The 122,401-nt window shown below is 41.0% G+C and overlaps 1 protein-coding gene across 5 annotated transcripts; it reads left to right on the plus strand.

The window, feature by feature from the left end:
- The first annotated feature begins 25,423 nt into the window (after positions 1 to 25,423).
- AK4 (adenylate kinase 4) lies at positions 25,424 to 100,969 on the plus strand. 5 transcript variants are annotated; one of them, XM_040470504.1, is made up of 6 exons: positions 25,424 to 25,511; positions 26,075 to 26,352; positions 67,349 to 67,468; positions 89,439 to 89,611; positions 92,873 to 92,991; positions 95,156 to 100,969. In XM_040470504.1, the coding sequence occupies exons 2-6, from the start codon at positions 26,208 to 26,210 to the stop codon at positions 95,268 to 95,270; spliced, it is 672 nt and encodes a 223-aa protein (XP_040326438.1). In that variant the 5' UTR covers positions 25,424 to 25,511; positions 26,075 to 26,207; the 3' UTR covers positions 95,271 to 100,969. The 5 variants fall into 5 exon arrangements, with proteins under 5 accessions (XP_040326438.1, XP_040326440.1, XP_040326439.1 ...); XM_040470505.1 differs by lacking the exon at positions 25,424 to 25,511 and adding an exon at positions 25,581 to 25,595; XM_040470506.1 differs by lacking the exon at positions 67,349 to 67,468 and having other exon boundaries at positions 25,425 to 25,511.
- The last annotated feature ends 21,432 nt before the right edge of the window (positions 100,970 to 122,401 follow it).

Below are 122,401 nucleotides of genomic sequence, written 5' to 3' on the forward strand. Positions count from 1 at the left end.
AAGGAAGGAAGGAAGGAAGGAAGGAAGGAAGGAAGGAAGGAAGGAAGGAAGGAAGGAAAATTTTCAGGGGCATCTGGGTGGCTCAGTCAGCTAAGCATCCAACTCTTGATTTAGGCTCAGGTCAGGGGATTGAGTCCCGCATTGGGCTCCACGCTTAGCATGGAGCCTGCCTGAGATTCTCTCTCCCTCTCTCTCTGCCCCTCTCCACCACCCCTTAAAAACAAAAGAAATCAGTTTCAGATCCTGAGCTGTCACGTGCTGGTCCCAAATTAATCTGCCTAAGAAAGTGACCTGGAAAAGGTACAAGTCCTCTTTTCCAACACAGCTCTTCATCACCAGTCCTCTTCCCACTTCAAGAAAATAAAGGTGTGCATCCCACTCATGTCAATTTTGGGGGGCACATTACTCTCAGGATATTTGTAAAAATATCCAAACAAAGAGACCATTCAAAATATCGGTGAAGATCCTGGGACCTGAAAGACCCTAATGGCTGGGTATCAATTCCTTTTTCAAGCCAGATGGTTTCTGATTTTTTTGTTTGTTTGTTTTGTTTTTAACAAAACTGAAGGAAAACCTAATCAAACTGATAGTTGACGGATCATTAAAATTAGTTTTGATGACACGTAACTGTGTTTCTTGACATGCAGCTCAGAAGTAGTTCCAAAAACTGAGTAACATCGCTATAACAAAACTCCTTCCTTTCCCATCTACTTAATTGTATAAACATGTTTCTCAGTTCTTACATCCATAAAAACAAAAAACAAGAATAGAATTGAAGTGCAGCCTTCCCCATTCTAACAATAGCTTATATTAATCCAACTAATTGAAAAGGCAAAAACAAAACAAAACAAAAACTTCCAAAACAAAAATGAAACAAAGCAAAAACAAAGCACAACCAGCATATTTAAAAATGGATTTCTGGGGCGCCTGGGTGGCTCAGTCGGTTAAGTGTTGGACTTCGGCTCAGGTCATGATCTCACACTTTGTGACTTGGAGCCCCACATCAGGCTCTGTGCTGACAGGTTGGAGCCTGGAGCCTGCTTCAGATTCTGTGTCTCCTACTCTCTCTGCCCCTCCCCAACTTGTGCTCTGTCTCTCTATGTCTCTCAAAAAATAAATAAATGTAAAAAAAATTTTTTTAAATAAAAATGGGTTTCCAATAAAATTTGCTTTTAATTATTTATCAAGGCGCAGTCGGTTAAGCGTCCGACTTCAGCCAGGTCACGATCTCGCGGTCTGTGAGTTCGAGCCCCGCGTCAGGCTCTGGGCTGATGGCTCAGAGCCTGGAGCCTATTTCCGATTCTGTGTCTCCCTCTCTCTCTGCCCCTCCCCCATTCATGCTCTGTCTCTCTCTGTCCCAAAAATAAATAAACGTTGAAAAAAAATTTTAAAAACAATTATTTATCAAAATTTCAATATATGTATTTTTTAAGTTTGTTTGTTTGTTTGTTTGTTTATTTTGAGAGAGGGAGAGAGAGAGTGAGCAGAGGGAAGGGAAGAGAGTGAGGAGAGAGAATCCCAAGCAGAACAGAGCTTGACATGGGGGCTTGATCCCACCAACTGTGAGATCATGACCTGAGCCAAAATCAAGAGTCAGACACTGAGCTGACTGAGCCACCCAGGAGCTCTGATCAATATATGTATTTTTAAAAGAGGCATGTGCAAGGATGATCAACAAATGACTTTCCTACATAAAATAAATCACAATAGAAAACAATTTTGAAGAAGTGAAGGAGAAATAGTAGTCCTAAAAGAAAAGGGAAAATTGCCATCCATTATAGACCTGCTCATGTGTTTTTAAAATAGATAATGTGGATATGAACTTACTTTTAATTTTAAATTCCACTGGATATATCTTAAAAAGTGATGCAGCTTTCTCTCAGTCCCAGATTGAACACAAGTTGTAAGATGCCAGTCTAGTCTCAAAATGGAAGTAAAACCAGGGTGCCTAGATGGCTCAGGCAATTGAGTATCTGACTTTGGCTCAGGTCATGGTCTTGCGGTTCATGAGTTTGAGCCCTGCATCGGTTTCACTGCTCTCAGTGCAGAGCCTGCTTTGGATCATCTGTCCCCCTCCCTCTGCCCCTTCCCCTCTCATACATTCTCTCTCTCTCTCTCTCTCTCAAAAAGAAATAAACTTTAAAAATAAGAACAGTTAAAATCTCTACCTGATGGCCCCCTGCCAGACTCCAGCAGCCACCAGAGGACAAGGAACCAGAGTAGTTGAGAAAACTCTCTACTGGTGGTAGGAGGTTTGAAACTATAGATAATAGTTTAAGAGAACATTTTGAGGAATGAGGCACACATGTTCATTGTGTGATGAGACCTCCAACTAAAATGTTCCTGGGGCTTTGTGACTTACTCTTATATTAAAGAGTTGAATGCTGCAGTTTGCTTAGACCAGGTTGATGGACATGTAGTGGAACCAAAGAGATTGTTTCTAGAAAGGATTCCCCAAAGACCGGTGCCCATCTAACAGTGAAGAAAAATTTTTGTTCGTGGTATTAAAGAAGATACAGAAGAGGCGTGCCTGGGTGGCTCGGTTGGTTAAACGTCCAACTATGGCTCAGGTCATGATCTCATGGTTTGTGAGTTCAAGTTCTGCATCAGGCTGTCTGTTGTCAGCTCAGAGCCTGGTTCAGATCCTTTGTCCTCCACCCCCACCCTCTTTCTGTCCCTCCACTGCTGGTTTTCTCTCTCTCTTCCACCCAGTCAAAATACATAAATAAAAAAAAAAGAAGATACAGAAGAATATAATTTTGAGAGACTACTTTGAAAACTGGTAAGATCGAAATCACAGAAGTTATGGATGACAAGTGGAGTAGAAGAAAAAGATGATTTGCTTTTGAAATTTTTGATTACACAGTTGATAAATTCGTTGTTCAGAAATATTACACTATTAATGGACCTAACTGTGAAGTGAAAAGGCTCTTTCTAAAAGTACAGTCTGTTTGGGGCACCTGGATGGCTTAGTCAGTTAAGTGCCTGACTTCAGCTCAGGTCATGATCTTGCACTTCTTGAGTTTGAGCCCTGAATCGGGCTGTGTGCTGACAGCTCAGAGCCTGGAGCCTGTTTTGGATTCTGTGTCTCCCTCTCTCTCTGCCCCTCCCACACTCATGCTCTGTTTTTTTTTCTCCCTCTCTCCCAAAAATAAACATAAATAAATAAATAAATAAATAAATAAATAAATAAATAAAAGTACAGTCTGCTAGATCACAAAGAGGTCGCAGGGGAGATCTGGAAACTTTATGTATTGTGGGGAACTTCTGCCATGGTGGAGGGCACTTTGCCCATGGTGGTAACTTCAGTGGAAGAGAGGGCTATGGTGATGGAGCTGGTGGCAGCACAGATAATTATGGATAACATAATGGGACATATAGTGGATTTGGAGGTGTTGGTGGCAATTACGGCAGATATTGTCCTGGTTATAGTAGTTGAGGGGGTGATGAACCAGGTTGTACAAACCAGGTTAAAGGATATGGTGGCAGTGGTGGAGGACATAATGGTTACGATGAAGGAGAAAATGTTGCCAGTGATAACCATGGTGGTGGTGGGACCTCTAATGGTTTTGGAAATTATAGTGGATAACAGCAATTAAATTATGGGCCAGTGAAGGGGGGACAGTTGGTGAAGAAGTTCAAGCAGTCCCTATGGTGGTGGTGGTTGTGGATATGGTAGTAGAAGGTTCTAAAATCTTTGCAGAAAAGGGCTTCTGTTCTTAGGGAGAGGGAGCATAAGGAGTTGTCAGGAAAATTACAGGTCACTTTGAGCCCATTTTCCCAAATGCATTAGAGGAACTACAAAAATCTGCCAGGAAAGGAGGGATGACCATCCGTAGCCAGAAAAGTTACTTAGATGGGAAACCTAAAGTTAATAGCCCCGTAAGTAAGAAACTTTTTGTCAGGTCTGTCATTGCCACAGTTTGCAAAAAGTGCAATTAGTGATTAACGCAATGCCGGTCAATTAGATGTACATTCCTGAGGTCTTTCATATGTTGTAGATTTTCCTATTTTTTAGTTGCATCATGCATATTGCTCTGATCTGTAAATTGTGCCTGTGGTAGAGGAATAAAAATTAAGGAATTAAAAAAAATTTTTTTAATGTTTATTTATTGTTGAGAGAGAGAGAGACAGAGCATGAGTAGGGGAGGGGCAGAGAGAGAGGGAGACATAGAATCTGAAGCTGGCTCCAGGTGCTGAGCTGTCAGCTCAGAGCCCAATGTGGGACTCGAACCCATGAACCATGAGATCATGACCTGAGCCGCAGTGGGACACTTAACCGACTGAGCCACCCAGGTGACCAAAAATTAAGGAATTTTTAAGTAACCCCACAAAGGTGATGCCATTTTTAAAAAATGTCAGTATTTATAATACCCAGGAAATTACAGCCTTTGCAATTACTTCAACTAATAATAAAAAATAAAAAATTCAACATCAAAGTTGCAAGATGAGTAAAAACATTGAAAGACCACAGGTAGAGGGGGAAGGGCAGGGGGTTTCCACGGGAGAAGGCATAAAGTCTGCCTGTCAGTGGTGTGTCCTTGGGCTAGTGACTTTACCTCTCCCATTTCAGTTTCCTCCTCTGTGCATGCTGACGTTAAAATGCATTTCATAATAGCACACACTTCCTATGCAGGATTAAGGCAGATAAGACACATAAAAGAGCCTGAAACGTGGTAGGTAGGTACTCAGTAAATGTTACTTCTTTCTTTCTTACATCAGTGCTGCAGGAAGTTGTTGATTGATTAATTCAAAAGTTATTTTTAGCACCCACGTATCAGAAGCTCTTCTGGGGCCTGGAGATAATGGAGTGAATAAGGCAAACAAGGGCCCTAAGACACAGGTAAGAGTGAGCTCTCAGAGCCAGATTGTCTGGATTTGAATCCGCTCTTCGCTAGCTGTATAACCACTGACAACTCACTAAATATGACTCTGTTTCATGCTCTGTAAAACAGGAATAATAGTACCTTGAATGATCTGGGTATTGAATTGTAAAGGAGTTAGCAATGTACCTGGCACATCATAAGCATTCTGTGAACATCAGCTATTAATGTTATTCTTCATGAAGCTCGTACTCTTAATGTGGAGAGTGGGGAGAGACTAAATGTATGTATTTTACAGGTAAAGAAACTGAGGTTCAGAAAGGTTAAGCAAACCACCTAAGTCAAATAGGTAGTAGGGGTGGAGGTGAGACTTCGTCCTCTGTTCCATTTGACTTCAAAGCCTACACACTACTTGTCAGGCAGAGTGGACTCTTTCATGACACGTCTTCTTTAGGACATTCCCTGCTATAGATTTCTATTGGTGGGCGAAGGAATTTTAAAGTTTCAAATTGGAGGTCTTAGAAAAATCCAAGAACACAATTTATAAGCCTCCTGAGCCCTTCATTACCTCAGGTCCATCAGGTGAGAAGTCTAGCTTCTGTCCCTTTGGGTAAAACAGAGCATTCCTTGGTCCATCAAACAAGTCATCTGGAAGGAAGTCAGAATGAGACTCAGGAAATGCATATTGCATACAGGCTGTGATTGCCTTACGTTCAATATAGTATCCACTGGCCATTTATTTGTTTCACATTTTACAACAGTGCTATGTTCCAGTCACTTTCATGCACGACGAGGACCCCAGGTCAAATACAACAGTCTCTGACTCTTCACAGTTAGTGGAGTCCCACACCCAAAACCAGAACACTTAGCACAAAGTGCTACAGCCTACGATAACGTTGATAAGAAAAACCAGCCATAGGACTCCTGAGAAGGAAGCAATTAACTGACTAGAAGGGCCAGGTGGGAAGAATACCTTGGGGCCTGAAATGGGTTCTGGAAACCTGAGAGGGAAGGAAGGACACTCAGATGGAAGGGACCCGAACACCCTTGTGCAGGAAGGAATTCTGTGGTGAGGCAAGAGGGTGAAGCTCTGTGAGGGCAGGGACTTCCCTTATCCACTCAGATGCCTAAAAAGTTGCCCGGCACAGAGCGCTACTCATTAATTACTTGTTGACTAATTGAATGCTAAAATCCTGTGTCTACTCCCAGAGATTCTGACCAGGGAAAGGGCCAGTGTTCGGGTATGTTTTAAAAACTCGCCAGGTGATTCTGATGTACTTCCAGGTTTGGTACCACTGGATTCAATGAATGACCTGAACCAATAGAGATGTGGAAATTTACAGTTTTCTGTAGATCATAAACCGTACTCTTTGAAAACAGCTTGGATGAAGGTGCTATGGTGCTTTCCTGTTTTACAGAAGGGGAAATGTAGGCTGCCAAAGATTAAGAAGAGATAAGCCTTGGCAGGTATGGTGAAATTAATAGTAGAATCTGGGCAATGGGTATATAAGTGTGTATAAAACATTTGTTTCAATTTAGATATATTTCAAAATTTTTTCTTTTCTTTTCTTTCTTCCTTTTTTTTTTTTTTTTTTTTTTTTGAGAGAGAGAGAGTGTGTGCACAAGTGGGGGAGGCGCAGAGGGAGAAGGAGAGAGGGATTCCTAAGCAGAGTCTGCCTCTAGTGTGGAACCCAACTCAGGGTTCGATCCCATTACCCTAGCTGAAATCAAGAGTAGGATGCTTAACTGACTGAGCCACCCCGGTGCCCCTCAAATTTTTTCTTTTCTTTCTTTTTTTTAATAGGGGAATTGATAGTAGTTTTGTCACTCTCCACTCTTTCCTTTTTTTTTTTAAATGTTTATTTGCTTTTGACTGAGAGAGTACAAGCTGGGGAGGAACAGAGAGAGGGGAAGACACAGGAACTGAAGCAGGTTCCAGGCTCTGAGCTATCAGCACAGAGCCCAACGCAAGGCTTGAACCCATCAACCATGAGATCATGACCTAAGCCAAAGGGGGAACGCTTAGCCGACTGAGCCACCCAGGTGGCTCAAATTTTTTTCTTAATAAGATGTTGAAAAAACTTAACTCAAGCCAGAGATAAAACATGCTAATTGAGTCTCATTGAGAAATTGGTAAAAACTTGAGTGTCATTTAGTCCAGAATTCTATGAGGAAGCAGAGGCCTTCCAGGTAGAAAGGGGAGTGGTCCTGGGGTGGTATGTTGGTCTCGGCTGGAGCAGAAGCAGAGGGTTTTGCTGAAAGAGCCTGGGATGTCACTTCAACCGGGTTCAGTTACCTTGGGTAATTGGTGTGGTGTCTTTGAACCTTAGACTCCTCATTGTTAAATGAGAGTCACATTAATAGAGGTTTTAAGTACCAAATTCACAGAGCCATTGTGAGGATCAAATGGTATACATGGTAGAAATCAAATGATTTTTAAAGATAGATACAGAGACTTTCAAAGAGATATGGTGGCTCAGATCATTTTAAGGAAACCAGTTTCTGGATCTTGATTTCCTTATGGAATTCTGCCCAAAGGGATTTCTCTGAGGAAATGCTGACTGTTGACATGTTATGTTAGTTTTCCTTTCTCAACTCCCTTTCATAATCCTCCTTATCTCCTTTGATAAAATAAAAAGGTATACTTGGCCCCATCTTATCATATACCTTGCACTGGTTGTAAACACCCCCAGGGTTCCACAGAGACCATTCAAAGTACTGGGGTAGGCTAAGCTCTTTTAATCCAGACAGTGTGTCCTCAAAGTAGGGCTTGTGTTTGTCTCGATTTATCCACATCCTGTAAAAGAATGAAAGGTGGCATGTTGGGATTTTTTTTTTTTAAGTTTATTTGTTTGAGAGAGACAGAGACAGTCTGGGTGGGGGAGGGGCAGAGAGAGAGAGAGAGAGAGAGAGAGAGAGAGAGAATACTAAGCAGGTTCTGAGTTATGAGCACAGAGCCTGATTTGGGTCTCCAACCCATGAAACTGTGAGATCATGACCTGAGCCAAAACCAAGAGTCCAAGGCTTACCTGACTGAGCCACCCAGGCACCCCAGGATGTTTTAAATCTAGTTCCACTATGGAATAAGTAGGTCATGATGACAATTTTTGCTTAACAACATTAGCCTTTCCATCTTCTTTTTGTCAAGGAATCTATCACTTCTGACTGAGAGTCTTGTGACAACAAATAAACAAAAAAGGGGGGCATACTGAGAAAAATATTAAACAAAATAGCACTTTACATACTTTATTCCATTCAGGAACAAATTCTCAGCAAGGTTCTCCCCTCTCTTTGAATTCAGAAGTGAGCTGGTTGTCATGGGGATGTGTCTTAACATGTTTATTTGAATAGAAGACATGTAGTCGGATCTTTTGTGACAGAGAAAAAATCTGATTTGGCCGGTTGGTTTGACAGTGAAGGGTGACTTTGCTAGTTAGGTGGTAGCTGGGTCTTTTCCATAAATCAAATGAGCTAAAAATACTGCACCAAGGTTTTTGAATAAAATATATTTAAATCACATGATTTAAGAGAGAATTCCTTGTCAAATTTTTTTATCACTCAAGATATTTTGGAATTAATACTATCTTCATTTTCTAGTCTTTTCTATACATGTCAGGTTAACCAAAATGCCTCTAGATGGAAAAGTATGATTTTAATCATCATTGATAATTCTTGAGAAAGCCTTTTTGATAAACTTTTCAGAAATTCAGAGTGAACGGGTCTCATGACTAGGTGACAAATGCTTTTGCAATTCAGGTGCTTTCTAATTCTTTGCTTGCCACAGAATTGAGGGGAAAATCAAGTTTCTGATAACAGATGACTAAAAAACACATTAACATTTTTTAATTTATTTTTTAATTTAATATTTTTTAAATTTACATCCAAGTTAGTTAGCATAGAGTCCAGCAATGATTTCAGAACTAGATTCCTTAATGCCCTTTACCCATTTAGCCCATCCCCCCTCCCACAACCCCTCCAGGAACCCTCTGTTTGTTGTCTATATTTAAGAGTCTCTTATGTTTTGTCCCTCTTCCTGTTTTTATATGATTTTTGCTTATCTTCCCTTATGTTCATCTGTTTTATATCTTAAAGTCCTCATACAAGTGAAGTCATATGATATTTGTCTTTCTCTGACTAATTTTGCTTAGCTTAATACCCTCTAGTTCCATCCACATAGTTGCAAATGGCAAGATTTCATTCTTTTTGATTCCCGAGTAATATTCCATTGTATGTATATACCATTTCTTCTTTATCCATTCATCCATCGATGGCCATTGGGGCTCTTTCCATATTTTGGCTATTGTCAATAGTGCTGCTATAAACATGGGAGTGCATGTGTCCCTTCAAAACAGCACACCTGTGGGGCGCCTGGGTGGCTCAGTCGGTTAAGCGTCCAACTTTGGTTCAGGTCATGATCTCACGGTTCGTGGGTTCGAGCCCCGCGTCGGGCTCTGTGCTGACAGCTCAGAGCCTGGAGCCTGCTTCAGATTCTGTGTCTCCCTCTCTCTCTGCCCCTCCCCTGTTCATGCTCTGTCTCTCTCTGTCTCAAAAATAAATAAAAAACATTAAAAAAAATTTAAAAAAAACAAAAAAATTAAAAAAATAAAAAATAAACAAAACAGCACACCTGTATCCCTCAGATAAATACCTAGTAGTGTAATTGCTGGGTCATAGGGTAGTTCTATTTTTAGTTTTTTGAGGAACCTCCATACTGTTTTCTAGAGTTGCTGTACCAGTCTGCATTCCCACCAGCAGTGCAAAAGAGATCCTCTTTCTCTGCATCCTCTCCAACATCTGTTGTTGCCTGAGTTGTTAATGTTAGCCATTCTGACAGGTGTGAGTCAGAATCTCATTGTGGTTTTGATTTGTATTTCCCTGATGATAAGTACTATTGAGCATTTCTTCATGTGTCAATTGGCCATCTGGATGTCTTCTTTGGAGAAGTGTCTGTTCCTGTCATTTGCCCATTTCTTCACTGGATTATTTGTTTTTTGGGTGTTAAGTTTGATAAGTTCTCTATAGATTTTGGATACTAACCCTTTATCTGGTATGTCGTTTGCAAATATCTTCTCCCATTCTGTCGGTTGCCTTTTAGTTTTGCTGATTGTTTCCTTCACTGTGTAGAAGCTTTTTATTTTGATGAGGTCCCAATAGTTCATTTTTGCTTTTGTTTCCCTTGCCTCTGGAGACATGTCAAATAAGAAGTTATTGCAGCTGTGGTCAAAGAGGTTGTTGCCCGTTTTCTTCTCTAGGATTTTGATGGCTTCCTGTCTTACATTTAGGTCTTACATCCATTTTGTGTTTATTTTTGTGTATGGTGTAAGAAAGTGGTCCAGGTTCATTTTTCTGCATGTTGCTGTCCAGTTTTCCCAGCACCATTTGCTGAAGAGACTGTCTTTATTCCATTGGATATTCTTTCCTGCTTTGTCAAAGATTAGTTGGCCATATGTTTGTAGTCCATTTCTGGGTTCTCTATTCTGTTCCACTGATCTGAGTGTCTGTTTTTGTGCCAGTACCATACTGTCTTGTTGATTACAGCTTCACAATACAGCATGAAGTCCAGAATTGTGATGCCTCCAGCTTTGGTTTTCTTTTCCAAAATTGCTTTGGCTATTTCTGGTCTTTTATGGTTCCATACAAATTTTAGGATTGTTGTTCTAGCTCTGTGAAGAATGCTGGTATTATTTTGATACAGATTGCAAAAAAAATTTTTAATGTTTATTTATTTTTGAGACAGAGACAGAGACAGAGCGTAAAAGGGGGAGGGGCAGAGAGAGAGGGAAACAGAATCTGAAGCAGGCTCCAGGCTCTGAGCTGTCAGCACAGAGCCAGACATGGGACTTGAACTCATGGACCAGGATATCATGACCTGAACCTAAGTCAGATGCTTAACTGACTGAGCCACCAGGTGCACCGCCCCCCCACCCCGCCCCCACCAAATGCATTTTAATGACAGATCACTCTGTGGTTTTTGGAATATAACTTGGAAGGAGTTCGAATAAGTGAATGGTATTGCTGCAGCAAAACTCCTCCAATTCCCATCCTTTGACTTTTGTAAACAAGTTTTCTCAATTCTTATGTCTATAAAAATGGAAAATAGAACAAAATTAATGCTGACTAGTGTTTTAGTCTAGCAATAATATTTATATGAACTATAGTTTTAAAAATTATAATTTATATTAGTAAAAGAGGCTTTTATAATAAAACATTTTTATTTCATATTTTTGATCAAAATTAGTAATGCATTAGTCATTTTGATTAGTAGTACATGACTAATAATTTTGACAACTTAGTTCCTATAATCAAATTCTTTATTTTTTTAATGTTTATTTATTTATTTTTGAGAGAGCGAGAGAGAGAGAGAGAGAGAGAGAGAGAGAGAGAGCGCTCAAACACAAGCGGGTGAGGGGCAGGGGGAGGTGGGGGACACAAAATCCGAAGCAAGCTCCAGGCTCTGAGCTGTCTGCGCAGAGCTTGAACCCACTAACTGTGAGATCATGACCTGAGCTGAAGTCAGGCACCCCAGCCAGTTCTTTAAAATAGAGTGTAAGGGGGCACCTGGGTGGCTCAGTTGGTTGAGCATCCAACTTTGGCTCAGGTCATGATCTCACAGTCTGTGAGTTTGAGCCCTGCGTTAGGCTCTGTGCTGATGGCTCAGAGCCTGGAGCCTGCTTCGGATTCTGTGTCTCCTCTCTCTCTGCCCCTCCCCACTTGCGCTCTGTCTCTGAAAAATAAATAAATGTAAAAAATTTTAAAAAATACAATAAAATAGAGTGTAAGATCACAGGAAATTATCAAAATTAATTTCCATCTGTATAGATATTTTTATCACCAAATATATTAGGGTAGTTGAGAAAAGACTTCCAAAAATGAAAATATATTACCTCACAATAAAATTGGGAAAGTAGGATGGACATGTTGGTTTGAGGTGCAAAAGAATTGGTGTAAAAAATTGAGTAGAAGAGCTTGTTCCCATAATTTTCAAGAGGATGATGGTGGCTATTGATATGCTATGGTATTTACATTCAAATACATTTAAGAGTGATATACGTTATATTTTAAAATTTCAGTCTTATAATATGGCTGGAAATTACACCTCTTGCCACTTTTGCATTTGTGATGTACAGTTTTAATAGTTGATGTCAACATGTGTTGGGGTTACATGTTTCAAAATTATTTTAGGAGATACTGGGGCACAAAGGTTCAAAGACCCTTGAAACAATATATGTGAAAAGAAACCCTCACTCCTCACCAGCTCCACCCCCTCCTGTGTTTCCTGGCTTAGTGAGGGGTGCCACTTTGCCTTGGCCATAAAAGTCATAAAACCTGAGCAGCATCCTTACTTCTCTTTCTCTCCTTACATCCGACCAATTTATGCTATTTCTTAGTAATTCTTAGATTCATCGCTTCTATCTCCCCAGCCTCTGTGTCTCCTAGAATATTGTTAACATCTTCTTAATTAGTTTGCCTGACGTTAGCCTCAATCCATTCTGCTGGGGTGTCTGCAAGCAGGACAAATTTATCTTCCTAAAATTCAAAATCAATTATGTCACTCTTGTATAACTCAGTGGTTTTCCATTCTCTTAAAATAAAATCTAACTCATTAGGACTATATAGAAGTCTTCTGTGATTGACTCCTGCCACCTTTCTTGCTTTTTTTATCCTTAGTCCTTTGTTCCCTAATCTCTAGTAATTCTGGGTGCTCTTCTCCCTCTATATCCCATATCCTTGAAGTCATTCCCTCTGTCTGGGATACATGCACTTTTGTGCTTTTGACCCATTGGCTGATGCATCTTTCAAACCTAACTTCAAGAATTATTGTTCTTGCTGGGTAGGCTCCCTTGCCTCTCTCAGACAGACTTAAGTGATTTCCCCTTTTCTTCTGTTGGCTATCCACCTTTCCTTTTTTTTTTTTTTAATATATGAAATTTATTGTCAAATTGGTTTCCATTATCCTTTCCTTTTTCACTTTTCCTCTCCCTCTCCATGATTTCAAGGATGACCTCTCAAAGAAATTACTTGTATCCAATTCTTTTTCTCAGGATCTGGGAGAATCTAGAAAACTAGATTCCAGGAATACAATAGTGAGCTTTCATCATACACACCTTCATTTATTACTTTGCGTGAAAATAGTCATGTAAGCTGCAGAAGGACAAGCGTTTTGTCTCTTTTTAAAAAAATTTTTTTATGTTTGTTTATTTTTGAGAGAGAGAGACAGAGTGCAAGTGGGGGAGGGGCAGAGAGAAAAGGAGACAAAAAATCCGAAGCAGGTTCCAGGCTCTGAGCAGTCAGCACAGAGCCCGATGCAGGGCTTGAACTAAAGACTTGTGAGATCATGACCTGAGCAGAAGTCCGACGTTAACCGACTGAGCCATGCACATGCCCCAAGCGTTTTGTCTCTTATTCATTGATATATCACAAACATGTAGACCAGTGCTTAAATCATAGTGTTGAATAAATAGTAGTGATAGTTAGTATTTACTGAGTGCTTACTATGTGCTTGATAAATGATTTTTTTCAGAAAGCATTTAATCACCAAGAAATCTTATGAAATAGGTATTATTATTATTCCTCTTGCAGATATGAGAGCATTAAGATTAACCAATGGAGGGGTGCCTGGGTGGCTCAGTCAGTTAAGTGTCCAACTTCAGCTCAGGTCATGATCTCAAGGTCTGTGAGTTCGACCCTCACGTTGGGCTCTGTGCTGTCAGTTCAGAGCCTGGAGCCTGCTTCGGATTGTGCCTCCCTCTCTGTCCCTTCCGCATTCATGTTCTGTCTCTATCAAACAATGAATAAACATTAAAAAAAATTTTTTTTTAAAGATTAATCAATGGATCCAAATCAACCAGGTTGTAAATGGTGGACCTGGTTTCTAATTAAGGTCCCTTTGACACTAGAGCCCATTCTTTCAAAATTTTGGTTTTGATGTGTTTTACTTTTATTGTTATATGTCTGACTCCTTCATTAAACTTAAAGTTTATTAAAGGCAGGAACCCCGTTCAAGTCTGTATCCTTGACTTAACAAGTCTGTATCCTGGAATATAGTAGGAACTCAGTAATCTTTGTTGAATGAATAAAGTGAAACCTGGCTTATTTATATATACTTATGTTAAGGAAGAAAGGACAATGACGTTTTCTGGAGCCAGTTAAAGAAAAGTCTTGAATATAGCATGAGGCAAGTCATTCTTAGGATGCTCCCAATTAAAATTCCTTTGAGATTTTAACTTCACAACCAACTCAACCTGGACGCCATTTGACTAGTTTTAGTTTTTTGAATGCCTTCCTTGTTGAATTCTCCTTCATTTGAGAATATAACCCATTTATTTGTTTGTTTATGTATTTGTGTATTTGTTTGTTTGTTTGTTTATTTATTTATTTATTTATTTATTTATTTATTTATTTATTTATTTTTAAGTACACTCCATGCCCAGTGTGTAGCCCAACACAGGGCTTGAACTCACAACCCTGAGATCAAGACCTTAGCTGAGATGAAGGGTCAGATGCTTACTGACTGAGCCACCCAGGTGCCCCTCTTTCTTTCATTTAAATCATTCCTGACCAGAGGCATCTAAAGAACTGCTAAACCTGGGACACCTGGGTGGCTCAGTCTGTTAAGCATCTGACTTTGGCTTAGGTCATGATCTTCTGGTTCATGTATTCAAGCCCCATATCAGGCTTTGCACTATCAGATTCCCTCTCTCTCTCTCTCTCTCTCTGCCCCTCCCCCTTGCATGCTCCCCCACCAAAATAAATAAACTTAAAAAGAAAAATAAACAACTTCTGAACCTGAATTCCTTGTATCTGATACTCTGTAAGTCAATGAAAATAGGGACTCTTAAGCACTGTTGTGTTATCAGGGCTGATTTCGTGCCTGGTGTGCAATGGAGACTGCAGTAAACGCTGTTAAATTAATGAATGAGGCAGAATTAGAGTAGGAACTGTCTAGTTTTCAGTGATTATCCATGAACAATTATGAAAGACATCTTCAGAGTTTTAGGTCAGTATGAAGTCATAATTACTGGGTTTGCCAAAAAAAGCAACAATTTCAAGTTTAGATTATATGAAATTTTAGCAAAAAGAATTGTAGTCTTTCAACCACAATGTGAAAAATTGTAACTTTAAAATTCTTCTGCGACTAAAATTAATATTTATTTTGAGCTTAAGTTAGAATGCCTTAACTACAGGAAGTAGTTACCTTAAATGATATAGAATTTATCGGCTAATGTAAGAGGAAGCTCAAAGGTAGGGAAGAATTCAGGATTGGTTCAGAGGCTAAATTATGCCATCAAGGACCAATTTCTTTTCATCTTTCTGCTCTGCCATCCACGCTGTTGGCTTCAAACTAATGCTAGTCCCCCTCATGACTGTAGGGTTGCTGTCAAAATTAATTGGGCTACAAAGATATTTTGTTTGAAAGAAAGATTGATTGATTCCCATTGGTTGCTATGAACCTTCCCAGAAACTTCCATGCAATTGCTTCTGCATAATTGGTCAGATTTGGGTCACTTATCCATTCCTGAATTAATCAATAGCAAAGGGTAGTTGAAATACTCTGGGACCAATCAGATACCACACTGGAGTCAAGGTCAATTCCTCAAGCTTCATTAGTGGTATTCAATGAGACAGAAGGAACAGATTCTGGGGAGCCAACCACAATGTCCAACTCAAAACATCAGTTTTTGGTAGGTGGTAAAAACCTCATTTCAGTCAATTCAGTGTCTCTATGCTTTGCCCCAGTTTTGGTGGAGAGTGGGAATTTGGAATTGCCATAACTTTGAGGAAGCATTCTGGTCTGGTTGTCACCTATCCACAACAGCATTCACTGAGACATTGTTGTTTACATTGGTTTTCAATCACACAGGATCTGTCTCTCTTTCTCTCCTTCTCATGCCACTCTCTTGAGTAAATGGAATACTCTGCTGAGGCACATGTGAGATTGTTTTCCATGTCCATCTGCCTAGTCAGGGATTTTAAACTCAATTGCCTTTATAGAGGCAAGTCAGTAAAATAGACCAGGTGTAAGATAACAGGGAATAAGGACAGAAGAACCTAGAGAGGGTATGCTCCACTCAAAGTCATTCAAAATCAAATTATTTTAAAATTCTGTGCTTGCCAAATAAGACCTGCTCATAGACCATATTGTCTGTGATACACTTCCCTCTGGCGTCTTGCCCTTTCTCTAGGTCCTGCCTGGGAAAGGGGATATAAACCTTCCCTGCATTTGGATCTTTCCAGCCTGTCTCCTTTCATCCTCCATGCTGGGGCTCAGTCCTGGGAAGTAAACAGGTGTGCACATCCTTTATTCCCCCAAGGAATCATTCCCACTTAAATTTCCCTCTGACTCTCCCCTCTCTCCAACCCAGAAGATTTTTCATAGTCCAGGATATGGGGAGTAGGAAGACTTCAGCCATTTACAGACTCCCAAATCAATTGTATTATATAAGCACAAGCATGTTTTCCACTTCTGGGGGCTTAGCCCTAACCTCAAACCCAAGAAAAGACTCTTGGCTTCTCTTTTCTACTACACTATTTCTTTCTAAGGTGATGGGCATAAAATTCCTTAGCTGTTACATGAAGAGGGAGAAGGATCATGGGTGGAAATATGGGAAAATATTATCCTGCTCTATAGTTAATATTGCTATGTGGTATATTTGAAGATTGCCAAGATAATAGATCCTAACAGTTCTCATCACAAGGAAAAATATATTTTTTTCTACCTATATGAAATGAGAGAGGTTAGCTAAACTTATTGTGGTAATCATCTTACAATATATGTAAGTCAAGTCAATATGCTATATACTTAAACTTGCATACTGCTTTTTGTCTGTTATATCTCAATAAAGCTAAAAGAAAAAAATGCACTATCCTGCTACAGAAGAAATATAGTGTTCAGAACAAGAGGCTGCTTATCAGACTACATCTGGAATGTCTTATGTATTGCTGTGTACGTCACCTTAGAAGGAACATATTCATCCAAAGAATACCCAGTGTGTGAAGGGATTCTGAATCACATTATGTGAGTATAATCAATAAGACTTCTGTACAACATTCAGCATCCTAGGCTGAGAATGTAAAAGTCAAGATAGACTAGCTTATGATGTGACTGACCTCAAAAATCTTGGTGGCTTAAGGGGTGCCTGGGTGGCTCTGTCTGGTATCCAGGATTCTTGATTTTGGCTCATGTCATAATCTTGCGGTGGTGAGATCAAGTCCCACATTGTGCTTTGCCCTGACAGCGTGAAGCCTGCTTGGGATTCTCTCTCTCCCTCTCCTCTGGCCCCTCCCTCATACTCATTGCCCTCTCTCTCTCTCTCTCTCTCTCTCTCTCAAGAAGAAATACACATTAAAAAAAAAAAAACTCTTGATGGCTTACAACAATAAAGATTTATATTTTCCTCATGTTACATGTCCATCATGGTTCAGTCTTTTGTAGGGAGGTGAGGTCATCTTTACTGTGGGACCTAAGCCATTTGCTGGCCATTGTGGCAAAAAAGAAAGGAACAATAGGAATGCTGGCTTTTAAAGTTTCTGCTTTCATTTCAAAGCAAGTTATGTGGTCACTCCTGAGATAACAGGATGGGGAGGGAAATCAGAGATCATGTGGAAAGTCCCGTATCATTCTGTTTGGGGATCCTCTATGGATCATCTTAACTCCCAGGAATTTGTGTAGTTCAAAACAAGATATAGTAGATGACATAGTAATATTCAATAAATACACATTAGTTAGTATTGTTATTATTACATTTCATTGAGAAGGAAAAATTCTTTCCATATGTTGTGTATCTATAAATCTTTTGAGGATGAACAGGAGAACTTCCCAGTATTCCTTACTCAAGCAGCAAAAGACACACTGGTCTGTTACTTGCTAGTAGGATACCATATTACTTAGGGAATGGCTGAGTAACTCAGAATATTTAGCGTAAAGAAGAGATGCTTCAGACAGGACAAGCAGCTGTTTTCTTTTTCTTTTTTTTTTTTTAACTTTTTTATTTATTTTTGAGAGAGAGAGTAGGGGGAGGGGCGGACAGGGAGGGGAGACAGAGGATGCGAGGCGGGCTCTGTACTGACAGCAGAGAGTCTGATGTGGGGCTCGAATTTAAGACCTGAGAGATCCTGACCTGAGCCAAAGTCAAATGCTCAGCCAACTGAGCCACCCAGACACCCCAAGACCTCTGTTTTCTAATATATGAAAGTCTACGTGAAAACAAATTACACACACAAATAATGTGAGGGTCCTGAGAAGATAGCCCTGGTAGTAGAATAAGTTTGTCTGGTATGGCTTAATTCTTCCAGGGACCTGTCTTTAGTGCCATGAAGCACATTGTGCTTTGTGGGAGTTGAGGAAAGATTAATAACGAACTTATATAATGCTTACTCCACGCCAAGTGTTGTTCCAAGCCTTTGCATATACTAACTCATGTATACACAACAACCCTATCAGATCGAAACTACAACTATTCCCATTTTTCAGGTGGAAAAAATGAAGCACAGATTAAGGAACTGCTACGGTCACACATCTGATAAGTGGTTGAGCCAAAGACTGAACCTGTCAATCTGTCTATAGAGTCCACTGTCTTAATCCTTGTGCTGAATTGCCTTTCTATACTTGGAATTCACTTGGAAACCCTTATCTATTTGATCAGTCTATCTTTTTTTTTTTTAATTTTTTTTAACGTTTTATTTATTTTTGAGACAGAGAGAGACAGAGCATGAACGGAGGAGGGGCAGAGAGAGAGGGAGACACAGAATCGGAAGCAGGCTCCAGTCTCTGAGCCATCAGCCCAGAGCCCGATGCGGGGCTCGAACTCACGGACCGCGAGATTGTGACCTGAGCTGAAGTCAGACGCTCAACCGACTGAGCCACCCAGGCGCCCCTTGATCAGTCTATCTTAGAACTGGTCATCTCATTTCTGATCTTTGTTTCTCCTCTGGGTCTTCTGTGCAACTCTCCAACAAGACACACCTTTTATTTATTTGTTTGTTTGTTTGTTTATTTATGTTTATTTATTTTTGAGAGAGAGAGAGAGAGAGAAACAAGTGTGAATCGGGAGGGGCAGAGAGAGAGGGAGACACAGAATCTGAAGCAGGTTCCAGGCTCTGAGCTGTCAGCACAGAGCCAGAAGCAAGGCTCAAACTCATGAGCCATGAGGTCATGACCTGGGCCGAAGTCAGATGCTTGACTGACTGAGCCACCCAGGCACCCCCAAGACACACCTTTTAAATTATACTCCCTTTCTATCTTTTTGGTTTATCTCTCAAAATGACTTGTCCATAGTGACCTCTCAGACAAGTGGGGTCTATGATCTGGGTTGGGGATCTAGGAGCCATGTTTGGGACTGGTATGGTAGAGAGGTGTGGTAGTGGCAGGCGAGGACAGCTGGAACTTGACACTAGAGTTGGCAGGCTGGCCTGCGGTCATGGTGAAGAACAAAGTGGGAATGCCATTTGCGAGCCAGGTCAATAGTGAGCCCAGTGTCAGGTCAAATGGGTCTGGCAGCAAGACCAAAACCTGGGATACAGCAATGATTTGGCAACAGGTTGGCAGCAAGGACGTTGACGGATGAACTGGCAGATTCAGGAAGGGAAGATGTAAGTTAAAACCCGAGGAGATTCCTGAGAGGGAAGTCCTGGTGGGAAGAGCCTTTCATAGGTACCTGGTTGTTCAATCTGGCTCTTGAGGAAACCAAGTCAGTCAGGGCATGAGTGACTTTCTCTTTGTTAGTATTTCTCTATAGACCAGCAATCTGGTGCAGAACCCTCCTGACAGCCTCCTTGGACTCTCTTCACTCAAGTACTAGGGAGACTGAGCAGGGTGTAGTGGTTATGTGGTTTGACCCTGATATCTGGGTTCAAATCCCACTTCTCCCACTTACTGGCTCATTACACTGAAGGATGAATTACCTAACCTTAAAGTGTCTCAATTTCTTTATCTGTAAAATAAAAAGATAACAATGTTACTCCAGAGATCTCCGAATCAGCGTTGCACAGTGATTAAAGAGTATGGGCTCTGGAGTCAAGATGCTTGATTTATGTCCTTCATCTTCCACTTATAGCTATAAGACCTCAAGCAAGTTACCAGATCTCTTGCTTCAGTTTTAAGGTCTATAAAATGGACACACAATAATGGGCGTGACATAGGACTTTTGTAAGAATTAATATGATATATAACATATATAGTCTTTACTGCCCTTATCAGAAGATCAAAGTTAAAAGGCTCCCACAAGTGGGATCCCCTTTACCCACCCTGCCTTGGAGGAATAAACTTAGTATTCAGTTCTGTTGGAACAGGAAGAACATGCATTCCCTCAGGCAGTTAACTTAGCACACAGGAAAGACACACCCAAAGGCATTTCATCTCCAGACACGCCTACTAACCCAGAGGCAAATTCTAAAAGGAACCCTGCTGTTGATGGTGGTGAGGAAGGTAGAGTGAAGAGAGGATTGACACAGGCTTGTCCCTGCCCACTGCCAAATGTATAAATCAGAGTAAAGTTCTGAGCAAGACACCATCATTGTATCATTATATTTGGAGGGTAGAGCATAACTGATGGTTACTGTGCTTTCCAGGATTTCACAGTGAAAAGACCAAAGATGGTAGTTTGCCATCTTCATCTTTTGACAGAGGCCCTCCATTACAGACTGTTATTTCAGGAGCGATTTTTTTTTTAATGTTTATTTATTTTTGAGAGAGAGAAAGAGAGAGAGGGAGAGAGAGACCGAGTGTGAGCAGGGGAAGGGCAGAGAAAGAGAGGGAGACAGAGAATCCGAAGCAGGCTCCAGGCTCTAAGCTGTCTGCACAGAGGCTCGAAATCACCGACCACGAGACCATGACCTGAGCCCAAGTGGGATGCTTAACCGACTGAGCCACCCAGGCAACCCAGGAACGATTTGTAAAGGGTCTGTTGCTCATGGAAAATAATGGGTCATGCCAGGTAAATTGCAAGAAGGTTGATTTCATTCATCCCAGTTCCTTTTTTAACTTCTTGGCTTGGGAACACGTGTGCACACATGAGCATGGGTGTGTGTGACCGAGAGAGCAAGCTTGTAGAATAAATGCTGCTGCCTCTTTTCAGTAACTGTTACGATGTTATAGGTTAATAAGCATGTGAGCTAGTAAAATTTGGGGATGATTCTTTCACTCTTAAGAATTCACTATAGTCACAGATAATGCCATGTTAGTCTTTTATTCACCATTTATTCTCTCAATACAACCTTATGACTTCTTGAGTATTTAATAAGTGCCTGCAGGGAGAAGGCAGCAGGTATACTGGGACTGGTACCTTGTCTCTTCTTCCCATTATTTTCCAGCTTTTTTTTTTTTTCCCCTGAATCTTGACATATCCAAGTAACTAGCCTTTCTTCCGTCTCTTCAGTGAAGCTTCATGGAGGGCAAAGAGAAGCTACTTTATGTACTCATTCATTCAGCAGTGAGTCAGTTGTGCAGTGCTATTTGCTCTTCGTGTCTGTACCTAGCTATGTGGAGGCCATGATGAAGCCACTATGTTCAAGGAGCCTATGGTCTCCAACAAACACAACAGAAGGAAGCCTGAAATGATTTTAGAAAGATAGTAATGAAGAAGTGATAGCTAGAAGAACAGCAGGGGAATGGGGAGTCTAATCTTTGAAGTGGGATCAGTACCTTATCTGTGAATTGTGGTTGGGGTGACTGCATCATTTGAAAAGTCCTAATGAGTTATATTTCAAAGGTATGCTTTTTTAAGTTTATTTTTTTTTAATGTTTATTTCTGAGACGGGGGTGGAGGGTGGGGGGAGAGGCAGAGAGAGGGGTGGACAGAGCATCTGAAGCAGGCTCTGTGCTGACAGGAGAGCCCGATATAGGGCTCAAACTCATGAATGGTGAGATTGTGACCAGAGCCAAAATTGGACACTTAACTGATTGAGCCACCCAGGCATCCCTCAAAGGTACACTTCTAAGTACATTAGAGTATGTGACATACATCCTTGATTATGCAAAAGATAATATGACATGAAACTAGAGATGATTCTAGGTGGCACATGGATTTGGCTTCCGTTAAACTGGCTTCAGTTTAATACAATTAAACTGAATATTAAGAAATTCTTCTCAGTATTCTCTTTCTAATTCTATTTTGAGCTATGTGATTACAGATAAAGTTTCATTACAAAAAGTTTCATTTAGATGCTGTATGTCTTTTTTTAAATTTTTTTTTCAACATTTATTTATTTTTGGGACAGAGAGAGACAGAGCATGAACGGGGGAGGGGCAGAGAGAGAGGGAGACACAGAATCGGAAACAGGCTCCAGGCTCTGAGCCATCAGCCCAGAGCCTGACGCGGGGCTCGAACTCACGGACCGCGAGTTCCAGGCTCTGAGCCATCAGCCCAGAGCCTGACGCCGGGCTCGAACTCACGGACCGCGAGATCGTGACCTGGACGCGAGATCGTGACCTGGCTGAAGTCGGACGCTTAACCGACTGCGCCACCCAGGCGCCCCTAGATGCTGTATGTCTTAAACGCCTGTCTATGACTTGGTGAACAATCCCCTTACTTTTTTTTTTTTTAAATAAGGACTAAGTTCAGAAATTCAACAGGCTAGATTGGTAGATTCCAGCTAGAATTTGCTAGCCTTATTTTTCTCATATTATTTTAGTGTGTCCCTTTATGGTTAGTGAGTTATATTCAGTTTTTTAAAATAAATTATTTAAACAAATTGAGTCGATATAAAGAAACATGATAAGCGGATAAGAACCAAGGCAGTACAAGGTCATAGCAAAACTGCGAAAGTAATATGGAAATGACTCAAGTTTACTAAACAAGGACACTGCAGTCTAGATAAGAGAATCTGAGGAAGAAGTGTGTAAAATGTGATCAAATGTAGACTTTGTATTACTGTCCAGTGAAGTCACAGAGAACTCTGTGCCAGGGTTTGAGGTTGAGAATGTTAGGAGAAGGGGAGGGGGAGGTTTGCCAACATTGACAGAGTACTTATTGCAGGCAAAGTGCTGTATATTTTTGAGGATAGAAAGATGAATAAAATTTGGACTTACTCTCAGAATGAGTTTACAGTTTGTCTCTAGAGGAGACAGACACGTAGATGTATATTCTTTTGTACACTATGATAAATAATATAAACAGATTTAAAACCCTAGGCAAAGGAAATAGGAAGAAGTTGATGATAGGAGTGTATGTGTGATAAGAATACCTACCATTTATAGAGTATCTTCCAAGGGCCAGGAAGTTTACTAAATAACTTTGTCACATTAGCTCATTTATTCCTTGCAATTTGGGAACTGAGATCAGAGAAGCTAAATAGTTGTCCCAAAGTTAATAATAGTGATGACGTTCATGACTGAGTCCTTATTATATGCCCAGCACTGTGCTAAATCCTGTATGTACATTAATTCATTTAAGCCTCCCCACAAGCCTAAGAGGTAAGAATTAGCTCCCTTTTACAGATTAGCAAACCAAGGCTCACAGCAATCGAGAGACTTCAGAGTTAGTGAATGGCGCTGTTGCAACTTAAACCCAGGGATGTTTGACTCCAAAACCCATTTCTTCCAGTTCTACTGCTTCCAATAAGCAGCTGAGCTGTGGGACCCTGAGTTGGCGGTGCACGGGGAAGGTCCGTGGATGGCTCTTTTGTGAAATGCTAGGTTCAAATCTCAGCTGGGTTTCTCTATTGAGTTTACCTATGTCACAACTCCTTCTGTTTCATAATATAATCTCCTAAACTCCTAAACCACTAAATGCTAAGACTGCATGAGTGGCTAACACTGCTCCATGATATTATAAGGTGATGTTGGTAAAGACATTTCAAAAGTAGGCAAAAGAACTCGGTGATAGGGAAGGTTCATCCAGTTTGTAAGGACTAGAAACTATTTCCTGTGGGAACTCACACAATCCCATCCAATGTCCGCATTTTAGAAAGAAAAAGAAACAAACAAACAAACAAACAAACAGGTTAAGAGCCAAAAGTCCCATAGCAGGCAGAGGAATTAAGAGCCACACATCTTCCACGTCTCAATGCTCAATGTGGTAGACCATTGGTTTTCAAAGTGTGGAAATCACGGTTTTCCAGCGCTAATCTCCAGACCCACAGCCTCAGCAGTATCTGGGAACTTGTTAGAAGTGCCCACCTCAGACCCACAGATTCGGAAAATGTGAGGAAGGAGCTCAGCAATCTATTTTAACAAGCCCTCTGAGTGATTCTGAAGCATGCTCATGTCTGAGGAGGACTGCAAAGTATCTGCTATATATTATACAGCATATGGAGGGAAGAAGAGGCAAGATTGAAGTCACTCCCACATTCCCATAAGCTTTTCTCTTTGTTCCCAGGTGAAGGGCTGAAGGGGTTCAGGGTAACAACCTCCTGATGTCTACAGCAAACTCTGAGATATTTTTGACAAGGGGATGAGCCTATGGAACAAACACTGGCCTGAAGTGGGTGGCCTGGGTGTGCTCCCAGGTAGCCAGAGACTAGGCACTGTCTGGCTGTCTGTCTATGGAGAACTTACTAAAGGAGAAGGGCTGAAGATGCCAGGGAGGGGCAGAAAGGAATACTCTGCCACACTCTTCCTCACCCAGCCCCCAACACAAACAGTGCAGCCAGGACTCTAGAGGAGGTTCTTCTCCACGCTCTCCCTCCCCGTCTGTGAGCCATGGGTAGTTGCACTGAAAATCCTGCACTGATTTCCTGAAAGGCAGGAGGCCTGTAGAAAGAGGAGGTGGCAGGGGAATTTGCAAAGGTTTTTGGCAGGCACCTGTGTGTCCCTTTGTAAGATTTTTTATCCTGAAGGGATGATTTTTATCCGAGGTGAGGAAATAATAGAAATTGATTTGCACTTTACCAATGTCTCTGGCGGTTGCATTGAGGATAGACTAGCGGAAGCTAGCAGCTTACATGGGCTGGCAGTTATCACACTAGTCTCAGTGGGAAATGAGGGCCTTGTGGGGAGTGGGAGCAGATTTAAGAGAATATGGATGGGGATACGCAGGGAAAGGGAGGGAGGAGATAGTGCCCCTGGGACTGAGTGAATTGTTAATTGTAGTGCCAACATCCTGGGCCCTGAAGTCCTGAAATTAGTAGGCTCTAAAAACCCGAGCCCAGGTGAGTGACCATTTCCTCCTTCCTTCTTCCCCAAAGAGCCTGGGCTTTGGAGCCAGGCAGATGAGGGTTCAAAACTCCCGCTGCACTCTGGGCAAGATTCCACCTCTTTGATTCACAGCTATATGCCAAGCGCCTAAAACAGTGTCTGGAACACGGTAGGAGGTCAACAAACGTTTGTTGAATGAATGGCGATACTCCAAGCCTCCTTTCCTCATCTGTGAATATCTGGAACGGTTGTTGCGTAAGGAAACCACTAGCCCTGAACTTGACGCATAGTAGGCACTCAACAAGTTGTATTTTTCCTTCCCCTTGACAGTAAAAACGGGGTCCCCGGGCGAGTGCAAGAGGTGGGTCTGAGTCCTGGCGCCCCCCGCAGGGTGGTGGGGAGCACGTGGGCTGGGAGGGCGGGGGGGGGGGGGGGCCCCGCGGGGGGGGAAGGGGAGGGGGCGCCGGCCGACAGCTCGCGCGGAGCCTGTCTCCCCGGCTTACGTAAGGCGCGAGTCCCGCGCGGCCGGCTGGGGCTCTGAGTGGGGGCGGGCGGAGGCGGCGCCGCCCAGCGGGATCCGGGCTGGAAGCCTCTCGGAGCGCCGCGTCCCAGACGAGGTGTGTGTTTGACTGCTTGGGGTGGAGAGGCGTCGGACTCGGGTTCCCCGCGGCGGGGAGCGCATCCGTCCGCTCTCGGCGGAGGTGGGCGCTGGGCGGTCCGCGCGGGCGGCGGGGGCCGTGGCGACTCCCGGGTATTGACAGCCGCTGGGGAGGGGCCGCGGCGCAGACTCAGCGCTGCCCACGTGCGAGGGTAGGGGCAGGGGCTCAGCCCCCAGGCCGACCGGTGCGTGGGGCGACTGGGGGCGCGCTTGGAGTCACCGCCCCTCCCGGCGTCCCCCTCGGTGGAGACTGGCGCGGGGGTGCCAGGCCGCCCGGCCCCTTCCTCGAACGCCGCGTGGGAAACGAAAGAGGAAGGGATAGAGGTGGGCCTGGCCGGGCCGCCCTCAGAGAACCCCGAGTCCGACCCCGCCAGGGGCGGGGACTCCGGACTTGTCCTGAATCGCGGCGTGGGGCGAGGAGGGCGGGGATGGGTAGCGTGGCGCCTTTCTCCGCCTTCGAGCCGGCCCCGGCGCGGGGCTGAAGGGAGGGGTTGTCTCAAAAGTCACTCCTTCCCCCTGCAGGGGCGCCCGGCGAGTCCCCGCGCGAGCGGAGAGTGGCAGAGGCAGAAGCAGAAGCCATAAAGTTCCCCGGGCTTCTCTGAGGCCGCTGTCCGGGTTGTCCGTTTGGCCGCCCCCTCCCTGCCTGGCGAAGGCAATGGCTTCCAAACTCCTGCGCGCGGTCATCCTTGGGCCGCCCGGCTCGGGCAAGGGCACCGTGTGCCAGAGGATCGCTCAGAGCTTTGGTCTCCAGCATCTCTCCAGCGGCCACTTCTTGCGGGAGAACATCAAAGCCAACACGGGTGAGGGGTGCGGGGGCGAGGGGCGGGGGTGAGCCGTAGCGGGATCGGGTTGGGTCGGGTCTCCTCGGTCCCCGGGCGCCCTTCCCCCGCCCGCATGTGGTCGTGCAGGCTCCTACGTGCCTGGGAGCATGCAAACGGTGGCCCGCGGTGGTGCGGCTTAACCGCGCCCCAGGAGGGTGCCGAGGCTCGCCGGGAAGAGGGTGGGAGGTGCATGCTTCTCCTCTCCTCGCCTGGACTCCTCTTGCCTTGGGGAAAAGCCTGTAACCACCCAGCTGAGGGAGAACCAGACAGCTGAAAACCCCGAGCTTCCCTCTCGCCCTGCTTCCTTAAGGATAAGCCCTCCCAGCCCACGCTTCCCCGGGGAACTGGGGCGTCCCCCCCCCCCGCTCTCGCCGCCCACCTGTGGGAGTCCGGTCCCGCTGATCTCTGGGGAACCTGTGGCGCCGCGGGGCCCCCAGCCGCGCACTGTTCCTGCCCCTCCGCGTCACCCTGGGCCTCCGGGCAGAGCCCTGGTGGCTTTGAAAGGCCTGTCTGTCCGCTGCCGCCTTCTAAGGTAAACTCTCACCACTAACACCCCTCCTTCGCAAGCCGGGGCCTGGCCGTTAGGAGACTACGTAGTAGGAGACTCAATCTGAGAAATTACATTTTGAATCCAGCTTCCCTGGAAATGGCTTCTTGAGAATGCCTCCCTTGGCTGGCGTCGTGAATTTGGGGATGTAAGTCGCCTGATCGCTTAGTCTTTCAATAGGGCCCTTCACCCTTCTCCTTCCACCCCCACGGCAACCCCAGTTCCTGATGAATTGGCATTGACAGGCAAGAGGTAGCTGTTGCGCCGCTGGTACATAACCTTTCTGGGATGCATATTCTCATAATAAGCAACTCCTTTATGAAAACTTGTTATTTGCAAACGGGAGCTTCTCTACCGCCCTCAGCGGTGTCCGGGGTGGTTAATGCCCATCCGTGGGCTAATTACCCAGGGATCTTCATTACAGAAGCGCAGATTAGTTTCAAGAGGACTGTGCTGGAAAACAGCGTAAAACCTAGGAATCTAGGAAGTATCTAGGAAGTATTTCAAAGGCAGAGTTTTATTTATCTCTTAAACAGATTGCAAAAGCAAGCTTTTATTTTGATTTTCAAGAAGACTCGCCCGCTGCCCCTCATCTCTCAGAAGGAAAAGTTGTGTGTACCAGGTTGCACCTTGAATTTTCTCTTGCCTCAGTTGGGTCTGTTTTAATTTTAATACCACTTTTCAATGCATTTTATTCTTTTTGTTTTGGAATGCAGTTTGGGGGAAGAGCAGTGTGAGAGGGAAGGCTGGCTCTCAGCCGGAGGGTTTTGTGATTGGCTCCAGCTTCTCCGTGGTAGGGAGCCTGAGACTTGGTCAGGGGAGGAAACGCTTAAGTGGCATTGGGCCCCTTTCTTAGCATTCTCTCTACCTGACTTGGGGACACGTTTCCTTCTGGCCTGGAAGACCTCACCCTGTCCATCCCAGACTGGATTAGTGCCCTTTCCATTTTTAAAGAGAATGTGATAGGAAGTGGCTTACTTCAGAACTTTCTTAGAGGTTTTGAAAACTTTCCACTTGCTGTTTTCCCTTATTCTCACTTTTTTTTTTTAAACTTTGTTTGGTTTTTGGATTTTAGTTTCTGTTCTCTTTCACACAGCTTCATTTTCTCCAAGTGTTTCTCCCTACAGTATGTCATGACTACAAAATGTTTAGATTTTCTTTTTCTGTTGGGTACCAAGTAGTTTTTTTTATAAACCAATTTAAAAACTGTTTATCAGGGAAAGAGAAGAAAAATGAAGGACAGCAATTTGTTTTCAAAGTGGCTTGTTTCTAGTGGACTTAGAGGGTTTTCTTGGATTATTTTTCTCGCAGAAGTTTCTTAGAGTTTCACAGGCTCATTGCCTGGTAAACAAAACACTCCACGGTATTTTTCTTTTGCCTGTTTGCTTTTAGCTAATTTCCTGATAGAGAAACACAACAGCTTCTCTGTATGTATACCTTTATAGTTGGAACATTTTTTTTATTTTTTTTTATTTTTTAAAAAAAATTTTTTTTTCAACGTTTATTTATTTTTGGGACAGAGAGAGACAGAGCATGAACAGGGGAGGGGCAGAGAGAGAGAGGGAGACACAGAATCGGAAACAGGCTCCAGGCTCTGAGCCATCAGCCCAGAGCCCGACGCGGGGCTCGAACTCACGGACCGCGAGATCGTGACCTGGCTGAAGTCGGACGCTCAACCGACTGCGCCACCCAGGCGCCCCTATAGTTGGAACATTTGAAGAAGATGAGGAAGCATAACAGAACCCCCGGGAAGAAAACCTTGGTAGGAATTCGAGTTGGAAAGTAGCTCAGACCATCTGCTCCAACCTTGATTCCGGAATACTCCTGTCCACATGGCTTTCCTGCAACCACTGCCTGCTGAAAAAATGCTCTTCCAGGGAAGGGCTACTCATTGCTTCTGGAAGTCTTCCCTTACCTGCCCTGGCAGAATTCATTTCTTTCCTCTGTGCGTGGCTTTGTTGATTCTGTTGCTGCTGTCACATACAGTTACAATGCATTACAGCAAATGTCTATCTGATTCATCCTGTATTTACCAAGTACCTGCTATGTGTCAGACAGTGTTCTAGGTACTGGGGGGCTGTAGCAGTGTCACTTGTCACTTCTAACTTCACCATGTTCCAGTACCCTCTGAAGAGACTTCAAGGTCAGGGATATGGCAAAGTACTTAATGCATAGAAAGAATTCAACAGGTCTTTGGGTCACAAATTCTGTCTACTATCCAAGAGTCAGTCTCCAGCAATTGAGTCCATTCTGTTCAGTTTTGATTTATGGTAAAAGTTTGTGCCTACTATGATTCTGAGATTAGTCAGTCTCATGATAGCTGTCACCCTTTGACTTTGTCTAATTGGCCTGAAGCAGTGTAGGCTGAGACTTAATCAAAGACTTCATTTGAAGACTCACACCCAAGTCTTTGGTTCTCATTTTCTTTCTTTCTTTCTTTCTTTCTTTCTTTCTTTCTTTCTTTCTTTCTTTCTTTCTTTCTCTCTTTCTTTCTTTCTTTCTTTCTTTCTTTTATTTTTTTAATGTTTGTTTATTTCTGAGACACAGAGAGCATGAGTGGGGGAGGGGCAGAGAGAGAGAGGGAGATGCAGAATCTGAAACAGGCTCCAGGCTCTGAGCTGTCAGCACAGAGCCCGACGCGGGGGCTTGAACTCATAAACCGTGATATCTTGACCTGAGCCCAAGTCGGTTGCTCAACCGACTGAGCCACCCAGGCGCCCCAAGTTTCTCATTTTCTTTAGTGCATGCATTGCATGAGTAAATAGAAGGGAGAATTATAGATTGCCAGGAGGTGGGTCCTACATTCTGTCATAAAGAATATTAGCTTTTCTGTGTATGTGTGTATATGTGTATGAATGTGGGTGCACACACACTGCTGGTGCTTAGTAGTGAGTCTTATTAAAACTTTATTACCCAAAAAAAAAAAAAAAAAAAAAACTTTATTAGAAGTTTGCTAGAGACATTAGTCTCCATTTGTTGAGTGATAGTGGCTGGAATCTCCCTCTGAAAGGATGTGAGAATCCCGTTTTAAGGGTTGGACAAACAGTGGCATTTAAAAAAATCACCTTATTCTGTACTGGATCTCCTATCTCAAGTACAGGAAAATTGGCAGATTTCCATTTGGAAGCATCCTGGACTTGATTGGGTGAAAGAATGTTCGAGAACAAACGTGTTTCTGCTCTTAATTAATATTAACTGCAGCTTTTGCTGGGGTTTGCATATGGGACCAGCATTTCAAATTAGACTATGGCCTGAGCCTCTTTTCTGTGAAAAGATGACCTAGTTCAGAGGGCTCTGGATTTTTTTTTTTTTTTTTTGCATTTGTTAAGTATAAATGTGTATCTTATGTAAGAGTGAAAACTTCTGAGTCTTGGAGGATAGAGAGGTTGTATCTAGAGACTTGACAGAGTTGAACAAGATAGCTGAAACAAATTTAAATAGTTGTTCTGTAGGATATTAATAGGATTTCTGGGATATGCTATGTTCATTTTTTTTTTTTTCTAGCTTGGTAAGACTTGGGGTATAGCTCGGGTCAAGGGTCTGACCATTTTGGAGGATCTGTCTATTCCACAGGTCCACTCTACAATGCCTGGTTTCTTTGAGGGTTTTTATGAGTGTTGAAAGAACAATTTGTGACTTGAGTAAGGTGTCCCCTGAGAGTACATCTGCTTTGGCTACATGAACAGCTGAATCTAAGCAGTTTTCAGTGTGGTCTTTTTTTTTTTTTAAGTTTATTTATTGATTTTGATAAACAGAGTGAGCTAGTATGGGTGGGGGAGGGGCAGAGAGAGGGAGAGAGAATCCCAAGCAGGTTCTGCACTGTCAGCATAGAGCCCAACAGGGGCTCGAACTGGTGAACCATGAGATCATGACCTGAGTCAGACACTCAACCAGCTGAGCTGCCCAGGTGCGCCCAGTGTGGTCATTTTTTATTTATTTTTGAGAGAGCACAAGCAGGAGAGGGGCAGAGAGAGGGGGACAAAGAATCTGAAGCCAGCTCTGCCCTGACAGCACAGAGCCCCATGTGGGGCTTGAACTCATGAACTGCAAGATCATGACCTGAGCCAAAGTTGGACACTCAAACAACAGAACCACCCAGGTGTCCCCAGTGTGGTCATTTTTTAAAAGGAGCTTTAGTTGTACCTTGTGGAAAATTTGGAAAATGTGAATTAGATTTTATCTAAAGGGCACTAAAAAGCTATTGAAGAGTTTTAAATAAGATAATGACATGAAAGGATTTACTCTAAAAGTTGAACTTTGGGATGCTGTGTGAAGTGACTCCAGTTAAGTTAGAGTGATACCAGGAAGACCAATGTAGATGAGGAGAGTGGACCATGGCTTGGGTTGGGGGGTAGTTGTGAAGGCAGAGAGAAATGAAGGGCTTTAGGATGCAAATGAAGGCAGAGTTTACGGGGGGATGAATGAGCTGGTGGTGAGCGGTGATGGAGAGAAAGCAGCCCAGAGATCAGTCCTAGGATTTTGGCCTTAGCACTTGGGTGAATGTGCCTTAGGGTTGGACTGGAGTGTGCCTAACCACTCTGGTGTGGAACATTTGGGTTACTTGCTGTTTAATAATGCTCTTATGAACGTCACTGCATGTAAATCATTCAGCAAATATATTTTCCTTGGCATAGGTTACTAGAAACAAAATGACTAGGGGTACCTGGGTGGCTCAGTTGGTTAAGCGTCCGACTTCTGCTCAGGTCAGACTTCTGTTCACTTCATGATCTCATGGCTGGTGAGGTGGAGCCCCGGGTCTGGCTCTGTGCTGACAGCTCAGAGCCTGGAGCCTGCTTTAGATTCTGTGTGTGTCTCTTTCTCTCTGTCCCTCCCCCATTTGTGCTCTGACTCTTTCTCTCTCTCAAAAATAAATAAAATTTAAAAAAAAAATTTTAAAGAAAAAGAAATAAAATGACTGGATCAGAGTAGTTTTTAAACTGTAGAAGAAAGGAATTTTAAACTTAGCTTACAAGAGTGCCTGGCTGGCTCAGTCAGTAGAGCATGCAACTCTTGATCTCAGGGTTAATGAGTTCAAGCCCTATGTTGTGTGGGGAGCCTACTTAAAAAAAAAAAAAAAAATTAGCTTACAAGCCTCTAGTCAAGGGCTTGGTTGAAAAGTAGATAATAGGTTCTAAATTATTCATGTAGTTTTTGGCTTACTAAATATTTAAGTATAGACATGGGTACACATACATTGATACATATGTATTTAAACTCTCCTTGTTTTTCTGGTTATAAGAATAGTATGTGTAAGTTATCAAAGGTTTAAAAAAAACAAGAAAAATAAATAAGACAAACACTTGTAATCCCACTAACTGGAAGGAAAAATACTGTTAATACTTTTAAAAACAGTATATCCTTCCAGACTGAATTTCAAGAATAAACTTTGTATTACTATTTTGAAAATTGCTTGCTTTATTGCACAACATATCATTTATTATTTTTTTAGTGCCATTACAATGTGTTCTTTAATATGAGCTTAGTGCCCCTGTACTCTTTTTTTTTTTTTTTTAATTTTTTTTTTCCCAACGTTTATTTATTTTTTGGGAGAGAGACAGAGCATGAATGGGGGAGGGGCAGAGAGAGAGGGAGACACAGAATCGGAAACAGGCTCCAGGCTCTGAGCCATCAGCCCAGAGCCCGACGCGGGGCTCGAACTCGCGGACCGCGAGATGGTGACCTGGCTGAAGTCGGACGCCCAACCGACTGTGCCACCCAGGCGCCCCGCCCCCGTACTCTTTTAATATAAGTTTTATCCCACTTTTGTTTTTTTGGAAAGGTAATATGTGCAGATGGTAAAATTTTCAAACTACACCAGAAATGGTGTGGAAAGTCTCTCTCCCCTCCTTGACCGGTGGTTCCCCAGTTACTCTCTACAGGAATACATGTTCCCTGACCCACGGTTCCTCTCTCTACCAGGATACCTACTAGTTACTTTTCTTGAATGTTCATCCAGAGAATTTATGCATACATATATAGCATATATATAGATGGCAGTAGTCTCTTTTTTAAAAAGTACAAATTTATATTTTGTTTTTCATATATTTCTTTAGACTTAGCAGTATAGCTTAGACATGGTTTCTATTAGCAGGTATCAATCTATCTTACTCTTTTTGAAAAATGGCCACATACTCTTTTTTTTTTTAAGTTTATTTACAGAGAGAGAGAGAGAATGGCTGGGAGAGGGGCAGAGAGAGAGGGAGAGAGCGAGGATCCCCAGCAGACTCTGCACTGTCAGTACAGAGGCTAATGTGGGGCTTGATCTCACAAACCAGGAGATCATGACCTGAGCAGAAAATCAAGAGTCAGACGCTTAATCAACTGAGTCACCCAGGTGCCCAGACCCATAATTTTATGTTACAGTTGTACCATAGTTTTTCTAACCAGCCATTCTCAGACATTTTGGTCTCAAATTTAAAACTCATTGAGGGGGACCTGGGTAGTTCAGTTGGTTAAGCACCTGACTCTTGATTTTGGCTCAGGTCATGACCTCACAGTTCCTGAGATTGAGCCCCGAGTTTGGCCTGGGGCTGACAGGTGTGGACCCTAGCCTGCTTGCTGTGCTTTCTCTCCCTCTTTCTGTCCCTTCCCCCATGCATACTCACTTAAAAAAAAAAAAAACAAAACTCATTGAGGGGTGCCTGGATGGCTCAGTCCATTGAATGTCTGACTCTTGATTTGGCTCAGGTCATGATCCCAGGGTCATGGGATCAAGCCTTGCCTTAGGCTCTGTGCTCAGTGGAGGATTAAGATTCTCTCTCTTTCTCTCTCTGCCCCTCCCCCACTCATTCTAAACAAAACAAAACTCACTGAGCACTCCATAGAGCTTTTTTTTTTTTTTAATTAATTTATTTATTTGTTTTCAGAGAGCATCCTCGAGCAGAGGGAGAGGAGAGAGAGAATCCCAAGCAGGCTCCACGCTGTTGGCACCCAGCCTAACACTGGGCTCAATCTCCGGTTTCATGAACTGTGAGATCAGGACCTGAGCCGAAATCAAGAATTGGATCCTTATCTGACTGAGCCAGCCACCCAGGCGTCTCAATAGAGCCTTTTAGATGGATTATACTTCTAGCTACTAACTATATTAGAAGTTAAAACTGGGAAATTTAAAAAAATGTTTGTGAATTCATTAAACATAACGATAAATCCATTACATATTAACATTTCTATGAAAAATAACTATTTTCCAAAACAAAATCTGAGAAGAATAGTGTTGTTTTCATCTATTTGCAAATCTCTTCAATGTCTTGCTTTGTAAAAGAAAGCTGGATTCTTCTATCTGGTTCTTCGTTCAGTTTGTGTGCTGTGTTGTTTTGGTTAAAGTACAGAAAGAATACTTGGCTTCACATAGATGTGTAGTTAGAGAAAAGGGGAATTCACAGACCCCAGAAAGGGTGTTAATGGACTCTTGGGGTCCTTGGACCTCACTTGGAGAACTGCTGATTTAACTAATCTTCTGTTGATGGAATTTAGGTTACTTACTGTCCTTTGGTATACAAAGCATGCTTGACTAGGACTTGAAGGTCCTACTAACTATGTCTTTCAGCAAATATGTAAGTGCCAAGCAGTGTTGGCTTGTGGGATACAAAGAAGTGAGACAAAGTCTATTTCCTGAAGGAGGTTGAGGCAGGTAAACAAGGATAAGGTAATAGAGGCTGAAAGATGTACATGTGTAGGTCCTGTGGGATATGGGGTAGTATGGCCAACCTAGCATTGAGAAGGTGGTGAGATTCTGGAAGGGTTTCTAGAGATGATTCCCGAGCTAAGTTTTGACGGACGAGTCCAGCTGCCAGGTGAGGAGATGGGATGGTTGTTGCCACCATATAACTGGAACTCCTTTCAGAGCTCGTGTATGGTCCACAAGAGATCATTGCTCTTGTGGCTTGATCACACCTGTGTGTTACCATTTTGGCCTTTATTCATCTCTTATTATGCTATTAAAGGAAAAGGTTGCTGTACCTGCTACATATCACTTTTTCCGGTTTTCATTACTTGGTGCTTGCTTATCTTTAAGATACACACAAATATATTAGCATCATAATTTATGAAGCTTTTACACTTCTGCTCCAAACTTCCTAGAACTCAAGTGATGGCACCTGATCATGAAACTCATAAGTTGGGTACCAGACTATTAGCTACAAATCTACCCATTATAGAGGACATATTGAATTGCCTATTTCCTTTAAAATCTACCAAGTAAATTGTTAAATGGTATTAGGCTACTCTGCTCTTAAGCAATCTGTGTAATGCATGTTGTAAGAAGATTTAAGGACTAGGAAATTGTTTTTCTTGTAAAATTTTAGACAGTATTCTTTTACACAGTGGGTCAGATAGCTCAGCTCTTTTAGCAAACTAGATTGTTTTTTAAAGCATGATCAGGTAGTAGAGGCTTTGAATTACTCTGTGTCCCCCCCCCCCCCCACACCTTAATGTTTAGTTCTCAAGTTCACCTTTAAGACATGGTCCAAAAGGTCTCATTGGTACAGTTTCATGAAGTACAATTAGATGGCTGATGTTATATTTTAACAGTCCCATGTCCAAGTTCCAAGAGTTCTTGGTACTAGTTAAATGACAGACCTGGCAGCAAGCATCCCTTATTTAGCTAGAGAGGCTGATGATATTGAAATAATGCATAGTCACTCCTGTTCATCAAATTCCCAACAAGCTAGAAATCAATTGTTTTCTGTTCTTCAGCACTTTGTTATTGACCTACGACCTGTGACTTTGGCACTTTATAATTCCTGCCACTTGGTCATCATAACTAACATTTGCACTGGTCGAGCATGTGCTAGGCCCTGCACTGGCTAATGGATGTGTCTTATTCTCTAGTCTACACACAAATCTACAGAGCAGTTGTTACTACATCCTTTTGCAAATGAAGAAATGGGCTCAGAGAGGTCGGATTACTTGCTTTAGGTCAAATAGCTAGTAAGGTAGAGAAGCTAGTAGTCAAACTTGGGACTCCATAGGTAGGGTTAAACTTCCCATTATGTCATGCTGCCATCCAGGTACTCCAGTACATAGTGAAATATCCACTTCATGTCTTATAAACAGGACACGGAACAATGGATGGCCAGGGCATCATTGCAGCTCAGCTCTCCACAAGTACACTGAGGTCAGCAGGTTCCAGGGTAGTCTAGAGGTATGTGTTTTGTTGTTCTGTTCCTGAAACATTTAAAACAAAAATCTAAGGAAATGCTGACTTCCTCCTCCCTCCCCAAAAAGAGAACCCCAAAAGGTCTAAAATAGAAACTTTATGCAACTGTGAGGAGGTAGAAATTACCGTTCATTGTAACGGTAAGACTTCTGGAATAATACCTGAGCCTGCTGTTTCGTTAGTCATTTGGCAGATGTTTCTATGCCTACGTTAGGTATGAGGAGGCATGCAGAAGAACCCTTGAGGCACTCACCATTTCGGGTTCAAATTCTAGGTTTCGCATTATGTTCCCATGAGTCATGGTGGGATGTGTGTGGGTGAAGTGTTGTGAGGTCATGGACAAGGTGGGGAGGGCATTGTTCAGGTGCACCTTTCTCCTGGAATGCCTTTCACACTTAATCTCTCAAAGTCTATTTTCAGTCTCATCACTTCTGTGAAGTTTTCCACAGCTGTTGCAGCTACATATCATTTTTTCTCTGAAATTCCTCTTATACCCATCTGTATCTGTAATATGGCATTCATTATCATCTCCCTGTAAGGTGATTTGTTTTGTAACATCAGTTATATAGTCTCTAACCATCTCAATAGTAAATTCACTAGTGTCAGTTTAGTTCAACAAACGTTTTGATTGCTTGTTATGGCAGGAGGGGAGATGGGCTATAAACAAGGGAAAAATAGTCAAGGTAACCTTGTATACCTTATGCTTTAAGCCTTGCATGCTATATAAGTATTCCCCCCAAAATATGATGGTGCAGTGATGGAGAGTGCCTGGGAAGGCCACTTTAGACTGTGGGTTGGAGAAGGCCTCTCTGAGATGATGTTTAAGCTGAGCCCTGAGTGAGGGTAGGAGCCAGGTGTGTGAAGATTTGGGGGCAGAGGAAGGGCATGTGGAGAGACCCTAGAGTAGGAGTGAGTTTTTCCTGGAGGAGAGGAGGCAAATGTTTCTGGAGCACTGTGAGTAAGAAGGAGATGGTAGAAGGGGAGGCTGCAAAGGTTGACATAGGGCTTTGAGGCATGATCAGGAGTTTGGGCTTCCATGTAACTGTATGAAGAGTGACTGGGGTTTTGTTGTTATTGTCATTATTTTTTATGTATAACACCTTTACTGAGATATCTACAATAGCACTTATCCTTATATAGTGTATAAAACCAGTGGTTCCAGTGGTTTTTAGTATATTTATAGCATCATGCAACCATCACATCACTACTGCCTAATCTGAGAACATTTTCATTACCCCAGAAAGAAACTGCACTCATAAGTAGTCATTCCGCATTTCCCCTCCCTCCAGCCCCTGGCAATCACTAATCTACTTTCTGTTGGTTTGGATTTGCCTACTCTGAATATGTCAGGTAAATGGACTCATACAAGATACTACTTTTTGTCTCTGGTTTCTTTCACTAAGCATGTTTTCAAATCAAAGTTCAACTATGTTGTAGTTATGTATCACTACTTCAATCCTTTTTATTGCCAGGTAATATTTATTGTATGGATATACCACATTTTGTTTATTCATTCATTAGTTGATGGACACTTGGGTTGTTTCCTGCTATTAACATTAATATACAGATTTTTTTTTTTAATTTTTTTTTCAACGTTTATTTATTTTTGGGACAGAGAGAGACAGAGCATGAACGGGGGAGGGGCAGAGAGAGAGGGAGACACAGAATCGGAAACAGGCTCCAGGCTCTGAGCCATCAGCCCAGAGCCTGACGCGGGGCTCGAACTCACGGACCGCGAGATCGTGACCTGGCTGAAGTCGGACGCTTAACCGACTGCGCCACCCAGGCGCCCCAATATGCAGATTTTTATGTGAATATATGTTGTCATCTCTCTTGTCATGTATATACCTAGGAGTGGAGTTGCTGAATCACATAGTAACACTATGTTTAACATCTTGGGGTGCCTGGCTGGCTCAGGCAGCTAAGCAGTCAACCTTGGCTCAGGTCATGAGCTTGCAGTTTACGAGTTCGAGCCCTGCATCGGGCTCTGTGCTGACAGCTCAGAGGCTGGAACCTGCTTTGGATTCTGTGTGTCCCTCTCTCTCTTCCCCTCTCCTTGCGTGCATGCACTCTCTCTTTTTCTCTCTCTCAAAAAAAAAAAAAAAATAAAAATAAAAAAAACGGGCGCCTGGGTGGCTCAGTCAGTTGGGCGGCCCACTTCGGCTCAGGTCATGATCTCGCGGTCCGTGAGTTCGAGCCCCGCATCGGGCTCTGTGCTGACAGCTCAGAGCCTGGAGCCTGTTTCGGATTCTGTGTCTCCCTCTCTCTGACCCTCCCCCATTCGTGCTCTGTCTCTCTATCTCAAAGATAAATAAACGTTAAAAAAAAACATTAAAAAAAAACATTAAAATAGTTTTTCAAAAATCTTGAGGAACTGTCACCTGTTTTCCAAAGCAGCTCAACCATTTTATGTTCCCACCAACAATGAATGAAGGTGGCAATGTCTTCATATTCTTGTCATACTTGTTACTGTATGTCTTTTTTGATTTTCACACCCTAATGAGCATGAGGTGGTATCTCATTGTGATTTTGATTTACATTTCTCTAAGAACTAATGATAATTGAACATCTTTTCATGTGCTATTGACCATTTGTACATCTTCTTTGGTGAATGTCTATCCTGTCCATTTTTTAGATGGCCTCATATGTTCCTTCTGTGTTGAGTTCTTTATATATTCTGGATACAAGTCCCTTTTTATTTTTTTAATTTATTAAAAAAAATTTTTTTTACGTTTATTTATTATTTTGAGTATTATTCTGTCAGCACAGAGCCTGGCACGGGGCTCGAACCCACAAACTGTGAGATCATGACCTGAGCCAAAGTTGGACACAACCAACTGAGCCATCCTGGCACCCCATGAGTCCCTTTTTAGATATATGACTTGCATATATTTTCTTCCATTCTGTGGGTTGCCTTCTTACGTTTCTTGATGTTGTCCTTAGAAGCACAAAGTTTTAAAATTTGATGAAGTCCAGTTTATCTGTTTTTTTTCTTTTGTAGCTTGAGGTTTTTGGTGTCATTGCCTAATCCAAGGTAAAGCCCTTGTTTTTAAATATGGTACTGACAATCTGATTCATATTCTATTCTGCTTGAAGAAATATACTATTTTTGTTTGTTTTATTTTATTTTAATTTTTAGTTTTTTTGAGAGAGAGCAAGAGAGAGTGCATGCAAGAGGTGTAGAGGAGTAGGGGGAGAGAGATTGAGTATATTAAGCAGGCTCCACACTCAGCACACAGCCTATTGTGGGGCTCCATCCCACAAACTTGGGATCATGACCTGAGCCTGGAATCATGACCTGAGTCGAAACCAAGAGTTGGAAGCTCAACTGAGCCACCCAGGCACCCCCATTCACATTTTAAATAGATCACTCTGGCTATTTGTTTTTTTTGTTTGTTTGTTTGTTTTGTTGTTTGTTTTTTTTTTCAACGTTTTTATTTATTTTTGGGACAGAGAGAGACAGAGCATGAACGGGGGAGGGGCAGAGAGAGAGGGAGACACAGAATCGGAAACAGGCTCCAGGCTCTGAGCCATCCGCCCAGAGCCCGACGCGGGGCTCGAACTCACGGACCGCGAGATCGTGACCTGGCTGAAGTCGGATGCTTAACCGACTGCGCCACCCAGGCGCCCCCACTCTGGCTATTTGTAAACTAGATTGGAAGGTTCTAGAATGAAAGTAGGGAGAACAGTTAAGATGTTAAAATGTCAACAAATGGGTAGACTTCAAATATCAGTAACTACTTGTTAAATTCGGCATATTCCAGTAGCATCCTGTTAGTAGGAATCAAAAATGGTCTCTACTTTTAAGGAGATGACAAGGTAAAACATACACCCAATTAATTGTTTATTAAGGCAGATTATACTGAGTGCTATTAAAAAAAAAATGAATGAGGGGCACCTGGGGTGGGCTCAGTTGGTTAAGTGTCTGACTTCAGCTCAGGTCATGATCTCAGTTTGTGAGTTTGAGCCCCACATCGGTTCTCTGCTGTCAGCACAGACCTCTGTCCCCCTCTCTTTCTGCCCCTCCTCTGCTTGCACTCTTTCTCTCAAAAAATAAACATAAACATTTAAAAAAACCATAAAAGAATGACAAATTTTTTTATAAGAACACTGAAGGGGTGCCTGTGTGGCTCAGTGGTTTAAGTGTCCGACTCTGGATTTCGGCTCTGGCCATGATGTCCTGGTTTGTGAGATCGAGCCACCCCAGGTTGGGCTCTGTGTAAAGAACACTGAAGTCATTTGTATAAACTTATAGAGTTCTTTCTGTATTTCCAGTGTCTGACATACCGTCAGACAGTGCTTAATAGTTGTTTGATCTATTTCTGGATGAAAAAGTCCATGAAAGCTGTGGGAGAGATGGTGTTAGAACTGAGCCTTGTAGGATGGGTAAGGTACTGGCAGGTAGAAAAATGGGAGCAGGGTGTTTTTGATGGAGGGATCATATATGAGAGGAGGTGATTACAATTAAGGATATTTTGATTGAAACCTAGAGGTGGAACAATTACAGGCATGAAAGTTAGAATTGTCCTTTGGGGCTTTCATGTAATTCCACATTGAGTTTATAAATAGGAAGGTGGTTCGGAATCAATTCCTTCCTCAGATTCCTTTAGGGGTATGATGGCTGTTTTTCATAGCAAAGTAGGAGTGGATTGTAGGGGAGAGAAAGTGGAGCACAGCTAAGGTGGTGTCACAAACAGTTTAGATCAGGTATAAGGTAAAAGTAATGAAAACGGGAATTTGGGAGAAGCTGCAATACCTAATATGACTCTGTGCATGGGAATGGCAGCGCCAAATGCAACTCTTTAAAGGGATGAGTTTCAGTGATTGTGGGGGAAAGTGGACCTAGTTAAAAGGAAGATAGTCCAGGGTTGATGATAATGACAAGTTTAACATACCTGCAGGAAGTTCCAGGTGCAAGTGTCTAGTGGATTTTGGCATAGCGAATGATAGGCACCGGCAGTTGGCTCTGTGGTCTAGAGGAAATAAGGTTGGGCTTTGGAGTCATACCTCTGTCATACCTCTGTCTAAACTTCTTATGGGCTTAGTTAACTTTGGGGAGAGTTAATTAACTTGATTTCCTCAGTTGTAAGAACCCCACCTCACAGGGCTGTTTGGGAGGGTCAGATGGGGTCATCTGTGTAAAATGCCTGACAAGTAGGAGGGTTCTCTCTGTGGTTTCTTCCCTCTTCCCTGGAGTAGTAATACTTTGATTTCATTTAAAATCTTCTGCAGTAAATGTGCTTTGAATGGAATCACTGGCATAATCTAGTGGGATTTAGGCAATATATAGGTGTGTGTGTGTGTGTGTGTGTGTGTACGCGCGTGCACCACTCAGCTGCTCAGCAGAGGCTACAAGCTCTTATTGTTTTTAAACTATTAATTGTGCTGACCTAATTTTTAAAACTGTCTTGTTTCCATTCTTGTCCAAACAAAAATACTTCCACTAAATTTCTTTGTGTGCCTCTTTTGGAAGACTCCTTTGGGAAGACCCAAAATTGCTTTTTAGAAATTTTGTCATCATTAAGATGGACATTTTTCTAACTTTACCTGTGTGTCCGATTGGATAGATTTTCTCAAGGTCTTTTAATGTATTGGGCTGCTGATGTATCTGATTTGACTTTGGCTTTGCTTTGTTTTCCTAAATTCTGACTTAACTGCTTCTGTATTTTTTTCTTCTGCATGACCTCTGTAGATCTTGGTAAGAATAGCTAATGTAGTTTGCAGGAGAACTATAAAATATTGATTGCATATATGAGTACAGCTTCCTAATTTTCTTAAATGGTAACTATAAATACTGTCTCAGGACACAGTTTATTTTTTCTGTAAGGGAGATTGATTTTTAACTTGTATTACTTCAGTGGCTTAGTTTTAAAAAAATCAAGAATCTAGCTTAGAATACAAGGAAAGAGCAAGACCTCCTTCCCATTGAGCTCATAGTTTTGTTTTAGTTTTCTAGGGTTTTTGGTAACTAAACACTATGCACAACAATGAATGTGTTAAGTTTAATTATTTGTTCCTTTTCTTAATGCCTTAGAATTGGAAGGAATTTGAGTTTTTCTGTCCAAGTGGCCATTCTGTGCTGGGTCCCTTCTCTAGGAGCTGACAGCCAACTCCCCCACTGGAGAAGGGCTTTTTCATTGTTGGATGGGCCTAATTGTTGGAAGACTTTTTTCTTTATACTGAGATGAAAGCCAGTCCTTGAAACCATCATCCATAAGCTGTCATCCACTTGTCCAACTTGAGTCTTTTGGTGTCACACAAATTAAATCCACTAACTCTGCAGATAATTGAAAACAGTTGCTAGGCACCACTTCCCGGACCTAAGTTGTCCTCCCCCCGGCCTCCCATCCAGAAGAATAGCTCTGGTTACTTCAACCATTCTTTCCAAGATAACTTTTCTAAATTCTTTTCAGTCTGATTTCATTATGACCCTTTTAAACTCTGATGGCTACCTTCAACAAACAACTGACTAAAATGGTGGGATCATTGTAGCTATAGTGGCTTTGCTTCTAAATCTACTCTCTTTCTAAGTTTTTGTTTGTTTGTTTGTTTTAAGTTTATTTTTGAGAGAGAGAGAGAGAGAGAGAGAGGAAGAGCAGGGGAGGGACAGAAGATCCGAAGGGAGCTCTGTGCAGATAGCAGAGAGCCTGATGAGGGGCTTGAACGCACAAACTGTGAGATCATGACCTGAACCAAAGTCCGACACTCAACCAGCTGAGCCACCAGGCACCCCTCTACTCTCTTTCAAATGAACACATTATTTGGGAGTATTTCTGAACATTGTCCTGCAGTGCACACTGTGGCTCAGTTAGCTTTGAAAAGCCGACAGTATTTGAGGGTATCTCAGAACCTAAGCACAGACACCTGGTACTCTAAGCTACTCAGATCTGTAGCCCTGTCCTTTGAGTGAGGGGTCAGATACTCTGTCTCTCCCTTGGTTCATTCTGAGCACTGTGATGGCTTAAAGTATTAGGGACAAGTTAGAAAAATTTGGGAGTTTGGTGGAATTACCACTTAGCCTAAATATTGCAGGACACTGATCAGTGATGAATAGATCATGACTAAATTTGCCCAGATTGTCATTAATTATAGTTTATTTGGATAGTTTCTACATACTGTTATATCCTAAAATCTAGGACTGTATGATTTTATGCTGAATGCTTTTGTGATACAAAACTCTAAGAGGTGGTATGTTTGTCTTTAAGAATTTGGGCTCAGGGCGCCTGGGTGGCTCAGTCGGTTAAGCATCCAACTTCAGCTCAGGTAATGATCACATGGCTCATGAGTTTGAGCCCCGCATCGGGCTGCTTCGGATTCTGTGTCTCCCTCTCTCTCTGCCCCTCCCCCTCTCATGGTCTGTCTCTCTCCCCTTCAAAAATAAACAAACATTTTAAAAAATTAAAAAAAAAAAAAAAGAAAAAGAGTGTGGGCTCCGAACTACATAGCTGGGTTTGGAATCTGACTTGGCGACCCTTACTCTACAATCTTGGGGAAAGTAACTAACTTTTTTGTGTTTATTCATTTATAAATGAAAGTAATGGTGAGACTACCTCACTAGATTTCCTCGTGAGTATTAAGTTAATGTGTGTTGGTAGGGCTGAGGCTGTGGTAGGGTGAGGTGAGTAAAGCACTGTCCTCGAGTGAAAAATTTAAGGGGTGCCCATTAAACTCAATAAATCAGTGGTAGTGCAATAGAATGAACAAAATACAAGAATTTAAAATAAAAACCAGACCTGACAGATTGAGAAAGAATTGTTATGGATGGGAGTGAGTTGTTTAAATGCAGGGTTGGATTGATTTTCATCATAGATTTTTTTGCACTAATTTTGCTATTTTGAAATATTGCATTAAAATATTATCTTAATGACTAGAGTTTGGTTTTTTGTTGCCCTCTTCCATTTTTTTTGCCCAAGGTGAGTGCCTCACCCAGCTGATCCTAGTTGTAGGCCAGTGTGTTGGTGTTTGTTGTTAGTAGTTGATTGCAGTGTTAGTTTTGTTAAGGAAATACATTTAAGATCCTTGCGGAAGGATTTTTTCCCCCCCAGATTATATGTTTCTGTTAGGTTGTCTCAGAACACCAGTCAAAATCTATCTTGTCAAGGTTAGTTTTAGATTTGAATGTCATGTTACAAACACTGCTGGAGCTCAAACCCTGGAGAATAAAAAATGCATGCACTTAGCTTATGTCTAGAGGAATCTAGCCAAACCAAACAGCACTGAAACATTGCATTTCCTTAATGGCCAGGATTGTGAAAGACAGCCACAGATGGTTGGCTGAGCCATAGCTGGAACTACTGTTAGTCGGCGTGAGATGTTCTAAGTGGCAGAAGCCAGGAGCCCAATGCGGGTGGGAAGTGGTGTTTCTAGAAGTGAAATTAAGATGATAGAATCTTTCCGTAATTCTGGTTCTGATCCAGTTTGCCTTTAGTTATATAGACCTGATTATAAACATGTTTTGGAAAACTGTTTCATTGTTACTGGCCAGTGAAAGGCAAAAAAAGTTGTAGGATTGATTTTTAAAGCGTGTTGTTCTTAACAGTTGAAGTGTTACACAAGGCAAGGCAGCTGTCTGTTAGGACATCATCCCTCTTAAAGTGCCTACTTGCTTGCTTTTTTTCTTTTTTCCTTCCTTCCATCTTTTTTCTTTTTGATACAGATTCATCCAGTGTTGCTTTCTACACAAAGGAGAAGTAATTGCTCTTAAAAGGTTGTATAAACTGGGTGTTGATATTTTGCGTAAAATATGTGGAGTTAAGTAAACGAATAATCACGGTAGCAGTTATTGTTTGCTTTGATTAGGTTTAAATTTACCCGAAGACTTTATCATTTTGTTCTGAGATTGCGAAGAGATAGAATCCAATTATATACTTGAGAAGTGCAGTGACTTGAAAACATCACCTTATTTTGCTGGTTGCTGCCAGACATTGCTGCCTTGCTGTGGCGAGGTGGCTCTGTTGTTTTGAGTTTGGTCATTTTTAGAGACTCCAGATACCTTCTGGCTTTATAGTTAAAAAAAAAAAAAATTGGAAAAAATTTTTTTTAAATTTTATTTTTATTTTAGACAGAAAGGAGTGCGAGTCGGGGAAAGGGGCAGCAGGAGAGAGAGTGAGAATCCCAAGGAAGCTCCAGACTCAGCACCGAGCCTGACACAGGGCTCCATCTCATGACCCTGGGATCATGACATGAGCCAAAATCAAGAGTCGGACGCTCAACCGACTGAGCCAGCCAGGCGCCCCAAGAGGTGGAAAATTCTTGTTTCAAAAAAGTGTATGTCACCTCTGTACCAATTTTTGGAGAACAGCTGTGGCAGCTGCTTTGTTTTCCTCCTTTAATTTGGCAGGTGGAGAAAGCATGGAAATTTCAAAGTGAGTTCTAAAATTAGAAGGTCTGGTGGAGCATTCACTTTCATGTATACGGTGTTTGGAATAGCAGTGTGTGGCAGAAGAAGATGTAGAGACTTGAGACTTAGGGGTTGAAATCGAGCAGCCAGTACATTGCTGGCAACATACGAGGCAAACATCTTTAGAATTCTAGGAACTCATATTTGGAATAGAGGCAACTATGGGAGTCAGTCGTCTTACCTGGAAAGTGATCCTTGGTTTAATGGGCAGAGTTTAATATTTCCTATTGGGCAATTTACTGATGCAGGCTGGCTGGGCCTGAGGGTCCTTGGCTTCGTGCAGGATAGAAATCAAATGAGAAGAAGTGAGAGCAGAGTTTATTGAAGATATAGAGAGAGCAGATACAGATAGAGCATGTGGGAGCCTCTGAAAGGAAAGGAGAGAGACTGTCGTCTCGCTTGAGGTTTGGGTCTTTATTGAGGACGGTGGTTTGGTGGATGTGCCCTCTCAGGCACCGAGCTAGGTGTCCTGCATGAGTCTTTTATGCCCTGGAGCCCCAGGTCTTGGGGTCAGGATGTTTGCAGTCAGTGGTCTTGGAAAACCTTCATGACATCCCTGTCTGCCCAGTCACTCCTTGGATGTTACCTATTGTGCTAGAAGACTCCAAAGAAATCATTAAGTCCTTTAGGGAGAACATACATTATCAGTACCATAAGCCATGTGTAGGGTGGGGTACAGGTCCTAGCAAGAATAGAAGCAGGAAAATGAGCCCCCAAAATCCCAGGTTTTTGTTTTTGTTTGTCTTTTCACAAGATCCCTTCAGTTTCTCTGTCTCATTACCAGCTCATATTTAGATTGGTTAGACTTAAATTAGGTGAAGACTTTTAGAGTCCTAAGATGAAAATGCAATGTTTTTTTCTCTTCGTCTTCACTTTCTTTTCTGCTTCTAGGCCAGCTTGCACTGAGTTTTAAAGAGACTTGTGAACCACAAATCCTGGTGGTTGGTGTTGAGTCATGATGTGTGGCGTGGGAGTGACCGCAGTGCATGGGACAGGCGTTCTCTCCCTGTGAGGGTGATTAGTAACACTGGGTAATAGTCTGTGGTCATGGACTGGTACTCCATCATTTTCTATTGAATCAGAAAGACCTGGGCTCTCACCACCTGCTTCGTGGGCACACAGCTCTTTACTCCACCGCTTATGGTACTGGCCACTGTCCCTAATTACCTCCTTCTCAGATTTCATGCTTCTCTAGGATTCTTCACTTCTGCTTTTCAGTCTTGTAAGGGCCTCCCTTTTCAGCATTCTTTTCATCCCATATTGGACACTACCCAGATTTTCCTCTCCCAAAGGAGAGGTGGTCCTATTGAAGTTTTGGCATGATGATTAGAGTCTGCCACAAGCAGCGTCTTGATGTGGCATGTTAGACACCACTGTGCCCAAACCTGTCAGCCATTCTTCACACGCTTCATTAGCTCCACCTGCCCATACCCTAGTTTTAGAGTTAATTTGTTACCTTCTTGTTCTTTTCCTTTCTGGAGAATTTGTCTTTTTCTGTCTGCCCAGCTTTCAGTCCTCTAATACCTGTTACTTGCTTATCTAGAATAGTTTACCTCATTACCATCTACTCCCAAAATAAATCACAGTCCCACCTTTGTTGAGCTAAAAAGTCGTTAAATTGCTTTCCCTGAACAAAGGACCTGGAACAAAGCATAGACAGATGCTTTAAAACTTCATTATGTGTGTGTGTGTGTGTGTGTGTGTGTGTGTGTGTGTGTGTGTAATCTGATTTAATTTTTACATAAAGTTCCTTATTTCCCCTCTAGTAGCTCTAAGAAAGAGAGTAGTGTTATTTGGGGACAGACCCCAAAGAGTCAGGGTTTATTATTTTTTCTTGCTACATTTTTTTTTTAAATTTTTTTTTCAACGTTTATTTATTTTTGGGACAGAGAGAGACAGAGCATGAACGGGGGAGGGGCAGAGAGAGAGGGAGACACGGAATCGGAAACAGGCTCCAGGCTCCGAGCCATCAGCCCAGAGCCTGACGCGGGGCTCGAACCCCCGGACCGCGAGATCGTGACCTGGCTGAAGTCTGACGCTTAACCGACTGCGCCACCCAGGCGCCCCTTTTCTTGCTACATTTTATTTTGCTTTTCTTTCCTCCTTTTTTTTTTTAAATTTATTTATTTATTTTTGAAAGAGAGAGAGAGCAAGGGAGGGGCAGGGAGACAGAGAGACGGCATCTTAAGCAGGCCCAATGGGGGGCTCCATCTCTCCACCCTGAGATCATGACCTCAGCCAACGCTTAAGTGACTGAGCCACCCAGGCACTCCGTTTTTTCCTTTTTTAAAAACCCCATCTTTATTTATTTGCTCATTCAACTTAAAAACTATTGAAGGAATCCTTTGCTCCCTGAGGCTCAGTTTAAGTCACTCAGCTGAACAAGACCTGCCCTTGCCGTGTTCTCATTCAGAAGGGGAGGGCAGATGGTTGAACAAAGGATTCAAGGGTGGGAGGTATTGGAGGGAGAGACAAATTGTTTAAGGAAGTGGTAGCAGGCTCTGGAGCTGGGGGTAGAAAGCCCTGCACTGATCTGACCTGTGATGTGTGCAGATTCTCAGATCCCCCTTCAGTGGGAAGCCAGCCTGCAAGCTGCTGAATCACTTCGTATCTCCAGTTATTCAACTACAAACCAAGAATAATAATAGTACTGCTTCCTAGTGTTGTAGGAATTAAATGAGATAATGAATATATGAGATTAGAATAAAATTTGGTCCATTATTTAATTTTTTTTAATGTGACCCGTAATAGTGTTGACATAAAATTTGAGGCCCAAGATGGAACCTGTCCTGTCTGGTGTGCCACGTCAGCAAAATGAAACTTAGGTAACCTTTGTGCCCCTACAAATGCTCCACTTGACCAGAAAAGCAGTGTTTCCAGTCAGCTAATCCCCAAACGCGATGCCAGCTCTGGGGCATCTCTTCCCAAAGATGGTTGATTCTGGGCCCCACCCAATCAGATACTTTCTATTTTTTCTTGTGCTTTATCCTACAAAACCTTCCTACCTTCCACCTCTTTTTGTAGTTCTCTGAAAGGAGACTGTCCATGTGCTGTTAACCTAAATTGTCTTCTTTAATCAGTAGGAATTAGCTTAAGCTTACAATTGAGTATATACATACAAATACATAAAACTGACACACATCCTAAATTTATAATATTCTCCCTTTTTTGTGTGCAAAATGCTTTTGTACACAAAATACTTTTTCAGTTTCAAAAAAAAAATAGTGATCTTGACACCAGTTGGACAACCACTGGTCTAGCACTTAATAAGTATTTAACGAGTGATGCTTCTGGTATTTTTTTCCTATTACATTCTTTAGTTAAATTAGTTACCTGTTTTATTCAAATTGGATAGCTAACATACAGTGTAATATTAGTTTCAAGGGTACAATATAGTGATTCAACACTTACATGCGACATCACAACATGCTCATCACAACAAATGCCTTCCTTAATCCCCACTACCCATTTAACCTGTCCCCCCCACCCCGGTAACCAGCTTTATTCTCTGTAGTTAAAGTCTGTTTCTTGGTTGGTCTTCCCCCCCCCCCCCCTTTGCTTGTTTTGTTTCTTAAATGCCACATATGAGTGAAATCATATGGTATTTGTCTTTGACTGAGTTATTTCACTTAGCATAATACTCTCTAGCCCCATCCATGTTGTTACAAATGGCAAGATTTCATTCTTTTTTATGGCTGAGTAATATTCTGTTGTATATGTACACCACATATTCTTTATCTATTCATCAGTTGATGGACGTTTGGACTGTTTCCATAATTTGGCTATTGTAGATATGCTGCTATAAGCATCGGGGTGCATGTGTCCCCTTATTAAAAAAAATTTAATTAGAGCGCGAGCAGGAGAGAGTGGCAAAGGGAAAGAGAGAGAGAATCCCAAGAAGGCTCCATGTTCAGTGCAGAGCTCGATGTGGGGCTTGATCCCATGACACTGGGATCATGACCTGAGCCAAAATCAAGAGTCGCTCAACAGACTGAGCCACCCAAGCGCCCATCCCTCTGAATTAGTTTTTTTGTATTCTTTGGATATATACCTAGTGGTACAATTACTGGATGGAAGCGTAGTTCTATTTTTATCTTTTTGAGGAAGCTCCATACTGTTTTCCATAGTAGCTGTACCAGTTTGCATTCCCACTAACACTGCAATATAGTATTATTAACTATAATGAGTAATCTGTACATTTTATCACCATTACTTATGTATTTTATAACTGAAAGTTTGTACCTTTTGACTACCTTCACCCATTTTGCTCACCCTCACCCTGCATTCCTCCCTGCCTCTGCTCTGGCAGCTACCAATCTTTTCTTTGTACCTATGGTCTTGTTTTGTTGTTGTTGTTGTTGTTTGTTTTAGATTGGATATGTAAGTGTGATCGAATGGTATTTGTCTTTCTCTGTTTACATCTGACTTATTTCGCTTATCAGGATGCCCTCAGCGTCCATCCATGTGGTCACACATGGGAGGATTTTATTCTTTTTTATGGCTGAATAATATTCCAGTATGTGTGTGTGTGTGTGTGTGTGTGTGTGTGTGTGTGTGCATGTGTATACATATATACATATGTATGTGTATATACACACACATATATATACACACACACATATACATATATCTCATATTTTCTTTATCCATTCATCCATTGCTGGACACTTAGATGGTTTCCATATTTTGGCTATCACAGATAATGCTGCAGTGAACATGGGGGTGCAGATATCTTTTCAAGTTAGTGTTTTCATTTTCTTCAGATAAACACCCAGAAGTGAAATTGCTGGACCATATGGTAATTCTATTTTTAATTTGTTGAGGAACCTCCATACTGTTTTTTACAGTAGCTTCCCTCTGGCATTACTACTGCTCTTGTTCTTCCTGGGTGTTCAAGGATGATTGCATGTCACCCTACCTTATGACCCTCCTGGGAGCCCTGTCATAGAAGTGTTAGCATCAGTTGTTTCCCTCCTCCTTGTCTTTGTAGGACTGTCTGCTGTCAGCCCATGGAGGCTGGTGAGCATGGCACATCTTTGGTGTTGCTGTAGTTCTCCACCAGAGCACTGCCAGGAAGCTGTGAGATGGAAGGGTGCGGAAAAGACAGAGAGGGAGGAGGGGAGAGAGGAAAGAATCCCCCATGGGCAGCATAGCAGTGCACCCTGTTTGAACAGATGGCACTGGAGGAAACAGCAGCTTCCCTTATGTTGACCTGCAGCCAAGATCCTGCACGGAGAGGCAGCCAGCAAGGTGCGTGGTGCAGCCAGATCCACACCCTGGGCCTTTTGCAATGGGAAGGAATTCCTTTTTATGTTGCTTTAAAAGTGAAATTCCTCCCTGTCCTCTGAATGCACCTAGTAATTGAGTTGTGATAAGGTTACAAGGGAGGCAGAGAAAATCTAGAGAGTCATGAGATTTGAAAAGTATGATCCTGCTCAGGGCTGAAAGTGCCTGGTATGGTGGGTACCAAGGCAGACTTGAAGAACGTGAGCTTGAGATGGTTAAACACTGTGAGTCTAAAACTCATCTATGATTTTGGCAAACCTTTCAGATTACTTGCCTTTTCCCATTTGTTCCCTTGCCCAACTTCTGTTCTTCCATCCCAATCTGCTTTTTTCTCCTCTGCTGCTTATATAAGCCAGCATGTGGTACCGTGCCAGATGTTCATGGTATGTTTATAAATGCATGTGTTCCTATTCTGGGCCAAAAACATTCTCCTGACATAGGACATCCAAAATTTTTTGGCTTATAAAATTCCAATATCTTTTTCTTTCACGATTTATTTAAATTCTTAAAATGAGGTTACTGCACTATTTTATTCTTTGAATCAGTATGGAGTGTCAAATAATAATTGATAAGCTGGTGTGGGCAGAAAGCTTAAGGATAAAGAATCTGCTGGATTTCCTTTGTGCTTAGATACCGGATCACCTTTTTTCTCAGCACTGTGAGCCCCTCCCCTACCCAAAGTCATGGCTTTTGTCCATACATATTTTTAATCTTAGCTATTATAGAAACACATCCATTGGACCCAGGGTACAGAATTAGACTAAGTGAATGTACATATGCAGTCTGGCTAGAGAGAAAAGAGCAAATAGGCCAAAGCACTGGCCCTTATTCTCAGGATGTCTTGCAGGCAAGGTGTGATGGAACACTAAGAGATGGCGTAGGCCTGAGGTCTGGTCGGGATTCCACTCCTCATATCTCAAATGGGTGTAATGACCATGAAAGCAGGGAGATGCTCCTTAGTCTGTGAAGTCCATCTCCTCTGCTCACTTAGAATCTTGGTGATTGAAAGCACACTGGTGTGGTTGGATGCATACTGGGGAAGCTGATCCTTCAGTCCCAACACATACACAGAGTCAGGTAAAGGAAATTGAAATTCCACCTCCAAGATGGCAGAGCTAGAAGGGTCCAACAGCCTCATGTAGGTGAGGAAACTTGAGGCCATGATAAGTGAAGTACATTGATATGTTCAGTCCTGTGGGCAGTCCTTGGGAGCAGAACTCTTAACAGCCAAGGCCTAATACAATTTTCAGCCTGATACAGTTCCTTGTATCATATTGGCTCTTTGTCTCTTGATGGAGCCATTCCAGTGTGTTTAAAAGGGTATTGTCCCATGGTAAAAATGCAGATAGAATAAGTAAACTATATGATCTCGCTTATATGTGGAATATAAAAGCAAAACAAAACAACTCTGAACTCATAGATACAGAGAATAAATTGGTGGTTGCCAGAGGTGAAGGGTGCGGAGGAGGTGTGAAATGGGCAAATGTAGGCCAAAGGTACAGACTTCCAGTTATAAAATAAGTCACAGAGACGTAATGTGCAACATGGCGACCATGGTTAGTAATGCTGTGTCACATACTTGAAAGTTACTAACAGAATAGATCTTAAAAGCTCTCATCACAAGAAAAAAACATTTATAACTATGTATGGTGACGGAAGTTGACTAGATTTATTGTGGTAATCATTCTATAGTATTTACGGATATCCAGTTATTATGTTGGACCCCTGAAACTAATATGTTATATGTCAGTTTTACCTCCATGAAAAAAATCACATTACATATTTTTTCACTTTCAATCTCACAATTAGTGGTAAAGAGGTGCACATTTGTACTTTACATAATTTTGGGTTCAAATCTAGGTTAAAAGAAAAATCTTTTTACTATTAACCTTCTTTCGATCTAGGGAATGATTGATTATATAGATCATAGATTCAAATAATGTTAGCTACAATTTTCTGTGGTTAAAACACCAATACTAATTATCCCCATGATAAGCTAGATTTTGTACCTTAAGACTAAATGGCAAAGGACAAGCTTTGAAGATGGGTACTTCGTGCCAAGTCACTGTTCCTCAGGAGAGACCTGTGGTCAATGACTTGATCTCTTCGGGGTCTTAGTCTCATTATGTCCACAAGAACAAAGAACAAATAGGATGGAGGTCTTACTTCATAGTTTCAAAGTTTTGTATTATGTTATATAAAATGAAATAGAACTTCTTTAGCAATAGTTTACAATCCCTAATGTCTTGTGATTTATCAAAGAAACTCTTTTGGTAAAGCTTATCTGTGTCATACAGACATCCAGTTTCATCTCAAAAGGAGACTTTTGATTTTGGGTAGTCTAGCCTAGTATAGCTTCTCACTTGGGGTGACTTCCATGCACCTGCCTGTTAGTTTGAAAATCAGTTGTTTTCCTCATGTTAAACTTTCTGCTTCTTCTGTTTAGAGAATATTTTTAGTCTTAATCTTAGAAATCTATAAGAGTTGACTCATATACATTTTGTGGGTGTTTAAGAATGTCAGATAGCGTTAGGAGGAGCAAACATCCACTTGTTGGAACAGATCCTTTTTCGTTAAGAGGTCAGGCTTGGGATCCAAGTGCAGTCTGTGGTAATGATCTTTCTGCACCAGCTTGAGTAGACTTAAGCAATAGGTGTGAGAACCATTGACAAAGGGATGGAATGTCCATTTATGTAGCTAAATCAGATAACAGTGTTTTGCTTAATTTAGTGATTTATTTTACTCAGTTATTCAGTGCCAAAGAATTAGATGGTAAGATAACATTTAAAGGAAGCATTGCTGCACATAGTTTTTACTGTGTGATTGAGAAGGTTTTTCTGAGTCTTAATTGCCTAGAAGTCGTGACTGTGGTTAGTAGGACTGTTGTACAATACAGTCCACAGAAGATATGGCAGAGGTGTAGAGTGAGATGAAAGTTTACCAATAATCCGTAGGACCTTGGAGACGGGAAGATGGAGAGTTTAAAGATCATGATACTTTTTCATCTCAAGTGGTACCTATTGATGGTTAAAATAAGATAGTCTCTAGCCTCAAGGGCATTACAGTCTTGTATGGAGGATTTGTAAACAACCCCACTTAACAAGAAGAGTGAAAGGTAGACACAATATGTTTGTGCAGACTGTGACCTGCATGGGGTGTGGAGCAGAGACATACAACATGACTGGAGTCTTCTAGCCTTTAAGTGGCAGTGCCAGGATTTGAACCTAGGCAGTCTGGCTCAAAAGTGTATACTCTTGGCCATTATATTAGGATCAGACTTTTCCTCATAGTTACCAAAAGCAAGTGTCAGGGAGTAATTAAAAATCATGTCTTTTTGTTGTGAAGGAAAAGAAAGCCTGGCTGTGAGCAAGGCCAATTGAAGGGTGGATACCGGACATCTGAAATGAGTCATTTGAATTAGTGCCAAAATGCCTTATATTTAGGAATTTCTTCCATGGTTTCTCTAAAGCTCTTTGATATCTTTTTTTTTTTAAGTTTATTTATTTTGAGAGAGAGAGAGAGAAAGACAGCACAAGCAGAGGAGGGGCAGTGAGAGAGAGAGAGAGAGAGAGAGAGAGAGAGAGAGAGAGAATCCCATGTTGTCAGTGTAGAGCCTGACTCAGGGTTTGATCTCACAAACCACTAGATCATGACCTGAGCTGAAATCGGGGATCAGAGACTTAACCGACTGAGCCACCCAAGTGCCCCAGGACTTTCATATCTATTCACAAATTTTTTTTGGTAAAGTTTATTTTCTTACTGAAAGAGATTTATCAAAGTGATATCAGTGATAAACAGTTTATGGAATGAAGATTTTCTTCATTTTGTAACTACTCTAGTGCCAAAATATTCTACCAAGTAGGGGAGATAAGGAACTTGTGGTTTGCAGAATCACAATACTACAGTTCATATCTGACCATGCCTTATATAGGGAGTGTGTGTGTGTGTGTGTGTGTGTGTGTGTGTGTGTGTATGTGTTGGCATTCTCAGTGACAAAAGTTTTGGAGAAGGGATGATACTGGAAGCAGGCAATGGTTTCTACTGATTTTAGGTAGCATTATGAAGAAATCAAGCTCTTTTACAGGGGCCTTTCACTCAGCATTTTCTAGCTTGAACAATGAAAAGAACATTGAGTAGTTATCTGTTTCTGGTGATTAGCCAGGCATCTTGGGAATTTGCTGCTATGTGGACATTTGTCCTGCTCTGTCTTCTGTATCCAGTTTGCCCTCACTTTATAGGCAACCAGAACAAAATAGGGTATGTAGTGTGTATATGTTTCAAAGGATAACAGTTGTTTATCTACGACTCAACCTAAGGGATAGAACATTACCAGTACCATAGAAGCCTCCCACATGCCCTTTCTCCATTACTCACAACTGCTATCTTGCATCTTACAATTATTATTCTCTTGCTTTACCATGAAAATATAATATATAGTTTTTATTTATTTATTTTGGAGAGAAGGAGAGACAGAATCCCAAGCAGGCTAGACACTGTCAGCGCAGAGCCCAGTGTGGGGCTCAAAATCATGAGCGGTGAGATCGTGACTTGAGCTGAGACCAAGAATCAGGCACTCAATCGACTGAGCCACCCAGGCTCATATATTTTTGCCATATATGCATGTATCCCTCAGCAGTACTTCAAGGAATACGCAAGTTTAATTTTGTGAGTTTTAGACTTTTATAAAAATGGGCAGATTATTTGGGCAAGAAAACATAAAATTAAACCTTGTTTATTTTTCTTTCTGGTTGTGTCGGTAAAAGATAGGAGATCATTCTTAGAGCTTGATTTTGTTTTGAAATAGGCCAAGTTGTCAACTGTTTGATGCCTGGCCAAGCCATCAGAAGCATATGAGAGATTACTTCTGATGTTCCATTGTTTGCCTGACATGTAGGGAAATATGCTATACCATGGCACAGAGTATAGTTGCTTAGTAAATACTTTTAAGTGAATGGCCGAATTATAATTGCAAGATCAGTGAACTTAGGACAACTTCCATGTAGTTGTTTTTGATATTTCTTTGCAACTGAACTGAATGTGCAAGTCCTAACTGGGAAAAATCTGTTCCAGTGTAAATTCTTAAATTTCGAGTGCAGATAAGTAGCTGAAGTATTTGTACTCAGATCTGATTGTTATGTCATGAGTAGCTACCTCTGTTACAAAAGTTTAGTTAGCTCTGGTCCTCTAGGGAATGAATGGAGTTGGAAGGACCAATCAATTTTCAAGTGCATATATTGTTTAAAATCTTTATATATTTATTTTGTGAGAGAACGCAAAGAGCCCAGCATGGTTCAATGTCATGAACTGTAAAATCATGACCTGAGCTGAAATCCAAGAGTCAGATGCTTAAGTGACTGAGCCACCCAGGTGTCCCTCAAGTGCACATTGAATGTCTGTTTTGAAAAGGTGCTGCAGAGACAGTGGTTGGTGTACCAGACAGATTCCATACTGTATGGTGGTGCAGACTGGCATGAGAAATACAAACGTGATGAATGCTACAGAGCTGGAGGACAGGATGCCATGGAGTATATAGAGGGGACCTAACCTCAGTTTAGGGAAGCTGAAGAGAGAAGAGAGACCTGGGGCTGGATGGTAGAGATGGGCTGGGGTGGAGCATGTGAGTGAAGGGAGAAAAGCTACCAGGCTGCTTGAGGGTAGGTGTGGGCCAGATCTTAGAGGGACTTAGAAGCCACTGAATGGGCAGTAGAGCTGATTCGTTTTAAGTAGAGACTCAACATGATCAGAGGTACAAGTTGGTCCATTCTGGCTGCAGGGTGGAAAACAATGGCATGAGGTTGTGGGATGTGGGGGAAAATAGTGTTAGGAGGAAGCTACTGATTATTAAATCCTATCTTTTGATCAAAGCCTAGCCTTAAAGGGGAAATAAAATCAGTTTGAGATTTATACCAGAGGCAAAGTGACATTTAGAATTTCAGTAGCCTAATTATGAGCCCTCTCTTTGATGCTGTTTATTATCCAAGGTTAAACTTGAGGTTAAATGCAGAGTCCTTTGGTTAAACTTCTTCCTTTCATCTGCACGTGTCATGGATTGCTAAGAACAAAGTGCTCTATTTCAGAATAGTTCCTTTCCAGCTCCCACCGTGGAAGCTTAAGGAGATTTTTCTCCAGTATTAAAAAATTTTTTTTAACGTTTATTCATTTTTGAGAGAGAGAGAGAGAGAGAGAGAGAGCGCGCGCGCGCGCGCGCGCGCGCGCGCACGAGTGGGGGAGGGGCAGAGAGCGAAGGAAACACAGAATCTGAAGCAGGCTCCAGGCATTGAGTTGTCAGCACAGAGCCCGACAGGGGACTCAAACCCACAAACCACGAGATCATGACCTGAGCTGAAGTCAGATGTTTAACCGACTGAGCCACCTAGGGACCCCATCTCCAGTATTTATTACTATGGGAACCTGGTCAATCTCCTGGAGGTACTCTCATAATATTGTGCCCCCCCCCCCCCAATGACTATGTCCCCTGGAGTTTTTGTCTATGCTTCTAGCAATTCCTCAATTACAATTTAGGATTTCCTACCTAGCACTGGTTCCTGAGGTGCTTTCCATTCGTGAGTCTCTCTGCTAAGGTGAGATGTGACTCCTTTATTTGCCTGTCTGTCCCTCTAATCTTAGGGGCAGTAGTTTGCCCCGTGTCCTCCCCTCTCTTATGGATCCAAGAGAGTTGTTTGTGGTTTGTTTTTCAATCTATTCAACTTTTTCTTCCTCTAAGGACAAAGTGGCTGTTTCCAAGTTCCTTACATGCACACTAGGGCATACATTGTTGTTGTTGTTGTTGTTGTTGTTGTTGTTGTTGTTGTTTTTGAGAGTACGAGCATGCATGCAAGTGGGAAAGGGGCAGAGAGAGAGAATCCCAAGCAGGCTGTGCACTGTCAGCGCAGAGCCTAGTGTGGGGCTCGAACTCACAAACCTCGATTGTGACCTGAGCCAAAGTCAGAGGGTTAACCAACAGAGCCACCCAGGTGCCCTCAGGGCACATACTTATTAACAAGTAATTATTTGTTCATGAGTCTGTTCCACTTCTCTCCTAATTAATAAGCTCCTTGAGGTTATTACTGTATCTGTGTCTGTAGTGCCTTGCATGGTACCTGGCCTGTAGTAGATGCACAAAAAATTTTGGTTGGTAAGTGGTATGTTCCGGGAGACGAGAACCTTCACATGTGGTTGTCTGTGATTGGAGTCACCTGGGTGGACTTGGGGTAAAATGGGAGGCTTCTTACAGGATACTGGTGGGGTCATTGCATAGCTGATTAGAGGCCTGTGGCACCAAACACACTTGACATTGTTGTCCTGATGTTGGCACTTTCCAGGTTGGTCATTGAGATAAGAGGTACAACAGATATTCAAATGAAATAAAAAGACCTCATTTGCTTTTGCTTAAAGTATTAATAGTAATTGAGGTTTGATCCTGTAAGTTGATTATCTTGAAGTTCTAATCCTTGCCTTTGTTAAAACAAATATTTTTGTCTCCATTGTTAAGAACTAAGGGAGTCTGGTTGGTTTTCTGCAACTCTGGACTGGTATTTCAGGGATAACTCCTTACTGGTCAAAGGTGAATGAGCTGGCATTTGGTTTGACCAAATTCATTTAGTGTGTGACCAATAACCTATTACTATTTCACAATATATTTATATGGAACTGTACTAGCAAGTAAGAGCCCGTATAACTTAATTGTGATAACTGTTATTTAGTTTTTCTGCCCGACAGAATGAAATTCTGTAAAATTTGGCTGTTTAAAGTTTTCAGTGGGTTAGCACCCAATTCCAGTGTTTAGGTTCTAAGCTCTAAGCTCAAATATCAGGTTGGTACAGTCTGCCGCAGGGTAGATGCTTAATCAGTATCAACTGAAAGAATATTTAGTGGGTTCAGAAAGTATGTATGTATGTATTTATGTATTTATTTTTAATGCTTATTTTTGAGAGAGAGAGAGCACAAACAGGGGAGGGTCAGAGAGAGAGAGGGAGAAGAGAATCTGAAGCAGGCTCCACACTGTCAGTGCAAAGCCCAACGTGGGTCTCGAAACCATGAGCCTGAGCTGAACTCTGACACTCAACCAACTGAGCCACCCAGGCGCCCTCACAGAGTATTTAAACTACAAAACCCACCATACCATGTTCTCCAGTTATCCCCTCCCTGAATAGGGAACCATTTACTTCCTGTTTCATGACACTATCTGTTTTTCCCATGTTGAGTTGATTTCTGTTTGGAGGTCATTCAGTCTCTGGAATGTTTAAGCTGGCTGTCCTGAGTATTTAGGGTCCTGTTGAATGGATTTTGTACTACCTAAATATGCATGTGTGTGTTCTCATGGATTTTCTAAAGAAATGTCATTTGCTTAATTGGCTCTCCTAGTTATTCAGAAAAAATATTTTCTTATTAACTAGTCTTAAGACAATTCATTATAAATCTAACATCCTCCCCATTGAGCAGCTGACAATGTTTTGTTATATTTACTGCCCTGAGTACAATAATCTGTGTCACTCTGTTAATGTGACAGTGGTAAATTTTAATTTTTTTAAATGTTTATTTATTTTAGAGAGAGAGAGAGAGTGCGAGCGTGTGCCAGGGAGGGGCAGAAAGAGGGAGACAGAGAATTCAAAGCAGGCTCTGTGCTGTGGTTCTGTGCTCACAGCACAGAGCCCCATGTGGGGCCCGAATTCAGGAACCCTATCATCATGACCTTAGCTGAAATCAAGAGCCGTTTAACGGACTGAGCCACCCAAGCACCCCTGAAAGTGGTCAGTTTTAATGTGAAAGAAACGAGGCCAATAAAAATACCTTTTCTGTATCTTGGAAGTATAAATTTTAGACAGATGACCAAGTTAACAGGTAGTCTTAAGTTGCATATTATCTTAAAATTTTAAGTTTGGTATTTCTTAAATACACAACTTAATAGGTAGTCTTAAATTCTGACAATTTGTATATTACCCGATCTAGTTGGGAATGGAAAATATATATTTTTCAAGGTTACTAAGATTATATCTTATTTTAATTTACATGTAGCAATTGAATGAAATAGGTTAAGCTGCATTGCCACAATACTTATATTGTAAAATAGGTGGAATATTGATTTTTTATAATGTATTTAACATTGAAAATGATAATATATATCTATAGATATACTCACATAATTTTGTAATATATTACCATTTTGTAATCTGACACTTTCTCTTTTCCTTTCTGAGGAAAGTTTTTTCAAATGTGGTCTTAATCACTCGTGTTCTGTTCAGTCTTCTAAACACATGATGGATTTTCTTTTTGGTTGTTATGAAGCTTAAAAAATGCAGAACTGTTGGCCTGTTTTTGGCACTCTAAATTTATTGTTAATTTTTGAAAACTTTCTGGTGGTTTATGACTTACTCATGTGTGCCCGCATGTGCACATATGCGCATCTATATATACACTGAGGATTCAGAAGCTGCGTAAGACTGTGTGTGTCCACAGCCTTTCTTTGGAATACTACTTGACAAATTGGAGCTGGTATGTGTGTTATCTATTTAATGATACTACTTTCAAGCAAGCTGACAAAGGCAGATGAAGGTCCCGGTTTTCTGAATGGGCCTCTGTCTTTATCAACATCTTATCTCCATTTGTTGTTGTAGTGAGATCTTCATTCAGATGCAGATACACTGTCTGTTTTGTTCTGGCTTTTAAACTTTCCAGGTTTTCATTTGGGTGGGGATTGAGGTGTGGGGGGGGGGTGGAAGTTTGATTTTGTATCAGATTAGATGGATGTGTTGTCTGTCCTGCTGCAGAGAAGATCCAAGACTGCCAGTAGTTGGGAAAGTATGTTGAACTTAGATCTTTCTCTTACTTAGTAAATTAGATTAAAATGATTCTGGAAGTCTTCCACAGGGTTATTTTAAACTTGGAATTGCACAGTCTATGTTGGGTTAACTCAAGGTGATGTAGGCAGGCTGGGCCTGAGGATCCAGAGGGGATCCTGCAGGAGTGACCAAGAGGGTCCTTGGTTGGCTTCGCGCAGGATAGAAATCAAATGCAAGGTGGTAGGAAGTGAGAGCAGAGTTTATTGAAGATACAGAGAGAGCAGACGGAGCTCCTGGGAGATTCGGAAAGGAAAAGCACAATGAGTCTCATCTTTGCTTGGTGTGAGAAGTGAGATGATTCATTTTCAAAAATACCAAATAAAAGCTGTGCTGTCTAGTTAACAATAGGTTTACAATCTATTGGAAATATGTATGAACCCCTTCCCCACTGCACAATGGAGTCCCCAAACCCGTAGACACTTCACTTCCTGGTTCTTCTTCCCCTCTCCATTTGGTGGGCTTATTTTTTGCGGGCTTTGCAATGAGTATGTGCCAAAGAACTCAAGTCTCTGCATCACCTCAAGAGATGTCCATTTTTTCCAGTCAGACTACTTTTCAGCCTCACATGGGCATCGGTGACTTCTGGGTAAGACTGTAACCTCTGTAGTACTCAGTAGTAGCCAGTGAGGAATCAGGGAAGGGACTTCGCTCTAGGAGATAAATGCCTGCTGTAACCAGACACCAGCTCTTGCAAAAAATGTTGATCAAAGCCTAGCTTCTCTGTGCTCCAGTCTTCACATCCCTCATTTGATTGGGGCAGTGGGCTTATTTCTCACACTTGGGGTCTGGGCTTTTAGTTGAGGATGGTGGTCTTGTGTCCCTGTCCTCAGGCATCCAGGAACCTGTCAGAGCTGGGAGTGCTCAGGTGTCCTTCATAAGTCACTTATGCCCAGGAGTCTTGCTGTCAAGGTGTGTAGAGTCAGTGGTCTTGGAAAACCTTCATGACAGCCCCACCTAATCACTCCTTAGATGTTATCTATTGTGCTGGAAGGCTTCAAAGAAATCATTAAGTCCTTGACCTTTACAAGCAGGACATAATAAGGCATGTGTAAGGCAGGGGTGCAGGTCCTGAGAAGAATAGAGGTAGCAAAAAGCAGTCCTTTATGGGGTACCTTCAGTCTCCATGTCTCAAAGGTATTCTCTCAAGGGGCAGAATGTCTTCTAAGGTTGCTTCTGCTTTAGTGCAGTCTATTGTCTCCTGCTTGGATTATTGTCACAGGCTCTTTGGCTTTCACCACACCAACCCAATCTAGACGTCACAGTGTGGTGGGCACGTGACCTGTGTACTCACACAAGGATTTGCACTTAGTTTAATGCTTTGCTGTTGCCATTTAGAGATTTCTAATTTTTGAACAGGAAGTCTCCATATTTTCATTTGCACTGGGCCCTGTAAATGCTGGTCTTGGCTGTGGGAATGGCATTTCTAAAACTACATGTTAAAAAAAAAAATCTTTCCCACCTGTCTAGCTGCATCTCTCATGATGCTTTTCTCTGTACTTGAAGTTCCTCCAGGTATGCCAAGCAGCCCCCTGCTTGGTGGCATTATTGGCTCATGGTGTTTCTTTCTCCTCATTTTCCCTATTCGACCTTGTTCATCGCTATACATGGTTTAAAATACTGATGAAATAAGACTGAGCTGTGAAACCTGACATGGCCATCTCAACTAGTACTGATCATACTTTGTCTCATATCTCCCTTGAAAAAGTTGGCACATGGCAAGGTTGAGCCGTATTTGATCTTAGGATCATGGTTCTGTAATAGATATACAGAAAGATTAGATTGCTTTTGCCGGGGGTGGGGGGAAATTATCTATCATCTTTAGGTATTCATTCATTCATTCATGCAACAAATTGTTATGGAGTTATCTCATACATGCCAAGCTATATTCTAAGTACTGAGGGTATGGCATTGAACAAAGTACCTCAGTTTTTCTGAATGAATTAATAATATTCTTGTTGGGGGAGGTAAAAAGTGAATTGATAAATAGATCAATATATAATATGTAAGATCTGGGGTTGTAGAAGACAATGCAAAGCAAGATAAGAGACTAGAGGGTGATAGGGATGTGTGGTCTGTCCTTGTGCTATTTAGATGGGGTGGAAGGCCTGTTTGAGGTAAGACTTATCAGAGATCTGAGTGAAGTGGGGGCTTGATCCATGTGAAATTCTTGGGGAGAGAGTGTTCTTGGCAGAGGGAGCAACAAATGAAAAGTTCCTAAAGTGAGCACATGAATGTGATTGTCAGAAAACTACAGGGAAGCTGGTGTGGCTAGAGTAGAGTCGACAATGGAGAGGAAGTAGGAGATGGCTTCAGGGAAGGAGGGCCTGATTACACAGGGCCTTGTAAACCAAGGTGAGGGCTTTGGCTTATACTCTGAGATGGAAGGGTCCTGGAGGATTGCAGTTGGCTTGCATTTTCAAAGATTCACTTTCCTATCATTTATGCAAAGGAGCCATCTCAGATGTTACTGAGAAGTGAAGTAAGCTAAGAGTTGAGAATTGGCTGTTCAAGTAATGTAATGATTTGTTTGGTTGACTAGTGTGCAGAAGACCCCAGAAGCAATCTGTTGATTTTGTGGCAGGTCACAGATTGCTATGAGTAAAGGACCCACTTTGATCTTATCTCAGAGATTCTTTATCAGTGTGATTCTTTGGCCGGTTGTCTCTTTTTCACTATGTAAAGATTTGTGCAGTGGTCTTGGAGTATAACTCATTGCTTCTTTTTTTTTTTTTTTTTAAGTTTATATATTTTGAGAGAGAGAGAGACAGCAGGGGAGGAACAGAGAGAGGGAGAGAGATCGGACCCCAAGCAGACTCTGTACTGGCAGCACAGAGCCCGACATGGGGCTTGAACTGATGAACTGTGAGATCATGACTTGAGCTGAAATCAAGAGGCAGATGCTTAACTGACTGAGCCACCCAGGCGCCCCAAATATATTAAAAAAAAAAAATTTTTTTTTAAACGTTTATTTATTTTTGGGACAGAGAGAGACAGAGCATGAACGGGGGAGGGGCAGAGAGAGGGGGAGACACAGAATCGGAAACAGGCTCCAGGCTCTGAGCCATCAGCCCAGAGCCTGACGCGGGGCTCAAACTCACGGACCGCGAGATCGTGACCTGAGCTGAAGTCGGATGCTTAACCGACTGCGCCACCCAGGCGCCCCTAAAATTTTTGTAATGTATATTTTATTTTTGAGAGAGAGAGAGAGATACAGAGCACGAGTGGGAGAGGGGCAGAGAGAGAGGAAGGCAGAGGATTCGAAGCAGGCTCCAGGCTCTGAGCTGTCAGCATAGAGCCTGATGCGGGGCTGGAACTCACGAACCGCAAGATCATGACCTGGGCCTAAGCCAGCACTTAACCGACTGAGCCACGCAGGCACCTCCATTGCTTCATTCTTTCAGCTCTGCTTTTTACTAATCTGTGGCCTCCGCTTAACCACCAGGGCCATCCGGGGCCATGGTTGTGATTTCTTTCCTCACAGTGTCATCGCTTGCTCTGCAGCCATCTTCACAACAGTTACTGTTGCACTTTTATGTTTTGATCATTTGGCTTGGATATGACAGACGCTGTAGAAATGTAATGGCAGGAACTTCATGTTCAATTAGATATAAAGAATGGGGGAAGTGAAGAAAATCAAGACAACTGGTGTTTACTCTTACATGACATCTGAGGAGAGTAATGTTATAAATACCAGGGCAAGAGCATGTGGGAGGGAAAGTATGATTTTGGCCATGATAAGTTTGAGGTATTAGAGGGGGTACATATTGCACCATCTAGCAAGTATTTAAAGGCCTCAGGGGCATCATTTGGCTACTGTTCTGCATTAAACTCCTGAGTCCAAAAGTATCCCAATACCATAAATCCTCACCCAAAAGGACCTTAAATATTAAGTGGCCCAATCCCCAACCAGTTTTCCGAATGTCTATAATATCCCCGTCTTAGGCAGTCTTTGAATCTCCATTCAGACATTCCTTAGGCCATTTTTTCTCTATCCATTTGTAATTCCCATAACAAGTCCTAATTGTAAGCCCTGGGGATTAAGTAAGATAATGCCCTTTCCATGTGTCAAGTATCAGGATATGGGCAAATTGTTTTCATGCCCTTCTCTGGGTCTTCTCTTTTCCAAATAAAATGTTTCCTATGCTTTCACTGTCTCCTCATGGGATATTTGGAGACAATTCACGTCTTGGTCTGTTATCGTGGAAGATGTCTATATATATATATATTTGTTTAAATCTGTCTTAATGTTTGGCAGATGGGACTAAGAACAGGGCTCTGGCACAGGGTATTGTATGGAAACCAATTTGACAATAAATTTCATATTAAAAAAAATAAAAAGGAAGCTGGCATTAAAAAAAAAAAAAGAACAGGGCTCTGCGGTTGGCCTGACCATTGCAGAGTAGGACAGCACATCGTCAGTTACTCCAAGCATACCATCTGACAGTGATTTTCCTGATATAAAATATACATAGTATACAGGTATTACCAAGAGAACAGAAAGCATATGTTCACCCAAAAACCTGTACGTGAACATTCCTTGTAGTGTTACTCATATTAGCCAAAAAGTAGAAACAATGCAAATGCATATTAACTGATGTATATAAACAAAATATAGTATACCCATACAGTGAATGATCAACCATGAAAATGGATGAAGTACTACTTGAAAACATTATGCTAAATGAAAGAAACCAGACACAAAATACCACATATTGTATGATTCCATTTATATGAAATGTGCACGATAGGCAAATCTGTAAAGACAGAAAGTAAATCAATATTTGCCAGGGGCTAGACAGAGGGAGGAGGGAATGGGGAGCGATTGCTAATGGGTACAGCGTTTCTTTCTGAAGTGATAAAAATGTTCTGAGATTAGGTAGTGGTGATGGCTGCACAGCATTGAGAATGTATTAAAAATTACTGAGTTGTACACTTTAAAGTAGTGAATGTTAATGGTGTGTGAATTGTATCTTAGTAAAGCTGTCATAAATATGGGTATTACTTCCTATCTGAAGGTGAGGATCTTATGAGGATTAAATGAAATAACACATACAAAGTGGTTAAAGCACAGTGCCTGGTATAATATGTTTCTTAATATGTTAACATAGTATGTTACTTTATTAGTGATTAATATTGTTGCTCTTCATGAAAATAACACTGCTTAAACATTGGTGGGTAAGCTGCAACTTTTATTCACTGCTCCCTTTGTGCATTATTACCTGTTACCTAGTATAGAGTTAATAAATACTTTGTAATGAATCTGGTTTTGTTCATATGCATGTTTAGCCACATTTGCCAAAGTGGTTGTCTTTTGCTGTTGTTCTTTGCAGCATGTTACTGAATCAGCATCATTGGATCTAACTTTGAGCTTGTAGTAGTAGCAATCAGAGCCAATAGTTTGAGCCAGTAGTAGTAATCAGAGTGATATGAATCTCTTGACAGTGCATATTTCAGAGTTGGAGTTAGGAGTTTTGACTCAGTTTGGGGAAGGAAGGTTCTACCTTGAATTCAAGGTGAAGGTAGGGACAAAGTGATTCTTGAGCTTTTTTGCAGTAACATAATTCTGCTTTATGTTTTTATAAGAACATAATTGGCCTTTCTTAAAGTCAACATCAAATATAGGCAATATGCTAGATAACAGTACAGTGAATATCTTCTTGGGGGCACTGGTGGTTGAAATTGTATCAGTCACTTGAAATGTAAATTAATATTTATTATAAAGGCATAAAATATGGTCCTATTTAATAACCATTGTGAATGCAGCCAACTGAATAAAAACAATAAAGTTACAATAAATAAACAAAAAAAAAAGAACATAATTGGCCTGTCAAAAACGTGGTTCTTAATGGTTTATTATCAGTTCTCTGAAGAGTAGAGGACTTCATCTTGGTTTAAAAAAAAACCCGTTCCTAGAAACTTAACAGATTTAAACTGATAATTTGTTCCACTGAACCTAACCCACAATTTCCACATATAAGAAATTATTTTAAAATAAGATAGAAACATTTTTTCTCTGAAAAAAAATTTTTTTTGAAAAATTCACATCCTTTTATATATGTTAACTAACTTGGATGTAAATTCAAAAAAATAATAATAATAAAAATAAATTCACATCTTTTGATAAAGTTGGCATTCTAATAACACTGAGTTGCTTCTACAACTGTATCAGCAAGGTGCCATCTACTTATACTGAGGTTCATGAAGAGAAGTTTTTGTTTGTATTATCCAGCATTCTTTCTAACACCAGTGGAAATGTTTTCCTTTGGTCTCTAAGGAATGGTTGTGCTCCTCAGCTTCTTTCAGCCTTCTGCATCCCATGAACCATATAGTTGATCACATTTCCTGGCTGTCGTAAACCGTTGGGGGGCTCAGTGTCCACTTCGCGGCTCTCACCTCTGGGAAGTTCCAGGACTTCTGTCCTGGCCTTTCACGAACACCCCTTCCTCTGGACTCCCAACTTTTGTTTCTTACTTTTATCTTCTCTTCCAATTTATAGAAATACTCTTTTATTTTTATTACTGTTTGTGTATATCTTATTTATCTTCGAAAGCTGCTTTTATAATTCTTTGGGAGACAAGGCTACCATTGTTGAAACCAGTATTCTAAAAATTACCCCCAAAACATCTACCTATAACTTTCCCCTCATACCAATAGGGAGGAATGGAAGAGAAGGCAAAAGGAGTTTGTAAGCTTTTCTTTTTTTGAAGCTTTTTTGAGTGTCTCTTTTTCCTGTTTTTTTTTAATAGAAGTTGGTGATATGGCAAAGCAGTACATAGAGAAGGGTCTTTTGGTTCCAGATCATGTGATCACACGCCTAATGATGTCGGAGTTGGAGAATAGGCGCGGCCAGCACTGGCTACTAGATGGTGAGTTGAACCTGTGGGTAAGCTGGATGTCTGTGACTAGTTGGTTGTGCACACTCCCTTAATTTCTGACCCATTGCAAAATACTTTTTCTTCCAAGCTTTCAGTCATTTATTTAGGCATATTCCAATTTGGCAAAATGATAGAAACTCACTGTGATAAAGCCTTTTCATTTCTGTCTCCAGACTACCATCCCTAGAGCCATTGACTTGAAGCAAACCTTTACTGAATTCCCTTAACTGTTACAGTTTCGATGGTGCTCATTGTTTCCATGACTAAGTTGTCATAGGTATGACGCATCTTAAATCAGAGGTTCTTTCATTCATAATAGGCCACACAAATTAACACCATGAGTTACCATTTTTCATCTGTCAGGTTAACAAAGATAGAAAATCTGAAGATCTTTTATTGAGTGTAAAAGAAATAAATATTATTGAGAGTATAAAACAGGCAACCATTGGAGGACAGTTTAGCCATCTTTATACTTTTTTTTAAAGTTTATTTTTATTTATTTTGAAAGGGAAAGAGAGAGCATGTACATGTGAGAGCATGGGGGAGAGCAGGAGAGAGAGAGAGAGAGAGAGAGAGAGAGAGAGAGAGAGAGAGAGAATCCCAAGCAGGCTCTAAGCTGTCAGCACAGAGCCCAACGCAGGGCTCAGTCTCAGGAACTGTGAGATCATGACCTGAGCCGAGACCAAGATTTGGACACGTAACTGACTGAGTTGTCCAGGCACCCCAGCATTCTTTATATTTCCTGACTCAGCAGTTCCCTGCCGGATTTCTTCCTAAAGAAAGGTTGTCAAGGTTGTCTGTTCTCATCATTATTTGTAACTAGCAAGACACTGATAACAACCTAAGTATCTATCATAGGGATGCCTTAAAAATTAGTATGTCTGTTAACCGAATAATGTGTACGTATGTGTTGGCATGGAATGATCTCTAAGATGCACTGCCGAGTGAAAACAGCTAGCTGCAGTAGAGTCTATATCATATACTATTATTTATGTAAACATGGAAGGATGCTGTGGTATTTATTACTCTCTCCATGTAGAAATACATGCATAAGCTCTCTTTGAAAGGATATTAAAAAGACTGATATAGTCTTTGATACTGTTTGATTTTTTTTTTTTTGAGTATGTATTTAAGTAACACCTGGACCTTATTTAAGACTTCTATTAGAGGTTCCTAAACTTTTTAGGCAAATAGGCCCCTTGATGACAACTATGATATTTCTCCTAGGAAATGCCTGCAGATTCTTACACACAACATATTACACAATTCTCCATGAAGCTGAAATTCAGAATCTTCTACTTTAAATTTTAAGAAAAACAATGGACTGGGTAGATTATTTCTTATTCTTGAATAGCAAGATTCCTGGGTACAATAAAAATAGAAACTTGATGAGCATGCTACTTTCTAGGACCACAGAATGGCAGAGAATGAGATTTCTCTATGAGGAACTTGTTTCCATTGCAGAGCGGTTTTTAGTCCACACAAGGCACTCAATCCCATACTAATTTTGTGAAACCGAAGCTTCAGGAAGTTGTGACAGTTGAAACCTTGATGTTTGCCAGCCACAGAGAAGCCAGATGAATTCCCTACATTTAAACTATGAGATTGGCTATATTTCTCCTAAAGTCTGGAACCATGAGTCTCCAAAATGACTAGTATGGTGCGGTCTTTATTGTCTATCAGTGTTTCTCAAAGTGTGTAGTGTGCAGTGTTAGTAATTGCTAGACAAGAAAGCAGATGTGTCAAGTTAAATATTAAAAGTTGCTAGCATTTATTGAGTACTTATTGTGTGCAAGCATTGTTTGGAACACCTGATATTTTTTCATTCAATCCCTACAATACTGTAAGAAGTAGATACTGTTATTCCCATTTAATAGATTAGAAGACTGAGGCAAAGTAGGCTTTAGCTAACTGCTCAAAGGTAGTAAGTGCCAAAGTTAAACACGTTTTCTTTACTTTAGGACTTCATTGAAACTTTAATATAATGCAATTTAACTCTTCACAGAAGGAGACATCATGAGGCATTTTCTGAATTTATTTGATTTTAGAATCCCCCACCTCATTCCCAACACTCACCAAGAACCTACAAGGTTTGTTCTGTGGAGCATTCATTGTGAACTATTATTTAACATGTATTCCTCACTTTGTAGGTTTTCTGAACAGTTGACTATAAAGTAGATCATGTCTTTCTAGACTTTGGATTTAAACATTTGGAACTCTGTTCTCATGGGACTAGAGGGAACTGGTGGATTGAATTTAAAACTTTTGCTGAGAGAAAGGCTATAATGGCCTACAAAAGGCATCCTCTTATTCATTGGGCAATAATGAATAAAGCTCCTCTTGTGTGTCAGAAATTACTAGGTGCTGTTGATAAGATGCTAAGACACTGTCCCTATCACAGTAGGGGAATCAGTAAAATAGTTACTGATAGCAGAATAGAAGCATATATATGGGTACCCCGCAGACACAGAGAAGAAAATTATGTTCTGGTAGTGAGAGGAGGTACTGGAACAACATTATGGAAAAAGAGATAAATAGAGGTTCCGTAGGTTGATGAATGGGGGTTGGAAGGCAGATGTTCTCTGCAGAAGGGCATGTGAACTAGGTAAGAAAAGGATGGCATAGCTTAGTATTTTCCTGGGCCTGCAAGCAGAGGCAGGCAGGGGAAATCCTGGAGCGGATGGTGTTTGATTCAGTACAAAGATGGTGGAACCAGAAATTGTTTGCTCCCAGGACCATTGAAAAGTTAATTAGGGCCATAACATGATCAGATTTGTGTCTCAGAAAGACTGTTCTGTTAGCAGAGGAGAGAGTAGGTGGTGGGGCAGGGACGAGGTGGAGGCTAGAAGCCAAATACAAGACTGTTGGAATATTTGGACCATGGGATGTTGAAAGCCTGAATTTGGGCAATGGTGGTAGGATGGAAAAGAGGCACCATCCAGGAGAGAATGGATTGAGGGGGAAAAATTGACAGGAGTTATGAGTGAGGTTAGCTACTACAGCCCTGTGGTTTTTCTTTTTTTTCCTTCCCTCCCTCCCTCCCTCCCTCCCTCTCTCCCTCTTTTCTTTTCTTTTCTTTTCTTTTCTTTTCTTTTCTTTTCTCTCTTCTCGTCTGGTCTCGTCTCATCTGGTCTCGTCTCGTCTCGTCTCTTCTCTCTTTTGTCTTCATACAGGGCTTGGATTCAAGAAGAGTGTGGGATCAAGACCTGAGCTGAGATCAGGAGCCAAACTCACTTAACCAGCTGAGCCACCCAGGCACCCCTGGAGTTTTCTTTTCTTTTTTAGAGATTTTAATTTTTCAAGTAATCTCTATACCCAACGTGGGGCTCCAATTCACAACTTGAGATATAGAGTCCACATGTTCTACTGACTGAGCCAGCCAGGTGCCTCCTGGCTTTTATTGCTCACGGAGGTTTGCACTTTTTGTTTCTTGACTGTCATCACCTGCTTTGCGCTTCTCTAGGCCACTTGAATTTCTCCAGGTGCGACACATTGACTCACAAAATGTAGTCCTCCACAGTGTGTAGGTGTTTGCCATGATGGGTAAACTTTGACTTTGCCACCACCTGACTATAATTTCTCTGGTTTAAATTCTTTAATTGTAAAGCTTGTCACCTTGCAAAGCAAACTTCTGTAGTTTTAGTGTAAACTTTGTTTTAAAAAAGGATTGTCTATATTAAACTCCTTTGGAAAGGTGGTTAGTGTAATAACCACTAACCCCAGTTAGGTGCCAGACTGCCCGTTTGAATCCCAGCTCTGCCATTTACTGACAGTCTGTGACCTTGGGCAAATTATTTTACCTCTGTGGGCATTTTATTCCTCATGGAAAACAGGGATTAGGAAAGGGTTAGTAGGGATGAAGTGAATATATGTAATGTTCTTAAAAGAATGCTTGCCATATAATAAGTGCTATATAGATATGCTATTATTATCTGTCCTAAGTGGTATACAGGTCCTGAATGGTTTTTTTTGTTTTTGTTTTTTTGGTGACTACATGAAGTGTTAAGTACAGGAATAATTTAAAAAATATTTAGCCGTGTAAAATTGAAGGTCAGTTTTAGTTATGGAATGCTTCTGTGTTTTGCTTTTGCCATAACTATTCCTCTCAGGGAGAATAACTAAAGTTCTTTTACATCACAGGCCTGTTTTTAGTGAAGTGCGTCAGTATCATGGCTGATTTAGTTTGTATCTTTCTCCTTGAAGACCCATCTGGTCACTTTTTCAGTTGTGATTTTCCTTTAAAGCTCTGGAATAAATCCATTTGGCAAAGTGAGGAGTGTTAAGAATGCCTCATTCTGTGTTCAGCCTTAAACTCCTTATGTTACAGGGCACATGCTCTGTGGAGGACGTGCCTGTTGAGTGTGCTAAAGGTGATTGAATGTGCAAAGGTCGAGAAAAGAATTCTGGATGACAGATGACTCATCATCTTGGTCCATATGCCTGTAGAGAGGCATCTGCAAATGGTGGGTGGAAACAAGTAGAGTGGACGCAAGCCAAGGGAAGGCCAGGAGGGGTTGGTGGATGGGGTGCCTGAGTGCTGTGTGGTTTGGTCAGCTATGTCCTTGCTAAAGATAGTTCAGCTGTATCTTACCTTTGCAGTTTTCTCTCCAGCTGAGTAAGAAACACTGTTTTATGTGTTAATACTTGTATACATCTATGGGGGCTTTTCTCCTTTTTTCTTTCTCTCCCTCTATCTTTTATGTCCTTAGAAGTTGAATGTGTGAGAACAGTTTTTAAAAGTTTTCTTTAATTTTTAAGACAAATATTCTACTAGAAGAATGGAATGTGCTGCAAGCTTTCTAATTTTGTTATAAAACCATGCATGGTTTTTTTTTCTAGTTTCATATAAAGAAAGTATTTACTACTTATTAGGTGAAATAGCTAGAGAACAGTAACCATCTCTTTAAAACAAATATAAATTCTTCACTTTTTAAAAATAGGGCTGGCAGTTGGGTGGGGCCGGTAGAGAGATGTGTTGGTAATAGGGGTTTTCATTTCTAAATTTGATTGCCAACCTGTGTATTTATTTATTTATTTATTTATTTATTTATTTATTTATTTATTTATTTATTTATTTTTACCAACCTGTGTATTTAAATAGTAGCCTGCAAGTTCTCAAACTCCTTCCTAATTTATCTACAGGTAACAAGAAGTAACAGAATTGTCTACCATACGATTTTAGGTGAGGCATCAAAATATTTAAAATTGGTTGTCACAGTTTGGTTTCATAAAAAAATATTAAATTTTAGAATAATGAGTGGAATATAATTTAAGCCTTTCATCGGAATAAAGATCTCTTTGGAATGAGAGTTATCATTAGTCTGTGGTTGTGTGTTTCATTTGTGGTTCAGCGCAGTGTCGAATGCTAATAACTAGGGCTTTCTGTAGATAATTCTGGAATTTTTTTTTTTTTTTACCAGAAGTCAGAGTTGCTTGAATGTGTGCAGTGTTTGTGTGTGTTTGCCCTGAGAGTTAAATGATCTCAGATCTGCAGTATTTCCAAGGTACATACTCACTCAGAGCCCTTGGTAACCAAGTAATTGGTGGATGGTAGGAAACCAAACTACGTAGCCATGTAGCCGTAATAGTCACCTCCAGAATAGAGCATCTGTAAAATTCTGTTTTTAAAACAAACTTGACATTTTTTATCATCTTCTTGGAAGAAGGAATTATACCTGCTTTTGATTATACTTTGTAACATTACTAAATATTCAGATATTCTTTTTTTTTTTTTTTAATTTTTTTTTCAACGTTTTTTATTTATTTTTGGGACAGAGAGAAACAGAGCATGAACGGTGGAGGGGCAGAGAGAGAGGGAGACACAGAATCGGAAACAGGCTCCAGGCCCTGAGCCATCAGCCCAGAGCCTGATGCGGGGCTCGAACTCACGGACCGCGAGATGGTGACCTGGCTGAAGTCGGACGCTTAACCGACTGTGCCACCCAGGCGCCCCTAAATATTCAGATATTCTTAAATGAAAGGATTTGTAGACATGTCATTAGTTTCAGGTTGAATATTGTACTAGGGGAGAACACATGCCTTCACCAAGGGAAGATGGGCAAAAAGAAGAAATGTTATCTGTGTATACTTTAAATGAAACTTAAAAAATAAATCAATGAAACTAAACAATAATATTGGTCGAGTTACACAGGAAAAGACCATTACTCAGCAAGGTTAGGTTATTGAAAAGTCATTTTGGTCACGCCTGACTTGAAATTTAGCACACTCTCATCTTGTGATATACCTTATCCAAAGAGCGGAGCCTGTTCAGACTTTATGTCTAGCTATTGATTTCATTAAAGCTAGTGCAGCCTCTTTGTTAATGGTCCCAGGCGATTGTGCAAATTTCTTTCGGTTCTGAGTCTTCATAATTTTTCCTACAACTGAGTATTTATTGAGCACCAACTCTGTGCCAGGCACTGTCAAGACACCACAATAGAGCAACATACTAGGTGGGACCTGGCCTTCTTGGCATTTAGAATCTAGTGGTGATTCAGCTTTTATGCTGCCCTAGGCAATGAGGATTGCCTTTGATTTCTGTGATTTAAATCCAACCTATAAGAACTTTGTTTTTATTCTATGACTTCCCTACTTTCAGTGTCCTTGGTGTCTGTATGAGCTCAGAGGATCGGACTGAAAAACATGGTAAAATAAAGCCTTGGGTATCTTCTCTTGTTCATTTGGTTGGATTCTCTCCTGAGACCCTGTTCCCATGTCCATTTCTGGTGGCTTTTTTCTTCTGCGTGATCCGACTGCTGTCTTGGGATGGGGAACAATTTTAATATGGCAGGCAACTCTGAGTTTGTTTATTCGCTCTGTGTTTCCAGAGAATGACTAGATTTTAACAAGTAAGCATTAAGGGCCATATGGAAAACATATGTATACAGATATTTGAACACACCCTAGAAAAACTTGGTTCAGAGATCAAAACGCAAATTGAGTTATACATTTTATGGTGCGTCTTGATGAGCTTGGCATTGGTCTGTCTGAGGAGGGAATAGCATATTTTCTGAGCTTAGTCCAGGAGGAGCAAATGCTGAATAAATAACTGCAGTCTAGGACCTTGGGAGCCCCAGTGGAGGGGGTAAAAGGTGAGAGGTAGCACCCAGGAGAAAGGAACTGACCCTATCTTAGGGGTGAGGGAGGCAGCTGTTAAATGGAAGGCTTCCTGGAGAAGGTGACAGCAAGAACTAAGTTTTGAAAGTGAGAATAAAACCTTAATCTTCTAGGTGGAGGGATCACTATATGCAAAACAGCATGGTGTATTCTGGAAACCACAGGTAATTGGATAATTCTAGAGCTGAAAACATGAGCATATGAGGTCAGAAAAGTGGGTGGGGGCAAAAGTTAAACACTTCATGAAATTCAAATACAGGGCATTGAATAAACATCAAAGTCAATCCTAATTTTTTTTTTTTTTACATTTATTCATTTTTGAGGGACAGAGCACAAGCAGGGGAGGGGCAGAGGGAGAGGGAGACACAGAATCCGAAGCAGGCTCCAGACTCTCGAGCTGTCAGCACAGAGCCCGACGTGGGGCTCGAGCTCACAAACTGCGAGATCATGACCTGAGCAGAAGTTGGACGCTTAACCGACTGAGCCACCCAGGCGCCCCAACATCAAAGTTAATATTAGAAATGAGTTAGGAAGCTTAAAATGTAAAACTTTGAGTTTGAAAGAATAACTTATTTTTTAACTTTTTAACCAACACTTTAAAATTAACTTAATTTTTAACATGTTTAGATCTACTTTAGATATTAAACTGTGATTTCTCTCTATTTGGGCATGTCTCATACACTTTAAGATACACTTAGCCCCTTTGCTGTTGCCACTTAATTAGAAGTCTATAAAGTAAGGCATAGGATGAAGCTGTCTTCAAATCCTAATTTTAGATGGAAGGAGAGCCTCCTTCCCTAATTTATGAAACAGGTATCTTGGGAATTGGATGGATTGAGAACATTCATTGCAAAGCTTTATCCAAAGCATCTAAAGCATACTTTGCTAGGGTTTTTTTTTTTTTTTTCAAATTAAAAAAAATTATTTATTTTGAGGGAGAGCAAGAGCACAAGTGTGGGAGGGACAGAGAGAAGGAGAGACAGAATCCCAAGCACTGCTCCATCAGTGCAAAAGCCCAATGTGGGGCTCAGACTCACAAACTGTGAGATCATGACCTGAGCCAAGGTCAAGAGTCAGATGCTTAACTGTGCCACTCAGGCACCCTTTTTTCTAGTTTGTTAATGAAACAAATGCTGGGCATTTACTAAATACACAGCACTATATCAGAACAGTAATGTGGTGGAAAAAGCTGGGACTTATAACTGAATATCATTATGTAATTTATTAGCTGTGTAGTCTTGAGCAAGCAAACTTACTTTTCTTGGATTCTTTTTCCTCATCCATAGAATTAGTAGCAGTATGTATGGCATAGGTTCGCGAGGATTGGCTAACAAATATGACGCTCTTAGTGGAATCCTAAAACATAGTAGGTGGTCACATGATAGTACGTGTTATTATGTACCGATGTTGTATATACATACAACCACATGTTGATGCTGATACAGATGTTAGAACTTAGCATTTCATTAATAAATGGCTGATAAACTTAAAAATGTCATTTTAATAAGCAAAGATCATCATATTCATCCCTCATTAAGTACACCTGGGGAAAGTAGAACTAAACAAAATTCCCCAGCCTCCATTAAACCTTACCTACTAATATAAAACAAAACAATATAAAACTCTGATGACTGCCCTAGTACTAGGAAGAAAAACCCAGATTTTGGGAAGGTAACAAGTTGATTAGGGTTAAGAGGAGAGTAAGATGTGGGAAAAGTGCAGAGAATTTAATCATTTGACACTGACTTTATAAAAATGGTACATGATTACTATAAAGCATTCAAGCCATATGGCAAAATATAAGGGAAAGGAGCTAGTCACCTAAAATCCTAGTAGCCAGGAATAATCAGGGTTAACAGTTGAGAACCTGTCATTCTAGACCCCTCCTCACACACATAGGTACCTGAAAGTGTGTAAGTGCGGTTCCCATACTTGATGTACTTTTAAAAATATTTAATTTTACTTAAGTTTAACAATAGCAGAGCTAAAGTGAACCTGAAGGAATCATTACTGAATTTCAGATAAAATCTTTCTTCATCACCCAGGATATTCTTGGGAGAGCTCTTTAAGATTATGAAAGCCATTAGGAGTTGACATATTTGTTTTTTTATTTCATACTTCAAATTGAGACAGAGAGATATTGTCTTTCTTCAGTGAACAGTAAGAGGATTAATGTACTTAGGCTTCCTCCCACCTCTTTTCCCCTCCCTCCGTCTCAGTTTTCAATGGTTTTTGTTGCTAAAATCTATTATAAGTTTTCTTCTGTAACCTGAATTTCCAATTTTTTTTTTTTTTGTCTTACATCTAAAAGATTTAAATGAATTCTGTGGCCTGGTTTTCTCACACAGTACCACATCTCTGTTTCTTTTATTTTGACGATTCTTCTCGTTACTTCTGTGAATAGACTAGAAACCATCAAATTATTCACTTGAAACAAGTGAATTGTTTGGCATATGAATTATGTCTGAATAAAGCTGTGCTACTTTTCACCACAGCTTTTCCATCCATCATTACCGTGGTCAGCTGGATCTTACTGGATAATTTCCTCCTGCTGTTCTTTCCCTCCTTCCTTCCCTCCGTTGTAACAGGGGGGCCCATGTGATGCCCTCTTCCCTGAGTTTTCACGTTTGAGAACGTCTCCTCATCATTCAGCAGGTTCAGCTGGCCATGATATTCCTGAGTGACCCCTGTGTCCTTCGGCACTTTGCAGCCTCTGTTTCATCTTGTTCCGACCTGGATTATTGCTCTGCAAAGCCCTGAGGCCAGTGTGACTTTTGACTATGATTTTTTTTTTTTTCTTCCTGTATAGACTTCCTGAAGAATTGTTTCCTCATACTTGAAGTAAACAGACCATCTCAGTGTTGTTTCTTGTCCTCCCTCCTATAGGTACTGTGTCCTTTTGATCTCCAATTCAGTTCTTTTCCTTTCAGGAAAGTTCTCCTGTATTATATCTTTTTTGTCCTTTTGTTCAGTTTTTCTATTTTAAGAAAATATATCCACTTACAGTGGATATTATTGAATATTCTTTGTCTTTATCATATTTTAAAGTTTCATGTTTTTTATGTTTCCTTTTGCCTTCATCTATGTTCAGACCTCTTTTCTTGAGGGCAAGGGAGGGCAAAACTTTGTTTTTATTCCCTAATGACGTGACAGTTTCCTTACATTTATGTGCTGTATGTGCTAATGCTGCCGGGCCTTTGCACTCCCTGTGCCCTCTACCTGCAGCACTGTGCCTTGAGATGGTCATGAGGATGCTCCATTCACATCTTTACTCAGATATCCCCTCCTTGCCGAGTCCTTCTGGTACCATCCTGTCTACCCATTTCATTCTTTCTTCTTACCTTATAATCATGTAACTTACAGATTGATCTAAATGTTGATATTTTATACCTTCCTGTACCTACAATTATGTTTGACATGTAGAAAAAGCTTATGAATACTTGTCTGATGGTAGGTCCCACCTACCATGTATATGTACACCATATACCTGGGAGCTGAGCCCATGGTGGGCCATACTCAGCCTCTGTTCTTTTATTTGGGGCAAAAATATGGGCCTGTGGTGAAATCACTTACAAGTTCCTTTTGTCTCAAGTGAGATATAATGGGACCAGTTTTCCTTTAATTTGTTTATATTGGGACTTGGGTCCCCATATAATAGGTAAACAAAATTCTTAAAGAGAAGGGCCTTTAAGCAAAGGATTTACAGTTAACAGCTCCTTCTTCAATGCAGTATGCATATTCCTTTACTGACAAAAGGGCTCCATAATTTTTAACTTGTTTAAGAACACAGGTTATAAGCTATGAGTTTCATCTATATCCTTAAACAGGAAAAATCATTGCACTGATGCCAGAGGACCTCAACACCATTTGGGGATTTCCCCAAGAATCCCTGCCTAATAGGAATTCATCTTTTATTTATTTATTTTATTTTTTTAATTTTTTAATTTTTTTTTCCCAATGTTTATTTATTTTTGGGACAGAGAAAGACAGAGCATGAACAGGGGAGGGGCAGAGAGAGGGAGACACAGAATCGGAAACAGGCTCCAGGCTCCGAGCCATCAGCCCAGAGCCTGACGCGGGGCTCGAACCCACGGACCACGAGATCGTGACCTGGCTGAAGTCAGACGCTTAACCGACTGTGCCACCCAGGCGCCCCAGGAATTCATCTTTTAACTAAGCCACTTAGAAGATCCAAACTTACGGTTTAAACCCAAATTTTCTGTAGTATGTCTTCTATCAGTGGATCTCGAAGTAGTGATTATAGCATGTCCAGGTTTTTAAATCATTTACTACTAACCTATGAGCTCCTTGAGAGCAGGAACTATTTATTACAACTCTAAGATACATAATAGAAGAGTTCCAAGTGTCCCTGGAAGATTTCAGTGAGCAGGAAGTAGGTCCTAAGCTCTCAGCACAGTGGGAAATGTGGAGCTCACAAAGTGATATGATGTAGCTTAAGCTCTTGTTTGCCAACATCTGGAGCACAGCTGTGTCTTAGTCTTTTCACCATCTGTTAATAAAAACTGGAAGAAGTGGAATATGGAGGTCTTGGATACACATACAAGTAAATATTGTGCAAACAGATAAGGTAGTTATAAGATGTAAGACGGAAAAGGCCTTCATCGAGCAGGTTTTGACGGTGATTAATTTTAAGTTGCTAGTGAGGCTTCTGCTTGGTGGTATGAATAGTTTGAATGCCCCTGTGTTAGGGAAGACTATGGTAGAATAACTACCTGCTTTGAACTTCAGTTAATCATTCAGTGATTAATTGTGATGGATTATGGCTTACATATTTTTAACTTGGTTCTTGCTTTCCCAACAGCTGGGAAGAGATGGCTGGTCAGAAGCAACCGTGCTGGCCCCAGATCCTAATGCACATAGGAAGGGGGCCTGGTGTTGTGTGGCCTTTTCATACGTTGCCAGTCCCAGGCGGATGTTAGAAGTTGCCCTTTAAAACTGCGCTTCTATTTCCATCAAGCAGAGGGCTTGCTTTTCTGCCTGGGAATGTGGTGGTGGACTCTGGCTCTCTGCCCTTCCTCTGGAATGAATGCACAACAAATTAGAAAAACAGAAGTGTCCTAGTTCCCCATTCCCCTCCACTGTCTCAGCTTGTTGCTGTGGCACCTCCTGCTTCACCGGCCCTCCCTCAGGCTCTTGGCATGGCTGAGAGGAGCAGATGCCAAGGCCCGGTGGCTGGCACGTCAGGGATTTAGCGACATCTTCCTGCACATGGTGAATCTTTTTTGGGAGGGAGGCTGTCTAAAAAATAACCTGTAGGCACCATAATTAGTGAAATAGCATGGCGGATTTTGGGAGAAATTTAACTGTATGAAATTTCAGCTTTCAACGAGGATTGGCTATTTGATTAAGCAGGACATGGTAGCTTTTCTAGGCTATGAGGGAGAGGGGACAGCTTAGTATGGAAGCATGAGGTAGGTTTTCTGTACTCCTGGTGAGAAACCACGTGATGGAGTGAGCAGTCTCCTATGTGTCGTTACAGGGAAGAAAGCAAGCTCTCTGGGCTTAAATGTGTTCAATATTTTGCTTTGCCTGTTGGATTTTCTGGTTTCCTCAACAATTAATGGAATATATTCACTTGGATTAGGTTATCTAGGGAGACTGGGATTCTGCTTGTTAGTCATTTAGAAAATATGTGTTTCAGGATTACTTTTAGTGAAAATAAAAGTATACCACAATTTATTGCAGTTCTTTCTAAATTGAAGAATTATTCATGCTGCCACCTGTTGACAGAATTAGAGTGTACATCTAGTCTACTTGGTCAGTAATCCCTGCCTACCAGAATACCAAATCCACATGAAATCTGACTATTCTGTGGAATCTGACTGTTCCACATGGAACAGGGGCTACAAGCAAGCATGTTTAAAGAATACGCACCCACAGCTAGAGTGGCAAATTCTCTTGGGCCCACCTGTGTAACCATAGCCTGTCTAGTCTGAATCTCTTAGTCAGAAGATAACCTCTTAGAATATACTTTTGAATGCTTTATGTATGCATGCATCTAAGTACTTTCATGTCAAGAATGGCTATTCTTATTTAGAGGCAGATTTTCCATTACAAGATTTACGGATCATGCTTTAAATTCCATACATCTGCTAATTATTTGTTTCCTTTCAGATTCCAATATCCTTGCAATTTGAGACACCAAGGAATTAAATCTTACACCATGAGTAGATCTTTGGAAGAGAACACGGATCAGTGGATGTCAGATGTTAACTAAAGAGCAAAATACCCACATGTTTCCTCACCAAAGTTAAAGTGAACATCTCATGCCCTGATACTGGGACACTCTTGGTTGATAAACAGTTTTCACAGTCTTCATATTGTGATCCTCTGACAATATGTTCATTTAAAAAAATATATGTATGTGGTTGGATAATGACTCTTCGCTAAAAATGGTTTAAAATGTCCTGGTCAGGTTGTACCTTATCCGACAGTCTGTTCTTGGCAGCTGATTGATGTGAGAATTACATCTTTGATTTGTTCAGCCCAACTTGAGACACTGATATAAATCACTTCAAAGGATGGTGCCTTTTAGGACACCATTTCATATTGTGTGCCCTGAAGCTTTACATTAGGATGTATAAGCTGAAGAATATTCATATCTTAAGAGTCTTGTAGACAGATAACCTCCTCTCCTTACTTCGTGGAGCCTTTGCCTTCTGCCTAACCAGGGTGACACAGAGCCCCTCTCTAGGACCTGTGATCCCTCAGGTTTTTGACTCTGCACCCCAAACTTCTGTGAGAGCCCCAGCCCACTGCCAGGGCCTTTGTGACATCTTCAGAGATTAGGACACCACACCTGCCCTAACAATTACGCTATTTGAAGCTAGTCACTTCCAACTGGGTCTTTTATGTCTTTGATACTTGGTTATTAAGGGAAAGGTAAGCCATCCCTCAGTGTCCTTTTTTCTTCTTTATCCTTTTCTCTTTCTCCATTACTGATTCTCCTCTTCCTCCCCCCCCTAAATCTTTACTTTTCCACTGTACCCTCTGGGATTCTCTTTCCTTATAACCTTCTCCACCTTCCTCCTCACACCTACTCTGACTCTGCAGAATACCCTACCTTCTGCCTTAAAGTAAACCTGGGTCTCCCCTTCACGTGTGACCTTCCTGTCACACCTCCTGTTACTGAGGAGACTTGTTCTCTTATATGAACATACTGTGTTTGGTGATGGTGATGGCACTATCCTGTCTCCCCACTGCTCCTTTCATACTTTTATAAAGGTTCACACTTACCCGTCATGTCTTTCTTGTTATCAGACTTGCTGTCTGTCCTTTTACCTCCGATCCCACATGGTCTTCATTTTCCCCCAGTGTTGGCTCTTTGCCCCACTTGCCACACCTCCTCCCACCCTGTGCCGGCCGCTGTGCTGGGATTTACATACAGAAATTTGTTTGTTCCTCACAACTTTCTGGATTGGGCATTACCAGGCTCACTTTATGGGTGCAGAGAGGTGGGTAACCAGGGTCGCAACGTGAGCAGGTGGCATAATTGCACCTCAGACCAAGGCAGTGTGTCTCTGGAGCCTGTATTTCTGTCTGCTAAGATAGTTTTCCCTAGTGTGCTTCATGTCGTGTGTACCTTCAATGCCTGTCAGTAGGGAATTGGTTAAATTGTGGTTCATCCAAACCATGGAGTACTCCACAGTTATTAGAGCAAGAGAGCAATGCGTATGTATAGAAAAGAATCTCCAAGATCTATGAAAAGAAAAAAGCAAGGTGCAGAACATTTGTGTATGTGTGGAGAGAATCTGACATGTCTGTGCCTGCAGCACCCCGAAGCCACGCAGGATTTGGATTTCTCCAGTCGTTTTGTATACTGACTGCTGTATACTGTATACTGTATAGTAGACTATTGACTACTGTAGCTGTCACGAGCAGGTATTTCTCACAGGCTGCGCTTTTCCCCGTGGGAGGAAGACAGCATCGTGTGGTATGTGATGTGTGATTCTGGAGTCAGCACTCAGTTCTTAAATGTGTGGTCTTGGGCAAGTCACTTAACTTTTCTGAGCCTCAGTTTTTACACCTTTAAAATGGGGATGATACCCATCTTGCAGAATAATTGTGACTTTTCAGATAATATTTATTCATTGATTCAACAAATATTTATTCAGCACCTATTATGTGCCAGGCACTGTTCTAGGCACGAAGGATGTAGCAGTAAACAGCTTTAAAGGTTCTGCTCTCATTTAGGTAACATCCTAGTGAGAGTAGAAACACTTACAAAATAAAGTAGATCATGTGCTATAAAAGATGTTGAAATCTATGAAGAGAAAGCCGAAAAAGAGGGGCGGGTGTGAATAGGGGTGTGGTGGGTGGGGCGCAGGTTTAGTTGAACAGGATGGTTAGAAAAGTCCTCACTGACAAGGCATGTTTTGAGCGAAGACTTGTAGGAGCCGAGGGCACACGTAGATACCTACAGCAAGAGCGTGTCACGCCGAGGGGACATAAGCTACTTGTCCAAGGTGGGAATGGACTTACCGGTTTGAGAACAGCAAGGATGTCAGGTGACGTGGGGTGACGGACAGGGATGCTAGGTGAGAGACGTAACAGGAGCGAGAGTAGGCCGTTTAGGCCCCTGCACAGTTTCAGATTTCCTTCTGCATAAAATCTATCTGGCACAGCAAATAGTGGCCGTGATGATGAGGATGCTACCAGGATGCTCTGCTCTTGGGGTGGAAGTAAGATAGATGGGGTGACGTTTAGGATTCTTTCAACAATTATTTTTCATACCTGTGGAAGAACAGCATAGTGTAAGAGAGAGGGGGCACTTCCAAGACCAGAGACCTGGTCCTCAATCCTGTTCTGCTGCTGATCCTCACTGAATGCCAGCTTCATCTGTTACACGGAGGGTGATTGTTCCCGCTCTGCCCACCTCATAGGGCCGATGTGCAGAGTAAGAGAGAAGTAAATGTCTATAAATGCTTTGTGAACAGCAGACTACAATACATAGGAAGCACACAGGGTGTGTTTGCTGATTGGACATGGACTCAGGAGCCACTGACAGTTGCCTCGTCTGTACGAATGTTCCCCAAAATGAGGCACTCACTTAACGAGAAAGACTGCACAGCTGTCACATTTCTTTTTCACGTTTATTTGTTTACTTTTGTGTGTGTGAGAAAGAGAATGGGAGTAGGGGAGGGGCAGAGAGAGAGGGAGAGAGAGAGAATCCTAAGCAGGCTTTGCGCTGTCAGCACAGAGCCCAACGCAGGGCTCGAACCCACGAACCACAAGATCGTGACCTGAGCTTACCTGACTGAGCCACCCAGGTGCCCCAGGCCGTCACATTTCTTCACTTGGATTCCGTGTTATAGTTAACGCAGGCTGCAAATGGATTAGTTCCTTGGAACTTAATGTCCCATTGCCACATCAAGGTACACATGTATTGTCAGCAACTTAAGGCTGAACCTTTGCACTGAATTTACCAGTTTCACTTTCACCCAGATCAGAGCTCATCATGATGACGTATTGAACTGGATCAGGAAAGTAGACTTAAGGTGCTTTACTATTCAAAAAACGAGGTAGGTGGTGTGCCAGGTTCAGAGCTTGCCTGGCACGAGCACCCTTTTGATGGGTGGTTCCAGAATGTGCAGTCTGTGCAGGCTAATAACTAGAGGTGCTGGGCTCTAGTTATGGTAGAGAGCACAGAGCACCAGTGACTCCCCAAGCTAGCAAATCTCAGGAAAGGAATTAAATAGAAGCCAGCTGGGGGATGAGGACCTTTCCTTCACGCTGAACTGGGAAACCAGTTGAGCCCCCAGGAGAGCTCTACCTAGAGCAGCAGCGGCCATTTATTGAGTGCTCACTCTGTGCCTAACACTTTACATCTTAAACATTCTAGAAAGATTGTCTCTCTTAATCCTCAAAACAGCCATGCAGTAGGCATTACCTTTTGTTAGGGACTGAGTTGTGTCCCCTGCCCCCACCACCTTAAATTCATCTGCTGGAAGTCCTGACCCCTAGTACCTTATAATTTGACTCTTTTTTGGAGATAAGGTCACTGGAGAGGTAATTAAGTTAAATGAGGTCATGAGGGTGGGCCCTAATCTGCAATGACTAGTGTAATGTCCTTATAAGAAGAGGAAGTTAGGATACAGACACACACCGAGGAAAAATCCTATGGGAGACAGGGAGAAGGAAGCTATCTGCAAGCCGCGTGAAGCCTCAGAAGGAACCAACCCTCCCTGACACCTCGATCTCAGACTTTTAGCCTCCAGGACCATGAGACCTTAAATCTCTGTTGTTCAAGCCACCTATTCTGTGGTACTTTGTTATGGCGACCCCAGCAAATTGATACGCCCTTGTTTTATATCTGAGAAAACTAAGGACCAGAGAGATTACACAAAGCTGGTGGATGTTCTTGCAGTTCTGGCTAGGGAGAACTGGGAATGAAGTCCAGGTGTGTGTGGTTCCAGACACGTCCCACCGAGCCCTGAGGTTTCTGGCTTACTGCTGCTTCTCCTCGCTTTTGAAACCACAGCTGGCATCCAGATCTTTGCCCACTGTTCTGTTATACTGTACTTTCCCTTGCCACACCACTTTTTTTTTAACAGGTAAGATCCTGGACAGGAATAGCATAAACAGGTGGCTTGAGTTAGGGGCTTAGTGAATCTGGAAAGATTTGTCTCTGGGAATTTCCTTCCCAGTTCTCCTCTTGCCATGAAACTGAGGTAAAGAGGATTCTCTGCAAAGTGCTTTTGTACCTGTTTAAAAGAAGTGTTGAAACTTCCCCCGAATGGGATAGATACAAGTAGTTAGTTTTGCACTTACACTGTTGCTGTCACTGAGAAGTTTGGTGGTTCTTAACCAGTCCAAGTCACCTAGATAACTTAAAAAAAATACCTAAGTCCTGCTCCTGCTCCCAGATGATCCATTCTAGGAAGAATGGTATGGAATCTGAGTACCCGTAAGCTCTTTTCCCCCCCCTTGTAAGTCTTCCCTGATAATGTTGATGTACCCCATCAGATGGAGAACCCTTAAAGTTGTGGAATGACTTATTTCTCTTGTTGGTACTTCTGAACCATAAAAATGGTTGCATTCCAACAACATTAGCATCTTAAAATATAACTCTTACATTTTAGCTTTCATTATGTAGGCTTCTGTATTTTCCATGGTTCTTTCAACTTTAACACATTTTGAGGATGGGAGGCTATCCTCATTTTGAGGATGGGAGGTTTTCTGTCCTAACAGAAAACCTCTAAGCCACAAGAATTAATGATTCTCTGGTCATTAGTGGGTCTGAATGTGAAAGCCTAGAAGGTAGACACTACCTAACATTTTTGAAATCTGTTTCGAGTTTATTTGGTACACAGTTGCATTTTCCACCCATTCCTCCAGAGGGCACCAGAGTTCAGAAACAGTTGTGGGGGAGTTGAACAGACTGGTCTTTAGGCTAGAAACTTTAGCCGATAAGATTTGAGCTTTTATTTGTGGGAGGAACTGTGTATTCTCTTTCAGAGCTTCCTATTCTTTGTTGACGCTGTACTCAGTTTCTATATTTTATGCAAAGGGTAAAGAACAATGTTTTATTGTCAGGATAGTGGCTAGTGATGCTGAGAACCCCAGGACAGGGACTGAGGCTGAGAACTCAGGTCCTCAGAGGAGTGATTTCTAAAATTCTTTGTGCACAATTTTCAGTAAAAATGTTTACTTTGTATCTTCAGTATATGGATATGTGTGAATTATGTGCATATACAGTTTTACTACCATATACCTTATAAAATGCACTCTCCAAACTAGAATCTGAAAGACAGTGAACAAAATGCAACAGAGGTTCTGTTTTCTTTTCATACTCTAGCAAGGGTCCCTTTGGAAGCCACTGATTTAGAAAATGACTTTTCCTTGAAAAAGGATTTGGGGAAAGCATAGAGATTGATCTTGGGGTTGTTTTGGCTGCAGGCCTCTAAATCTAACTCCAGTTGTCAATTTGAAAAAAATTTTTTTTTTTTAATTTTTGAGAGAGAGGAGAGAGCATGAGCAGGGGATGGGCAGAGAGAGAGGGAGGCACAGAATCCAAAGCAGGCTCCAGACTCCTGAGCTGTCAGCACAGAGCCCGACATGGGGCTTGAGCCCACGAACCATGACATTATGACCTGAGCAGAAGTTGGATGCTTAACTGACTGAGCCACCCAGGCGCCCCTCCAGTTGTCACTTTGGAGCCTTCATGAAGAGTGGGCACTGCAGGGAAAGCTAGGACCTGGCAGTCAGGGAAAGAGTGCCCTTCTGGGGAAGGCTCACTGCCCTCACTTTGCTGGAATTTCATGAAGAGTGGGCTCTGCAGGGAAAGCTAGGACCTGGCAGTCAGGGAAAGAGTGCCCTTCTGGGGAAGGCTCACTGCCCTCACTTTGCTGGAATTTCAGTTTAGAATGTCCCAGGTACAGTGCCAGAGAATAACAAATAACAGAGAATTTAAGGCATATCTTAAATCCCATTTCAGGAAACCCATCTTCTAAAGCAGACTGTGGTGCACAGTGTAGGGGAACTTAGGCTAAAGTTGACTAATAGACTTAAGTCTGGGGCTCCAGGTTTGCTACCAAGCTCCAGGTTTGCTACCAGCATCCCCAGTCTGACCTAGAGTGAGCTGTTGGAGAAAGGGAGATGGAAAAAAGGACCTGGTTGAGGGTATGTGTAGTATTCAATAAGGAATTTGGTGGAAAAGTAAAGGAGGCATGGTTTTATCTGGACTCTTCTGAGACTCCTTGCCTACCATCCAACCTATGTAGCCATAGATTGAATTGAGCCATGAGGGCCCACTTGGGGCCAAATCTTGCTCCTTGGTGACCCAGAGAGTATCACGTTATTATCTGCCTGGTAGTTATCATATATTTGAAGCTCCAGGATACATCCAGTTGCTGTGAAGCCCCAATTCTAAAATTAAGTTTCTTTTTGAACTTAATAATCAAAAGAGAGGCCGCTTAATAAGTTCATATGTAAGCAGTCAAGCCATTCCATAATAGAAAGAAAAAATTACATAATGAGTTTACAGAGCTTGACAGAGTCCTGTAATTTCACAGAATTAAACTGGGATTTTAAAATAAGACAACTGGTCAAATAAGTATGGCCACTGAACAGAAGACTAGAAGACAGCTACCCTAGTGTTACATGGAAATGTTTGCCCACTGTGTGCCAGTGTTAAGGCCACGTCTCCACAGTGTGCTTGACCTTAGGCAGATACAGTTTGACCTTTCATTTCCCTAAATGTTAAGTAATCATAACTTGGTCTAACAAATTATATTGAGATTTGAAAAAAATCCACTTAGCAGTGGATTTAAGGGCAGAATTTTGTTTCCATTCTGAAAGCACTGTATGCTCAATTAAAAAAAATGAGAAACTAGAAGAGTAGAAAGGAATCCCCCATCTTCCCACTGCAAAGAAAACCACCATGAACGTACTTCTTGTATAGTTTCCCAGTGTGTGGGTGCCTTTTTTGTGAAGAGGATGCTTAGCCAGAGAGTCACTCTGGGAGGAGGGAGACAATGCTGGGCTATTGGCTCAGGCAACACCTGGGCTGCAGGATTAGAAGTACCTATTTCTAGGGGTGCCTGGGTGGCTCAGTTGGTTAAGCATCTGACTTTGGCTCAGGTCATGATCTCACGGCTCGTGGGTTTGAGCTCCACGCCAGGCTCTGTGCTGACACTTTGGAGCCTGGAGCCTGCTGCAGACTCTGTCTCCCTTTCTCTCTGACCCTCCTACATTCACTTTGTCTCTTTCTCTCTCAAAAATAAATAAGCATTTAAAAAAATTAGAAATAACCTATTTCTCTGTTGAAGCCAGTCCAAATGCATTAATGGGTCATGGGAGGACAGCATACAAGAATGTGAAGGCAGTTTCTTCTGGGAGCCTGTGATTACCTTGTGTTAGCCATGTGATAGCTAATGAACTGAGATCTGCCCTGCAAGATAAGCTTTTTCCCACCTCTGTTTGAACTTGCCTTTTCTTTCCCTGTCATAACAATAGAGTTGAACACATGCCCCAGGTTTGGTGCTCTCTATTCTTGTGTCTTTTTGGAAAAGATGTAACTTCATCTTCTGTAATAAACAACATCACAGGTTAGACACTATGGGGACCGTTGGATAATTTTCCTTATTGGAGAAATTAGAAAATAAGCTCCAAGGGAAGCCTGGAGCTTCCAGTTTCTCGCACCCCCCCCCCCCATCTACTGCAGAGCAATCCTTTTATCAAATACGACAAGAGCAAATTACTAGAAAAATTAAAAGAAAACCACAAATTCAACCATAAATTTTAGATTCACTAGGCTTGAAATTACTGTGGAATTGCTATAAAATTCCTAAATGCTTTTTCTCATTTCTGTGGTTACTGTACTAGATTGCAGACCACATGTTGAGTTTTGTAAGAGTGGGGAATGGAGAAAAAATATATACGTGTATATGTATATATAATTTTGGGGATAGCCTATGAATAATATACTTATCAGCTGTTAAAGCTATAAAAGGACACAAATATAATTTTGTTCCTTCACTTCTTTAACAGAAGAGGAAATGGAGGTGATATAACTTGCCTAGGGTTACATGAGTAGTTAAGAGCAAAGCTAGAACTGGTTTAGTGTTTTTTTAGTTTAGTATACTCTCTGCTTGTGTCATGTGACCCCTTAATCTTTCAGTGTCCCAAATGCCAAAACTGGGTTTTAAAGTAGCCTATTTTCTTCTAGCATTAAATTTAAGGAGGTAGACATAAATGTCTGATAAAAACTTCATTCTGGGTGACCTATGTATAGATTTGATTATTCTGTCACTGAAAATATTTCATTGACTCATTGGAATTGGGAAATGTCTTGCATTTGATATGTTTTGTTTTTGGCATTTAGGTTTTCCTAGGACATTAGTACAGGCTGAAGCCCTGGACAGAATCTGCGAGCTGGATCTAGTGATCACTTTGAACATTCCATTTGAAACACTCAAAGACCGTCTCAGCCGACGTTGGATTCACCCTCCCAGTGGAAGGGTGTATAACCTGGACTTCAATCCACCTCATGTGCATGTAAGACTATACAGGGCCCTTTGACAGACTGACAAGAGAGAGGCACAGCATTTCGGTTGTAAAGTATAGGAAGGATATGAATAGATGATTCAAAAAAGAACAAATCTACATGGCCAAATGTATTTGAAATTTCTCATTCACTAGTGGTCAAAGAAGGCAAATTCAAGTTTATAACATCTATTGCTGGTGGGGATCTGAGAAAAATGATACTCTCATCTTTATCAGACCTAGTATTTGTAGTCTTTTTAAAAAGCAATCTAGCAATGTACATTAAAAATTTTTTTTAATGTTTATTTTTAGAGAGAGAGAGAGACAGACAGAGTGTGAGTGGGGGAGGGGCAGAGAGAGAGGGAGACACAGAATTCGAAGCAGGCTCCAGGCTCTGAGCTGTCAGTACAGAGCCTGATGTGGAGCTTGAACTCACAAGCTGTGAGATCATGACCTGAGCTGAAGTCGTCACTGAACCGACTGAGCCACCCAGGCGCCCCTACATTAAAATTTTTATTTCTTCAACCCACCACTGGCAGTATAGGTTATGGAAATGAAAGCACTAGCAGGTAAGATCATGTACACAGTGTCGCTTATTCCAGTGTTGATTTTAGGGAAAAACAAAACAATCTGAAAACAAAAATGAATGCTCATTTGCAGGGGATGATTAAATGAATTAGAGAATATCTACGTCTTGTAGTCAGTAAAAAGAAAGACTTTGTGCTATATACTTTGACCTGAAGAAACATTTCCTCCAGGTGTATTACTGAATATGAAAAGCAAATAGCACAATGATTCCATTTTTGTAAAACAGTGGCTGTCTTTCTTTACACATATCTGTGTGTGTGTTTATAAGTGCTCTCTGGCTTCATAAGACCAGGGATAAATGGTTAACACTGGGTCTGGATGAAGAACTGGGGTTAAAGTGGGCGGGGTCATGGAGAGATGGGAGTAAGGATGTAAAGGGGGAAGACTAGAGGAATAGCAAGTTCAAAAAAACAGCATGTTTACATAAAATAAGCATGTATAAAGGTACATATTTAAAGAAATTTCTTTATTTTTTTAAATGTTTATTTTATTTTTGAGAGAGAGAGAGTGTGTGTGCAGTGGGTAAGGGGCAGAGAGAGAGAGGGGGAGAAAGAATCCCAAGCTGGCTCCATGCTGTCAGCATAGAGCCCAACGTGGGGCTCGATTTCATGAACTGTGAGATCATGACCTGAGCCAAAATCAAGAGTCAGACGCTTAACCGACTGAGCTACCAGGTGCCCCAAGAAACTTTTTAAGTTAATGAACTCATTTAAAGAATTACTGTTCTTTCTGGTAATGATAGGAATTAGTTCAATATGATTCTTAACTCCAATTATGGGGAGGCAGATAGTATTATTTTTAATCCTCCAAATGTGAAAAAGGTGACAGTTGTATCTTATTGGATTAATGTGTATGGAATAGGTAGACCTGAATATCGATAGAGTCAATAATTACTACAGAAAACCATCTTCAAGAGGGTAAGGATGCCTTCCCAGCTCATGAGCGCCATTGATAAAGTTCCAGTGAGTCTTATTCATTTGGGCGAAATGAACTAGTTGCCTTTTGAAGTCTTTTTTTTTCTTTTTCACGTTTGTTTATTTTTGAAAGAGCATGAGTTGGGGAGGGGCAGAGAGAGGAGACACAGAATCCAAAGCAGTCTCCAGGCTCGGAGCTGTCAGCACAGAGCCTGATGAGGGGCTCGAACCCACGAACCATGAGATCATGACCTAAGCTGAAGTCGGTGCTTAACTAATTAAGCTACCCCAGTGCCCCAGAAATCTTTTTAAAAATATAGTAAATACTTCTGGAATTCCTGTATTAGGTCCCTTCCTCCTTTCTTTTTCAAGAAGCTAGTAGAGGGGGAAAAATGATGGAGGGGAAAAGAGGGTTCTGAATCTGCACTGAAGTCCAACACAGATGCTTCACATTTTAGCTCCTCCTAGCCCTGCTGAAGCAAAGATTCTCTTAAAGTTTGAGAACCTTTAATATTAAGTTGCTTTCCAAAGACTGGGTATACTAAAAGAACACCTGCAGTTATTACAGTGCTGCCCCCAAAGTCAGCAGTGGAAGTGCTAGTCTGGGCTACCTCTACCAGCCACTGTGGCCAGGCTGTCCTGGAAGGAGGGATGCTGTCACTCCAGCATCATTCTGCTCGTTCTAGAAGTAGTTGTTGTATTCACTGGTGCTCTGAGGTCCTAGAAATGACTTCTGAGCTTTGCAACCATAAGTAAAGGAGATGAAAGTAGAGGTGATGTACAGCTTTTCCCCACCCCCATCTCTCCTGTTGTGTCAGGGTAACAGCCATGGAATACACATGTAATGATTATGGGGCTCACCAACAAATCATAAGCATAAATTATGTACCCAAGGCCCTGAGCTGTAATGGAATTTTAGTGTGTTTCAAATTTATAGCTGGTTTCTGATTATCCAGTTGAGTTGCCTGAACCTTTTGGTTCTGCTCTAGCCTGCCTTTTGACAGATTTATGTCATGTGACTATCTCCCCTGGTGGGTAATAGCCGTGGACACAGGAGGCAAGATCTTTTTATGTGCACGTTGCCATTTTTAAGTAGATACGTTTCCTGAGAAGGTTAAAATATGTCAAAAATCAGGTTCTTAGAATTGCAGCTTTTCAGTTCTCGGAATGTTTGTTCTTGTTTATCATAGGTATATGATTCATGCCTATTTAATCTACCTTTAGGCAAGTCATTATGTGATCTAGTAAAATAGCCTGAGTAAGATTAATCTCAGAAAAGGATTTGAAAGCTAGCAGAGGTAGGAGAGAGATACCTTCTCCTAGATCAGTGTTCTCCTAAGTAAACCACCTGGTTCTTTGAGATGATTTATTTTCCTTATTAACAGCTCAAAATTTAGAAAGCAAGGCTGTTTTAGGAATATTTAGAGGGCCAGAGTGATAGTGTCTAAAGGTCGTTTATTGTTGGGGGAGGCAGCATGGAGTTTTAAACTATAAATTGAAAACATCATTTATCAGTAGCAGTGTAACATGTTCAGAAAGATCTGAGAAGTTAATAACAATTTCATGTCAGCTCTTAATGGATAAGGTTAACATACTTTTAAGAGTGTTATTTCTTTTTTTCAACTACTTTCACTATTACCATTGTCATCAGGCCTAATTCATCATGTGGGAGGGGTCAAAGGTGAATACATGGGTTTTGCATAGGAAAGTTTTTCATCTATGGAATGGCCCAGCTATTGGCCGTATTAACTGGTTTCTCTGGTATTTGTAGGGGATTGATGACATTACTGGTGAACCATTAGTCCAGCAGGAGGATGATAAACCTGAAGCAGTTGCTGCCCGGCTAAGACAGTACAAGGATGTGGCAAAGCCAGTCATTGAATTATACAAGTGAGTGTGCTTCAACATTTTCATGGCGGAGGGCCAATTAAAACAGTATGGTGCCCAGTGGGAAGGACACTGGACTGAGGTAGGGTAGTGTTTCTTTAAGCTAGATAAATCCTAAAGGCCCAGTTCCTCCCTGCAGGTCAGGTGAAATGTTGGGGGTTGTACATGGGAGATATAGTCCAGTTCTTTTATGCTGAAATTCTTGTAATACAAGGACCGAAACCTGATCCTCTCTGTCTGGTTGTAAAATTACGTGTAGAATTATATTCATCTTTCTTTTTAAGGAGCTGAAATAATGGTTTATATTTTGACACTCCCACGTATGTCATTTGGATGGAAGATTAGAAGGGACCTCTTGACTAGCTATGTCTAGGAGGGAATTTAACCAAAGGAAAAAAAAAAAGCTAAAACTATAAGGTACAGATGGCAGATTCATATGGTTCCGGGGGCCAGGCAGGTATTGGAAATGAGTGTCAAACCTGGTATGGCTGTGTTAATCTGGGCAGGTGAGTGACAGTTGAACTGTACAGCTGCTGTATGATGTTCAGCCAATTATTACCACAGGGGCACTCAGACCCAGAGTGGCTAGTGATACCTATTTCTCAGGAGAAGCAGAAATCTGGCTTTGTGTGTATGTGGGAGTGGGGTGTGTGTGTGTGTGTGTGTGTGTGTGTGTGTGTGTAAATCCCAATTTTTAAAACTATTAGCAACAGATAACATTTTTAACAGTGTGCAAACCAAACAAAACCCATTTGCAGACTGCATTCAGGACAGCTGTCTACAGCCTCCACTATAAATCAATTTCTGACCCTTCAGCTCCCAAATAATTTAGCAGGCCTTTAGATTAGAAGTTCCTGATCATGTTACTATGATCTATCCTGTGTTTTGTGATCTGTTGTAAGTAACAAGGGTTTTATAGTACCAAAATTTGTCAATGATCTGTTTTGTTTTTTTTTTTAATTTTTAATGTTTATTTATTTTTGAGGGAGAGAGAGACAGAGTGAGGGGAGGGGTAGAGAGAGAGGGAGACACAGAATCCGAAGCAGGCTCCAGGCTCCGAGCTATCAGCACAGAGCTGGACACGGGGCTCAAACTCAGGAACCTTGAGATCGTGACCTGACCTGAAGTCAGATGCTTAACTGACTGAGCCACCCAGGTGCCCCAGTGATCTGTTTTTTGAAAGTGTGTACTGAGGCAAATTTGGTATTGTCCATATAATGTTATTCTTGGATATGTTTTTCTTTTTTTTTCCTTTTCTTTTTTTTTTTTAATTTTTTTTAACGTTTATTTATTTTTGAGACAGAGAGAGACAGAGCATGAACAGGGGAGAGGCAGAGAGAGAGGGAGACACAGAATCTGAAATGGGCTCCAGGCTCTGAGCTGTCAGCACAGAGCCCGACGTGGGGCTCGAACTCACGGACTGTGAGATCATGACCTGAGCTGAAGTCGGACGCTTAACTGACTGAGCCACCCAGGCGCCCCTCTTTTTTTGTTTTTTTAAGAACATGTGAGCCACAGAGAGGGGCAGGAGAGAGAGAAAGAGAGAATGTTAAGCAGGCTGCATGTTCAGTGTGGAGCCTGTCAACGGGGCTCAGTCCCACGATCCTGGGATCGTGACCCGAGTCAAAATCAAGAGTCAGACACTCAACTGACTGAGCCACCCAGGCGCCCCTCTTTGATATGTTTTAAATAGGAGAAGAAGAGGTGGCATCATTCTAGGCATGCCAGAATTGTAAAAGCTGTGGCCTTATTTAAGTATCCCCAAGTGCAGGTGTTGATACATTTGCGGGGGCTGCTTTGGCACTTAGCAGTGTGTGTGATAGACCATGAGATCATGTTTGCTTTATACCCAGGATCTTCACCTGCCCTAATATCATGTTAAAAAGAAATCTAAGGGTCGCCTGGGTGGCTCAGTTGGTTAAGCATCTGACTTTGACTTCAGCTCAGGTCATGATCTCACAGTTTGTCAGTTCGAGCCCCACATTGGGCTTCCTGTTGTCAGTGCAGAGCCTACTTTGGGTCCTCTGTCTCCCCTCTCTCTGCCCCTCCCCTGTGCATTCTTTCTCTCTTTCTCTCTCTCTCTCTCTCTCTCTCTCTGTCTCAAAAATAAACATTTAAAAAAAAAGTGAACCTAAAATGCGTTTATGTGTTGGATTTTATTTTTCAGGAGCCGAGGAGTGCTTCACCAATTTTCTGGGACGGAGACTAACAAAATCTGGCCCTATGTTTACACGCTTTTCTCAAACAAGATCACACCTATTCAGTCCAAAGAAGCATACTGAGCCCGCCCAATGAAGAACCAGGAAGATGTCATTCATTCAGTTGTATGTGTAGTATTGGTGCCGTGTCCAATTTAGAAGCTAGCGGGGATAGCTTGCAGCGTCTTTTCTAGTCTAAATGGTGAACTGAAATGAAAACAAATGAGGAGAAAGAGTTAATGAAGAGGCTCTTCTCTGCCTTTCTGATGAAGGGTCACCCACACATGTCTAGGATGTCTCTGCACGTCTCAAGCCCTTCACAAGAAAGCACGTACAGGCTGGATTTCAAAGGGTGTATAGCCCAAACTCTAGCTGATTTCTGACCATCACATTGTTGCCGTAGTAGCCTTTTAACACGTGATGGTGTTGGCCTCTGGTTCTCCCTGCCCTCCAAAGGCTGTTGAACCACAGCACCAGGTGGCCTGAGAATGCCAAGGGCAGTAGCCCCGGCCTTGTCCCAAGTTCTCTGGTATGTGCCCTTCCTGGTGACCGTGCGATTGAAGCCAGTTGCTCTGTGGTCACTTCTCTGGCCTTGAGTGACTGTCCACAATTAGCTTTTCTGTTCGGAGTGATACCTTTTTCTGCCTCCATGCTCTGTAGAGTCTCTCCTTTTTCAGACATCCTGGAATGAAAGGATTTGGCTTCTAGTATTTTTATTAGACTGTATTTTGGTACATCTGTTTTCTCCCTTCCTAGACTATGAAGTAATAGATAGTTACTGCTTTTATCTCTCTCAGATTCCTTTCTAAGAGCCGAGAGTGAGGGGAGGGTGTCCAGATGCTTCTTGCAGCAGGAACTGAGCTCTGCAGAGGGTCTACTTACGCTGCTGGGCTGACCCTCATGGGTTGACACTGCTCTTTTCTTTTATCATGAAAAAATAAAATCCTCAAAGTCTTTGGGAGTCTTCAGAAAAATGGGAGATACTACATACATGTTAAAGAATCATATCTTGTGTATAGAAGTAATAAGACCATATGGAATTCCTGCACTAAAAGAATAGTTTAGCTTTTTATTCAAGACAAAAAAAAATGTATTTTGAAATGCTGCTAAATATTGATGCTGACAGTGTTTTTCTCCTGTGAGTGACCCAAACATATTATAAATAGTTGGTAAAGGGAATGGAGCCTGTGGGTTGAGGAAAATGTTGCACTAGCTGTGCCCAGACTGAGTATGACAGCTTTGTGATTATGGGAAAACAAATTCTTAATTTTTTTTCTTTCTATTCCAAAGATGGCCATTAAGTCTAGAAATATAGATGATACAATTTTGTCATTCTTTGTAATGTAATATCAATAAACCATTTATTAAAGATTTGCCTGGTTTCCAGACTTGGTGGCCACCTAATGTAATTCTGGCTCTCCTCTGGGAAGGACAATGAAATTTATTCCTGTTGCCTTAAAAATAAATACCCCTCTTCATGCATCGTGACTGTCCCTAAGGAGGGTTCTTTGCTATTCCTGAGAGTGACTTCTAACTCTTCATACTGAAGAGAAGGGGGGGCGAGGAGCCTATTTCAGCACGCCTCTGGTGTTGCAATGCATTGTTTATTTTCTGAAGATGTCCTGGAGAATCTCCAGTCAATTCCCTGGCAGATGTGTTCTGTATGGTAATGATTGCATCTTCCTTACAAATATCACCCTGCTCTTGACAGTTCCTCTCCTCTATACCTTCGTGAGAATGTTCTTTGACTACCTTAGTGGAAACATAGACTGGTCTCCTCCTCATTCTCTGAATCACCATGTTACTTTTTGGGTGTATGCAATGGAGATGCCCAGTTCAGGTCTGTGAAACATCAGTGCATGATATGGACTTCTAGTGCTTTAGAAGAGCCATGTTTGAATGCCGGTTGGTGGGGACAGGGTGAAAATCAGACCTGTAGGTAAAGCTCAGGTTTCCTGGGGAGCCAGGTACGGAGAAAACAAACCTGATATGAAGCAAGTTGCACAATTTAGACTAGTACTGCCATGGAGACAATTTCTAAAAACTAGGAAAAGTAGAGAGTTAAGGTTGTTTTATGGGTAATTCAAGAGGAAAGTGTGTGTCCTTTTGGAAGTAGAAAAATCTACAACATGACTCTTCCTTTATTTCTCTTTGTGTTTAACAGACTCCCTTTGGAGTTTCTGAGAGAGTTATGGGAAATGGCTGGTCCCTGATGCCATACTCTAGTTCTCAATCCTTCCCTCCTCTCCTCCAGCAGAATAGATAGTTATAGTCAGTGTGGGAGCCTCTCAGTGTCTCAACGGCATTTGCTGTTTCTGTGCTTGGTGAGGGCCCTGTGCTTGGTGAGACCAATAAAAAAGACAAACACCTTTTCCATGCGTCTTTGAAAGATGATACTTATTTCATGTTCAGTGGCCTAAAAAGTCTATTTCAGATTTTCTTCAACAAGCTCTCTAGCATTTTCTCCAGTAATTTTGTAAAAAATTAAAATTCTCTTGAAAATATTTTGATAAAAGCTAAAGGGACATCTTTTCTTGGTTTTTCTTCTGCCACAGATACGGTTCCTTCACAGTTCTGCAAAGAGAGTAATCTGGGTGTCTATAAGATTCCTACCAGTCCACATACTCTGTGATTTAGCCAGTTGTGAATTAATTTTGCTTTTCATTGTCTGAACAGGCTTCCCACTTACTTAGAACTTGGAGACATTGCTGTGTTTAATATCCTTTAATACTAAGGCAGACATAAAATAAGTATCATTTACTGAAGGCCTTTGGGCGATAGGTAAAGTTCTAGGACCTTAGCAAACACTCATTTAATCTTTCAAGCATCCTTTGAGATAGGCATGAGGCCATGTTTATGAACAAGGAAGACAAGGGTCAGAGATGTGAAGCATCTTGCCCAGGCTCTTGCTGCCAACAGACAGTCCAGCCAGGACTCACACCCAGGTTTTCCTGATTCTGCAGCCTGAGTTTGCTCCTGGATGTTAACTATCTGTGTCCTGTTCCAACCAACCTAGGATGCTGAGCCTGCTTGATTTTGCTCGTATTTCCAAGTGGCCTCATCAAAAGTAGCAGAAGTGACATTCAGCTCTATATGGGACTGTTCTCCCCCTCCCCGCTTTGCTTAAGCAAAGGGAGCTGCTAGAGGAAGATCTGAGCCTTTGATCTTCTTTCCTAACTTCTCACTTATAAAATGAAAGGCTGTTGAAATAGGCTGGGCTTGGGTCCAGGCTAATCTGTGGAGGGGTCAGGTTCCTTCATGTTCCTCACCTACCTATGCTTTTGGTATCCATGGTATTGTACCCCTAAGAGACCTTAACACTTCAGCCGCCTTCAACTATAGTGCTCCCTGTAGATCTGGGCTTCTGGGAGTTAGATGCTACTCACTTTTCTTCCCTGATACCAGGAGAAATCACTCCCTCACTCCCACCCCCAAATGAGGCCCTGATGATAAACATCCTTCCTGAAGTGCTGGCAGGTAATGGAGCCCCCAGCATACCATCTTGCCTATGTCACATTGCATATTAACATGATCCTGAATGCTACATTCACACCTTTGCCTGCCATCTGATGTGGCACTGTTTGTCATGCACAATTCTGGCGGAAACCAGGGGAGATTGGCTTCCTGTGTTATCCGCCCTGCCCAGGGTCACTCCCCACCACCCTCCAGCAGCCAAGCTCAGATGAGCTCCAGCTTTACCCAGGGTGTGCCCCTCCCTTTGGTAGGGAAGGAAAAAGGTAATAACAGCCAATGGATAAGGGGGATTCTTGGAAAGAGCTACTGCTGTGGCTTCGCCCACCTACCACTTAAAAATGTTGTTGAGACAGGATGGTTTTAGATAGATGGGTGCCTGTGCAAAACCATAAATAAGACTGTTAGAAAATTTAGTTCACTAAACTGATTTCAGTATTTGACTTTAGCTGTTTAGCAGTTTAAACAGCTTACCAGCCTGCTGGGGGTCCTGCTTAGGTCATAAAGACCACAAATTTCAAATATTATTAAGGCATAGGCATTCCTAGTAGTTCCTGTTTATTGGTACTTAATGCTAAGTGCATTATGTGCATTGTCTAATTAAATCTGCAGTAGTTACCCTAACGTAATAGATGTTTTAGTTATCTTGCCTCTGTGTAAAAACTGCAATCATTCTCTTCACTTAAGTTTGTATTTTCATGTATCTATAGGGATTAATCAAGAAATCCAAAAGGGCCTTTTTTTGTACCTTTTCCTCCTTTGAGTTCCCCATTCTAATTAATAGGTAAAGCAGTGTTATTTGATTGTACCTGGAATCTTTGCTTTTGGCACTCTGGTGCTGAGGCAAGAAGTGGGCACTCAGTGGGTCTTGGTGGTAGTTGCACACTGTATATACAGAGAGCATATATCTCATCTGCACTCTGCTGAGTTACAGGATCTCGGGAGACATTCATATCTACCTGATGAATTTCATTTATTAACTTTCATTTAAAACACAATATCTTTTTTTGCGGCATTTAATTTTGCCAGAGAGGCAATTCATAAGGCCAAGTTGTGTTCTTAGTATGAATTGCTTTATAATTCCCCTGCATTTTTAGTAACTCCCTGGTCTATTTGGTGTCTCAAAAGGAGAACCTAGCAATGCAGCCTGTTTTTTTTTGTTTGTTTGTTTCGTTTTGTTTTTTTTTTTAATACGGGAGTGTGGTCTAGTCATAAGTTATCATCCCTTTCCACATATAACTGATCCAGTCTGGTTTCTAGATGAAGAGTGTGCAAGAGCCAGATGTTGGGAAACCCATGAAGCCGTATTTCAACTATGAAGAAAAATATACTTCCTGCATCTGTTGAGATATACTATAATTACAGTTGTTGATAAATGCCATACCTTATCTTTCTTTTAACAAATTGCACAGTTCTTGCCAAAATAAATGCCATTATTCTGTATGCTTCAGGGAAATTCCCCCAATTTGATCAGTGAGTGTGTGTGTGTGTGTGTGTGTGTGTGTGTGTGTGTGTGTGTGTGTAGGGAGAGGGAGGGAGAGATGGTGAAACATTTCCAAGGGGACAAGAGCCCTTGGATGGCATGGGTGTGCATTCCTTCCAGATAATAATTACGCTATTCCAGGAAACAGCATGTGTCTTCCTGGAAATAAAGATTTCCTGTCTGTAACTTTTGCAAGTTACACCAAGTGCACCTTGTGATTCTCCCTGGGGTTGGTGTGTGTCTAATTCCATTTCATAAAACCTTTCTTCATTTTAAAGCTTTGGCTGTGAAGTCAGAAATGTGCTAAATAAAAACAAACTGTTTTGTATTTAATTTAGAGAAGGGTAAAGGGAAGAAAAAAAAAAAACTCAGTCTTTATGTAAGCTCCAAGGTGTTAGGGCTTAGAGGGTTTTTCTAGTTTTATGAGAATTTGTACTACTGATTTTTATATATTCCTGTTTTTGAGATGAACAGATCTCTGGGGAAATTGTTGCATTACAATGGCGTTTCACTGTGACCCCTCTCAAGCTCAAATCTGTTCTGTTAAGCCAATGACAACTTGTCACTTCGGTTTACTGTCCTGTGAAAAGTCAGCTCCAGTTTCCCAGAAGTTGTGTGTTTACGATGAGTCAGTGCTTTTCTTCAGTGAAAGTTGTCAGCCTTCTTGATTTGGGTGTATGTGCTTAATTCAGAGTATCTAAACCTGTAGTCTAATCTGTACATGCTCTCCTAACTGTTAATTGTTATTGACTATTTTGATTATCTTGCTTGAAGATTGATTCCTACTTTTTAATTTGATAGAAATAAAGTTTTTTTTTCCTGCTTATAACTAGTGAATTAATTTAACATTTGTATTGCTTTTTACACTTGAGAGTATACATCTTCATAGCTCTTCACATTTATGCTATTCTGTGACCGCTTCATTATCAACATTGTTATCTCCAATTTGCAGATGAGGAAAATAGTGAACACAGTGTTGCCTGGATGAGGTGACAGTTGGTGGCAGAACAAGATCATGAACGTAAGCATTATGATCCCCAGTCTCCTTTTCTGCAACACCATGTTGCCTCACTTTGTATATATTCAAGCACTTTTTTTATCTAGCACTTCATTCTTTGCATATTTTCATAAACATTCTTTAGTTTTGTTCTTGAAACAACTGGATGATGTGAGTAGATTCTCCCCCTAACTTGAAGATTAGGAGACTGGATCAGAGGATGTGAGTCTAAGATCATAGTGTCAAGGGCCAACTCAGCAGAAGCAGGAAACTCAGGAGACCTGGCTGCTGGATGCTAGAGTCATGGAGGAAATACAGCCAGCCTCTGCAGAAGCCTTCCTGCAACTGGGGGGGGGGGGGGGGGGAGTGGGGGGGGGTGGGGGAGGCCCTGGCTTCTCCCAACCTCACATTCTCCTGTCTCCTGCAGGGGCTTCCCTTTAGCTGGGTTCCAAAGCTCACTGACCTAGAAGCCTGAGGAAATGTCCCACAGGCCTCCATGCCCCTAGAAGGTGAACCGGATATGGTGGCTATGTGGTAGATTGTATCAAAGTTAAAGCCATTCACTCTTTAGGAGAATTTTACTTTTCTGCCCCATTGGCTTTATGTTTGGGCATACTGACTTGCCAATGAAATACGAGCAAAAATGAAGTGTGCCACTTCTGAGCGGAAGCCTCAGGAGCCAGAGCATGGTCACCAATCTCTTTCCTTCTCCAATGAGACTGTCAGTCTCCTAGGGCTCTTCTTTCAACTGGGATCCTAAAATGGACGTGGAGCAAGATTAGTCCATGATGGATTAGTACTGTGCATGAGAAATAAGCCTTTGTTTTTCTCATCCCCTGGGATTTGGGTGGATTTGGTGCAACAGCATAATTTAGTTTAAGCTGACTGATAGAAAATGGGCCCAAGACTAGTATATCATGTCATCTAGTTATAACTTTGATTCTCTTATCAAGCACTATTAGGCTCTGGGGATGCAAAGATGAATAAGACCCACTTTTTGCCCTTGACTTCCTTAGTCTCCTGGAGGAGATGGAAATATATTTAGATAATTATACATAACTGTTGGGATTTTCACTGGATTATAATTGAGAATATACAGATGTAGTAACTTTTTCAGCCAGCCAACTAGACCAAGGAAGAACTAATATTTGAGCTGAGTGATGGAGAAAAGAGGGAACCCAAGCAGAGGGAATGGTATGTGGGCAGAATTATGAGCACATAGGCCAGGTGGAGGTCAGACAGGTATGGAGCAGGACTGGGGAGATAAAGGTAAGATTGAGTTGTTTGGGGAAGTTGTACTGACCTGGTCTTAACTTTGTTTGTAGTAGACAGTACAGAGTCTATGCCAGAAAGTGACTCATGAGATTTACATGATAAAATTGTACTACAGATGTGAAGTAATGTGTGACTGAGTTTAACAGAAAGGGATGGTTGGATTATAACGAGTATAGGGTGCCTGGGTGGCTCAGTCGGGTGAGCGTCCGACTTCAGCTCAGGTCATGATCTCGCAGTCCGTGAGTTCGAGCCCTGCGTTGGGCTCTGTGCTGACAGCTCAGAGCCTGGAGCCTGTTTCAGATTCTGTGTCTCCTCTCTCTGACCCTCCCCCGTTCATGCTCTGTCTCTCTGTCTCTCTCTCAAAAATAAATAAACGTTAAAAAAAAAAAAAATAACGAGTAAAGAAGGGTTAAATGTCTCCAGGGGAGGGGTGCCTGATTGGCTCAGCCCTTAAGCATTCCGCTCAGGTCATGATCTCATGGTTCACATGTTCGAGCCCTGTGCCAGGCTCCACGCTGGCAGTGCAGAGCCACCTTGAGATTCTCTCTGCCCTTCTTCCACTCATTTACGTATGTGCACATGCACTCTCTAAATAAACTTAAAAAAAAAAAAATGTCTCCAGGGAGAGATTGGAAACAACAATGAAACGGGGGGTGAGTATAAGGCCGTAGGAAGTGACAGAAGCTGTGGAGACATCAGTGCACTGCTTTTTCTCAAGGGAGAGTCACTGCTCAGCTCCAGCCAATTGTTGTTCCTGGGGATGCTGGCAATGCTACCCGGTCATTCAATTTAATTAAAACAATGACAACAACAAATACATTGCACAGGCTAAACTATATTAAGCCAATCTGGGACTAATGGTTTAGAAAGAGACACACCGGAGGTTAGGAATGAGGGTCATAGTGGCTCGATAGATGTCTATGAAGTAAGAAGGTAGGATATGTGAAGGCAAACGAGTATGAAGGTGAGGACTGTCTAACTTTGAGGAACAAAAAAAAGTTGTGTAGTTGTATAGAATTGTGGTTTGTCAGAGGATACCACCTATTCAAATAAATCACTTGAGTTTTTTACCCTAGAGTTCAACTGAGTGTGATTTTTTCCCTTAATCCTTTTCAGCCAGTGAATATGTAAGCATCCAATAATTAAATGAAAACCATACCTATACTTAAGGAAACCTCCTTAAACTGTGTATGTGTATTTTAAATATGTGTGTATGTATATATATGTATATATAACACATGTGTGTGAAGCAATTATATCTATGTGTATATATGCATATGTAATAGGAGGTAGCTAAAATTTATTGAGGGTTTGCTCTGTGGTGCCAGGCAATAAGCCAAGCCTTATGTACAGCTAGAAGTAATGAACCTGAGGTTCAGAGAAATTAAGTTATTCAAGATCACTCACCCAGTAAGTGGTAGAATGAAGTCTGCGCTCCAAGTGCTCACTTATGATTACTCAATTGTTCTTACTCATTCTGACTCTCGTTGCCCAAAGGGACCACAGTTAAGCGCTGTGCAATCAAGGGACCTGTGGCCTTGGGCAGGAATTCCAGGAGTCAGGGTACACCTCCACTTGGAGGTAACTAGACTTGAGCAGTGTTGAGTCTCTCTAGTGGCCAGCTTTTCTCTTAGCCAGAATCCTGTGGCCAGTCCCTTTGATAAGTCTCTTCCCTCCCATGGAAGATTAGATCTCATATTACACCAGGAGCTGACACTTTGCATTCCCCCGTTTAGAGTCATGTACCTTGAGAAAAGAATAAGGTTTCCTGACAAGGAAAAATCAGTGATACCAAAATGAATGCTACATATCTAGATCAGTTGGAACAGATCAGCCACTCTTGTCACAGTAATGGCCCACATACACTGACCACTCTAGATCCACTATGTCATATGCATCAACCATCCTGGGTGCACCGACCGTATCGGACTACTACAGACATGTTGGCCACCAGACATAACAACTGCCCTGGACATATCATGTGCACCCACTGCAATATGGAAACAATGTATCAGTGTGACAGGGTCAGAGAGAAGGGGTGCAGGCTAAAATTGCTTAGAGACTTGAATGAACCATCTTCTGTATTTTATCTGTATAAGACCCTCCGTTGCGTTTCTTCATTTGAAACAAAACAAACAAACAAAAAACCCAGCCTAATTGTCTAATGCTCACATGAAAGCCTCACCTAAAAATTTACAAATGTTGGCATTTATCAACTGAGGTTAGATAGCTAGGACTCTTTGAACATAGATGGCAGATGTCTAAACCTTAATCTTTCTGCACATCTTCCAAAAACCACATAGACCAAGGACGGCAAATAAAATCGCAGTTAACTCACCACACAACACAATTATATCTACTGCACATAGCAGGAAATAGAAGACTGCAAACCCCCTTTTCATTTGAGTAGGAAAATAGATATCTGAAATCAGCACCAGCTATGGACCTGTGTGGAAGTGGAGAGGTAGGAATTATTTGGGGAAAGTATTGAGAGGGCACAGCTTCTGGGAGACAACAAAGGAACTTGAAAGGAGTAGCTATCTCTTAAGAGATCTGGTGATTAAGAGGGAAGAATAAAGAAGTTTGTGGAAGTTCAGGGTTCTACAGAAATAAGATCTTCATGAAATCTGACATACTAAACTCTTCCTAACACCCCTGCACACCCCAAATAAGAGATGCTTTTCATTGAGGAAATTGCGTTTCACTGTACCAACTGAAGAGGGCACTCTTGAACTAAGAAACTAGTAAGTCACTCAGATCCTTCAACTCCATCTGTAAATACACCTGATTCAGAAAAATCCAGAAGTCTTAAAAATGAAGAGGAAAAGGCAGCCAATGTCCACACAAAGTTACTTTGAAAAGGAAATTAATTAGAATCAAAATTCTTCAGCTGATGAAAATACTCAAGCCCCAACCCTGAGGCAAGAAGAAACTGTATCACAGCTCTCCAATATGAGTCAAATACAGTTAGACAATCAATAACAGATTTGAAAAAAAACCCACAAATCAGAAATTCACAAATGCAGAAGAAAAGTGGGCACAGAACAAAAAATTTGTGAAACAAGAATTGCCTGACTACAGAAAAGGGAGTGAAGAAAAAGACAATGGTCTTCCAAATTAGGACCAAATTGCAAGTTGCACGAAGAAGAAAAGATTCAATAAAGCATACATCGGAACATGAAATGAAATTTTCCAAGAGAATTAAGCTAAGAAAAAGTAAAAACCTCAGAAAAAAAATAATAGCTATAGAAGACAAAGAAGATCTAACACACCTATAATTGAATTTTCTAAGAAAGAAAAACAACAATAAGTCAAAACCAATGTTTAAAACCATAGTCTAATAAAAACATATCAAAAGATAAATAAATGAAAGAAATCCTGAATCTACATATTAAAATGGTACACTGTGGAACTGTGGGAACTTAGAAGAGTCAATTTTAAGACATATTCTACCATACCTAGGAAAACATATCTGGGCTCCCAGGCAAAGAGACTAAGTGATTCAAACACAAATTAAAACCACAATGGGGCAACATTGTCAAGGAAAGAAAGTGTACTAAGGATTTTATGTACAGCCAAGCTGACTTTCAGTTATCAAACAAATATGGCAAAAAAATGTTTATAGTTGCTGACTCTGAGTAAAGGGTACCAAGGATAGTATTCTTTTAACTTTTCTGTAGATAGATACTTTTCTAAATATTAAGTTGGGGAAAATGTCTTAAGTTTAAAAAAGTATTGCCTATTTATTGCTCTCTTAATTCTTCTCCCCAGCCTCTGGCAACCCCTAATATACTTTCTATCCATGGATTTGCCAATTCTGGACAATTTCATATAAATGGAGTCATATTAGTGGCCTTTTGTGATTGGCTTTTTCACTTGATGAACCTTGAAAACATTATGGATCAATAATTCATCCCTTTTTATGGCTGAATAATACTCTATTGTGTGGATATACCACATTTTTTAAATTCATCAACTGGTAACACTTTGGGTTTTCCCACATTTTGGCTATCATGAATGATGCTATAAACATTTGTGTACAAGTTTTTGTGTACACATATGTTCTTAATGCTCTTGAGTATCTATTTAAGAGTAAACTTACTGGGGTCACATGGTAAACCTATGTTTAGCTTTTTGAGGAACAGCCAAATTATTTTCGAAAGTGGTTGCACTATTTTACATTCCCACCAGCAATGAATGTTTCATTTTTTTGCACATTCTTCTCACTCGCTTTTTGAGAGAGAGAGACAGACAGAGAGAGAGAGAGAGAGAGAGCAAGTGCACATGAGCTGGGGAGAGGCAGTGGGAGAAGGAGAGAGAATCTTAAGCAGGCTCCACTCTCAGCACAGAGCCCGACATGGGGCTTGATCCCATGACTATGAGATCATGATCTAAGCTGAAATCAAGAGTTGAACACTTAACTGACTGAGCCACCCAGGTGCCCCTCAACACTTGTTATTGTGTCTTTTTGATTATAGCCATCCTTGTGGATGTGAAGTGTTATCCCATTGTGGTTTTGATTTATATTTTCCTAGTGATGTCTAGCATCTTTTCATATTTTGTTATTGGCCATTTGTATATCTCTTTTGGAGAAATATCTATTTAAATATTTAGCCCAGGGGTGCCTGGGTGGCTCAGTTGGTTAAGGGACTGCCTCTTGATTTCAGCTCAGATCATGATCTCATGGTCATGGGATCAAGCCCTGCATTGGGCTCTGCACTGATGGTGTGGAGCCTGCTTGGGATTCTCTCTCTCTGTCTCTCTCTCTCTCTCTCTCTCTCTCTGTCTCTCTCTCTCTCTCTCTCTTTCTCTCTCTCCACCCCACCCCTCACCCTCCCCTACTGGTTCTCGCATGCTCTCTCTCTCTTAAATAAATAGACACTAAAAAAGTATTTGTCCATTTAAAAACTGGGTTGTCTCTTATTGTTGTGTTTTAAGAGTTCTTTATATATACTGCATACTAGACTTTTCAGATGTAACATTTGCAATATTTTCTCCCATATATGTATGGGTTGTTTATCACTTTTGTGATAGTGTACTTTGAAACACCAAAGCTTTTAATTTTGATGAAGTCCAATTTACATACTTTTTTTGTGTTTTTGGTGTCATATTTAAGAAACAATCCATAGTCACAAAGATTTTACATCTATGCTGTCTTATAAGAATTTCATAGTTCTTACATTTAGGTCTTTGATCTAATTTGAATTAATTTTGCATATGGTTTGAGGCAGGAGGTCTAACGATTTTTTTCATGATGTGCAGATATCCAAACACCACTTGCTGGAATTACTGTTTTTTCTCCATGGAGTTGTCTTCATAACTTGGTTGAAAATCCACTGACCATAAATATATGATTTTATTTCTGGACTCTTAATTCTATCCCATTGATCTGTATGTCTGTCCTTATGCCAATACACACAGTCTTGATTACTGTAGCTTTGTTGTACATTTTGAAATAGAAAACATGAGTTCTCCAACTTTGTTCTCTTTCAAGAATGTTTGGCTCTTCTGGGTTCTTTGCATTTCCATATGTATTTTACAATCAGCTTGTCCTTGCCAATTTCTGCAAAAAAGACAGGTGAGATTTTGATAGGGATTGTGTTTAGTCTGTAGATACATTTGGGGAATATTGCAATTTTAACAGTATAGTCTTCCAATCCATGAACATGCGACGTCTTTCTATTAATTCTTCAATTTCCTTCAGTGATATTTTATGATTTTTACTGTATAAGTCTTACATATTTTAAAATTTTTTATCCCTAAGTATTTTGTTCTTTTGATGCAACTGTAAATGAAATTGTTTTCTTAATATTTTCAGATTGTTCATTGTTAGTGTATAGATATATAATTGATTTTTGTATATTGATTTTGTATCCTGACACACTGCTGAAATTCTTTTTTAGCTCTAATAATTATTATCTTTCATGTTCAAATTGTCCCAAACTTGGCAAGTAGGATCCTTTTAAAGATGTTATTTCTTTTTGATATAGCTCCATCCATATTTGAACACTTACTTGATTTTTGGCATAAGATCTCAGAGATATCTTGCATTTCCCTTCTAAGACCTGGTATTAGCCATTTCTCCACAGAGCTCTAGTTTCTTTTAGTGGGGTATGATATTTAGAAACCACTAAGATCTTGGTACCAGCTGTGTTCATTGTTATTGTAGTGACATTAGACAGAATTAAGAATACAGTAAAACCCTGGATTGTAAGTAACTTGTTCTGCAAATTTTCCACACGACAAACAAACATTTCTAATAAACTTTAACTTGACAAATGAGTGACGTCTTGCAATACAAGTAATACATGACACTGAATATCACATGATCACAACTGAGCCAATGGCAGGATTGTGGGTGATGCTCAGATGCTTGGTCTCCGTGTTTGGAAGAAATCAGTGATTTTTCAGAATATTGTAAGGTGCCCACAACTGGCATTAGTGTATTTTTTGTCACTTCAAAGCATCTATGGACAGTCCTTTGCTTTTCCATACAAGAGTAAGCTTAGGAATTCTTTGCTTCATTCTAGGTCAGGTCTGCTGCCTTATTGCCAGTTACATTAAATACAATATATGACAAGAGTTTATTAATAATGTACTGTAGTCAACATCCGTATGAGCATATATAATGGCCCCCTTGCAGAAAAAGATTCCATTGAGCCAATAGATAGCAGTGATTCCGTTAGTGATAGTGAAAGTCGTCCTATACAATAATCCTCCTCTCTCTTGTCTCTCTCAAACCAGTCACAAAGGTTTTCAAAGGTAAGTGCAGGTTGATTTGTTTATTTTTCATGTATTTTGTATTTTCTTTATTATTTTGTATTATATTACAGCATTATAATCATTTAAAAAATGTTTTTGATGTTTATTTTGGAGACAGACAGAACATGAGTTGGGGGGGGGCAGAGAGAGAGGGAGACACAGAATCCAAAGCAGGCTCCAGGCTCTGAGCTGTCAGCACAGAGCCCGATGTGGGGCTCGAACTCACGAACTGTGAGATCAGGATCTGAGCTGAAGTCTGACTAAGCTCAACTGACTAAGACACCCAGGCGCCCCTGTAATCATTTTTATATGAATATTTTTGGGTTGTAAAACAAATCATCTGAGTTTCCATTATTTCTTATGGGGAAATTCACTTTGATATGCAAGTGCTTTGGATTAACCAGCATGTTTCCAGAACGAATTATCCTTGCAAATCAAGGTTTCACTGTATATATTTTTTTTCTGTTTTTTACTTTTTGTTATTTTTTATATTGCAGTGTAATTAACATAAAATGTTATATTAGTTTAGGTGTAATATAATGATTCAGTAGTTCTATACATTACTCAGTGCTCATCATAATTAAGTGTACTCTTAATTCCCTTTATCTATCTCACCCATGCCACCAGCCACCTTTTGCCTGGCAACCACCAGTCTTTCTCTGTATTTAAGAGTCTGTTTTTTTTGTTCTTGTTTTTTTTCTTTGTTCGTTTGTTTTGTTTCTTAAGTTCCACATATGAGTGAAATCATATGGTATCTTTCTCCATCTGACTTATTTCATTAGCATTATACCCTTTAGGTCCATCCACTTTGTTACAAATGGGAAGATCTTATTCTTTTTTATGGCTGAGTAATATTCCTGTGTGTGTGTGTGTGTGTGTGTGTGTGTGTGTGTGTGTGTGTGTACCACTCTTCTGTATCATTCACCTATCATGGGCACTTGGGTTGCTTCCATATCTTGCTACTGTAAATAATGCTGCAATAAACATAGGGGTGCATATATCTTTTCAAATTAATGTTTGTTTCCTTTATGTAAATATCCAGTAGTGGAATTACTGGATTATATGGCAATTCCTTTTTTTTTTTTTTTTTTTTTTGAGGAACCTCCAAACTGTTTCCACAGTGGTTACACCAATTTGCTTACTTATAGTGCACATGAGGGCTCCTTTTCTCCACATCCTCTCCAACACTCGTTATTTCTTATGTTTTTGATTTTAGCCATTCTGACATGTGTGAGGTAATACCTCATTGTGGTTTTGATTTGCATTTCCCTAATGATTAGTTATGTTGAGCACCTTTTCATGTGTCTATTGGCCACTTCTATGTTTTCTTGGGGAAAATGTTTATTCAGGACCTCTGCCTATTTTTTAATTGGATTTTTTGGGGTTCTTCTGGTGTTAAGTTGTATAAATTTTTTATATATTTTGGATATTAACCCCTTATTAGATATATCATTTGAAAATATCTTCTGCCATTGAATAGGTTGCCTTTTTGTTTTCTTGAGGGTTTACTTTACTGTTCAGAAGATTTTTATTTTGGTGTAGTCCCAAATAAATTTGATTTTGCTTTTGTTTCCCTTGCCTCAGGAGACCTATCTAGAAAAATGTTTCTATGTCTGATGAAAAGAAATTACTGCCTGTGTTTTCCTCTAGGAGTTCTATCTCTTTAATCCATTTTGAGTTTGTTTTTGTGTATGGTGTTAGAAAGTTGTCCCGTTTCACTCTTTTGCAAAACCACTAAGATCTTGGCACCAGGTATGCTCATGGTTATTGTGGTGACATTCGACAGAGTTAAGAAATATGTGTATTTATTTAAGTTACAAGTTCATTCATACAGTATTTTCTTTTTTCTTAAGCATTTTTAAAAAAATATTTATTTTTGAGAGAGAGCTTGCGTGGGGAGGAGCAAGGAGAGAGTGGTGACAGAAGATCCAAAGTGGGCTCCATGCTGACAGCTTGAGCTTGAGCCCACAAACATTGATTCTCTTGGCCTTATGCATATGATATCTGTATAGTTTTACTCATTTTCCACTTCTTTTTTTAATGTTTGTTATTTTTGAGAGAGAGAGAAACAGAGTAGGAGAGGGGCAGAGAGAGCGGGAAACAGAGGATCAGAAGTAGGCTCTGCACTGACAGCAGAGAGTCAGATGCCGAGCTCGAACTCAGGAACTGTGAGATCATGACCTGAGCCAAAGTCAGATGCTTAACCAACTGAGCCACCCAGGAACCCCTCCACTTCTTAATTCTAATTGTCTTCTCTTGCCTGATTGAATTGGCAAATATTTTCAATGCAGTTAAATAGTAGTGGAGACAATGACATCCTTACCTTGTTCCTGATCTTAGAAGGAATGCCTCTTGTGTTTCTCCATTAAATAGGAATTTTAAATTTTAAATTTCCTCTGCTTCAAAAGTTGTATATGTCTTTTCCATTGATTTTTTCCTAAGGAGTTATAATTACATGACTATATTATATTCCATTGATTTCTGTTTTTATCTTATTTCTTTCTTTGTACTTTCTTTTGGGTCAGTTTGGCTTTTTCTAGCCTTTTGAGTTGAGAATTTTATTCATTTATATTAATTGTATCAGTTTTACATGAATTTAAGGCTATAAATTTTTGTGCAATTATTATACTGATGTATCACAAATTCTGAAATGTAACATTTTTTCTTTATATGAATTATATGAACATTTTCTTTTCATGAATACTTGAAAAGAAGGTGTGTTTTCTATTATTGAACATCTTCATTTAAGGAAAGCTTTAAAAAGTTCAATTATTATATTTAAGTGTTATATCTGAGAAAAATGAGAGTATTATTCAGGATTATACTGCAATATATTAACATTATCTAATAACTTTTTAGATCTATTAGAACTCTAGTTTGGCTGATTACTTTTGTCTGTTAGAAGTCTGTACTTCTCAAAGTCCTAAGAAGATGGGATGTGCCAGTTGGCCAAAACTAGAAAAAGGAAGAAAATTTCATATTTTAAAATTATCCTGAAATGTTCTTCTTTTTTATGCTCTACCACTTATTCCTTTGTTGTATTTTTTTTCTGGAGTCAAAAAGACAGTTCAAAGAGTGATGTGAAGTTTCATTTTTGTCTTTGTTCTTACATTTTAAAAATTACAGAAATGATATGTGTTTAGTGAAGAAAAATGGGGTGGGGTATAAATTAATAATAGTCCCATTGCCCAAGTATAGCCATTGTTGACAGTTTGGTATTCCAATTTCTTTTCATCTGTGTATACATTTTCCTCACATATAGTTATAATAATAATAATTATGAATTTATATCCTTTTTTCTTATTGACATTATAGGGAAAGAATTTCCATATATTAACATATTATTTTCCTAAATACTGTTTTTAGTACCTTCACATGTGGACATATCTATTCTATGATTGGATTTTTAACACTTTTGCCAAGTGAAAATCTGTTCTTCTAATTTATGAACAATACAAATTGCTATATAACATTCACACAGTACAGAAAAATATAAAATTATGCCCTTAATTCTTTCACCTAGAGGGTGAACTCTGCTAATATCTTCATACCCAATTTCCTGTATCTCCCTACTTACATAAATGCGATCACAGTTTACTAACCTATAGCCTTAAAAAAATTTTTTTAATGTTTATTTATTTTTGAGAGAGAGAGACAGAGTGTGAGAGGGGCAGAGAGAGAGGGAGACACAGAATCCGAAGCAGGCTCCAGGCTCTGAGCTGTTAGCACAGAGCCCCATGCGGGGCTGGAACTCATGGACTGCAAGATCATGACCTGATCTGCAGTCAGACGCTTGACCGACTGAGCCAGCCAGATGCCCCTATAGCCTTAAAAAAAAAAAAACAACAACAACAACAACTCAACAGTGCTGTGAACAATAACAACAAAACCCTTCCAGTATTATTTTGCACCAAAGAATGACCTTGTATAAGATGACAATTTTTTTGTTTCAAATTTGTAATATGAAAATTTCCAAACATTGGTATTGGTAGAGAGAACAGTTCAATGTATTCCATGTAACCACCATCCATCTTCAACACTTATCAACTCTTGGCCAATCCTATTTCCTTTATATCCTCACCCATTTCCCCACTCTCAGATTATCTGTGCTTATTAATTGAATCCCAGGCTTAATGATGACTCAGAACTTCATAAAGTCGTGCACAGTTTTTGAGACCCTTTGTAATCTGGTCTAACTTTCCCACTGCATCTTTTGCCACATTCCCATGAGCCTGATACTTAAGTTATTTCAAAGTAAGATGTGGCCACATCATTCTTCCAACATGCCTTGCTCTGTGGGGCTTCTATGTCTTTGTATATGCTATTCCATTTTCCTGAAAGGTTTCTTCTTCTCTTCTCTGTCAAACCTTTCTTTATCTTTCATGGTCCAACTCACATCACCTTATCCATGCAGGCTTCTCTAAAGTCCTCCTATGAATATTCCTGTACCACTTTGTACTACTTCTGCTTTTGCCTTATCACACTGCACATTCTGAGCAAGTACTGAAGCAGGGTGGGGGCCAGCCTGCCACAGGGCCTGATATGAGGAAAAAACTTGGTAAACAGCGTCCATTGGAAATTTTGAAAAGTGTGCTTTAAGTTGACTTAACCATTTAAATCTATAATGGTATTAAAAGAAAATATAAAAGATTTAGTTTTATAATACTGAAGTGTAAAGCCATTCATAATTAAGACATTTATAAAATAAAAGATCAAGAGCCCTGACTACAATAAAGAGTTAAATTTCACGTACAGGAAAATACTCTAAAGAATTAAAAGAAAAGTGACTAATGTGGAGGAAAATCTCACAGTATTTACATTGATATCCATAATGATATCCATAAAGAGCTCCTACAAATCAGTAAGAGAGAAAGCCAATAGAACAGTGAGTGAAAGATATGAACAGATAATACACAAAAGAAACATAAATGGTAAAGAAACACGAAAGTCATTTAAACCTCTCAAGTAAAGTATCTTTTCATGTGCCTGTTGGCCATCTGGATGTCTTCTTTAGAGAAGTGCTTATTCATGTTTTCTGCCCATTTCTTCACTGGATTATTTGTTTTTCGGGTGTGGAGTTTGGTGGGTTCTTTATAGATTTTGGATACTAAACCTTTGTCTGACATGTCATTTGCAAATATCTTTTCCCATTCCATCAGTTGCCTTTTACTTTTGTTGATTGTTTCCTTTGCAGTGCAGAAGCTTTTTATCTTCATGAGGTCCCAATAGTTCATTTTTGCTTTTAATTCCCTTGCCTTTGGAGATGTGTCGAGTAACAAATTGCTGTGGCTGAGGTCAGAGAGGTTTTTTCCTGCTTTCTCCTCTAGGGTTTTGATGGTTTCCCATCTCACGTTCAGGTCCTTATCCATTTTGAGTTTATTTTTGTGAATGGTGTAAGAAAGTGGTCTAATTTCATTCTTCTGCATGTTGCTGTCCAGAATGGATACAGAAGTTGTGGTTTATATATACAATGGAATACTACTTGGCAATGAAAAAGAATGAAATATGGCCTTTTGTAGCAACGTGGATGGAACTGGAGGGTATTATGCTAAGTGAAATAAGTCATACAGAGAAAGACAGATACCTTATGTTTTCACTCTTATGTGGATCCTGAGACACTTAACAGAAGACTGTGGGGGAGGGGAAGGAAAAAAAAAGTTAGGGAGGGAGTCAAACCTTAAGAGACTCTTAAAAACTGAGAATGAACTGAGGGTTGACAGGGTGGAAGGGAGGGGAAAGTGGGTGATGGGAATTGAGGAGGGCACTGTTGGGATGAGCACTGGGTGTTGTATGGAAACCAATTTGACAATAAATTTCATATAAAAAAATAAAGCCCTCAGGTAGAGACTTAAAAACAAAGAGAACAATGTAAGCCATTTTTAGCTATCAAACTCTCAAAATTAAAAATATTAATAATATTTAGGATTGTGAGGTTATGATGTAAAAGCAAACTCATATGCTGGCACATGACACACAAATTGATAGAATCATTTTGCAGGGTAAATTGCCAGTACATATTAAAATTAAAAATTCACATTCCTTTGATCCTATTATTTCATTTCAAGGAATCTATCCTCTAGAATACATATATGCATAAAGTTATATACAAATGATATCCACTGAAATCTTTATTGAAGGAGCAAAAATTGGAAATGACCTACATATCTTACAGTAAGGATATGATTAAGTAATAATAATAAATCATAATCTACACTTTTATGGAATGCTATGCATCAGAAAAATTTTCAGATATATTATTAATGAAAAATAGGAACAATATGTAGATTATGATGCCATTTATGTAAACAATACTGTATGTCCATGTGGTGGATAGTAAGTCCGTAACTCAGGTGTAGGAGACATAGAACTTCTCTTATTTGTCTATACTTCAGTCTAATTTCTGTTTTGAATCCCCACCACATTGACTTTGTAGCTACACTCTCAGTGAATCTGAAGTGTCTTGTTCCTTTTCTGCAGGTCTGTATCTGACTTCCAAGGATATAGCCAAAGGGACAGCAGTCAGCCCATCTGTCAATGCAGGCATCTAGTGAGCTATTCATCTCCTTGTCTGATGCTTGTTCATCCAGTTCACATGAGTGTACCTGTCCTGTCAGCCCCAGAGGTTCTGTTGTCTGCTCCACCCTGCCCATGGGCACGATAGCATTCTTCAGGCCCAGGACTTGTTTTGTTGCATTTGCTGTCTGTCAGGGCACTGGAGTACTTGAGAAACTGTCTACAGGCAGCTGCTCAGGATGCTGCCTCAGAGACAGGTCACCGAGCCCTTCATTTCAGGACCCTCCAAAATCTATAGTCTTACCATTTTCTTTCAGTCTCCCTATTCCCCACTTACCAGGGAATGACCTCCAACCAAGGTGGGAGAGTGACACGTGGGCCATTCCTGTGTCCTCAAATCTTCTACTTTACTTATTATGTTTTTCTAAAGGCTTTGCATATACTGGGATTCATCCTCATTCCAAGGGTTCAAAACCTTTGAAAAGCAAAGCCAGGGGAAGACCCTTATAACCCATATACTAGTTTCTTGTCTTCCTGCTGTCACCATGGCAATGAGCACAAAAAAAGCCAAAGTGTTTGAATTGGAGAGTTATGACAAGGAAGGAATTTGGTTAATGTTTCTAAATGTTTTCTTGTGATAATTTTTAAAAGTTATTATTTGTTTGTTTATTTTGAGGAAGAGAGAGAGAGAGAGAGAGAGAGCCAGCAGGGGAAAGGCAGAGAAAGACAGGAGAGAAAGAATCCCAAGCAGGCTCTGTACTGCCAGCGCAAAGCCCCATGCGGGGCTCGAACCCACGAACCATGAGATCGTGACCTGAGCCAAAATCAAGAGTTGGATGTTCAACTGACTGAGTCACCAGGTGCCCCTCTTGTGATATTTTTTGCTTGTATTTATTCATATTTGGAAATGTAGAAGAAAGGTCTGGAAAGGTATCTGTTAAATAGTTAACAGTGGCTTTCTGTGGGGAGGGCTGTGAAATGTGGGAAGCTTCAACCCTGCCATATGCCTGCAAGGAGAGAGCCTAACATTTGTGAATCCTGTTAATGACTCCACACAACCACAAACTAGAGGTTTGAAGCAAGTGACATGTACAAAAGAGACTCCTCCTTTTCTTCCTTGTTTGCTGATTCTTTATAAAGAGAGTAGGTATCACTTCTCCTTCATGTCCTTCAGACCAAGGATATGATTAATAAGTCATGGGTTCATCAAATGAGTTTCTGATCTATATCTAATTTTCAGTATTCTTCAGTGGACCCCAAACCCTATTTTATCTCTATTGTTTCAAACTTGTCCTGTGTTGAATTTTGTCACCAAAGCTGTTAGGGAGTAGTAAAGTCCATTGATACATTCTCTTTTACCATGTGTGACTGTCTGTTGGTTGAAGTCTAAACCTAAAATGAAGGAAGGGGGAAAGCAAAGGGTCAGGATCCAGTAGAACATGTAGTCCCAGATCAAGGCTCCTGCAGACACTGGTGGAAGGGGAAGCAGATCCATGTATGTGGAGCGAGGTCACACTGCTTTCATCATACACAGGACTCTGTTCTTGGCCTTGGATGCTTCAGTGACTTGGAAGTAAAATCATATTGATTACATTTACAACTAGGAGAGAAGCACTGTCTGGATAAAAGAATCAAGATTTCAAAAGACCTTGAGTCTAGGTCAAAACAACAAAATGCACTTTAATGGAAATGAATGCCAACTTCCACATTTAAGCTTAAAAAATTCATTGCAGAAGTATAGAACGAGAGGAACTTGGCTTAGTTGCAATTGTTATAAAAAAATTCTGAGATTTTATTTTATTTTATTTTTTTAATTTTTTTTTCAACGTTTATTTATTTTTGGGACAGAGAGAGACAGAGCATGAACGGGGGAGGGGCAGAGAGAGAGAGGGAGACACAGAATCGGAAACAGGCTCCAGGCTCTGAGCCATCAGCCCATAGCCTGATGTGGGGCTCGAACTCACGGACCGTGAGATCGTGACCTGGTTGAAGTCGGACGCTTAACCGACTGCGCCACCCAGGTGCCCCTAAAAAAAAATTCTGAGATTTTAGATGACTGTACACCAGACTCTACACTATCCTAATGTTAAAAAAATCTTACTCCCTGCAAAACAAGTGAAATGGGCTTAGCTCCTATAATAGAAATGTAGTATTGTGTTCAGATTAATGGAGATCATCATATCATTGTTCTCGGCACTGGACATGATTCCAGATATAACATTAATATAAAATATGAATAATATGTAGATTATAATACCATTTAGGTTAAAAATGTGTGTGTGTGGTACACATGAACTTAGTCTTACATTTACATATCAAAATTTAGTTGCAGAAGTAAAATCTTCATATGTGTTTTTGCTTTTAATTTAAATCCAAGTTAGTTAACATATAGTGTTATAATGATTTCAGGAACAGAATTTAGTGATTCATCACTTACATATAACACCCAGTGTTCATCCCAACAAGTGCCTTCCTTAATGGCCATCGCCCATTTAGCCCATCCTCCCACCCACAACCCCTCCAGCAACCCTCAGTTTGTTCTCTGTATTTAAGAGTCTCTTATGATTTGTCTCCCTCTTTGTTTTTCTCTTATTTTTCCTTTTCCCTATGTTCATCTGTTTTGTTTCTTAAATTCCACATATGAGTGAAATAATATATTCGTCTTTCTCTGACTTATTTTGCTTAGCATAATACATTGTAGTTCCAGCCACATTGTTGCAAATGGCAAGATTTCATTCTTTATGATCACTGAGTAATATTCTATTGTGTGTATATATATACACCACATCTTCATTATCCATTCATTTCATTGAATTTCATTCATTTTTAATGAATTTTTAAAATAATTTTGAAATTTTTAATGACTCCCTCCTCATGGCCATGTATCTTTGTAGACATTGAATATCTATATTTAGGCCGTATATGAAATATTTCGGAAGGTTCCAGGTTCTACTTTTTATAAAGATGTTATGAAAGAAGAAAATATTCAGAGGATGGTGAAAAGGGCAGAGAAAGACCAAAAGGAGGGGGTGAAGGTGAAGGACCTGGGGCTGGGTGTCCAAAGGGGACAAGAGTGCAGATTCCTTAGATATTAAAGAGCTGTAATGAGCAGCCCAAGGCAGAAAGAACTAAGGCGTGGGACTAAATGCTATAAAGAAGAGAAATCTGAACAAGGCAGGCCTGTAACGGTTACAACTATCCCATTACGGATAGGGCTGAGTTCCCTCTCCACTGTGTTCCCTGCCAGCTGGGATGATGATGATGGTCATGTGAACAATAATGGTTACTATTTATTATTTACTGTTTTTCACACATCATCTCATGTAGTCTTCCAACACTGCTATGAGGCTCAGAGAAGTAAGTAAATTGCCCAAATTTTTAGTAACCATCCCACAAATCCACAAAAGAAGGGACAGTCCAGTATGTCTATATTTCAAACACTTTTTGCTCTAATCATTAAAATTTCTTAGCAAAATAATAGTTCAGCTTGTTTGAATATCCAGCATACAGTTTAACAACAGTAAATGTTCAGTGTACATGAGTTGAATAAAAAAGAATCATCATAAATGGGCATGAAACATAGTGTAATAAGAATAGGCTTTGAAAAAAAAAAGAATAGGCTTTGGAATAAAATACACACAGGGTTCTTGTGATGAGCCTAATGGGCGTGAAGCATGTTTCTGTTTTGTCTGTCCAATAGAAGTTTCTACAATAGAAATTCTGTAACTATGCCGTCCATGGGCACCTGGGTGGTCAGTCAATTGAATGTCGATCTTGATCTTGGCTCAGGTCATGATCTCACAGTTCAGGAGCTGAGGGAAGGTGATTTGGGGGTTCCTCCAAACCCCCTTCACTCTCTATTCCTTCTGCCTATAATACCTACTTAGTTGACTTCTCTCCCTTTAGGTCTTTGCTCAAATTTTTTCTCTTAACCAGGACTACCATGACTACCCTATTTATAATTTTTTTTCTATTTTTTTCTTTTAATTTATGTATTTTTGGGAGACAGCATAAGCAGGGGAGGGGCAGAGAGAGAGAGAGACACAGAGTCTGAAAAAGGTTTCAGACTCCGAGCTGTCAGCACAGAGCCTGATGTAGGGCTTGAACCCACGAACTGTGAGATCATGACCTGAGCCAAAGTCAGGTGGTCAACTGACTGAGCCACCCAGGCGCCCCATGACTACCCTGTTTAAACTGCGACCTATCCCTGCTCCTCCTTCCCCAACCAACATTCCTGGTCCCCCCACCCTGCTCTATTTTTTCTTTTATCCATACACTTACATCTTCTACCAAACTTCAAAGCTTACTTACTTATTTTGCCTACTGTTTATTATCTGTCTCCCCCATCTTCCAATAGAATGTAAGCTCCACAGAACAGGAATCATTATCTGATTCATTCCTTATGAATCTGAAGAGCCTAGGATAGTATCTGACATACAGTAGCTGATGCTTATAGAGTGCTATAAATAAATACATCATGTTTGTAAAATTCTTATCACTGTGCCCAGTACGGAGTAGTAACAAAACAAGAGTTCACACGTATTCATTGCCATTGAGTGTTTACAGACCTAGGAGGTGGGCTCTATTATCTCCATTTAGGTGAGAAAATGAGGCACAGAGATGTTAATGCAACTTTCTAACATCACTCTGCCAGTAAATTGTTGAGGCAGGATAGTGTGGCACCAGAGTCAGGCCTTTTAATAGCTATGCCATACATCTCTCTCAATAGACATCATTTATATTTTTAGATCAATTTAAAAGTGAATCAGCATAAAATTTTTTTAAGTTAATTTATTTTTGAGAGAGCACAAGCAGGGAGGGGCAGAGAGAGAGAGACAGAGAGAGAGAATCCCAAGCAGGCTCCATGCTGTCAGCACAGAGTCCGATGTAGGGTTCAATCCCACAAACTGCAAGATCATGACCTGAGCTGACATCAAGAGTCAGACACTTAACCAACTGAGCCACCCAGGTGCCCTGTGCAAGAACATTAAATTGCCAAGTAAACTAGACTCAGTCCAGGTCTTTGGGGCCAAGTATGGTCCTCTTTTCATATTAATGGGAGAGAGAAACACAAGGTTTAGTTTGAGCATTGAAGGTACTTTAAAAAAGGTTTCTTATGGTTTTGATCTGTGATATTATGGTTTTTTCCTTGAATGATTACCCCTTTCTGTGCCCATTTTGCCATTTCATGAGCCTCTTGCAGAACCCCAATTTCCTGAGAGTAAGCTAATCACTAATTGGGAGATCCTGGGCATTCACTTGCTGGTTGGAGTTATTTTTTGGCTGGTGAGAGCCTGGGCTAGCTCGTCCCTGAAGATGACCTCAAATAATTCTGTCTTCCTTGTGTGGGCTCACCAGTCCTCCTATTAAGAGGCAGAGCTTATGACACCTCTCTAGAACAGCTGAGCCTGCGACTGATTTGATTAATAGAATATTAAGCAGGAAGTACTTTTTGGGAACATTTGAGCCAAGGCATCTGGAGATTTTTCAGCCAAGTCTTTGAGAAGCCTAGCAGTTTCAGCCTTCTCCCATTTGGAACCCAGCCATTGTCCTGTGAGGAGGTCCGAGCAACCATGTGGAGAAGAATCGAGGCTCTTGGCTAAGCACCCAGCTGACAGCCAGCACCATTTGTTAGCTACGTGGATAAGCCACCTGAGACGTTGACCTGCAAGCCCCGAACAACCCTAGATGACGTCATGTGGAGCAGAAGTGAGCTGTCCCTTTTGAGCCCTGCCCAAACTGCAAAATAAATGATTGTTGTTGTGTTAAGCCATTAAGTTTTGGGGTGGTTTATTATGCAGCAAAAGATAACTGAAATCTCTTAGAAGTCCTGAAAACATTTTACATGAGCAGTTTCTCCTCTCATATAAGGTCCCACTGCTGAAAATGTCATGGTTGGGAAGCTTTATGTAGGTATTACTCTTTAAATCTTGACTACATCATAATGCCATAAACTTGGAGAACTGTGGACTGAAAAATAAGTTTAAGTGGGGACTGCCCTTAATTGTTTCCTATACTAACAATAGTCCTGTTAGAATTGCCACTAGGGTAACTAGAAACAACACCATTAATTCTACTGGTTCCAAAGATACCTGAGATGCCTTTAGGCTAGACAGTTTCTTTTATATTCTGGAGCCTTCTGTAAGGGAGGACTGACAACAGGACCCCTCAGGCATAAGAGAAGAGAGACACAGAATTAAATCATGAAGTTTAATAGATGTGACTTTCACCAAAAATCAAGACCTTCTCATCCCTCTCTCTTTACACACACACACACACACACACACACACACACACACACACTTCTTCATTGAAAAAGAAGATGCCATTCTGTTAAAATTTGTCATTGACTCTCTAAATGGACACAGTATTACAATAAGCTACCATATATTTTGCCTGTTGGGTTCATTACATGTAATAATAAAACACTGCAAACCTCTGAGTTAGGTGCTATTTACTGGCTCCATTTTACGGATGGGGAAACTGAGCCTTAGAGAAGCTGGGCAAGTTGGTAAGTGGCAGAGCTAGGATTCACACAACTCTGCCTAGCTGGAAAGCCTAGGTTCTTTCTACCAGCCCCTTTCCCCCTTCTCTCTCTCTCTCTCTCTCTCTCTCTCTCTCACACACACACACACACACACACACACACACACACACACACACACACACACACACACACACACACACACACACACACACACACACACACACACA

This window comes from Herpailurus yagouaroundi, unplaced genomic scaffold (assembly GCF_014898765.1).
Source record: "Herpailurus yagouaroundi ecotype Mexico unplaced genomic scaffold, PumYag 77, whole genome shotgun sequence".
Classification (NCBI taxonomy): domain Eukaryota; kingdom Metazoa; phylum Chordata; class Mammalia; order Carnivora; family Felidae; genus Herpailurus; species Herpailurus yagouaroundi.

Coding starts and splice junctions, on each gene's coding strand:
- AK4 (XM_040470504.1), top strand. CDS start 26,208: ATGGCTTCCAAACTCCTGCGCGCGGTCATCCTTGGGCCGCCCGGCTCG. Junction 67,469..89,438: donor CCAGCACTGGCTACTAGATG/GTGAGTTGAACC, acceptor TTTGGCATTTAG/GTTTTCCTAGGACATTAGTA. Junction 89,612..92,872: donor TCAATCCACCTCATGTGCAT/GTAAGACTATAC, acceptor TGGTATTTGTAG/GGGATTGATGACATTACTGG.